Below are 144,179 nucleotides of genomic sequence, written 5' to 3'. Positions count from 1 at the left end.
AGTCAAAGCAGACCTACAAAAATTGTCCAAATTACCTCTGTCATTAGCCGGTAGAGTGCAAACTATAAAAATTAATGTTTTGCCAAGGTTTCTGTTTCTTTTCCAGTGCCTTCCTCTCTTTCTCACAAAAGCATTCTTCAAGCAGTTCAATACAACTGTTCTCTCGTTTGTATGGGCAGGCAAGGTGGCGAGAATAAGAAAAAGCGCTCTGCAGGTGGCAAGGGGGGATGGTGGCCCAAGACTGCCTAATTTTATGTTTTACTACTGGGCAGCAAATATTCAAAGAATACTTAGTTGGCTGTATGAGAATGAGGTGGACTGGTGTAAAATGGAATCCCTCTCCTGTCACACATCCTCACTTGCAGCTTTGATGTGTTCTCCTTTACCTATCTCAGCAATAAATTATTCGTCAAACACAGTTGTTTTGTCAACTTTGAAAATATGGACACAGTTCTGCAAACACTTCAATTTATTCAATCTCAGTCTCTTTGGCCTGCTATGCAAAAACCATCTATTCTTACCATCTAAACTAGATTCTGCCTACACACTTTGGAATAACAAAGGTATCATAGCATTCAGAGACCTGGATGGCACTTTTGCCAACTTTGAAAGAATGACCAATAAATATAACATGGCCCGAAATAATTTTTTCTGTTATGTCCAGGTTCGCAGATTTGTTAAGGACCATTGCAGTACATTCCCTCGCTTTCCCACGGAGGATTCGCTAAATGCTTTAGAGAAACCAGAAAACCTGACAGGAGTCAAATGTAAGCTATACAGCTACACTCTTAGATCTGACCCCCCTCCACTTGCCAAAATCAAGCATGAGTGGGAGGCTGAACTGGGAGTCCAGTTTCAGGACCCCTGGTGGGAAAAAGCCAAACTACAGGTTAGTTATTCCTCCTCTGAGCTCATCTCAATCTTATACAATTTAAAGTGCTCCATAGAATGTACTTAAGCAAAGCTAAACTAGCAAGATACTTCCTGGCACTAGTGAGACCTGTGCTAGATGTGCTTCTACCTCCTCTCATTTGGCCCAAAGCTTCAGGACATTATTTTTATTTCATTTTATTTTATTTCATTTTATCATACTTTAATCTTCCTTTGTTCATCTGTTGATATGTCTGTGTCTCTGTTTCAACAAGCTGGACATATTTGTATTCACAGATCTTGTTTAAATATGCTGTGGTGTTCCAATAAAACAAATTACTAAAAGAAAAAGAAAATACAGCGGTCCCTCGCTATAAAGCGGTTCACCTTTCGCGGCCTCGCAGTTTCGCAGATTTTTTTTAGTGCAATTTTGCATGCTTTTTTTTACAGCGCATTGTGTTCTGCGTCCTGATTGGCTGTAGACCATTGTCAATCAATCTCCTCCATGCCGTGTCTCCTGTACAGTACAGAATGTGTTCAGCTTGCCAAATTTACATAAATCTTCGATCACTAGCAGTGTGACTCTGAAGTGCTGTACTGTATGTTTGCAAGTTTTCTCCCCAACAAACCCCACAATGTCGATGAAACATTCTGCACCATCAAAGGCACCTGCGGTAGCACCCAAAAGGCAGAGGAAGATGCTAACCATCGCACAAAAAGTTGGACTTCTGGACATGCTAAAGGAAGTTTTACAGCCTTAAAACATCTATTATAATTGTAAAAAATAAAGCTGACTACTTCACGGATTTCGCCTATTGCGGGTTATTTTTAGAACGTAACTCCCGTGATTAACGAGGGACCACTGTAAAGCATTGCAGGCCTGTGTCAGTGCTTGTTAACAATGTGGTCCTAACAAACGGCAGTTTCACTCGTAAGGCAGTAGAAAACAACATGTGGTGCTGCCTCATACAGTCCAGCACTCTTTCTTGTCTTTACTCTGCCCTCTAGCAAGATATTGCCATCCGGTTATTTCCTCTACTCCCAAGGTTCCAGAGAAACTTGGGGTGCACCCAGTAGTTCAAAGCGCTATCTAGTAAGATCTTTCAATTCTAACCCGAAAATGAATAAGCTTCTTCCGGTACCCTCAACGTGTGCTACTAGACCGCAGTTGAAAGTCTGTTCACTCACTCAGAGGATGGAAACTATATTGCTGATTAAGTACCTTGGTACACTAATGAAAATGTCAACTCAGTATTACTGTTTTATCAAGTAGTTTACCACTATGTTAACCACTATGCCAGCCTATTCTGTCTTCCTTGCAATTACTCAATGCACATATGCAATAAACTTATGCGGATTTAGTCAGCCAGTTGTGATCCTGTCCATTCAGCCCAAACATAGCACAGAAGAGGACTGTAATGGATCCCTTCCTTATTGTATACTTCAGGGATTTTATTAATTAAGAAGTGGGAAGAATCTGAATAGGGTCGAATTTCCATGCCCATTTCCACCAATGATTCCTTTGTCTGTGTGTCCCTTACAGCTACTTACAGTGACAGCCTGAGGTTGACAACTGTCAGTGAATGTATGTTTAAAGCTTTTGAGAGCACTTGATAACTTGTTACACGTGTTGACTCAAAGATGAAAAACAGTTTGGAAGTCACAGACAGTATGAAAGTCATGTCTGGAAAGCACAGACACAGCTCATGTAAAATGTCAGGTGGGACCCTGGTGATGACATGAATGTGCTCCAGATAGTAAAATAGTGGACCATCTGCCTTCACACTACACTCTTTCCCCAAATGAGAGTCCCACCCTCATCTTATACATGTCTTTTGTGAGTCTCCTTAATCTGTGGTTTGGAGCCCTCTGGCTTCACTCTTTGGCATCATACAGAAAACTACAGAATTTCTCCATTGTGAGGATCTTACAAAGGGAGACTACAGTCACGTTATTAGCTTCCACATGTATCCCAAGAAATATCCCCCAGTATTTGACTGTAATTGCAAAATTTTATTCTCTGTTTGGATGTCATCTCTTAAGTATAACTTCTGTAGACACAGTATTTGATTTCATCGTCATGCATCTGAAACTCAGCTATACTGCTGTTTTAAGTCAAGCCAAAAGAACAAACATGCTACTCTGGATGACTATTTGTTTTAGGTTTGCTTGTTCCCTGAATGTACATTGCAGCCAATCTAAAAGCACTTAACACTGCATTATGACACCACAAACAAACCAGTTATCAGAATGAAATATTGTCAGTTATGATCATCTTTTTGTTTTTTAAATTGTTCATTCAAGTATTTTAATGAAAGAGGAGTGTACTTGAAATATTTTACATGTTAATATTAATTTTATACTTCTCTGAAAACATGGGTAAAACAAAGCCAAGATTATTGGGTTGATGAATGAATTTAGATAAAGAACAATCAAGACATAATTCATTAGATCATAAAACATTTTGGTGTCTACAATATCACCAATGAAAGTGCAAATATAATATGGTATTAAGCACATCAGAAAGACAAACACTATTATTCCGAGGACTTTTGCAGCTTTTCTCTCAGATGCCGCAGAATGTTTTACAGTCTTAACCTCTCCTTTTGTTCTTAGATTAACAAGTCCCCTAATGGCATTAATGTGTCTCCTAGCAATGAAAAAAACACCTATGTATAAAATTATTATCATAGCACATGGAAAGATGAACACAATCACCAGATCAACTAGGGACCATAATTCACTTTGAGCAAAAAGGCATTCTCCGGGACACATTGTCAAATCTGTGAAGTTTCCATTACAATAAAGAAGAGCAAAGTTATAAGAAGCTGAAAACATCCAGTTAAACAAAACTACAACGCACATAAGAGACAGTGAGACTTCCTGAGAATAGAAGAAGGGATTACTTAATGCAGAGTAACGATCTACAGCAATTAGAGCAACACAGTGATTAGACACACAAGGTAGATGGAAAGAGAAAAAATTATATACATGACAGAGTATCAGTCCAAAAATCCAGCATGATTCAGTCTTCCAAATGAAGTGTAATGGCATCAAAATTATTCCCACAAGAAGATCAGATACAGCCATAGAGAGTATGAGGATATTACTTGGTGTGTGTAGCTGCTTGAAGTGACACACAGAGATGATGACAAGTAGATTTCCACTTACTGTAAGCAGAACCACAGCTACTGCAGAAACATACAATAAAACATGCACTGTTATAGAAACTGTTTTCTCAGAGCATAATGTGAGGCAATTCTCAGTTTGGTTAACATTCTCAAGATTCATGAATGCAGCTGTGTTTTGCAAATATGTCCAGTCCCTCAGATTTTTCATAGCTTAATCTTGTAATATCCACAACTAGACACAACATACCAGTGCAAAGGGCCAAACACACTTTTGGTTATACATGCTGTCACATGGAAGTTTATAGGATTGATCTCATTTTGCCCCTCCCCAATTTCTTATTGACATGACAACAGACCTATGAATGTTCTGAAACACTATAAGCAATGTTGATAATATAGTGTGTTATGTCCCAGCTCTAGGGGTACTGGGGCGCAACACAAAAGTGACAGAGACCATATAATTACCAAAAGATATTTACAATTTTATTTGCACCAAAATAAAAAAAGAAAGGGGAGAATAGCGTCAGGGGTTGCCAAGGCCAAAATAATAACCAAAATGAAAACTAACTATTTTGAAAAGAATCTACCTATTCTACCAGAAAAGAAAAGACAAAATAAAGACAAGCACTACACTGGCTTCCTATCTAATCAAAAAACAGGAGAAAACGATAAAGCAAACAAAAATGGCAGCTCACCCCTACAGCTCCCAGGGCGGAAACAGAACAGATGTTAACCATGCACACAAAATTTCGAACACTCTTATACACAAATTTAAACAGCAGAAACTAACACAACACTCACAACAACTCACACAATCAACGACTGGTTTCTTTTGTAGACAAAGGAGGAACACCATATAACACCACTAATCACTCAAATACAACAAATCTCTCCCTGTTTGTTCCTCGCTCTCCGCTGGTCCGTCGGTCTTTTTAAAAGCTTCCCCCGCAGCCTACAGGAAAATCGACGGAATCCCATGTGGCTTCGTGGAGCCAATCCCGTCGCCGCACATCTGCAGAGAGACACACACCCACACAACGAACCAACAGAAACATACACAAGAACAAGAACTAATGACCGAGGGTCGTAACAAGTGCAAAAATCAGTCATAATGCAGAGGACTGTACACTTCATGTTAAATTGCACTAAGGACCAAACTAACAAGTGAGCTGAGAGCCAACTAAGGTAGCACCAACCAGTCACAGAGCAACAAACTTTATGCTGGAAAGGCATTTGTCGGGGGGAGGGGGGGTTTACCATTAAGAGCAGCTGAGAGGGTGTGTTAGCTCTGGGTTGCAGCTAAATTCCACGGGAGGGTAGATCTCCAGCATTGGACCTGTCCACCCCTGTCTCAAATAATCTAATGACCCCAGATATACATTACATTACATTTGGTGCCTGGAACATCAAATACATCAAATTGTTGTGTCAATGGTATAGGGAAATTCTAGTTAATGGTCCACTGTGAATATCAGAATTAATATTAATTTTATTCAGCTGTGACCATAGCCTCATTTCAGAACCTGAACTGAAATTATAGTTATTCTACTTATAGCTCAGCGCTCTGAACACTGAACCTAGAAAGTGTTAAAAATAACTCTTCATCAACCTTAACATTAAATAATAGCACTAAAGTAGCAAGTACAATAATAATTCAAATTCAATACTTCTAGCTAACTGAGTTCCTGGATCACCATATTCAGCAACTTTGGAATAATTTGAAATACTTGCTGGGCTTGATCTTCATCCTCGCCCATGTGATGTTTTGATGAACCTTTTCCAGAAGTCTCTACGTGCAGGGGACAGTTGTCACAACAGTTGAGTTCAAACGGCACAGAATTAATCTAATGTCACATGAATTGCGATTCCAAAGGAGACAAGGCACATCCGCTATACACACACACACATACAACAGCATCTAAGTGTAACTAAACGTTACACGGTGATATATAGCAAGAGACCAGACCAGACATTTTTAACAATCAATTCAAGCTGAGAGGCTCCCCAAAGCACAGATAAGATGTATAAGAATAAGACAGATACGTGTATTCCAGTCGACTGGGCGACTTTATTAAATAAATAACATGAATCCTAAGTCATTAGTAACATGCCTTCATTATAAAAAAATATACTACATGAATAAAAACACTTTAAGCAGGGACACCGCAAGACTGGGGTGCTGACTGCCGATGCCCTAGAATGTAAGTATGGGATGATGAGTGCGCTCACCTGGAGGGGTGGAGGCCAGCTCATCAAACTCACTCCAAGTGTCCCAATATCTAGAATTTCACATCACAAACACACACACAGGAAGCCATAGTACAAAGTGAGGGTGCTTGTTAATATTACGCCTACTTCACTTCATAAAGTGTGGGGAGAAGGGAACTACCATCCGGTAACCCAAACACCCGCGCCATTACACTGACTCCTGCTGGTGGAAACAGGAGAATTGGGAGGTATGATTAACATGTATGCAGCTCAATATTTAAGCGAGGTAAAGAGCCAGTACACAGAAGCTGAGTGACAGGAGGAAAATACAGTTAGCAGCAGCTAGAGCTTTGCCCAGTCGAAACCTCTAATAACAAATAACCTGGACATTAACAACAACAACAAAAAAAAAACAAACAAAAAAAACCCCACAACAACAAAAAAAAACAATAAACCAAAAAGATTCAAAGGAAATGTGGACAGGGAAAATGGAGAGTTTCAGAAATGATGACGTATGGTTGCCATGACAGTGGTGAAAGTTTGTGCTCGAGACACCAAAGCAAACATGGCGGGCGAAATGCAGTCACTGTTGCTCTGTCTATGAAATTTGCTAATCTGTCTTAATCTACAGATCATCATACTGCCCTAGTGGAAATTCCAGTTGAAAACCAGTAGAAAATCTCAGTAGAAATCCAGTGGAAAACCAGTAGAAATCCAGTTGAAAACCAGTAGAAAACCAATAGCAATTTCAACTGGTTTCTATTGGTTTTTATAGGGAAATTGAAACACATTCAACTGGTTTCATAACTGGTTTCTACTGGAATACCCAGTAGAAAAACCAATAGAAATTTCTACTGGAATGTATTGGTCTGATTCCAGTTGAAAAACAACTGATAGAAACTGCCCGTCTCAAGTGGTCTGTATTGGTTGAACTGGTCTCAGATGGTCTGTATTAGTTGAACTGGTCTCAAACAGTCTGTATTGGTTTTAGCTGGAGACAACTGGGTTATTGAGTTCATGTGAACTCACGTGGTGTGTGAAATGTTATAGTTGGTATTTAAATGGATTAAACTAATTTCAATTGGTGGAACCTGGAATTATAGTGAATACATCACTGCATGTAAATTATGTTTTAACAGTTTACTTCCACCATGTCCACACAGGCTGAGAACACACACACCTTTGTATACTGCAATCTATATATACCTAGATAATAACAATTTAACAGAGAATACTGAAATACAGGCAACAAGTAAATGTATAAGGAATGCCTTTATTGTCATCGTAAATGTACAACGAGATTCAGAGTGCAGTACCAAGCAACATCGAAGGAATTAAAATATAACTACAAAATGTAAACATAAAGAAAATATAGAAACATAAAAATATGAATATTAAGTGGCAGTGCAGTGTGTCATGTTTTTAGGATGTGTAGTTTTTGTTTTGGCCATGTGGTGTCCTCAGTCTTTGTTTGTGCCTGTTTAGTTCATCATTGATGTATTGAATTCACCTGTGTCTTGTTCTGCCTGTCTATTTAAGCCTCTTGTTTTCTTCAGTTCCTTGCTCAGTCTTGAGTTGTTACCCTGCGTTCAATTCCAGATCAAGCCTTCTTGTAAACTCTGAGTATTTTTGTGTTTTCTTGGATTGCCTCCCATTGCTGAACCTGTTTTTGCCTGTTCAGTTGGACAAAGATTCTGCCTGCCGCTTTTCCTGGTTTTGACATTGGTTTTCTCTGCTTACTGGTTTTGACTTCTGCCTGGATTTGTTTTCTGATTTTTGCCTGACCCCCTGGATACCTCTGCCCAGATTTGCTCATTAAAAGGAACCATCTTGCTGAATCACATTTGTCTTGCTCTCTGCATTTGGGTCTACCACTTGGTGGCACAAGGTTAAGGCCCTGGGCTTCCATGCCAGAGCCCCGGGTTCGATTCCCAGGTCAATCGTTACAGCAGTGCCTCAGGAAATATTTTGTTTGATTTAATACCCTAGTGGAAATTCCAGTTGAAAAACCAGTAGCCAGTCTATTGGGATGAACTGGTCTCTATTGGTCTGTACTGGTTTCAATTGGTTCCAACTGGGTTTTCAGATTCTAATGGTTTGCCCAGTTAAGAATACCAGTTGAAACCATTTAAAACCCGTTCAGACCAACAGAGCCATGGGCAGTGGCTGCTTCACCAGTTCCACCCAGTTGAAACCAAAAGGATATAACTGGTGTTGTCTGCTATTCATTTCAACTGGAAACAATTGGTCTCAACTGGTCTAACAGACCCAATACCTGCGCTTGGTGAGAAAGTGCTGTACATTGAGAATGCACTCAAAAACAGTGAAATATAATGAAATGAATTGTTTGATTCATCAATTAACAACATACAAAGTGCACTAAGAGAAAACACTGATTTTTTTTTTAAATGTCCAGTCATTTGTAAAACGTTTGAACCATTAGTGTTTCTTTTAAAAATAAGTGTTTTTAAATTGAACATGAATTCATATTCAATTTAAAAACACAAATTTTTAAAGTTGTATGTTGCTTAAAGAAAGTTCTCTGCCTTCCTGCTGGTAAATTTTTATTAATTATATTTTGCCGGCTATAACTGACCAAAGAAGTGCACACACAGGTTATTTAGACATGATCACTACTTACTGAAACAATTATATTACATCAGAGCAAGCATTTTGATCACGCGATCAGCTTGTCCTGCGTCTCGACTGAAGAGATACCTGGGAAGGGGGCGTGGCTCCTAGCCCTTCTTGAGTAATCTGATTGGTGTATTCAAAAATCCTTGCTGTAACGTCGCACGAAGGCAAGTAATCAAAACCCGCGAATTTCGCTTCGGGTAAAACGCAGCTTTACAGTTACAGCCTACAGTTAGCCTTAGTTCACAGTAAAAAAAAAAGAAGCTTGCTCTGGTACTTTGACGCTGATTCTGTCCTTATTTCGGGGAGCGGGCCCTCTTGTTCTCCGCTGTCATAGCGGGTTCTCGATCTTCAGCTGCATTATATAAAATCCGTAACTATGTACTCACTAAACACATTAACAGCAGCAGGCATACTCAATATAAAGCCGTATCTACAAACAGCTGTTATCTGGCCAGCCATTATGGTTAACTAAAAACGAACAGTCGCAAGCATGTGCTACATTGAAATATACAGTCTCAACGGGGACACACAGGTGTTGGAGAAATGTAAGAAGGCCTCTAAAATGGGAGAAGGCCTCTGTAAGTTGAAACCAACGGAAGAAGGCCTCGGCATACCAAAAAGGGAAAATGCAAGGACAGCAAAACATGACGGCAAAATAAAAAGGGTAAAATCTAGGATAAGTGATAAGGAAGTATAAGCAATGGTTGGGATGCAGCTGCATCAGCATCCTTTTTGCATGAACTAGCCCAACATTTGATAAGTTAACACCTGCATTAAGGGTAAAGGGACATGGTTGGGTATCCGAGGTAAAATGAGGACACGGTTGAATATTTTTTTTTATTTAACCAAACATGGACAATCCAGAAATAATGGTGTATGGAATAATGAATTCTGGGAAAATCTGGGGAAATTTCTGGAGGCGAATGGGTTGGACCATGCAAAACACCAATGATGTAAGGGGTGTTACCATACAACCGTGTTATGCGTTTATTGGTTACATAGGTTTAGCATGCAGGTAAAATTTTAGATATAAGTGCATGATTTTCTGTATCATATTCAGTCACTCCCTGGGACCTGACTCAGTTTGTTGTATTTTGTTCACTGCTGAATGCAATAAACTTACACTGCATCGGACTCCTGAAGACTTTGACTGCTTTTTGAAACTTAGTGTTCTACTTCTTCTTTTTTAGAAATAAAGTCTGAGTGTGGAGAAGGGACTCGGTCACATCTGGCCCTGACCGGGGAGTCTCTCCCACACAGGAACTGATTCGGTAATGTTATCACCTGTCTTTAACTATAGTTATAGCTACCAATATAACTCTACTAGCATACAAGCCCACGAAGTGAGTACTTGTTTTGTCATATGTAAAAGCTAAAGTAAGTTAAGTAAGATATGTTAAACACTTAATGCAATGAGTAGCTTACGGTAGCAAAATCTGGCCTTGGTAGTTTCGTCGAAATTTTTTATACAAGAAAAGGGAACAACAGCCCGATAATTATCTTTCAAGTACCTTACCAGAGCAAACTTTTTTTTTTTTTTTACTGTGAACTAAGGCTAACTGTAGGCTGTAACTGTAAAGCTGCGTTTTAACCGAAGTGAAATTCGCGGGTTTTGATTGCTTGCCTTCGTGCGACGTTACAGCAAGGATTTTTGAATACACCAATCAGATTACTCAAGAAGGGCTAGGAGCCACGCCCCCTTCCCAGGTATCTCTTCAGCCGAGACGCAGGACAAGCTGATCGTGTAATCAAAATGCTTGCTCTGATGTAATATAATTGTTTCAGTAAGTAACATACAACTTTAAAAATTTGTGTTTTTAAATTGAATATGAATTCATGTTCAATTTAAAAACACTTATTTTTAAAAGAAACACTAATGGTTCAAACTTTTTACAAATGACTGGACATTTAAAAAAAACCCAATGTATTCTCTTTAGTGCACTTTGTACGTTGTTAATTGATGAATCAAACAATTCATTTCATTATATTTCATTATTTTTGAGTGCATTCTCAATGTACAGCACTTTCTCACCAAGTGCAGGTACTGGGTTTGTTAGACCAGTTGAGACCAATTGTTTCCAGTTGAAATGAATAGCAGACAACACCAGTTACATCCTATTGGTTTCAACTGGGTGGAACTGGTGAAGCAGCCACTGCCCATGGCTCTGTTGGTCTGAATGGGTTTTAAATTTTCAACTGGTATTCTTAACTGGGCAAACCATTAGAATCTGAAAACCCAGTTGGAACCAATTGAAACCAGTACAGACCATTAGAGACCAGTTCATCCCAATAGACTGGCTACTGGTTTTTCAACTGGAATTTCCACTAGGGTGTACAATGCACATGCACTGCTCCAACTTAGAAATCAAGCTTTATATTTGCTGTGCTTAAGAGATGGAAAACAGCTGCAACGGTGGTTCAAACCCTACATGGAGCATCGATTTTGGACGCAACCTGGCCGAACAAGTGGTTGGTGGGACAACTACGTAACCCAAATAGTATTACCCGAGGAGTGGCTAGAAAATGTCTGGATGTCCAGAGACAGCCTGTACCAGATCAGTGATCTTTTATGTCCGTACATTGAAGGTCAGACAACTCTTTGCTTTTTGGTGTGGACGTAGAATATTTGGAAAATGGTATGAAAATGATAGTGTGTAAGGAGAAAAGTTTTTACATAAAGTCAGTGTTTTCCGATTTACCCAGTTTAGGGTGGACGTAGCCTAGTTACTGTATTCTTTCTGGCATTTTTCTGAGATTAGGGGTGTAACGGTATGTGTATTCGTCCCGAACAATCAAGGTATGGACGTTACAGTTTGGTGCATGCAGTCATACAGAGAATATGCGGTAGTATGTGCGAAGATTGATCAACGTAATGCAAAACCAAATTTCACAAGTGTGAGTCTCTCATTTCACTCTCTCATAGTTAGTTTGTTCTCCTCTCTCTAAGATTTGGGATCCGATTGTGGTGCAAATATATTATTACATAAATTTTCAAGTACCTTATGTCATGGTTTACCGGTACATCGTAGTAAGAAGCAAACCGCATTTCTTAATGAATAATAGATGGCAATGCTGGCTGTCAATAGCCGACGATTGGCAACACGTTGTTGTAGGCAGCCATCTGTAGTTGTGACGTTACAGACACAAGGAATTCAGAACGGACAGCAGAAAGGCTTGTTTTCTTCACGTAGATTGTACAGCCTTAGGAGGAGAATGCATATTTTCATACTTTGACAATGTTTCCATGGCACATTCATCTCAGCGAATTCAAAAGGGCAAGGAAAATCAATATTTCCATTCTATGGCACCTTTAATGCACTACAGGCTTTGCCAACTACCTCAGGGAGGACTATACAACACTATGTGGAACAAACTGTAACCTGCACTACTGTCTGTTCAGAATAAATGAAAGAATCCTAGCCTTATGCATTTGGGAGGGAGGGGAGGGGGGGGGGTTGCTTTTTTCCTTTTGTACCATACTTGCACTGAACTGGGATGTCCAAACCATGATATGAACCGAATCATGAGTTCTGTGTACCCTTACACCCCTACCTGAAATATTTCACTCAAATGTATCCTCAACAGTCATGCACACTTCACTATGTTTGTCATGCCAACATCCATGTAGCCCCTGCCAACCTACATGCATCCATATTCCCCTAGACACTCTTTTCTCTTTCTTCAATTGTTATGTTTGTTTTAATAAATATATTTACTGATTTGACCTAATGTTGTAGTCAGTAGGTGATCTGTTATTTTTTGACAGGGGTGATCGCCCAATGGCCAACAGGGAGATGACCCAATGCTCACTGACACTACTCTGTAGAGTATATAGGGGGATGGCAGGTTAACAAGGGGGGTGCATTTTGATCATTTTGCTAACAAGAGGGATGGCATCCCCCCGTTATCCCTATTGGTTGTAGTCCATCTCCCCTCTTTATGTTGCAGTCACACAAACAGGGCCGTAACAATATAAACTAATTAATACATGGTTTGGATGAAAATCATATATATATTTATTTATAAAAATGTATGATGAAATATATATTAGTCTATTCTTAGGTACACCTTCTGAGGACACAATATTTGATTTCATTGTAATGCAGCTGACCTTCAGCCATACCCCTTGTTTTAACCCCAGAAATAAGCACAAATCTGCTAATCTGCAGTACTATTTTTTTCAATAAAAACTGTTAAACCCCTGTTCCACCTTCACTCCACTTAAGCCAGGTATGCTTGTTGCTTCTTCTAAATTTACATTTGTCTAGATTTACATTGCAACCAATCTAAAAGCACTTAAAAATAGCATTATGACACCACAATCAAACTACTCATCAAAATGAAATATTGTCAGTTATGATCATCTTTTTGTTTATTTCTTTTTTAAATTGTACTTCCAATTACATTAATGAAAGAGGAGTGTGCTTGAAATATTTTACACGTTAATATTAATTTTATACTTCTTTGAAAACATGGGTAAAACAAAGCATAGATTATTGGGTTGATGAATGAATTTAGATAAAGGACAATTAAGGCATAATTCATTAGATCATAAAACAATTTTGTGTCTACAATATCACCAATGAAAGTACAAATATAATATGGTATTAAGCATATCAGAAAGACAAACACTAGTATGCCAAGGACTTTCGCAGCTTTTGTTTCAGATGCAGCAGAATGTTTTACAGTCTCATCATCTCCTGTTGTTCTTAGATTAACAAGTCCCCTAATGGCATTAATGTGTCTCCTAGCAATGAAAAAAACACCTGTGTATAAAATTATTATCACAGCACATGGAAAGATGAACACGATCACTAGATCCACTAGGGACCATATTTCACTTTGAGCAAAAAGGCATTCTCCAGGGCACATTGTCAAATCTGTGAAGTTTCCATTAAAATAAAGAAGAGCAAAGTTATAACAAACTGAAAACATCCAGTTAAACAAAACTACAACGCACATAAGAGACAGTGAGACTTCCTGAGAATAGAAAAAGGGATTATTCAGTGCAGAGTAACGATCTGCAGCAATTAGAGCAACACAGTGTATAGACACACAAGGTAAATGGAAAGAGAAAAAATTATATACATGACAGAGTATCAGTCCAAAAATCCAGCATGATTCAGTCTTCCAAATGAAGTGTAATGGCATCAGAATTATTCCCACAAGAAGATCTGACACAGCCAGAGAGAGGATGAGGATATTATTTGGTGTGTGTAGCTGCTTGAAGTGACACACAGAGATGATTACAAGTAGATTTCCACACACAGTAAGCAGAACCACAGCTACTGCAGAAACATACAATAAAACATGCACTGTTATAGAAACTGTTTTCTCAGAGCATAATGTGAGGCAATTCTCAGTTAGGTTAACATTCTCAAGATTCATGAATGCAGCTGTGTTTTGTAAATATGTCCAGTTCTTCAGGTTTTTCATAGCCTAATCTTGTAAAATCCACAACTAGACACAACATATCAGTACAAAGGGCCAAACACACTTTTGGTTATACATGCTGTCACATGGAAGTTTAAAGTTCAAGTTCAAGTTCAAGTTTATTTAGAGCCCAATATCACTGTTTACAGTCTCAAGGGGCTTTACAGGCCACAACAGTCAAATCAAAATATGACGGCACCCCCTGACTTAATCCTCATGGCGGGCAAGAAAAAACTCCCCAAAAACCCAAGAGGGAAATGGGAAAATGGGAGAAATCTTGAGGAGGACCACAGAGAGAGGAGACCCCTCCTTGGTCAGACAGGTGTGCAATAGGTGCCGACCACGTGGGCAGTTACAGCTGAAAATAAATTGGGGCATGAGCAAAGGGGATGGTGATGTAGACAGGAGGCTGACGGGGGATGGAAGATGATGACACCAGGATGGATCAGTCCACAGGGCGGGAGGAGTCAGGATCACTGGTGTCTCAGGAGTAGCATGTGTGGCTCGACAGAGAGAGAGAGAGAGAGAGAGAGAGAGAGAGAGAGAGAGGGAGAGAGAGGGAGAGAGAGAGAGAGAGAGAGAGAGAGAGGCACATTGTTAGATGTTCATTTCCACATAATGGTTGAGGTAAATATACATCGTGTGCCGAGTGCAGGCAGGGACTCCAGCAAGACTAACTAGTACAGCATAGCTAAAAGGGAGAGCTAGAAGGTAATATGGACATGATGGCACTCTGGGACACAAGGCGGCCACCCACTCCACAGTCAACAAACCTGAGTGAACATGTTTATAGGATTGATCTCATTTTGCCCCTCCCCAATGTCTTATTGACATGACAATAGACCTATGACTGTCCTGAAACACTATAAGCAATGTTGATAATAGTGACATATAGTGCAAAAATCAATCACAGTGCAGAGGACTGTACACTTCATGTTACATTGCACTAAGGACCAAAATAACACGTGAGCTGAGAGCCAATTAAGGTAGCACCAACCAGTCACAGAGCAACAGACTTTTGTGGGGCTCTTTTTGTGGGGCTCTTTTGAAGTTCACCCTTATGCTGGAAAGGCATTTGGCGGGGGGGTTTACCTTTAAGAGCAGCTCAGAGGGTGTGTGTCAGGAAGCATGAAGGCGGAGGACACAAGTGCGGGCAAAAACTGAGGTTTTAATGAAACAAATAAACAAAAGAAGCTTTTCACAGACAGGTGTAACAGGAGACCAGAGGGGAGTGCACACAGGTAACGAAGAAACACGGAACTATTCCAAAACACACAACAGAAGACACAGGAAGGTGTAGACTTCACACTGACTGATCCGACGGAGGGGTTTAAATAGGGAGATGTGTAATGGGAAACTAAAGTGAGGGCAGGTGTGTGGGATGAGAGTGATCAGGCCGGTGATTAGTAGACCGGCGACGCTGAGCGCGGAATTGCTGAGACTGGCGAGGGAGGAGGCGAGGTCGTTACAGTGCGTTATCTCTGGGTTGCAGCTAAATTCCACAGGAGGGAAGGTCTCCAGTATTGGACCTGTCCACCCCTGTCTCAAATAATCTAATGACCCCAGATATACATTACATTACATTTGGTGCCTGGAACATCAAATACTTTGTCGTGTCAATGGTATAGGGAAATTCTAGTTAATGGTCCACTGTGAATATAAGACTTAATATTAATATCATTCAGCTGTGACCATAGCCTCATTTCAGGACCTGAACTCAGTGAAATTATAGTTATTCTATTTATGACTCAGTGCTCTGAACACTGAACCTAGAAAGTGTTCAAAATAACTCTTCATCAACCTTAACATATATTAAATAATAGCACTAAAGTAGCAAGTACAATAATACTCTTCAAATTCAATACTTCTAGTTAACTATGTTTCATGATCACCATATTCAGGAACTTTGAAATAATTTACAATGTACTCAAGGAGTACGTTTTATTAGTAGAGCTAACAAGACTTGATGTTTCAATCCCTGTATTAAGTTGGCACTCTTTATATGGGCAGTGGGATTGGGGTGGTGAAATGGGAGGGTTGGTCCATCAATGGGGTCATCAGGTGGGTCTGCTCCTTCATTGACGTATTGTTGATAAGCCCACGACATCTCCAGAGGGCTCAACAGTGATACCTGGTGTCCCAGGTACACCCTCCTCAGTTCCATACCCTCCTGTATTCATCTCACAGCCCAGCTGTTATCTTTCCTTTCTATCCATAGCCAATTGCTGCTTTTTTTTTCTGCTGCATTTGACAAGGATTTAATTGCTTGTTGGAGGACGTGACCCCTCACCCCCATCTTCTCAATAGACTGGTCGTAGATGTAGCAACGAACCCTTGCATCCCACCTCTACAGGGAAAATCCTGGTCTTCCAGCCATTCTGGGCAGCTTCAGTTGCCCGTGCAGAGTATTTGGTCTTTTCCCTCTCAAAAGCCTCTTCAACACCATCTTCCCATGGCACTGTCAATTCCTCAACATATGCCAGCTTGGCTGTTGTGGACCACAGGACCATGTGTGGCCGGAGTGTTGTAGTCACAATGTCTAGGGGAAATACAAGCATTTTTCCCTAGTCCACGTCAATTTTCCAATCCCAAGCAGCCTGCAGAATGCTTGTCTGCTTTGATGTTATCTGGTGCATTGGAGGCTGACATTTTCTGCCGCTGTTTGTGTGAGAGTCTGTGTGTCTGCAACACTGGTGTTTGCCCACCGTCGAGAGCATTTGTGGTGGTTCGCCTCTGTTCCAGGATAGATGCCAGTTGTCTGAGAACTTGGTTATGTCGCCAAATGTAACAGCCTCGGGTGAGACTCGTGGTGCATCCCATTAAAATGTGCCTTAGTGATGCGGATGCTTGACAAAGGTGAGCAAGCAGGGTCTTCTCCCAACCACTGCTTCAGGTTCTGGGGTATGGGTAGGAGGTGATAAGTGGCTCTGATGACAAACCTCAGCCGTGATCCCTCCATCTCCCAGATGTCATGCCAGCTGAGTTTCCTTTTTTCAAGGCTCTTCCAGTTAGTCCATTGGCCCTGCTTGGCCATTGAAATTACCTTGGCATGTCGCTCTGCCTCGTCCTGTCTTCTCACCTCCTCCACAACGAGCCATCGCTGCTGCACTGATGTTGCCGTGTGCCACTGAGGAGATTTTGGAGACCGACTCTCCCATCCCTGAAGTGAAGAGCAGACTTAGTACTCTGGACAGCTTCAGATGTTGCCACACAGGGGGCCGTGGATTGAATAATAGCGTCTTCAGATTCAGTGAGGGTCATGACCAACCTTGCTTTGTTGCATTTGAATTCTTCCACAAGATTTGTGATTGGTAATTCCAATTTGCCGTTCCCGTACAGCCCGACAGGACTTAAGCATCGTGGAAGTCCAAGCCACTGTCTCACATGTGCGCTCACCACTCTTTCCAGCTTCTCTACTTTGTGGTTTTCTTGCTCTATAAGTATTACAATGTCTACTAAAAAGCCATTAATGTATCTAGCCATTCAGTAAAATCATATATCTATATATCTATATATATCTATATCTATATATATGTATATATATGTATATATCTATCTATATATATATATAGATAAACTTGATGGCCTTGCATGTGGTCTTAGTGCCCTTAAAAAATTGCCCCAACAAAGGCCAAGTGGCCTTGCCCTTAAAATGATGAAACTCCTGGCTTGGCTGTAGTTATGAATGGCTTAGTATGACTTTAACTAAAGCATAGCAAGGATTCCACAGTTTTGCTGTTGATGTTAGTGCTACATTTTATGCTCATTGCTGAAGAATGAAATTAAAGCAATGAATCAGTGTTGTCAATGAGTGGTTTCATGATGGTTGTAGGGAATATATGAAGTAATATTTTTTTTTTTTTGCAAATGCCCTTGTGGACTGGCTGTTTACTGAAAGGTGATCATTAAATACATTTGTTATTTGCTTTGCTCTGGCCTGTTAAACTTGTGCACTGCCATGCTGAAGGCATCCCAAATTCAAAACACCAATGCTGAATAAACTTTATCTGGATCACTGAAATGTGGTGAAGTAATTTGTTGGAATGTGTCAAAATGTTCATGAAGAATGAAAAGATAAGTGAGTCAATAGAGGCTATGTTGTTAGCATGCTACTTAACTTTAGCTGACATGAAGCAGTTTGTATTAGTTAATGTAGCTGTGATGAACTGAGAGGAGACTGGAATCAAGTGCAGACAGTTCTTTATTGCATTCCAATTCGTAATCCAAGTTGTGGTTAACAAACATGCAAGGTCTGACACACTATAAACTGGTTACTGGGTGCAGGGCAGATCAAAGTCATGAGTAAGCAAAGGTCTACACGCCACAAGGCAAAACAGAGAGATCAGGGTTAAGAAGGCTAACTGGGAACAAGGCTAAAAACAGGGACAGGGCTAACAGGGACGGCCTCAGCACCAGCAGGAGCCAGAACAGAAGGTCCAGAGTCATCCACATCCTTTGCAGCAGCAGGAGCTGGAACTTTTGCCTCGGCACCAGTGGTTTCAGAGGCTACAGGTGCTGGTGCACACAGAGAGGCTGGAGCTTCAGGAACCAATATTTAACCCTTAACAAGGACTGGAGCAGACACTGGTATTCAAACCTCAGTGGAGACAGGAGCAGGAGCATGGATTAGAACTACAGTTAGCACTGCAGGAACATGGACGGTGGCCACAGATGCAGTTGCGACTGGCACAGGGGCAGAAGCTGAGGCCTCAAAGGTGACAGGCAGTGGCACCTCAGAGGCAAACTCAGAGACCATACGGGTTTAGCTCGGGTTAAAATGTGTAAGTTTCTACATTGTTATACATATTGTTAAAATTATTACTATGCGTTATTTCAATGTATTGTTGTACATGTCCATGGTGGAATGTGTTCCTTGTATTTCTCAGTGTATGTGTTGATTTACCAGAAACTCCTTGCCATATTTGCAAAAGTGCACAGTTTTTGAAGTCTTGAAACTATTAAATGAAGATTTAATCAAGATCTAGTGTTCTCATTCTGAATGAGATCTGTGGGTCATTAAACACTATGTCACTCTATCCTGTCTCCTTTGCAATTACCTCCTTGTGCATAGGCAATGAACGGATGCAGATTGCTGGCTCATTGCTGGCTTCAGGGATTTTATTGGACAAGAGGGAATAATCTGAATAGGGTCAAATTTCTACACTAATTTCCACCAATGATTCCTTTGTTTGCGTGTTCCTTATGTTACAGGTCTCAGACGGGGTTGCTTGAGCTAGTAGGGTGACAAAAAACCGGACACAATGTAATGTGTGAATCGTTCTGCCGTTTTCTTTAATTGCCTTGCCTTTTTTACAGGTACAGGTATATATATTCATTTTCAATTAAACAAAATAATTTCTTTTACAGGTTTTCAATTAAATGCCTACTGCACAAAGAAAATAATAAACTACAGTTTCCATGACTAACAACAAGTATCCAATGTATTAATGGCGTTTTAAGTTCACTAAGTTTACTTCCAATCATCAAAAATAACATTAAATTTGATTATTCATCACCAGTAATGTAACATTACACACTACAATAACTGGCAACATAGTAGGGCTTAACAAATAGTAAATGCTAAACATTCAAGTAGAAATGTATAATTCATCTACCAAAGACTGTTTCAAAGCTACACAACTACAACAACAACCACCATTTCAAATGGTCTGTATTCAGCATATTGTATGTCATGGAGACGCCCATCCGAGAACAATAATGCACCAATAATGCATCGTGCATTGTATTGTATATTGGACGTCTTGTACCCACTGTTGTATTGCACACTGTATCATATTTATTGTGTATTAATTGTGTATCTATTGTATTTTTTTTCTTGTATTTATTGTGTATTTTGTGTACTGCACAAAGAACATCAAGAAAAATTCCTAGTACAAGTAATGTACCATGGCAAATGAAGGTGATTCTGAGGACACAATATTTGATTTCATTGTAATGCAGCTGACCTTCAGCCATATCCCTTGTTTCAACCCCAGAAATAAGCACAAATCTGCTATTCTGCAGTACTATTTTTTTTTCAATAAAAACTATTAAACCCCTGTTCCACCTTCACTCCACTTAAGCCAGGTATGCTTGTTGCTTCTTCTAAATTTACATTTGTCTAGATTTACATTGCAACCAATCTAAAAGCACTTAAAAATAGCATTATGACACCACAATTAAACCACTCATCAAAATGAAATATTGTCAGTTATGATCATCTTTTTGTTTATTTCTTTTTGAATTGTACATCCAATTACGTTTATGAAAGAGGAGTGTCCTTGAAATATTTTACATGTTAATATTAATTTTATACTTCTTTGAAAACACGGGTAAAACAAAGCATAGATTATTGGGTTGATGAATGAATTTAGATAAAGGACAATTGAGGCATAATTCATTAGATCATAAAACAATTTTGTGTCTACAGTATCACCAATGAAAGTACAAATATAATATGGTATTAAGCACATCAGAAAGACAAACACTAGTATGCCAAGGACTTTCGCAGCTTTTCTCTCAGATGCCGCAGAATGTTTTACAGTCTTAACCTCTCCTTTTGTTCTTAGATTAACAAGTCCCCTAATGGCATTAATGTGTCTCCTAGCAATGAAAAAAACACCTGTGTATAAAATTATTATCACAGCACATGGAAAGATGAACACGATCACTAGATCCACTAGGGACCATATTTCACTTTGAGCAAAAAGGCATTCTCCAGGGCACATTGTCAAATCTGTGAAGTTTCCATTAAAATAAAGAAGAGCAAAGTTATAAGAAGCTGAAAACATCCAGTTAAACAAAACTACAACACATATAACAGACAGTGAGACTTCCTGAGAATAGAAAAAGGGATTATTCAGTGCAGAGTAACGATCTGCAGCAATTAGAGCAACACAGTGTATAGACACACAAGGTAAATGGAAAGAGAAAAAATTATATACATGACAGAGTATCAGTCCAAAAATCCAGCACGATTCAATCATCACAATAAAATGTAATGGCATCAGAATTATTCCCACAAGAAGATCTGACACAGCCAGAGAGAGGATGAGGATATTATTTGGTGTGTGTAGCTGCTTGAAGTGACACACAGAGATGATGACAAATAGATTTCCACTTACTGTAAGCAGAACCACAGCTACTGCAGAAACATACAATAAAACATGCACTGTAGTAGAAACTGTTTTCTCAGAGCATAATGTGAGGCAATTCTCAGTTAGGTTAACATTCTCAGGGTTCTTGAATGCCATTGTATTTGGCACATATGTCCAGTTCTTCAGGTTCTTCATAGCCTAATCTTGTAATATTGCTAACTTGACACAACATATCAGTCCAAAGGGCTGAACACAATGTTGGCAGTACGTGCTGTCACATGGAAGTTTAAATGATTTGTCATGTTTTGCCCCTCCCTTATTTCTGAGTGACATGACAACAGACATGAATATCCTGAAACACTATAATCAATGTTGACATATAGAGCAGAAATCCATCACAATGCAGAGGACTTTATGCCTCATGTTAAATTCCCACAAAGACCAAACTAACAAATGAGCTGAGAGCTGACTAAGTAAGCACCAACCAGCACAACTAAATTGACAGAGGTGTTTTGAAGTTCACTTCTATGTCAGGAAATCATTGAGGGAAAAAAAGAACACCCATAGGACTGTCTGAGTGGGTGTGTTTGATCAGGGTTGCAGCTGAATTATACAAGAGGGTAGATCTTCAGGATTGGACTTGGGAGCCCCTGTCTCTAATAGTCTAAAGCCCCAGATATACATAAATAGTCTGAGTACATTTGCTGCGCTCCACTGGCTTCCGGTAGCAGCCCGCAACCAGTTCAAGACACTGGTGCTGGCCTACCAGGCCACAAGAGGCTCTGCCCCATCATACCTTCAGTCTCTTATAACTCCGTACACCCCAACTAGGACCCTCCGCTCTACGACCTCTGGACAACTGACGGTCCCCTCACTCCGGGAACCCGGCAGCCGCTCCTCCCAACCACGCCTCTTCTCCGCCATTGTCCCGAGGTGGTGGAACGACCTCCCCCATGCAGTCAAGACTGCGGAATATCTTACCATCTTCCGCAGGAAACTGAAAACCCACCTCTTTAGAACACACCTGTCCCCCAATGCCTAACCTCCCTTTCCTAGAAGAAGAAGAAGAAGAAGAAGAAAAAAAAAAACCCTTTGTCTTGTATCTGTGTTTGTCAAAGTATTCCAGGGGCGCAATGCGAAGGGGCAATTTGACGCTCAATCTTATTGTGATCTCTGCTCACAAGGTATTACAAATCCGACTGATGCACTGATTGTAAGTCGCTTTGGTAAAAAGCGTCTGCCAAATAACTAAATTGTAAATTGGTGTGTGGAACATCAAACACTACTACAGCCAAGTAAAATATTTTACTGCATAAACCATAACTACCCATCACACACGGCTACTTTTAGCCCTGGCACACCTCATTCACATCAGCTGTACAACGCTTACATATGTCTCTGCTTAAATATTGTATTTCAGAATGAAGGTACGTAGGAATTGCTCAGTACTACCTCAACTAAGTAAAGCACTAGCAAGGACTCCACAGTCCTGCTGTTGATGCTGGTTTTATATTTAATGTTCATTATTGAAGAAAGAAATGAAAGCAACAAATCAATGTTGTTGTTATTATTATTGGTTTCATGATGGTTGTAGGGAACATATGAAGTAATTTGACATGTGTTTTGCAAATGCTCCTGTGGACTGGCTGTTTACTGACAGGTGATCATTAAATGCCTTGTTGTTTGTTCTGCTCACACACCATGTTGTCAAAAAGCACCAACAATCAATACTCAAACAGGTGCTCTCCAAACTCATTTGCCTTACTTGTGCACTGCCATTCTGAAGATATCCAAAATTATTCAAGATACCAAAGCTGATTGTACTCTGTGTTGATTCTCTTCTTTACAAAATGTATCAAAGGTTACTATTGTGTATCTGGTCAAATGAGGAAACTACTTTGAAAAATGTATGTGTTTAAGTAACTGAAATGTGAACGTGAAGCAGTTGGTATTAGTAAATGTAACTGCCACAGATTGAGAGGAAACTGGATGCAAGTGCAGGCAGTTCTTTGTTGAAATCCAAATCATGGTCAACAAAAAGGCAAGGCCTGGTACATTATAAAATGGTTACTGGGGGCTAAGCAGATTAAAGTCAAGAGCAAGCTAAGGTGGGACCCCAGGTGATGGCATAAATGTGCTTCAGATAGTGAAATTGTGGGCCTCCTCTCCTCACACTGTACTCTTTCCTCAAATGAGAGTCTCAGCCTTATCTTGTCTTTTTTTGAGTCTCCTTGGTCTGAGGTTCAATGCCCCCTGACTTTATTCCTTGTCATTATGTAGAAATCTACAGATTTTCTCCATTGTGAAGATCTTAGAAAACTGCAGCCAAATTATTAGATTCCAGATGTATCCTCTGTAGACAAAATATTTGATTTCATTGTCATGCAGCTGATGCTCAGCCATATCCATGCTTAAGCCAAGTGAAAAGAACTAATGTGCTATTCGGCAGGACTATTCTTTCAATAAAAATTATGAAAAAAAGAAAAGAAAAAGATATGAAACTCCTGCTCCATCCTCACTCCACTGAACAGCACTTACAGTTGATTTTAAAATTCTTTCAGTTGCCCGTGATATAATACATGCCCTCAAATATATCTCTGACCAAAAACTGACATGTTTGCAGTAATTGCTTCAGATTGTGATAGCACCACCATCTCAGGCAGATACAGAACTATGTTGTCCTTAATACGGCCGCATGTTCATATGTGAAAATTTAATACTTAACTGGTATAATTAGACCCTGCGATGGACCTGTCCGTGGTGTTTCCCCGCTTTTCACCCAGTGAGCGCTGAGATAGGTTGCAGCACCCCCTTCGACCCTCATTAGGATAAGCGGTTTAGAAAATGAATGAATGAATGGTATAATTAGTAATTAGTAAACATCAAATGAAACATACAGTCGCATTTGGAAATATTCAACCCCCCGCCAAAAAAATTTTTTTTTAAGGATTTACCAATGAATGTTTTTTCAAAGAGCTTGATTTTGCTTTGGATGACTTCTTAATCAGTTGAGTGATACATAAAATTAACAAAGAAAATGTATGATGTAGTATTTGTGAGTAACAGGATATTTTGTTAATCCAGCCATGTCACAATTATTAAACCCCTGTATAATATTGTTGTTTCTAAATCCTTCTGCTAGTTTTTATGGCCTAAAGTGAAGTTAAAACATGATCAAGCCTTTGGGAACTCTATAATGATCCTTAATTTGCTTCAGCTGTGATGCATACATAAAGTCCACCCGTGAAGGTGTTCAAGGTGAGTTGCAACCATGAGTAAGACTAAGGAGCTTTCACAAAAGCTGAGAGAGGAAATTATTTCATTGCACCTGAAGGGCATTGGGTGTAAGAAGATTTCCCAAAAATGTAACATGGCAGCATTATAAGAAAGGTTAAAACTTTTGGCACAGCTGCAAACCTGCCTGGCCGAGGGAGAAAGCCCAAAATTTCATCAAGAGCTCTTTGCAATTTAATCAGGACAACAAATGAAAACCCCCGTGTTGGTGCAAAACACCTACAGGATGACCTCGGGACAAGTGCTTCAGTGGCAACTATAAGATGAGCACTGAATAAACAAGGATTTCATGGCCGGACTCCAAGACATACTCCACTCTAGACCAAAGGAAGGAACATCAAAGGTCGACTAGGATATGCAAGGAAGAATTTGGATAAGTCTGCAGAGTTTTGGGAGAGAGTTCTATGGACTGATGAAACTAAACTGGAACTGTTTGGACACATGGACCAGCACTGTGTCTGGCATGAGGAGGGCCAGGCTTATGACCAGAAGAATACCATTCCCTCTGTCAAGCATGGAGGTGGGTCACTGATGATGTTGGGATATGTTTCTTCTGCAGGAACTGGCAATCTTGAGCATGTAACTGGAATCAAGGATTCCCAGAAATACCAAGTCATTTTAAAGAGGAATGTGATGCCCTCTGTTGGGAGATTGAACCTTGGTGATCATTGGACTCTCCAAGACAATCAACCCAACTACACCTCCAAGTCAACCAAAGCTTGGTGAGAAATAGATTCTGGAATGTCCTGGAGTGGCCTTCTCAGTCCCCCAATTTAAATCCCATTGAAAATCTTTGGTGGGATTTAAAGAAGGCAGTTGCAGCACAGAAGCTGTCAAACATCAATGAGCTAGAGTCTTTTGAGCATGAAGAATACTCAAAGATTCCAACAGAGAGGCGTAAGAAGTAGAGGTTGACCAATACATCAGTTTTGCCGATATATCAGCCACTATTGGCCCTCTCATGCCAATGGTATGAGGACAGTCTGGTTAATGGTCCTTTCTGAATATTAGAATATTAATATTAATATCACTCACCATAACCTGAATCTAGTGAAATTACAGTTATCCTGAAAAACTCTATTTATAGCTCAGCGCTCTGAACACTGAACCTAGAAATTATTCAAAATAACTCTTCATTAGCCATACATATAATAAATAACAGCATTAAAGTAGCGAGTGCAATAATACTCTTTGAATTCAATACTTCTACAGCTCTGGGTCCCTGAGAAGTCACTTTGTCCACTGCACCAACATTTATTCCTAAAGCTTTAATGATTTGAAGCAAAATTACATTGTAAGCCTTTCCCTGACTGTGAAGGTGTAGACCTGGTTCACTGTACTGGGCGGCCGCTGTCTGTGGTTGAAAGAACAGCAGAAAAGGATTACGAAGAGTTAATATGCTTTAAAGTTATATTAATATTAAGAGTTTTATGAAGTGCTGTGGGTGAAATTCTCAGCCTGGGCCAAATGAGACTGAGTCTAATATTGAGTCAGATGCAGTGTAAGTTTATTGTATAGTTCAAAAGACATACAACAAACTGAGTCACAGGTCTCGGAGTGACTGATGCCTTCTCACAAAGCACCGGTTTTTATACACGTTTTCTCAAAAAAAAAGATACGCATTACCTTATCTCTTTGTATGTGGAGCGCCTCTGCCGGCCCATGTTCACAGACCCCTCGCTGGTTTACGTTACTTTATTATTGTTTATTTCCTTTACCTTTAGCATACGTCGTCACCAATATTTACTGCCCTGCTAAGTAGTGGAGTAAGATATATCATAAAACCTGGAATGTTTCACTCACTCCATATATTATTACTGACCACAACACTCTGGCAGAGGCGCCGTCGTTTCCCCATATATTATGACTGACCACAACACTCTGGCAGAGGCGCCATCCTTATCTCACATGCAGTCCCCTAAAGAGCCACACAGGTCTCTTCTTTTTGAACAAAGAGAACTTGACGTTTCTTACAATACAAAGGATTTTATAGTTATAACTGTTAATATAAATGATTTCATTGATTCACCCCTATAATAATGAATACATTATTGTTACATTGTTTATCATGGTTGCTACAATGTTTATCTTAAAGGAGAGTAATATTTCTCCAACAGTGCCCTTAAATGGAAAAAAAAAAAAACAACTTTAAGATTGGGTTATAAATTGTTTAAGCACCACAATGCTTTTAGCAAACTAACTGCTGATGTTTTTATATTATAAAATAGACTACCTCTCAACATCTAATACAGGTTGAGTATCCCTTATCCGAAATGCCTGGGACCAGAAGTGTTTCTGATTTTGGATTTTTTTCAAATTTTGGAATACAGTCATGCATCACTTAACGACATGCCGAAAAATGCGTTGTTTAGCGATTTTGTCATTGTGCAAACATCATAGAGTGCACTTACACAAACCTAGATGGTATAGCCTACTATACACCTAGGCTATATGGTATAGCCTATTTCTCCTAGACTACAAAACTGCACAGAGACACAGTAAACATGAGATGTATGAAGCTTCTGCCGGCGTAACACAGTGTACTGTTTTACGGTAAACTTTTTTTATAAGTAGAAAGAGTTCACTCTAAAATAATGATAAAAAAGTACAGTATAGTACATAAACTAGTAACATAGTTGTTTATTATCATTATTGACTTATGTACCGTACATAATTATATGTGATATACTTTTATACGACTGAGGAGTAATGCACTTAGGTCTGGCGTTGATGATGGTTGGTAACAAACTGGCGCCAACAGAGCGTCAGAGCCCCACATGAGCAAGTGAGGTCAGGTGTAGAATTTTCCACTTGGGGTGTCATGTCGGTGCTCAAAAAGTTTCAGATTTTGGAGCATTTCAGATTTATGATTTTTGGATTATGGATACTCAACGTGTATTATCTACAACAGACCTTTTTTTCCAGTGTGCTCCATTGCCTATTAAATTCATATGCTACTTTAACATTTAGAACAATAAATAACTAGCTTACAAGGGCAACTAAATATACTTTTTGGCATGCAGCTCATAAGACACTGCAAAATATACATTTAGGGGAAAAAGAAAAAAAAAAAAGCGCTGAGTGACCTCAATTTCAATATTTATTTCAAACCTGTATTACTTCAGTGTTTACATCCTTCATCCCCTCAATCTAACTTTTTTCACTTCATAGATTAAACCAGTTGTGCCTTTGACAGTTTAGTCAGCAAATAACTTACATGTGTAGGCGTAGAACACAAACAGAATCCAATGCTGTCAACACATCCCATTCAATGTCACACATAGATGGTGAAGAATATTTTCGCTGAGCGTATTAAACCAAAACCAATTCTTGCCAGTTATTGTAGTTTTTATAATTACTTATCCAAGCACATTAATGAGAGAGGAGTTCATGTTAAATATTTGACATGTCAAAATGAGTTTGATACTTTTCTGAAAACATGGGTAAAACAAAGCATAGATTATTGGGTTGATGCATGAATTGAGATAAAAGAAAATCAAGACATTATTTATAACATTATAAAAGAATTCACCTCCTATAGTATTGCTAACAAAAATGCAGACATAATATGGTATTAAGCATGCCAGAAAGACACACACTAATATTCCAAGTACTTTAGCAGCTTTTCTCTCAGATGTCACAGAATCTTTAGCATGCTTACCATCCACTCCATTTCTCTGAATGTCGAGTTTTCTAATGCTGTTAATGTGTTTTCTAGCAATGAAAAAAATGCCCACGTATAAGATAATTATCACTGCACATGGAAAAACAAACACAATCAGTACATCAACGAGGGACCATACCTCATCTTGGACAAGAAAGCATTCTCCAGGACACATTGTTAAATCTGTGAAGTTTCCATTGGAGTACAGTAAGGCAAAGTTGTAGAAGAGTGAAAACACCCAGTTAAACAAAACTACAATGTACATAACACTTTTTGAAACTTCTTTTGAATAACGTAAAGGGTGACTTAATGCAAAATAACGATCTATAGCGATTAGAGCAACATTATGCGCAGATACACTGGTTACATGGAAAGAGAAAAAATTGTATATATGACAGAATATGAATCCAAAAAACCAGCATGATTCAATCTTCCAAATAAAGTGTAATGGCATTGAAATTAGTCCCACAAGAAGATCAGACACAGCCAGAGAGAGGATGAGGATATTATTTGGTGTGTGAAGCCTCTTGAAGTGACACACAGAGATGATTACAAGTAGATTTCCAAGCACTGTAAGCAGAACCACAGCTACTGCAGAAATATACAATAAAACATGCACTGTAGTAGAAACTGTAGTTTTCTCAGAGCATATTGAAAAACAATTCTCTGTTTGGTTAACATTCTCAAGATTCATGAATGCAGTTATATTTTGCGCATATGTCCAGTTCTTCAGATTTTTCATAACCTAACCTTGTAATGTCTACAACTAGACATGACATAGCAATCCAAAGGGCCAAACACACTGCTGGTAAACATGCTGTCAGATTGAAGTTTATATGATTTGTCATGTTTTGCTCCTCCCCTATTCGGGTGACATGAAAACAGACGTAAGAATATCCTGAAACACTATAATCAGTGTTGACAGTACTGATGTACAGAGGAAAAGTCCAATGCATGAGGACTGTATGCCTCATGTTAAATTCCCCCAGGGACCAAGCTGACAAATGAGCTGAGAGCTCACTAAGCAAGTGTCAAAAACAAACAGTTCTTGGACTGAAGGGGGATGTATAAATTGAATGTTTTATTGCAATGTTTGAACGCTGTTGGGTCTTCTCTTTATGTCCCTTTGGTTGCTCTCTCTCTCTCGTTCTCTCTCTCTCGCTCTACTCCCATGCCAGCCCAGCTAAAGCAACTGGTAACTTTAGCGACGGGCAGGTGCAGGCTATAAAATGGGTGATGGTCCAAGATGGCGTCCTCTTCTCCCTCCGACTGCGCACCGAACAGAGACTAACAGCTTTGCCCGATGCTTGCGATTCCGTTTCCAAAGGAACGTATGAACTCCCTACACTGTTGGCGTGAGTGAGTTTAAACTGACATTACTCAGTACTTACACGCACTTTGCTTGTTCTTGTAGCCTTGCTGTCGAAGCTGAAGTAACCCGCAAATTGGGAAGAATGCGCTACTGAGACGGAACACAGCCAGTCGCTGGCCCGCTCACCCAAAAAAGAGCTCCGTTCACGGAGGGAGCCCACACCGACTGCCATTAAAGACTGTAAGTCTTTAATAAAAGACATTTGTATATTGCAGTAAGTGGTAATGAAAGTGTTTTTTTTTCTTTTTGCCTATTTTATGTCTCCCAGTTTTACTAGCTGTGATGTTTGTTTTATAGTTTTACTAGGCTGTCCTTTAAGATTCAGCGCTGCTCGTCCGGCAGGTAAAAAAAAACTCTAGTTTGCAGTGCGTATTGTGTGTCGTGCAGTCAGTTGTGTAAAAGTATTTATTAATGTGTTCACAGCGTTGTGGGTTGGGTTTTCTTTATTTATGATCTTTGCTCCTGATCATAAACGGGCTTTAATTTAGTTAGCTGTTGTCAACGTTTCTCTCTTTTCTTTTCTTTTTTTTTACTATTTGGTTTGATTGGCAAAGTGTTCAGTCTGAAGTTCGTTTTGTGTGGTTTGATGTCCATGAGGCAGTACCCTGAGACATCAGCCATTTTAACCCATTGTTTTACTTGTAGTATTTTGTCTTTTATAAATTTTATCTGCATATTTTATTTTTTTCTCTTGTAATAAAAGCACCCTTTTTATTCTCTGTATCCGGATCTTGCTCTGGCTGTTGTCTCAGAGATACATGGTAAGCTAAATGTGGGGGTAAGTGTGACTATACTGTATCTTAGTTGTACACCCCCTCTCAATTTGTGACACAAGCACCAACATAGCGTAGCTAACTTGACAGAGGTGTTTCAAAGTTCACTTCTATGCCAGGAAAGCATTGAATGGAAAAAGAACACTCAGAAGAGTATCTAAGTGGGTTTGTTAGATCCGGGTTGCAGCTGAATTATACAAAAGGGTAGATCTCTAGCATTGGACTTGTGCACCCCTGTCTCAAATAGTCTAAGGACTCCAGATATACAGAAATAGCCTGAGTACATTCAATGTGTCAGGGATAAAACTGTTAGGGCCGGTGAGGCCTGGTAGAGTGAGGACCCAAAAGCAGACCCAATGGACAGACTGTAACTTAATAGATGTTTAAGGAAATCCTTTTTTCCAAAAAAACAAAAGGCAAATTCACAATGGCAGTACCGGTGGACACAGGCAAAAGCAGAAGTCAAAATCAGGCAGAGAAAATCGGGCACAGAGCGTCAGAAAAACCAGACAGAGGTTCCAAAAAACACTGGGCAAAAACACAATCCAAAAAACAGACTGAGGTCAAAAAGCACAATACAGAGGCACCAGATCCAAGCAGAGGTAACAAAAACACAAGGCAAAAATCGCAAATCCAGGAACAGGCTAGGTCAGAAGCAAAATAAGTGAGGCAAACAACACAATAATCATGAATATGGCAAGATAATCTGGCAAGAGAGTGGACATACAGACGTGGCTTAAATGCAGTGGCTGAGGTGAGTAGCAGCAGGTGAGCGGGAACCAGGCAGGGAACAGGGTAAAACATGGACCGGCGCAACCTGGAACAGACAGGCAAGACATGCAAGATAGGACACAAGGAAAACATGGGCTAGGACCTGGAAGAGCAGGGCTGGACCGTGACACAAACACAGCTATAGTCAAGTCAATTATTTTCTTGCATAGACCAGTGTTGGAGAAATGTAAAAAGGCCTCTAAAATGGAAGAAGGCCTCTGTAAGTTGAAACCAACGGAAGAAGGCCTCAGCATACCAAAAAGGGAAAATGCAAGGACAGCAAAACATGAAGGCAACATAAAAAGGGTAAAATCTAGGATAGTGATAAGGAAGCATAAGCAATGGTCGGGATGCAGCTGCATCAGCATCTGTTTTGCATGGACTCGCCCAACATTTGATAGTTAACACCTGCATTAAGCCCAACGCTCGATAGTTAACACCTGCATTAAGGGTAAAGTGTCTGAGGTGAAATTGGGGACATGGTTGGGTGTCTGAGGTAAAATGAGGACACGGTTGAATATTATTTTTTTATTTAACCAAACAAGGACAATCCGGAAATAATGGTGTATGGAATAATGAATTCTGGGAAAATCTGGGGAAATTTCTGGAAGCGAATGGGTTGGACCATGCAAAACACCAATGATGTAAGGGGTGTTACCATACAACTGTGTTATGCGTTTATTGGTTACATAGGTTTAGCATGCAGGTAAAATTTTAGATATAAGTGCATGATTTTCTGTATCCAGTCACTCCCTGGGACCTGACTCAGTTTGTTGTATTTTGTTCACTGCTGAATGCAATAAACTTACACTGCATCGGACTCCTGAAGACTTTGACTGCTTTTTGAAACTTAGACTTTATTTTAAAAAAAAGAAGAAGTAGAACACTGAGTGTGGAGAAGGGACTCGGTCACATCTGGCCCTGACCGGGGAGTCTCTCCCACACCAGAGAGCACCCATCACACACCCTGGCACACCTAATTCTCATCACCTGTAAAACACCTCAGTGTAAGTCTGCTCAAATATTGAGTTTCAGAATAAGAGTAAATGTGAACTGCTCAGTACTACTTTAAATAAGCATTACAGTAACATTCACCCCACAGTTTTGCTGTTGCTGCCTAGGTTGTGTTACATTTTATGTATTTGTCATTTTTGAAGAAAGTAATGAAAGCAGTGAAATCAGTGATATTACCTAGTGGTATCATATTGGACATGGGGAACATCTGAAGTAATTTAATATGTGTTTTACATAAACCCTCATAGACTGGCTGTTTACCGATAGATCATCGTTAAATGCATTGTTGTTTGCTCTGCTCACACACTGTGTAGGATTCTAATGAATGAAGCCTTAGCTTGACGCCCCTTGTCCGAATTCATATCAAGAAAAATATCCACAGGATCACTCGGTAAAGTTGAACTGTTGACTTCGACAAAAAAAAAAATGGTATAGAACGATTGCTCCAAAGTTACAAAATTACTGAACAAAATTCAAGTGAGAATAGTTAATGAGAAAGAGAGAATGAGAGGTCAAAATACTGTGTGGCTCCACTTTCTCCTTGCTTGACTCCCCTCGACTCCTACCCCAACTCCTCTCTCACATGAGTATCAAAAGGCAATTAAAAGTGCATGCAGTTACTAGGAAGCAACAATCAGTCACCCATTTCCAAATATTTCAAATGTAATATAAATGAGATCTTATGCATTTTAAATTATTCACACACCTTTTAAAAGCAAGGAATCAAACAATTAACTTGTTGTGTTACTGTAAATATGAACTGTAAATAAATCAGTCCGTAAATACTGTAAATATTCCCTCTAAATCAATTAATCGTGTAAATTACTGTTGTTTTACGTGTGAATTATTACATGCTAATTAGTCAAATATATATAATATATATAATTTATATATATTTTATATTTTATCAATAAACTGCATCTAGGCTCCTACACACTATGTTGGCACCACTGGTCAATATTCAAACAGTTGTTCTCCAAACTCATTTCCCATTTCCAAACTTGTGCGTTGCCATATTACAAATATCAAAAAATGAGTCAAAGTGCCAAGGCAAAACACTTGCAATGACACCATGTCAAAGGCCTGGTAAATCCCTCCCTGCTTGTCATGTGGTCTAACATTCTCTGTGTCCTCTCCATCCTTAGCAGTATTCCAGAAATAAATGTGAAGATGTTTTGAAGTCCACCAATTTAGAAACACAAAGATACTTCCAAACTTACATCTGTGCACAATATGAGTGCACTAGCACTGTGAGAAGTCACTTTATTCACTGCACCACCATTTATCCCTAAACAACATTTGTTATGGTTTTTTACCCAAGAGCATGCGCACAATATAACATTGTCATCAGAAAATACAGCTTTAATGATTTGAAGCAAAATTACATTGCAACCCATTCCCTGATTGTGAAGGTGTAGACCTGGTTCATTGTACTGGGTGGCCACCGTCTGTGGTTGGAAGAACAGCAAAGAGTTAACATGCTTTGGTTGTTATATCAGTTAGAGTTTTATGAAGCATCCTTAAATGGAAAAAGAACTTGTATGTGTAGGCGTAGAACACAAACAGAACCCAATGCTGTCAACACATCCCATTCAATGTCACACATAGATGGTGAAGAATATTTTCGCTGAGCGTATTAAACCAAAACCAATTCTTGCCAGTTATTGTAGTTTTTATAATTACTTATCCAAGCACATTAATGAGAGAGGAGTTCATGTTAAATATTTGACATGTCAAAATGAGTTTGATACTTTTCTGAAAACATGGGTAAAACAAAGCATAGATTATTGGGTTGATGCATGAATTGAGATAAAAGAAAATCAAGACATTATTTATAACATTATAAAAGAATTCACCTCCTATAGTATTGCCAACAAAAATGCAGACATAATATGGTATTAAGCATGCCAGGAAGACACACACTAATATTCCAAGTACTTTAGCAGCTTTTCTCTCAGATGTCACAGAATCTTTAGCATGCTTACCATCCACTCCGTTTCTCTGAATGTCGAGTTTTCTAATGCTGTTAATGTGTTTTCTAGCAATGAAAAAAATGCCCACGTATAAGATAATTATCACTGCACATGGAAAAACAAACACAATCAGTACATCAACAAGGGACCATACCTCATCTTGGACAAGAAAGCATTCTCCAGGACACATTGTTAAATCTGTGAAGTTTCCATTGGAGTACAGTAAGGCAAAGTTGTAGAAGAGTGAAAACACCCAGTTAAACAAAACTACAATGTACATAACACTTTTTGAAACTTCTTTTGAATAACGTAAAGGGTGACTTAATGCAAAATAACGATCTATAGCGATTAGAGCAACATTATGCGCAGATACACTAGTTAGATGGAAAGAGAAAAAATTGTATATATGACAGAATATGAATCCAAAAAACCAGCATGATTCAATCTTCCAAATAAAATGTAATGGCATCAAAATTAGTCCCACAAGAAGATCAGACACAGCCAGAGAGAGGATGAGGATATTATTTGGTGTCTTAAGCTTCCTGAAGTGACACACAGAGATGACGACAAGTAGATTTCCAAACACTGTAAGCAGAACCACAGCTACTGCAGAAATATACAATAAAACATGCACTGCAGTAGAAACTGATTTGTCAGAGCATAATGTGAAACAACTCTCCGTTTGGTTAACATTCTGAAGATTCATGAACGCAGTTATATTTTGCGCATATGTCCAGTTCTTCAGATTTTTCATAGCTTAATCTTGTAATGTCTACAACTAGACACAACATAGCAATCCAAAGGGCCAAACACACTGCTGGTAAACATGCTGTCAGATTGAAGTTTATATGATTTGTCATGTTTTGCCCCTCCCCTATTTTTGGGTGACATGAAAACAGACGTAAGAATATCCTGAAACACTGTAAGCAATGCTGACACTACTGATGAACAGAGAAACTGCAAAAAAAGCACAGCTGTAGCAGTCCTGCAATATGCTTTTACATGTTTAGAACTCATACACATCCAGATAGTGCTTAACCTTGTTGACAAGGGAGCCAACAGAAATCACAGTCTATTGACAAGTTGTTGTACTGACAGCTGTTCTATCCTCATGCTACACTTTATTTATTTATTCTTTGATCCATCAACCAGGCTGCTGAGCTTTTACGTCTTCTTTTTTTTTGTGAGATGACAAACCTGTATCAAATGATGCTCATTAAATGGAGGTACATTGGTCCTTTCTTTGCACATGCAGTTTCCATGTGATATTGTTGCCTTGAGGACAAGATACTCTTGGTGGAAGAGCAAGTATTAAAGTATATTTGTGTTTTTTATCCATGCAAGTAAGCCAGTAAAGTGCATCCAGACTCAGTGTAACGTTTGTATTTTGAGGTTAGATAGCAGGATCATGTCTTTAGTCTGAAATAAAGTGTATATAACAGTAAGGGTACATACAACCAAGTGCACATATGTGATACTCTGCTGTGGTTGCCTCGATCCCTGCTTGAACAGTGTGAGCAATTTAATGTCTAATTTAATAATCTAATAATGTTGCAGAATTTAACCTTGGTAAGTAAGGTGCAGTTTAGAGACTGAGGGAATAACCTGTTCAGTATAACTAGGGTTAGGGTTAAGGTTTTGTTTAGGGACTGAGGGAATAACATGCTCAGTTTAGTTTAAAGACCAAGGGAATAACTTGCCCAGTATAACTATATTAATGGAGTGATTGGAGTACGAGCACTCAGTTTAGGTCAAGGACTAAGGGAATAACCTTAGTATAAATATACTAGTTTAGTTCAGGGACTGACGGACAACCGCTTGGTTTAGTCTAGGGACTGAGGGAATAACCAGTTCAGTAAAACTATATTACTTTTGTTCATGGACTGAGGGACGACCACTCAGTTCAGTGACTAAGGGAATAGCCTTTTCAGCATAACTAACCAGGTGATTAGTCTAGCACGGTCAGTAGCTTGTGTGTTTTAGACCATCACCCAACTGCCGTGATCTAGGATTAATCCTGTTTACCTGTTGCCTGATACTCAGACTCCTTGTAAAGAATGAAATTAGTAACTTCAAAAGAGGCAATACTACAGATTCACAATTAACAATTTATTATAATGCCAAGAATAAACAAATTGCTGTATAAATCCAATGAAATATTCAAACCACAAAACACTAGACCAAATTAGAAATAAAAGCATAAAGATTTAATGCAAGTAACAATAATACAAGGCAAAACCAAAAGTCAAAGATTTATCATACCTGGCAAGAGTGTCTACACACAAGGATATGTGTGGAAGTTCTGTATACAGAAAAAGCTCAATACACAACTTTGACTCCTTCCTTTAAATATCCATCCAGAACAAAGAAGTTACCGGCCAAATGGAAATTTGTATGTATAGTGAATTAACACATCTGAGGACCTTGGGAAGGAGATAGGATCCTGGAACCGCCTTTCTGCCCCCAGACTGAAGTAGAGATAATATTCTATCAGGTCTCCAAAAAAACTTAGAAAAACCTACCCTATTGTTATACAACTGAGACCCTTGTACTCCTCGCATTGAGACTGTTAAAATGATACTTAACCCCAATGTGCTGACATTTTCCATTCATTAAACAGTAGTTATTGACAAACGCCTTTCTTGCAGCCAAGACGCCTCCCAAAGAGGTAGCTGGGCATTTGCAGGGTCTTGTGGAGCATGGGTATATCCTTGCACAAAAATTGTTTTCTTCAGTCAGTAACATCATGACTCAGTCTGGGTAACATCGTGTGCACAGTGTACAGGAGAGTCTCCTCTTCTCTCCTCTCTGCTCCTGTTTAAGCTGTATTATCATTGAACTCCACTAAAGAAGACTACTACTAAAAACCACCTATGTGCCTATTTACTGTTTTTATCATCAAAACGTCCTTTATCAGATCTGACAAGGCGGTGTCAGGTGCTGCCTAGATGACCTTCTGTCAGATGCAACTTACACTGTCTCCAGAGCCAGTCCTATACCCCCCAACTTTAAGATGTCTCTTTCCTCTCAGATGGATGCAACCAAGCTCAGACTGCGAGCTGTCCTCTTGTAAGAGAGGGAAAAGAGCATGTTCATCAAGTGGAAGCGGTCCCTGGCAAAACACCAGTATGGCTTGTAGATTGATGCTAAGTGGTGGGGGTGACTGTGACGATGGGAATGGCTACACTTGGATTTTCTGTGTTAAACCATTAGTGAGCATTAGAACAAATGCCACCCTACTGCCAAAACCTGTCTAAAGAAGAGGTGGAAAAGAGAAAAAGGAACAAGATAAGAACAGAGAAGTGGTGATTAAAAATGGTCCTGCTGAGCTGGATAATCAAATTCTCACAAACTGTGTGAATGAGTCAGCGCTAAACAAGGTGTTGACAGGTGAGAGAGATGATTGTTGATCAGACTGATGATCAGTAGACCGGTGATGCTGAGTGCTGAATGGTTGAAGCCGGAGTGGGAGGAGGTAAGGTCATTGCATTAACTTAGATCAGATAAACAATGATGTAAAATTTATATTTTTTCCTTGTGACCTCCATCATCATCAATTCTCTGGAAGATGTGAAAATTATCAGTGTAGAGCAGAGATCATTTCTATGCCTTATTTGCAACTTGCTTTTACCCTTTCTCTGAGTGACCAACAAATTTGTCACAGTTTCTGACAGTTTTCTTTATTTCTTTTTCTTTTTAAAGACTCCTTTTTTGCATTACCAAAATGGATTTGATTTGATGACATTTTTGATGACATTTCTGGGCTTGAAGGATTGGTTGGAGCGCCATTACTAGCTGAGGAAGGTGCAACAGGCAAACAGAGCTTATGGCTAAGAACCTCCCAAAAGTGTTGTCTGAGGCAGACTGAAGCTCACATTGTAAAAAATTACAGCCCCATTTAGTTATACCCACTTATTTCTTCTCTTTAAGTCAAAGCGCTATGACAACATTTGGATATTGAACTCAGCTGTATGAGTTTTCAGAAATTAAATTCGCAGTAATTCATTGTGTTGACTCTGAGAATTTTGTCAGAGCTATATGTGTTCATTGAACTTGTGTTTTTAAGTAATCTGTTTAAAAAAAAAGCCAGTAAAACAGCGGAATGGGGGTTGGGTGCTTGAGAAAAAATGTGTGGTTTTTCAGAATGAGAAAAACTTATTTTTTTAAACCATACAAGGTTGAAGCATAGAAATAATCAAGTTATCTACTGACGATCAGCCGTATAGATAGCACTCCAGTGCCAACAAAAATAAACCTTGTGGTAAACAACAGTGGACTACATCGACAAGTGAATGAATTGTTATTAGGAGATGAAACCATTTTGTTGATAATATGATCATTTTGTTCTTAAGGAATCTACATGAAACACATATACATAAAGTATGTAATTTGTAGGGGGAAGAGGGGGGATGCCATCACCCTTGTTAGCAAAATGACCTAATGCATCCCCCCTTGTAAACCTGGCATCCGCCTATATACTCTATAGAGCAGTGTCAGTGACAATTGGGCTGTCCCCCCCGTTAAAAAATAACAAATCACCTACTGCATCTATACATACATACATACATACATACATATATACAGATAGAGTATGAGAGCGTTTGGTAAACACACAGAAATGTTTTAAGTTCACGTGCAATGCTCAAATAAATGTACTGTAGCGGTGAGTTCATGTTATGTTAAGCAGTTCCAGGTTTGGGGAATTATGGGTAATGACTGTTTTAGTGTTCTTTAGCATAGTTTTCTCCTAAAGTGTAAAAATGTTCCAGCCTAGGCTGTGAGTGTTTAGAGAGAGCTTTGAACTTATTAATGGTGTGTATGTCTGAATGTCAGAGTGTGTGCAGTAACCATTATGGGTAAGCCTAGCACTTCATGTTAAACACAGTAAATTGACATTGATGTCATACCAAGCTTGCACTGCCAATTTGACCACTGTATGGAGTTAAGGGTTCTGGAATAAATTGTGAGTCTACTTACATAGTACTTGTGAACAGACAATTTCTCAGAAACATAACTTCCTTATCAAACTCAAAGCCTTAAAAGTTAACTGCTATCAAAATATTTAAGTTATTTGATTTTGAAACTGTGAGTTAGAGTAGCGCAAAAATGGATGTTTCTTTGACAAGATGAAGACGGTTTTCTTTCACGGATAAGAAAAAATAAAAAAATATTTTAACTCACAGTATGAAGTGTTGAAACAACAAGTTACCAAAAGCTAAGTGAACTTTGAAAACTTTACAAACAACAGTAAGATAACAAATGCTCGGTAGTTAAATTAACATTTTCAGCTTTAGTTTTTGAATTGAAACAATGGTATTTTTCTTGTTGACTTTACTCATGTTTTCAAGGCAGCAGGTGAACGTAGGTTTCTAAGTGTAACCAACATGAAATTTTTACAGTGCAGTACCTGAGTTGCCAGGATGTCCAGGGACTGCTGAAGCCCAAGGCACCTCCGAAAGAGGAAGCTGGGCACTTCTCGGTCTTGCACGATATTACTGCCAATTTGTTGTTCACTTCTGTTCTGGAGTGGCTCCTTTATCAGATCTGACAAGGAGGGGTCAGGTGCTGCCTAGATGACCTTCTGTCAGATGCAACTGATACTGTCTGCAGAGCCAATCCTGGCCACCCCCCCCCCTCTTTAAGATGCCTTTCTCCTCTCAGACTGAATCACCAATACAGCTTGTAGAATGATGCAAAGGGATGGGGGGACTATGGGAACAGCCATGCTTGGATGGTCATATTAAACTACAAGTGAGCATTGGAGCAAATGCCACCCTACTACCATACTAAGGAACATACTAAAGAAGAGGTGAAAAAGAGAAGAAAGAACAAAATGAGAACAGAGAAGTGGTGATTAAAAATGGTCCTGCTGAGCTGGATAATCAAAGGAAAAGAAAAGAGGTACAATACAGGAAAACACTTTTCTGTTTTGTTGAATGAATAAATTGTGTAAAAAGAAGTAGCAGAGCTGCGCTGTACCAACCCTAAGCCGATGGGCCCAACTTAAGCATTATACTCAGCCAAGGCAACAACAAACACAGAAGCCTAGGGTCAAAGAAACCAACAGCACGTGTAGTAATAGCAAGACCCATAGTTCAGTTGAAGGAGAAAGCCTGGTGAGAGGTAAGGTGAGTCGAGCAAGGAATCTAATAAGTATTCTTGCTTTTCCACAGACTTGAGCTGAGCTGTGTTCCATGCTAGGATCTGCCAGGCAGGTAGTCCAGTGGATGGATTCTTCTCAGCCACTCAGGAGCTCAGGGTTTGACACCCAGTTGGACCCACTGAGACCTACAGTGCTGTCTGCCTTCAACCAGAACTGATGATCAACCACTAGAGCTGACCCATCACCAGAACAACAACACATGACTCCTCCAACCCAGCACCTTGAGCACCAGCCTCAAAATTATTGTTACTGTGCCATTTTTGTGTATTTCAAATCTTGTTGATTGAATTAATCACCTCCTATTTGCTACTTGATAATGGATAACTTGCAAGATGATGACATGATTTCCTTTTTGGTGTCTAAGGGCACAATTACTGTATCAGAAATACGAGTTTGATTTCAAACCAATCTCACTGTACACATTTATCATTTTGTCAAAAGTAACACATCAACAAATATTATCTCATTTAATTTATAAAGTTAGCAGCAGTGTACCTTGCTAGGCTGGAAGCAGCAGTGAAATGTAGATTTCAATCAGCAAAAGTGATATACACTGCAAGAGGCTTTCAGTGCTGAAAATGTACATATTAAGCCGTTTAAAGTCTTTTTTCCCTAATTCATTCAGGTTTATTTCTTCACATGTAGAATACTGAATTTGTTTCAAATAACTGTTGTATGTTAAATCAGCTACATGCGCCACTAATGCTCCATCAGCCAAGAATGCTATGCATGTTTAAACATGTGGACCATAAAATGTGTGTACCAATCCAAACAGCTATTTTCATAATTTTATCTCAGTTTATACTAAACACAACTGGAATAAAAACATTGTTTAGTGATGACATAAACATACTATGAGTCACCACACTCCCTAATTGCTTTCAAATGAAAACTAAAAATAATATTTCCCCTAAGATGTCACACACAGTTTTATCCGACCACATTAAAAAGCGAGGAGTTATAGTTAAGTGTTTTACATGTCAGAATTAGTTTTGTACTTTTCTGAAACCATGGATAAAATAAGGCATAGATTATTGGGTTGATGCAAGAATTTAGGTAGAAAAGAATGAAGATAATGTCTCTGATGTAAAAAAATAATGATGTTTTTATGACATCAGTCAATGAAGTGCAGATATAATATGGTACCAAACACATTAGAAAGACAGACACAATAATACTCAGGACTTTTGCAGCTTTTCTCTCAGATCGTGTGGAGTCTGTAAGGTTTTTACCATCCTCCGTATGTCTTTTATGATTGAGTCCTCTAATGGCTTTAATATGTCTCCTGGTGATTGAAAAAATGCCCATGTACAAAATAATTATGACAGCACATGGAAAAATAAACACTACAACTAAATCAACCAATGACCACATCTCATCTTGTGTATAAGGGCAGTCACCAGGACATCCTGAAAAATGTGTGAAGTTACCATTGAAATAAACAACAGCAAAGTTATAAATGAGTGAAAACAGCCAGGTAAATAGAACTACAACATATACAATGTTCTGTGAAATTTCCTTTGAATAGAAAAAAGGACTGCACAGTGCAATATACCGATCTACAGCAATTAGAGCAATATTATATACGGAGACACAAGTCAGATGGAAGGAGATATAATTAAATATTTGACAGAATATCAGTCCAAAAAACCAGCATGATTCGATCAGCCAGATGAAATATAATGGCATCAAAATTATACCTACAAGTAAATCAGATGTAGCCAGAGAGAGGATCAAGATATTACTTGGAGTGTGGAGCTGCTTGAAGTGACAAACAGAGATGATGACAAGCAGGTTTCCACACACTGTAAGGAGAACTGCAGCCATGGCAGCAACATACAATAAGACATAAACTGACATGGAAATAGAATTGTCTGAGCAGAATGTGGAACAGTTATGGGTTTGGTTAGCTTTCTCAAAATTCAGGGATCCAGTTGCTTCTTCCATGTCTGTCCAATTTCTCACATCACTCAACCTAATCGTCACTGACAAAATGTGCTGCCAGGATCACGTTTATATAATTTGGCTCAGCCCCCCCCCCAACTCACACAGACTCACACACACACACACACACACACACACACACACACACACACACACACAGGAATAGCATGAAAGCAATCATTCACTCTAATGTTCTTTTTGGATATAGATCAGATAGATATAGGATAGATAGAGGCTAATTAAATTACAATTTACAATTTTACAATTTAGCATTTGGCAGACGCTTTTAGCCAAAGCGACTTACAATCAGTGCATAGGTTGGATTCCTAATACCTCATAAGCAGACATCGCAATAAGACTGAGCGTCAATTTACTCCTTTGTATTGCGCCCCTGGAATTCTTTGACAAACATAGAGACAAGACAAGGTTTTTTTTTTTTTTTTTTTTAATGTTTAATGAGGTTTAGGCATTGGGGGATAGGTGGGTTCTGAAGAAGTGGGTTTTCAGTTTCTTGCCGAAGATGGTAAGAGATTCCGCAGTCCTAACTGTATGAGGGAGGTCGTTCCACCAACGCGGGGCAATGGCGGAGAAGAGGCGAGGTCGGGAGGCGTGGCTGCCAGGTTCCCGAAGTGAGGGGACCGTCAGCTGACCAGAGGTTGTAGAGCGGAGGGTTCTAGTAGGGTTATATGGAGTTATCAGAGATTGAAGGTATGACGGGGCGGAGCCTCTCGTGGCCTGGTAGGCCAGTACCAGTGTCTTGAATTGGATGCGGGTAGCTACCGGAAGCCAGTGGAGCGCAGTAAGCAGTGGAGTGACATGAGAGTGCTTAGGGAGGTTAAATACCAGTTCTGCACGAGCTGGAGCGGCCTGATGGCGCAGGTTGGTAAACCAGCCAGTAGAGCGTTGCAGTAGTCCAGGCGGGAGATGACAAGCGCTTGGACCAGGAGCTGGGTCGCCTGTTGTGTGAGAAATGGGCGGATTCTCCTGATATTGTATAGGGAGAATCTGCAGGATCGAGTGACTGCCGCGATGTGACCGGAGTGGGTCAGCTGGTTGTCGAGGGTTACGCCAAGGTTTTTGGCTGCTGTGGTGGGGAACACCACAGATCCCTTGATGGTGATAGCAGTGTCAATCGTAGGGGAGTTTTTTGCAGGAAAAAACAGCAGCTCCGTTTTCTCCAGGTTGAGTTTCAGGTGGTTAGCGGACATCCAGGAGGCGATGTCAGCTAAGCAGGCTGTGATTCGAGGCTGAACCTGAGAGTCAGAGGGGGGGAAGGAGAAGAACAGCTGTGTATCATCAGCATAGCAGTGGTAGGAGAGCCCATGGGCGGAGATAACTTGACCGAGTGATCTGGTGTAGTGAGAGAAGAGGAGTGGACCAAGTACCGAACCTTGTGGGACGCCCGTGTGGAAAGGGCGGGGGGAGGGGACCGATTCACTCCAAGAGACCTGGTAGGAACGGTCAGACAGATAGGACTTGAACCATGCAAGTGCAAAACCCGTGAGGCCCAGCCCAGCAAGGGATGAGAGGAGAATCTGATGGTTGACCGTGTCAAATGCTGTGGAGAGGTCTAGGAGTATGAGGACACAGCTGAGAGACTTTGCTCTGACCAAGTGGAGCTCCTCCGAGACAGCAAGGAGGGCCGTCTCGGTGGAGTGGCCGGCTTTGAATCCAGATTGGTTCTGATCCAGGAGATTGTTCTGGAGGAGATATGGAGAGAGTTGGTTATATACTGCACGTTCCAGGGTTTTGGAGAGAAACGGTAGGAGAGAGACTGGACGGTAGCTGCTGACATCAGTTGGGTCTAGAGTGGGCTTCTTAAGCACTGGCTTGACCCATGCCCTCTTCAGGGCAGAAGGAACTGTGCCAGTAGACAGGGAGCTGTTGATCAAGGATGAGATGAGGAGCAGAATGTCATCCAAGATGGCCTGAAAGAGAGGGGAGGGGATGGGGTCTAGAGGACAGGTAGTGGGACGATGGGATTTGATAAGTAGGAGAGCTTCAGGGTCAGATAGAGGGGAGAAGGAGGAAAAGACAGTGGGGGAGGCGGAGGGTGCAGGATCCGAGGTGGGATGGGATGGGGGGGAAGGAGTCACAGATGCCTTTGATCTTCTTCTTGAAGAAGGAGACAAAGTCATGAGCAGATAGGGATGAGGGAGGAGGAGGAGGAGCAGAGAAGAGGGAGGAGAAGGTGGAGAAGAGTTTGCGGGTGTTAGAAGAGGCAGAGTTAATCTTGGAGTGGAAGAAGGCAGATTTGGCAGAGGACAGGGTAGAGGAGAAAGAAGAGAGAAGAGAGTGGTAGTAGGATAGGTCGTTGAGGGATCTCGATTTCCACCATCTCCGTTCAGCTGCGCGAAGTTTGGCTCTGTCAGCAAGAATGCTATCAGTTAGCCAGGGGCTGGGAGCGGAGAGGCGGGCCGGCTTGGTGACAGGGGGGCAGAGGGTGTCCAGGGAGGAGGCCAGTGCGGAGAGGACTGTAGAGGATTTCTCTTCTACAGGAAGGAGTGAGAAGGCTCCCACAGATGGGAGAGAGGAGCAGACCAAAGAAGAGAAGGCACTAGAGGAGAGGGTGCGAAGGTTGCGCCTAGCTGAGACTGGCCGCGTGGGAGCAGAGGATTTCAGGGAGGGTGAGATCGAGAGAGAGAAAGACATGAAGAAGTGATCTGAGGCATGGAGCGGTGTGACTGTGAGATCAGGAACTTGGCAGCCTCTTGAGAAGACAAGGTCCAGTTGATTGCCACCCTTGTGCGTTGCAGGGGGCTCGGCGAGGGTAAAGTCAAAGGACTGAAGGAGGGAGAGTAGGCCATCAGACTGAGTAGAATTCAGCGGAAGGTTGAAGTCTCCAAGCAGCAGGATGGGGGTGCCGTCCTCAGGGAAGGAGCTGAGGAGGGTGTCCAGTTCATCCAGGAATGCCTGCAGAGGGCCTGGAGGGCGGTAGAGAACAGTCATGTGTAGTTTATAAGGGGAGGAAACAGAAACAGCATGAAATTCAAAGGATGTGGGAGAGATAGACGGGAGAGAGGTTTCTTGGAAGCTCCATGAGGGGGAGATCAGGAGGCCAGTTCCCCCGCCGCTCCCCGAGGATCTGGGGGTGTGGGAGAAGGAAAAAGCAGTGGAGAGAGCAGCGGGAGTGGCCGTGTTCTCCGGCCTGATCCACGTCTCAGTGAGGGCCAGAAAGTGCAGGGACAGCATTGAGGCTTGGGCAGAGATGAAGTCGGCCTTCTGTACCGCCGACTGGCAGTTCCATAGGCCACCTGAAATGACAACAGTAGTGTCAGCAGAGCGCGGTGGGTGGATGAGGTTAGACAGGTTGCGTCTGCGAGGATGCAGCAGCCGCCACCTGCAAAGAGTGCGAGAGGAAACTCGGACAGGAATGGTGAGATGACACATGATGAGGGGGGGGACAAAGGTATTTAGAGAGGTCGGGTAGAAGCACAATTACACAGATAAACAAATGGGAATTAAATCACTGAGGGTCTGGCACATAGGCAGTAGTTGTCTCAGCTTCCTCGTTGTCCTTCCTCAGTGGACTCCCACAGGTAGACTCCCTTGTCTTAGTCCGACCGAGTCTTCATCCAACGAGACAAGGGATACGAGACTGTTACAGCTGCCGCTTGGCGGAAGCACTATTACTTATGAGTGCTGTGACTACAGCGTTCGTGGCTTAAGGGCTGGCTACAGCCCTGCCCCCTCAGAATAAAGCGTGGCTGTGGCCGAGAGTAACAAACAAATGCAAATCAGCAACTCAACAGCTGACGCGACAGGAATTCAATACAAACTCCCTAGTAAAGTCAACTAGCGACACTACCAGACAGAGCACACAGTTCTAAACCGAGAACTGAAGGTAAAGCGAACCCTGAAAGAATCTAGCATGAAGTAAGTTATATACGGTGAAACAACAACAGAGTACACAGAGCAAACAGAAATCGCAGCTACTAAGGCAAATAACACGCGACAGAGACAAACCCCCCTTCCTTAAAAAAAACAAACAAAAAAAAACCTTGTCTTGTATCTATGTTTGTCTAAGAATTCCAGGGCGCAATACGAAGGAGTAAATTGACGCTCAGTCTTTTTAGCGATGCATGCTTACAAGGTATTAGGAATCTGACTGATGCACTGTAAGTCGCTTGTAAGTCGCTTTGGCTAAAAGCGTCTGGTAAATGCTAAATTGTAAATTGTAGAAAGAAACCAGAAATCGCAGCTACTGAAGCAAATTAAGCAATCTGACTGGAAACTATGCACTATTTAATTAATCTTTTAACCTTTAATCTTAATCTTGGAACCTCACTGTAGATGTATTAGATCGCCAAGAACACATCATGATGCAGTTGAAATTTTCAATATTATTTAGAGTCTCCCTTTTTTTCTATTTGGGAATGGCATTTCTCATGGATAAATCCTATTAATATGAGAGAAAACAGGCCACAAAACCCAAATTACAATTAAACTACTGAAAAAGTCTGAAGTTTCACCAAAATGACAATTTAATATCCAACTATTCATAAGTAAAGAGAGAAAATGAATATTCACCTCAGTCTATGTAATTTTTGTATTACTTTCACTGGGATAAAATGAAATCTGGCTTTTAATATGTTCTCCCAATCCATCTACACTCTGATATCACATTCTTAGTGGACGTGATCTTTCAAGTTGTTTATTTATTTATTTTTTGCAGATGAAGGTCAGTCTGATAGAAAGAAGGGAGTCTTGGTTTGCTTGGAAATGGTTAAATGCAATTTATATTAAAATCTTTATATTGGTGGAAATTCTTCAACTAAAACATAAAGGATACTCTCCATTCCCCACAAACAGCATACTTTTGTTTAGTCCAGTCATCATCCATTCTTTATTTAAGTTTTTGTTTATCATTGTAAGTTATCCTGATACTCTTGTGTCCTGCAGAAAAGGCAAGGTATACAGAAAAACAAATACTGTTGGGATGTTCTTACTGTCAGATACTAGTTGAATCAGAGAGAGTTACTTTTAATGACCACATGACTGATGACAGTGGAATTTGCTTGATGGGTAGCTCACTTCAGCAGTATAACGTACTGCTGGACTGATCCTGTCTGGGCCTACTGCTTTCTCTTGTTCATTTTCCTGAATGTGGCCTTCACCTCCTCCTGCTAAATGTAGAATGAAGGGGGAGGAGGAGGGAAGGGGGGAAAGTAAGATGGTGCTGGAGATTTTTCAAACCTCTCATAGAACTCGTTGAGGTTGTCTGGGAGGTCAATATCGGTATCCGGTGTTGGGGAGGGACTTTTTTTGTAATTGGTCAGCTTCTTTAGTTTTTCCAGGTAGTTCTTGTGTCATTTGATGAAATCTGTTGTACCAGTTTTATGGCGTAGTTTTACTTGGCTTTCCTGATTGCAGATCTTAGCTCATATTTGGCAATGGTGTATTGTTCCTCGTCTCCGCTGATGATAGCAGGGCTCCTTTTCTTACGTAGAAGTTGAATGTCTTTGGTGAACCATGGTTTATTATTGCTGTGGGGTTTTACGGGTTTGGAAGGGATGCACAGTTCCACGAAAAAAAAAAATGATATCTGTGAGTTCGTTGAGGCTGTCAGCAACTGCACTGAACATGTCCCAATCAGTGTGCTCTAAAGAGTCTCACAGAGTTTCAGTGGCATCAGAAGACCAGGACTCGACAGATTTAGGTGTTGAATTGGTGGACTTAAGTTTCTATCTGTATTTCGGAATGAGGAGCAGCATGGCATGGTCGGACTTTCCAAGTGGAGCCCTCAGGAGCAAACAGTAAGCTTCGCTAATTGTATTGTAGCGGTGGTCGAGTATGTTAGATCCTCTGCGGGGGCATGACACCTGTTGCTTATAGTTGGGGAGTTCAGTAGACAGGTTAGTATGGTTAAAGTTGCCAAGCACAATGATTGCAGCATCAGGGTGAGAGATGGGTTCAGGGTTTTCCACAGAGGAGATGTAGGTGGCTAATTCACTGACTGCTATGTTTGCATTAGCCGTCGGAGGAATGTAAATGTCGATCATAACAACTGAAGCAAAATCTCTGGAAAGGTAAGATGGTCTGCATTTAACACTAGTGTATTCCTGGTGAGGGGAGCAGCATGGGCGGAAATTTCATTTCACTATTGCGAGGGACAATACACAGAAAAAAAATCTCAAGAGCAATTCCTGAGAGGGACACAAAAGATGCCACCAAAAGTACTGTTGAACTGTTGATCGTGCTACGTCCCAGGTGTGATATGGTGTCTAAGGGGTATGTAAAGGGGATGTAGCATAAAGGAAACCCACCACCTGTGCTGGTTTGAGACAGTGTGATGGTAAGGGAAAACACAGACATGGGGAGTCAATGTGCAAAAAGTGCGTGATGTATTAGGGATATTTTCAAAGTGGTATTTACACAATATTTACAAGGATATTTACAAACACACACACAAAAACACATGAAGAGGGGAGAGGACAACAGACGGTGCCAAAGGAAAGAAACTAGCAAAAGAAAATCACCCTAAATACCCACACCAAAAATAACACACTGCACTACAAAACAAAAAGGTGGCAGAGCCAAGGGAAACCTAACTACACTTGCTATCTAATAACAAAACATACACTAGTGGCACCCGCCTCTAACCTATCCCTATACACAGTGTGTCACACTGGTGGTGTGGTGCAGGACCCAAGTGCAAGACACGATGGTTGAAGGTGAAAAAAAGGAGGACTTTACTGGAACTGAAGATCAAAATACATGTGCAAACTGATAACAAAAAGGTGCAGCGTAACAGTGTGCACTAAAACACAAACAACGATAGACAAAAGACAAGGCAAACACTAGGGCATAAATAGAGAGGGAAACTAAGCAGGGCAAAACAGGATTGGATAAAACTAACATGGTTAATAATGAGACAAAAACGGGAACAGGTGGGGGGGGCGGAGACAGAGAGAATAGGCGCACAAAGACATACCAAACTAGAAGTCCAAAATGGAGGTGCAGGTTGTGACACAGTGAACACTACCGTGGGGATCCCTTACCTTACCTGTCCTTCTCCCCGTGATAACCAAAACGCCAGAGCCAATGCGCAATCCACAAACAAAGTCAGTAACGAAAATTCAAAGTCACACACAGAATGGCAAATTTGTAAGAATAGCAAAAACATGAAAGCACAGAGAGTCACAGAACAAGATTGAAATCTGAAAACAGTTACAATCGGGCATGTTTAATTCTTGACGCTCCGCCACTGGTTGGCCAAGCCGAAAAGGGCACTCCGTTCCTGGTTGGCCAGGCTGGCATGGGGAGTTGGCACATAACACCAGGCCAGATGGAACTGACAGCATTTCGCGCCACAGCTGGGTACCTGGGGAGAGAGAGAGAGATGCAGATGAAACAAGACACATAAGTAAAACACACAGTGCACCGCATGTAACAATCGTATGTCCGTTTTCCTTTTCTCTGCCATTTTGGCTGGCTGACAAAATACACACACAGCATGCAGATTATTTACAGTAGTAGGAAAAAAGCAACACCCATTAATTGATCTAAAGCTAATAAAGCTAAAGTTTAATCAGATTTAGTTTAACTGAAGAAGCAGACCTCTAATATTTTGCTGTCAATGTGTAAACCGCAAAGTAACGTAGCAAACAAGATGCAGTGTTGTCACAAATGTAAATGTGTGTTATTCTGCTGAGTGGTACAGAAACATGTTTGACACATCCGCTTTTTTAAATGAACTTTAGCAAAGTAGCTACTTACTCGTCAGCCACAGCTGCCACAAACACTGGTACTGGGCTGCGAATTTTTTAAATGTAGTAATATTCATAAAAGAAGCGCTACCTGATACAACATTCCCGTTCTGACACATGTCGCTTGCCCACTGTAAAGACTCAAAGAATCAAACACTCACTCTCGCTCGTGACTGACTTCTTAAGACGTGATTTTTAATGAAGTGGCAACCCCAAACACTGAGTAGATATCACCGTTTGTTTTTGAATGTTTCGATGGTCCACTAATTAACATAATAATTAAATTTTTCATAAAACTGATTTGTATAATTGAAAGGAGACACTGCACCTTATCTTAGAGAGACTTACCTACACCTTATAGTCAAGAGATACAATCAAAGCAATTGCCATGCTTTTATTGGTTGGGAAAGATTATGCATCAGTGCATCAGTACTTACGGGAGAGCAGAACATTTCGAAGACCTGATGTACTAATTATAATACATTTGCTCGCAAATCAAAACAACCCACAAATTTACTGTCAAGTTTCTGGGAAATATGACACCCCTGAATTGTCATGCTCTCTCTAAAGAAAACAAAACAGAAAATGATCTCTTGATTTGAAACTTTATAACATTAACGCTAACTTTAACGTCGCTACCAGTTCACAAAAATAATGCATGGTTAATGTGTACATACTTCTTGAAGCACTTTAGGATGTCTGATGTCAAAACTCCTTAGAAGCGAATTCTGTGATGACAGCAGTTTAGGGTTGCCATGGTTTTGAAAGGCTTTATGCACGTAAGTGATGCGTCAGAGCAGGAACGTTGTATCGGTCAATCAGATAGCACTTCTTTTATGAATATTAATGTGTCTTCCCCTGCCACACTACATTTCAGAAATTTGATACCTGATTAATGTGTGTGGGATCGGTGATAGCAGGCAATGGACCAAACCACTATGAGGCAGAGGGGGGACAGAATCGTTTGAAACTCAAAAACGCATTGTTTTGCATTTATAATTTGCACAAGTGCTTTCAGTACATATTATTTTAGTATTTGAATTGACATAGTTAGGTTTACAATGATATATTGAGGGGGACAGCCCTTGGGAAGGTGGGGACATCTCCCCCTTGTCCCCCCCGGGATTTCCGCCTATGGGGAGCAAGAATTTTTTAGCACTGTAGTATTGGTACACCAGCGCTGGTTAACCATGAACAAATACCTCCATCTTTGGTTTTCTCGGATAGCTTGGCTGACCTGTCGGCATGGTGGAGTGAGAATCCAGGTGGGGTTACCACTTGATCTGGCACAGTGTGGTCTAACCAAGTCTCAGTCAGGCAGATGGCTGAACAGTCCTGGTAGTCCATGTTGGTTTGGATTAGAAGGAGGAGTTTGTGTATTTTATTTCTTAGGGATATGACATTAGACAGCAGCAGTGCCGGTAATGGTGGCTGGTACGGGCACCTCTTGAACCTGCAGAGAACACCGGCATGCCGCCTTCTCCTACCTCATTTATGCCTCCAAGAGGTTGGGTATCCAGGTGTGTTATTTGTGGCCAGTATTTCCTCAGGTAATGTTGAGAAAGTGTATGGATCCAGGACTGTGAACAAATTCTCTCTAAGGGATAGTAGCTTCCATTGGATATACACGAACAGACATGATGAATTTTTAACATATAACGAAGACTGAAGTGCGAGACACAGAAGCAGAACTTGTATTGGGATAAGCTGCGCGGTCTCCATATTGCTACCACCAGAAATAAATTGCACAAATAAAAACCAACACAGTGATCTGAGTTCAAATATTAGCGAATTGCCTAATTTATTTAATACTATTACATTTACAACCATTTGAGAGGTAAGATATTAAATTAGAAAGCTATTACATTACACTCTCCTTTACAGTGCAACTAAAATGGTTGCTTATACTGGCTTTTGGTTTAAGGAAGCATTGCCACAAAATTGTTGCATTGACATGGGTTGGTTGTAGTTGTGGCTGTTGTGGTAGCCAAGAATGATTCACACTTAATTACTACAATGTGAACTTTAAAGATATTCTTTCAGTTGCAGTTGAGATACCATCTGTGTGTAATAATCAAACTTGATTATTCACCAAGTATTCCACTCCACTTTTACAGAGACCCACGGAGCATCTACTCAGAACTACTTCTCTAGATCCAGATAAGGCAAGATACATAGTGGCAGATAATCCAGTAGCTGTACTTGGATGCATATGGGGCTGATAAGTTTGATCATACAAAATCAGTTAATCTTTTACTCTCCAAAAATGTAGTTATTAATTCACATGATTAAATGATTATGTGCACATGGAATAAGATCTGAACTTAAACACACATGAATTATTACAAAGGACACTCAAGTCTGATGATAAAGCGCCTTTTTGTGATCTGGACAAATACAGCGTTGTGCATTTTTTCAAAGAAAATCAGGGGGAGGAATTTCAATTTTTGTCCCGAAAAATTTCAGTTCTTTGAGAAAAAAAAAAAAAGACTACATTAGAAATTTTTCAGTAAGTGCTTATGTGCAACTTGCTTTTACACTTGCTTTTAGTGTGTGTGTGTGTGTATATTGTCAGGAAGCACTAAGGCGGAGGACACAAGTGCGGGCAAAAGTGAGGTTTTAATAAATCAAATAAACAAAAGAAGCTTTACACAGACAGGTATAACAGGAGACCAGAGGGGAGTGCATACAGGTAATGGAGAAGCTTGGAAACACGGAACTATTCCAAAACACACAACAGAAGAACGGCTCAGTAGACACAGGAAGGTGTAGACTTCGCACTGACTGATCCGACGGAGGGGTTTAAATAGGGAGATGTGTAATCGGGCTAAAGTGAGGGCAGGTGTGCGGGATGAGAGTGATCAGGCCAGTGATTAGTAGACCGGCGACGCTGAGCACGGAATGGCTGAGACTGGCGAGGGAGGAGGCGAGGTCGTTACATATACATATAACTGACAGCATTACCAAACTAGATTTGATTTTTTATGAAATTTCTAACCATTTCAACTGTTTAATTTTTTTTCTTTTAATGAAGGTTTAAAGAAAAGATTTGGTGAGTTAAACATGAGAGATATTGAATCCTTTAAAACTTTTACTGATGTAGAACCAGTCATTGATGTGTATAAACAGCACCATAAAGACATGGGGAAAAAACCTGAATGATGGAATGATCAGAAAACATTGTTCACTGCTAAATAAATCTTGTTGCCTAACTCTTCACTACAAATTAATCTCCCCATACATGTCATATTACAATTTTGTGGGATAGTGCCTCTCCCTCTTACCTTTAGACAACCACGTTAATAAATGACAATCTTCTGAGCTTAACTCTTTCAGAAATTGTAGATTTGCACATTTCAAATGATGACAGATTATCTTGCATGTATAAATGGAGCTCCATGGTGCAAGGAAAAAAAATCCACCTAGCTTTTTTCTTGTTTAATTAAGACAGTATAAAGACTTACATGTCACTTCAAAACACACCTAATCATCCCAGTGTCACCGCTTTGCAAGGTGACTATGAAAACTTGTAACTGCTCATATCCAGTCAAATTTTCCACTTATTGAATATTGTAAAGAACTAAAATACAGACCTAATACTTCATTATTTTAGTATTCCATTTTCAAAGCATTTAGGAGTTTGTTCCAAGCACATTCACAAGAGAGACGAATCAGCATGAAATATTCTAAATGTTAGAATAAGTTTCCTGCTTCTCTTAAACCATGGGTGGAATAAAGCATAGATTACTGGATTGAGAGATGAATTCAGATAGAAGATTACTGACTTATAATAGGGCACATTACTTGAAGATTCAGAATTTTTGGCATCAATAATTAAAATCGAAACATAATATGGTACTAAACAATAAGACTGAATCCCAAGGTGTTTTGTTGCTTTTCTCTCTGATCTCGTAGAGTTTATAATATTTATCTTTCTGAGTACTGAGTCCTCTAATGGCATTAATTTGTTTCCTGGCAATGATAAAAATGCCTGTGTATACAATTATTATAACAGAACATGGAAAAATGAACACAACCAACAGATCAACCAGAGATCTCCAGGACACAATGTTAAATGTGTGACGTTTCCGTTAAAATAAAGAAGAGCAAAATTGTAAAAGAGTGAAAATAACCAGTTAAATAAAACCACAGTGCACATAACACTTTGTGGGACTTTCTGTGAGTAAAAAAAATGGATTACTCAGTGCAAAATATGAATCTAAAGCAATTAGAGCAACATTGTGTTCAGACACACTGGTCAGGTGGTAAGAGAAAAAATAGAATATTTGACAGAATGAAGTTCCAAAAAATAGCATGATTCAATCAACCAAATGAAAAGTAACGGCATGAAAATTATTCCTACAAGAAAATCACATACAGCTAGAGAGAGGATGAGGATATTATTTGGTGTGTGAAGTTTCTTGAAGTGACACACAGAGATGATGACAAGCAGGTTTCCACACGCTGTAAGCAGAGCCACATCTACTACAAACACATAAAATAACATACAGGCAGTTAGGAACATAATTTTCCCATACAAAGGCTGGGGAAATTATCAGTTAGGTTTTCATCTGTAAGATTTGTGACTCTGGCAGCTTCCATCAATAGTCTTGGTCAGTGCTGTCTCTGGGCGTTTACACTGTAAACTGAAGTAGCACAAGTGAGCAGGGTGATATTTATTATATAACTGCTTTATGCATTCACTGTCACTTATGAAGTATGTCACATAAGGTAGCTTAGCCCTGCAGCAATGTTTATTGAGGCACACACTTCCTGATAACGACTATAAAGTGAAACACATGAAAATTTTAACAGGCTAGAGAGATATAAACACAAAATAGGATACAAAGAAAGAAAAGAAAAAGAGAAAAAATCTGACACAGGGGACTGATCAAGGAAGGCCATTATGACACAAACAATATGATCAAATTTGGTGAAATCTATGAAATTTCCACACATATGTCCTAAAAATAAAAATCATAAATCATTTCCAGGAAGCAGCTGCACTGCAGTGCTCTACTGTGACAATATTACACTGTAATTAAAATACCAAAGATGAATAAGTAATCAGTAAAAAATATTTACAAATGTTTTGTACTAATTAAAATGTTCCTGAAGACTTCATTTCATTTGGACATTTGTCAGTGAGGATTCTCTGTTGAATATATGAAGTACTGTTATGAGTTTAAAGGTCCCTCCGAACCATGGGTAAAACAGGGCATAAATGATGGGGTTGGCAGAAGAATTGAGATAAAAGATGGTCAACAAAAAACTAATTAAATTATGAAACAACTCAGCTGTCATAAACTCACCTATTAAGGTACAAGCATAATATGGCACTAAACAGGCCATGAAAACACACACAAGAATACCAAAAACTTTTGCAGTTTCATCTCAGAATTAATTTTCCTTTTAATATTCTTACCATCCTGTGTGTGTCTGTCATGATTAAGATCCCTTATGGCACCAGCATGTCTCCTCACAATGGCAAACACTTGAGAGTAGAAAATTAGAAGGGCAACACATGGGAAAATAAACACAACCAGGACATCAACAAAGCTACATATCACAGTGTCACAGCCTGCACCTTGTTTTGGACTTTTGTTTTGAGATGTCTTGTGTTCCTATTCCATGTCTGTCTCCGCCCCTCACCTGATTCTGAAGACACTGTTTGGCTGCACCGTTTATATCCAGTTTTGTTTCCTGTTTGCACCTGTTTATTTATCTACTTTTGTAAGTAAAGTCCTCCTTTTTTGTTACCACCATCACTGTGTCTTGCCTTTGGGTCCAGCTCCACTGCACGCCTGACACTCAAATAGAAAAAGTACTTTCGCCAGGACATATTGTTATAAGACTTAAGTTTCCACTGAAGAACAATAACATACAGCTGTAGAAAATGAACAGAACCAATTGAGCAATATAACAGTACAAATGGCTTTCAGGGGGAGTTTCCTGGAGTAGAGGAAAGGGTTACTGAGAGCAACAAAATGATCTACAGCAATAAGCACAACATTATTTACAGACACAAGTAAGATGACAAGAAATATAATTGTACAACATACAAACAAATGACCCTAACCACCAGCATGATTCAATCAGCCAAATGAAATGGACTGGCAACAGAAATAGTCCAACAAAAAATCAGATATAGCCGGAGAGAGTATGAGGATATTGGAGCTGCTTGAAATGACTAACAGAGATGATGACAAGCAGGTTTCCAAATATTGTAAACAGAACAATAGCTGTTGCAAAGAAATATAGTACAAAATCCAAAATTATGTAATTATATTATATTAAATAGATAAGTCTTTAGTCTGGTTTTAAAGGTATGGAGAGAGTTTGCCTCACCAACTTCTGTAGGTAGACCATGCCAGAGGAAGCGGGAGCGGTACATATTTCAGAAATAGATTGTGCAGTTTCTTACCAGCAAGCTTAAGGTTTTCATCATTTATCAAACCCCCTATGATTTTTTTTTCTGAAATATGTACTGATAAACTCCTCTTCTATGGGTCGTCTACCTTGCCTTGGTGAAGAGGCTTGCATGTCCCCATGATTCTGAGAGCAATGCTGTTGGAAGCATTAACTTCTGGCAGGGTTACCCATGGTGGCAAGGTTGAGGATGAGGGACCAGACTAAGAATGATAAAACCTACATTAGGGGAGGCAGACCTCTTTAGTCTTGGATGGCAGTCTAAGAGAGGGTAACTCTGACATAATTCCTACTACCTGAGGACTCCACTGTCACCATCCCAGCTCGCTGGGTCATGGCGGATGTACCTTGACTGTAAAGGGTGGGGCCATTTGCACTCGACCTTAAAGGCAATACTGCACTCGACCTTAAAGGCAATAACATCACCTGGCAGAACTCTGAGCGACCAAGCAGCCCTTTCTAGGGATGGCACTGTTTGCTCCACATGCAGAGGGGCCTAGAAAAGTTGGCCTAACCAAAGCTCGCCTCCTCACGTCCCAGTTGGCTTGACACAGTCAACGGGAATCTTCGTTGCGGTCAAACAACATCAGAGAAGAAAAGGTATCTCTCACGCACCTCAAACTGTGGGAAAAAAAAAAACTTAAACTCGCATGCTGGAACATCAGGACCATGCTGGATACAGTTGATTGTCCTGAGCGATGCTCTGTCCTCATTGCAAACAAACTACACAGGCTGAATATCAACATTGCTGCACTCAGTGAAGTTCACCTTTCAGAGGAAGGCAGCATTAAGGAACGCGATGCTGGATATACCCTCTGGTCAGGCAAACCAAAGGAAGAGTGGTGCCTTTTGGGTGTTGGTTTCATGATCAGAGATTCCATCACTTCCAGACTTGTAAACCTGCTGATCGGTCACTCTGACCATATCATCTCCATGCACCTCCCATTACAAAATAAGCAATATGCTACACTCTTCAGTGTATACGCCTCAACCCTTCAAGCAGAACCGGCAGACAAAGACAAGTTCTACTCCAATCTGTGCAGCCTCCTTCAGAGCACTCCAGTGGACGACAAGGGTTTCATCCTTGGCGATTCCAATGATTCCATTGTCTTGTCCGCTGCAAACTGAACCAAGGGATGGAGGTGCCCCCAGGAGAGAGATCAAGATTGGCAGCTTACAGTCAGCTGAAGTGAAAGCTAGCCTCTAAGCAAGTCTTCAATCTCACCTTGAAGAATCAAGCTGCCCCACAGACAGTTCGCCAGAAGTGTTTTGGGAACAGATGAAAACCTCCATATAGCAGTCAGCTGAAGAAGTCCGTAGTTACACATGCAAGAAAAAAAGAGAGTGATTCGACGAAAACAACCTTAAATTCCAAAACCTGCTGATGGAGAGATCAGCGTACCAGGCCCTCCTGGCCCAGCCACTTTGTCCAAATAATAAGTCAGCCTTCCATGTCGCATGCAGTAATCCTCCAGATTGAAGTGACTGAGTGATCCAAAATGAGTGGTGGACAGACCATGCAGAGAAGATTCAGCTTTGCGCTGACACCGGAGACTTAAGAGGCTTCTACGAAGCCCTGAGGTCAGTCTACGGCCCAACTTATGAAGCCCAGAGCCCATTGCGCAGCACAGATGGAGAGACGCTTCTCGCAGACAAGGCCTCCATCTTGAACTGCTTGTCAGAACATTTTCAGACCCTCTTCAGTGTCAACTGGAAAGGCAGCAGGAGTAGATGACATTCACACAGAGTTATGGAAAGATGGAAGCCTGGCACTGCACACTAAACTACGCAAACCCTCCACCTGCTGCTGGGAAAGGGTAAGCTTTCCTAAGATCTAAGAGATGCTGTGATCATCACCCTGTATAAAAACAAAGGGGAAAAGTCAGACTGCTCAAACTACAGGGGGATAACCCTGCTCTACACTGCAGGAAAAAATCTTGTATGGATCCTCCTGCATAGACTAGTATCCACCATCGTAGAGGAACACCTTCCAGAAAGCCAATGTGGTCTTACAGACATGGTGTTTGTTCTCTGCGAGCGCCAGGAGAAGTGTCAAGAGCAAAACAAAGGACTGTACGTGACTTTTGTGGACCTGACCAAATCGTTCAACACCATGAGCCCGAAAAGACTTTGGGAAATCATGGAACTATTAGACTGTCTCCCAAAGTTCCTTAACATAGTTATCCAGCTCCACAAAAACCAGCCTGGCCAGGTCAGACTCAGTAATAACCTCACGGTGCCCTTTTCCATCATCAGTGGAGTGAAGCAGAGCTGCGTTCTTGTGCCGACTCTCTTCTGTATCTCTTTAGTATGATGCTCAAACAGGTCACTGCTGACCTCAATGATGATGATGGAATCTATATCCAATACTGAACTGAGGCAGCCTGTTTAACTTGAGGCGCCTGAAGGCACGCACAAGCACAATGGAACAGGTGGTCTGAGAGATGCGGTTTGCTGACGATGCTGCTCTTGCTGTCCATATGGAGATATGCACCACATCCTGCTTTTAAGAGGCTACACAGCTCTTCAGACTAGACGTCATCCAGAAGAAGACTGAGGTGCTTCACCAGCCCACACCCCGTGAAAAGTACTTCCCTCCCTACATCCGAATTGGCGAGACAGAACTGTACAATCGAGTGTGAGCACTTGAAGAAAGACACTTGAAGAAAGGTGCCAAGATCATTGTGTACAAAGCTGTTGTGCTGACCACCCTCCTGTATGGCTTCGAGTCATGGGTCACTTACCAACACCACCTGCAACTCCTTGAACGCTTCTACTAGTGCTGCCTCCATTCCATCCTTAGCATTGACTTCGTCACCAATGTTGAGGTCCTTGTGCAAGCAGAGGTCACCAGCATCAAGGCCATGCTGCTGAAGACCCAACTACTTTGGGCAGGACACATGTCCAGAATGGAAGACCGCCATTTGCCTAAGATTGTTCTGTATGGCAAGCTGTCCTCTGGACACTGCCAAAGAGGGGCGCCCAAGAAAAGGTTCAAAGAGTGCCTCAAGTCTTCCCTCAACACCAGCAACGTCGATCTCCATCACTGGTCTACTCTGGCTGCTGACCGCGAAGACTGGAGATGCACTGTCCACCAGGCTGTCTCCTTCTTCGAAGACACTTATAGAGGAATACTGCAAGACAAAAGGAGCAAGTGGAAACAGCACAGCAGCATAGCCACCATAACCTCTGACCAGACCTTCATCTGTGGCCTCTGCGGCTGGACCTGCCAGCTGCGCATGGGACTTGTCAGCCATCAGCAGGCCTGCAGCAGATGTGGACAGTCGCCTTCCTAGATCTTTGTTCACGAAACTAGGCCAAGAAAAAAAACCCGATAGACTAAGACCATAACCAAGATTTAATATTTCACACGCTTTCTTCAGGCGTGTCTGAAATTACAACATGTGGTTTCACAAAACAGGATATGTGTATGCCTCACTTTGGCTAATTGTTAAGATAGTGTTAAGTAACTCCATAAAAAATTATGTGCCATAAGCAACACGTTTCAGGGACAAGTTTCAAATATAGCAGTCTGTGTTCATTTTTATTTTTAGTATTTATAAGCAAAAATATGAAAAATTCATTACCGTATGATAATTTTTCTTATCCTACTAAAGAATTGTCACAGTGTGAGGCTGGATGCAGGTGCAGGTCAGTTGGTATTTTATTTCCAAGAGCCATGATAAAAAGTAACGAAACTCTTCAAAAGCAGGGGGAAAAGAAAACCAACGTTACGTGAGGTTCAAACCCAAAACAATGCAAGACAAAGCAACAGGGAAAATCAAGGAGTATAGATACACAGATAAATGAGGAAAACTAACTGAAAGCAGGTGAAGAGAATGAACTTAACGGAGCTAAACCAACAGAACTCAAACAGGCATGAACCAAGGGAGAATCAGGGAGTAAACTGAGGGGGGGGGGCAGGAACAAAAAGGGGCAGGGCATGGTAAGAATACCTGTAAATATATGTATACGTGGCATAAGTCCTGTGCAGAGGAGTTATGGGCAATTGATACATTTGAAGGAGCACTGATGACTATTGATGGAAATGTGTGTTGGAAAAATCTTAAAGGTTAGATCACTCAGAGAATATATTCTATAGTGGATGGTCATGGCGCACCATAAGATTCAAAATTGTATTATTTTGTCATATCACAATAAACATGCATCTTATGTATTTTGTTTTCACTCAGTTCACCCATTGTGACTGATGTGTATGATGGCTGCAAAAATAGACCACTGCAGCAGTTTGCTAATTATTCATTAATGTGTTTTGGTTTGTTTTTTGATAGTAAAGTAAATCTCAAGTGGTGTATGACTCATTTTGTCTGTTTTTTGGTACTGGCCACCAAACTATATGTATATGTGTAGGAGCTCGCTGTCTTTTGGCAGTGTGTCTCTATTTTTCTGTTTGAATGTCCAGGTGCAAGTGTATCAGAGCAATGGTATGTTAATGGTATGTGTCTTGTACTCAGGAGTGGCTTCTGTCGGAACACTCTACTCAGAGTCTGAACTGATAGTGCTGCAGAGGTGGTTGTCCTTCCAGGAGGTTTTCCCATCTATACACAGGAAGTCTGAAGTGCCCTTATGGCGGACATTTGAAGGATCTGGATGGCTAGCTCTAGGAGGAGTATTTGTTAGAAACGCAGAGACTATCCTTTTAGGGGAGTACCTAAGTGCCCATGCGGAATTATGGGGCAAGCACTATTATTTGTAGGGGTGGACTGAAATTTAGATTCCTGGATAAGTAGTTTAAGAGTTCAATTCACCTGTTTCCTTGTCGAGTATTAAGTTCTACTCCCATTCCTGTCCCCTATCCTGTGTACGTTGAATGCCAAGAAGTAAGTTCTCTGCTCCCCTTTTCTTTACTAACATGTATGTATTTCCAGGGGTGATTTGTTATTTATTAACAGGGGGGATGGCCCAATGGCCAACAGGGGAGATGGCCCAATGGTCACTTACAATATTCTATTGAGTATGTAGGGAGATGGCAGGTTAACAAAAGGGATGCATTTTGGTCATTTTGCTAACAATGGAGATACTATCATCCCCCTACAAATCACCTACTGTGTATTTCCATAATTAATGACGGTAAGAAGCGCAGCACATTTTCCTTTAAATATTGTTGAACCTAAGTTTACTAGATATCGTTGTCCCTTTACCTGATGTTTAAGAATGAGTAATTATACATGTGTAAGCCTGTGATGTGTCTGCGCATAATTAATTAGTAGTATAATTACCTGTTTGGTAATCCAAGAATGACTCAGCATTTTACTGAATAAATTTTGTGCACTTAAGGCTGATTTATACTTTTGTGTTGAATCTATGTCATGGGTAGAACGTGGGTTCTGCGAAGCCGCATACGCTGTGCTGTAGCCTATGCTGTAGCCTGATGCACACCTCCCCAGAAATGTAACTACACAACACGGCGATGCGTGGCGACACAGACTGTAACAAATGTGAACGGACCAAATGGAGGAGAGGTTAACTGAGGAAGTCCATAAATATGTACATTTGTACAACTCTTCTTTGCCATATTACAAAGACTGCCGGATTTCAGCAAATTCTTGGAGAGACATTTCTACAAACATCAGTTTAGACATCATGGAATGCACAATAAGATGGAAGAACCTGAGGGACAAGCACGTTCACCTCCGAAAAAGAGTTGCTGCGTTGCAGTAATTTCAGTAAAAGTAACTGTTGTTCAACATTTCTTAGCTCCAACTCCAACATGATCCACTCAGTTTCAGTCTCTATTGTTTGAAATACACAAAGAAACTCAACACAGTGGCATAGCACTTTAGCGGGGTGATTGCAGAGCAATGCAGACACAGCAGCGTACAAGTATAAATGCTCACAACGGTGTAGGCCACTTACGTAGGTTACGGCGTACAGCTTATGCAGAAATAGAAATCAGCCTTTCGTCCCTTTTATTCCTTTAACACATCTGCCATTTAGTGGATGATTTTACAGACTGTGTCCTATGCTTTCAGCTTACTTGTATTACCTGCTGATGTCAACCACCACTGCAAAGAATTGACTGTTCCCTTTTGAACTGTATTTACCACAGAGTAATTCCTGTACCCATATGTATTTCAGACCACACACACACACACACACACACACACATCCACACCCCCATATACACTAAATCTTCAATTAAACCAGATTGGACCCTGCCTCATGTCTTGACACTCCAGTGCAAGCACCAAAATTCCTGAACCACCAACCTACACTCCTTCCTCATCCCCAACAGTATTGGTGGTTCCAAACTTTTTCCATTTGACAATGATGGAGATCACTGTGCTCCTAGGAACTTTCAGTGCCTCTACAGTTTTTATACCCTTTTTCAGTTGTGGCGATTTTTGCTTTGCCATGCTATAATGTAGCATGTTCCAGCTGGTGGAAGCAGAAGGCCCACACAGTGTGTACTTCAAGCACTGTGAGTATAAGTGGTTAACTGTGGTTAAAACACTGGTTAATTCTGCTCGTCATCTGATTATCAAACCCACCTGTTCCTCACTTTTTTATCTCATTTCTCCCTGTGCTTATTTATTCCTCCCTCTGTTTATTTATTCCTTATTTATTCAGCTCTCTGGGAAGTCTCTCAGTGACTACAGTGCACCAAGTTTTATCTGAATCTCTTTCTTTCCTGTGCTTATCTGGTTTTTTTCCAGTGCTTTGTGTGTACCATACTTAGTTTACTGTTTGAGATTCCTATATTTCTCACATATACTTGTCTCTATATTTTAAACACTGGGGCGATTATCCACTTAGATTTGGATAGTGATTAATGAAGTCTGTTGCTCAACTACATGTAAATGTAAAAAAAAAAAAAAAAAAAGTAAAAATAGCATTCCTCTGCGCCTGGGGAGTGTTAGGGTTAAGTGCCTTGCTCAAGGGCACACAGCCATGGACATTGGGCCTGGGAATTGAACCTGCAACCCTCCAGTTACAAGCGTGGTTCTCTAACCTTTAGACCACAGCTGCCCTGAAGTGTAACATGCATCCAGCCTCCCTTAATCTAAATGACAATATCACTAAGAACTGTATCAGCTGTATATTCAAGAATGTATGGTTATGGATTATTTCAAGACAACAAAAGTTGTTCAATTGGTTATCTGGATTTAATTTAGATTATTTGTAGTAATTTGACTTGGTGTCCTCAGTTCAGTTTTTCTTCCTTTCAGCTTTTTATTTGAAGATTAGTAACATCTTCACTATTTGTTTCACGCCCTCTTCCTTCTCTGTTGCTCTCTGGTCCCTCTCTCTGGTCCTTCTGTCCTTCTCTGTCCCTCTCTCTGGTCCTTCTGTCCCTCTTTGGTCCTTTGTTTCTCTTTGCTCCCCTCTCTAGTTCCTCTAGTTTTTCCCCCCTCTGGAGGTCAGCTGTGCTTTATTTGTATGTTTACAGGTTCAGTCCTGTTTTGAGTTCTGTCGATTTAGCCCTGTGAAGTTCAGTCATGCCACCTGTCTTCAGTTTTACCTCATTTAGCTGTGTATAAATACTCCTTAGTTTTCATTGTCTCTTTGTCTGGCTTTGTTTGGTGTCTACCTCACATCAGGTTGGTTCTCCCTCCTGCCTGAATTTCTGAAGTCTGCTAAGTTTCGAAACCCTTTTTGTTATGCTTGCTAGAAATAAAGAGACAACTAACATGCATTTGCATCCAGCCTCTTTTACACAATGTGACAACCTGAAATTAGATTTGTGCCATGAGACTGCAATGCTGTTAACAGCCATGTTACCTATTAGTTCTTCCATAGGCTCTTCCCTTTTAAAAAGAAAAGTAGCAATATGTAGTTAGACCCTTACTGATATTTTCAGGTGAAAGATGAATGCTAAATTAAAAGTTAAAAAAAAAACCCACGAATTATAAATACATTATAAATGATTTATTAACATACATCATGTGTTACATAATAAGCTTGAATGTGAAAATGGGTGATCTTTGCCTTCAAGAGTTTGTTGTCAAGACATTTGTCAGTGTTGATTCTGTGTTGAATACATGAAGTGTTAATATCAATTTAATGCTCCTCTTAAACCATGGGTAAAACAGGGCATAGATGATGGGGTTAATGGAAGAATTAGCATAAAACAGTGTCAACATAAAATTCAATAAATAGTATTGTTCTGCACTAATGTAATCAGCTACTAAAGTACAAAAGTAGTATGGCACTAAACAGGCCAGGAAAACAGACACTAGAATTCCAAAGACTTTTGCAGCTTTACTCTCAGATCTAACGTGGTCACAAACACTCTTACCATCTGCTGGCTTTCTATGATTGGTAAGATCCCTAATGGCACCAGCATGTCTCTTAACAATGACAAAAATTTTGGCATACAAAAGTATTATAGCAGCGGTTGGAAAAAGAAACACAACTACAAGATCGGTTATATTCAAAATCTTACCAATAGAGACATCACATTCTCCAGGACATTGCTTTGAGTTTGTAAGGATTCCTTTGAAATCTACTAGAAAATAATTGTAAATAAATGATAGCAGCCAATTAAGTAACGTAACTGTACACATGACACTCAGGGAGATTTTCCTAGAGTAGAGAAAAGGGTTACTGAGAGCAAAGTAACGATCTACAGCGATGAGAACAACATTATATACAGACACACTTGTCAGATGACAAGCGACATAATTATACATCCCACAAAAAAGCACTCCAAACAACCAGCATGACTCAATCCAAAATGTTAAATGGAGCGGCATCACAAACAGACCAACAAGAAAATCTGATAAAGCCAGTGATGTGACAAGAATATTAGATGGAGTGTGCAGCTGCTTGAAGTGACACACAGAGATGATGACAAGCAGGTTTCCAAATACTGTAAACAGAACAAAAGCTCCTGCAATGACATACAATAATGTATGCACGGCGTTAAAAAAAGGTTTTTCTATGCAGGACTGCAGACAGTAATCTGTCTTGTTCACTTCTTGAGGTCTCATAGACTCAGATGCTCGCTTGCAAGAAATGAAGAGTAATTGAGACAAAACCACAAGTAAGACAGGTTTCTAAGGAAGTGTAATTAGAGGAACAGCATGAACACTGTTATGGGTTAGCTCTCCTTGTCTGTCTTTATATGCTTAGTTCACTGACATCCTTCCACCCCTTCTGAATAATGAGTGACAGAATGCATGATGTAATCAAAGGTGTGGTACATGTTGAAACCAGTTGATGATTACTTAGAATGAAGTATATCCTTTTGTATTTGAAAGGATATGGCTTTAATTAAACCAATTAACAATGACTTCAGACTCTGATCAATATCTGCATGAACAAAAATCACAAACAAGCAAACTAAATAAATAAATATGAGGGTGAATGAGAGCCACTGAGAGTTTTATTTCACATTTTCTGGTCAGTTGCATGAATTTTAAATTGCAAAAGGCAAGTTTAAAAGGTACATATTTTAATCGAAATAACAAAAATATTTACGTGAAACTTTTTTTTTCTAAGTGTTATTGCCCAACTTTGCACCTTTTAATTTAAGTACCCTTCCACATTGCGCTAAAACCCTAGTTTGACACAAACAAGATCACAGGCTCATTATAATCTGAGTGGCACTGAAAAGCACATTTTGTAAGTTCATTGACTCTACAACTGAAGAAATGACACACTGAGTTGGACTACTAGTCAGCTGAATGAATGTGTTGGGAGCATGCTTTAGAATTCAGTTCTAGCAAGTGTTTTAGTTTCAGTCTTAGAACTGTGTTCATGCTATTTGTTAGTGACTACGTCAGCAGTACAGCTACCACATGTGAACTTGTAAATGTATTGTTGATGTAAGGATAAATGTATGATGATGAGTTTGTGCTTGTGCCCTGTCTTGTTTAATTTAGCAAAACGATAGATAAAGTAAAATAAAATAAAAATACTAGAATAGCACAGGTGGCATAAGTACTCCTGCTATTTTTGTTGCTGTTGTTTGTTTCCTGTCTGATTGCTGTTTTATGTCTTTTTCCCGCAGTGATGTTAATAATGCTTACACAAAAGCCATATAGATTTAAATGGTAAAAAAAAGTTTATTTAAAAGATAAGAAGAGAGAAAGAATGACTGTATCAGAGTATTTTCTTTTTATAACCTGAATCATTTTATTATGTAAAAAAGACAGCTTAGCATAGATTTGAAGAACAAATATTCTACAGGTTTCAAAATAAACAATATTTTTAATTCCTGGCTCTAACACCTGTATTTGTACAATATAACAAAATTATTACTGTTGAGTAGTTTGCTTTTATAATAAAACCCTGTGAAAGGTCTTTTTAAATTCAATTTCAATAGTTTATCAAACTTTGCATATGGTATAGACATTACTAAGTCTAATCAAACTGGAAGAGCAACCAGCATCTCTCCATCTAAATATGCCATATAATACATATACGTAATAAAACCCATGACATTTGTGCTGACACATGTTTAACTAATTTGCTTCCTTGCACTCATATGCTCAAGAATAAGTATGAATTGATCACGACAGAATTTTAGCATGTTGTCAGTTTAGGTGCACATGATGTATTTATTTTTAGCCCTTGGTTTTGGCACTGTAAATGTTGCAAAGAAAAACAATGAGAATGTGTTTCAAGATACAGACTGGAAAACAAAGAAGGTGCATAAATGACTTAATCTGAGAGAGCCAGTATATAAAAGACTAGAATTGGATCAAACGGATATACAACCAGATTTGCATACAATTACAACTACCTTTGTACAAGAGAACAAATCAGTGCCAATTATCTCTATTTACAGACATAAGATAAATGATACACAGATAACTGGTATGCCTGCCCTTATTCTGTTAAAAGAGAGTGCTTGTTTTGAGAGAAAATATTTGTGCATACCGCCAGACAGCTCATTCTTACATAGCTGTGAGAGACAATCCAACCATGTTACACAGATAAGCTAAAACATAGTCATTTCATTTCTTAGTGAAGCCTGATGCAGAGAGAGCAAGGATTGCTAATTGCTTTTGGAAAGTAGAGCAATATGTGAAAATGCAGCGGGTTCTTTGGAAGACCACAGGGACACTGCCCATTCAATTGGTTCTGCAGTTTTGCAGGACAGTCAAATGCTAAAACACTGGTAGTACTATACTAATTTATGATGATTCTGAAAGAGTATGTCATGTATAAATCATCTGAAAATGGACATTAAATTATTAAAAATATTAAGTTACACATTTAAAGTTAGTATTACTGCAAGATAAGGTTAGTGCATTATTACACATGCTCCTTAAATGCTAATTTAATGTATTTATTAAAGAGGAAAATATTATAACAACTACTAGACTCTTGACTGTGTTACTGATGTGTTGAACAGACTAACTTTAAACAGAGAGTGGTTGTTTAATTGGATGCATCACCCAACATGACTGTTGGCTCAGCAAGCTACCACTTAAGATTTTGATTACTCATTAAACCTGACAGACTTAATTTTAATCACAAGACTTAAATGACTTTTGCAATTTTTTGATTACGGTCATTGATAATATCATCAGTTACAGCTTATTTACAAGATTTAGGGAATTAGAAAGGGTGGACTAATTGTGTGAGAATATATTTATAAAGGCTTAGAGGTCACATTAATGAAAACTATTGCACATCCACTCTACATTCAAATATAGTCTGTTCTGGGTTACACACACCCCACTGTTAGGCCTTGGGTAATCTGAAATTTCACATACAAGGCAGTGACCTCATGAGCGAAGAGATCCCCAGATAATTAAACCAATAACAACAGCCAAAACTACCAGTACGACGATCAGGATGCAGATCTTCTTGCGAGACTTCCGCTGGAGGATTAAAGGGGTGGGGAACATTTGAAGAATAACAATGACAGATCAGTAAGTCAGTAACAATCATTAAATCAGTAAGCTCTCTCAGGGCCATATTAAATTACAACAGTGATTACAAAAAAATTAATTTGCTTTTGTGCAAAAAGGCACACTATATGATGAGTAAAAACAAAAATTGTCGTTTTTAGTTTTTACAGCGATCACTCTTTTGAAAACATCAGGGATCCTGACTGATAATGAGACACCATGGTGTCCTATTTAAATCTGGGCCATAGATTTTTGTGGTGAAGTTGATGTCAAAAGCAAAATAATGTCATTCCGATCTTTTGCTGAAATGATGCTGTGATTTCATGTGAACTGACTGTGTTTACCTGATAGTCTGCAGCTCTTGATAACTGCTGTGTGGCTTGTTGAACATTAATTTCTGCAGTCTCCACATTGGCCTCTATACTGTCTGTGAAGGGTACACAAACAACGCTCAGTAAAGGAAAATTAAAGATGGTAAAATGCTGAAATCCTTGAAACAGATTTCCTGCCTCCAATAATCAATATTGAGGGAAAACTGCTTTTTTCCATAACACCACAAACACAATTCTATGGCCTATTAATTGTCTCTATCCCCTTACCCCTACTGGTTAGAACAAGGATGAATGTAACTAGTATACACATATCTATTCAGTATACATCAATGATTTCACTAATCCATTACAGTTAAATGGCTTGGTGTGCGAATGCCTAAATGCATTCAAGCTCACAAGTACAGACTGGGTTGGTTCTTTTTTTTTTTTTTTTGTTACACTAAAGAAAATGTGTAAGGGGACTATCAGATGGAGCTATTCGATCACTGACCTCAGCAAGTGACCTCTGCGCTCTCTGATGTTTAGAAACAAAAGCATATAAACATTCATGTACTGTAATGCTGTTGGCTGTTGGTGCTGATATTTTGCAATTACATGAATGGATGGTAAACAAAGAGATGGCTCTAAGGACTCCAAGTGGTTGTGTGTGAGTGTGTTTGCACTGTGAACTTCTTGTTCTTCTGTTTGCTCATTACATCAGTTTGCAAGACAAGAGCAAGGTATATTTCATCCCAATGAATTTGAACTCTATGAGTTTAATGAGCCTATGTTGACAGTCATTCTAGCATGCTTTATTTTCAGTGTGTGTGAAAAAATGTGTGTCTGTGTGTGTGTGTGTGTGTGTGTGTGTGTGTACGTTTTTGCTAACAGATACCTTTTAAGATACAAAGTGAATTACTGCTTTTCAGGACACAAAAAGGTATAAGTAATGCTTACCAACCATATCCCCTTGTTCATGCACCATCATTCCCAGGTCTTTAAAGATTTCATTAATATCTGTAATGTCAGACTGAAAAAATAAATAAATAAATAAATAAAAATTAAAAAAAAAAAAAAAAAAAAAAAAAAAAAAAAAAAACAACAACACAGAGTCAGTTGCTTCGTTCACTCAAGTGAGTTCTCTTCGTTTACAGAGGTCATATTTTCAGGCTGCTCTCACCTCTAGCTGTCTGATGGCCATTTCTCTCTCCTGGATGAGCTGCAGGTCCTCCTCTGTGATAGCATCTTCATTTGTTTGCGTCTGCATGTAGCTCTCACTGACACAGATACAACACCATCAAACTAAAACCGTCAATGAATAGCTATTGTGATGATGAACAGTGGAACTTTCCCTTCACCCAAAAACTTGAGCAAGTGGTATTTTTTCAGTAATATTTTTCCTGCATGAGTCATTTCCAAATCTAGCCATAGGTTCACTCTAACCATTGAAAAGGTGGTATCGGGGCCAACTGTTTTAATCTTAATCATAGAAAAAAAGAAAATATTCAGCTGTTTTTGCAGCTGTCTTTGAGAATACACAGCTTGGGTATATATTTAAAAAATCAATTGATTGTTCTAAATTAAGGCAGTGACGTATTTCTTGCTATAAAAGGCCTTTTTTTGCCACTCAGAATAATAATTTGTCTTTGTACTTGCTGTTGTCTCATCTAATGTTTTGTTAGTGTTTGTTCAGGAATAACCAATATCGCGGACAGACATAAGACTAGATTGTGTGTGTGTGTCTATTGAATTCAGACCCATCAATTCTTGACCTCTAACCTTTCAAACGGTGAAGCGCTCCCTCCGAGTCCATCATCTCCAAAACCACCCTGCTGAAAATACAGAAGCTTGTATTGCTCTTTGTCTTAGAGATCCAACCGTATTCAACTACTGAACTTTTCAGAAAACGTGTATATTTTGACATGCTATAAAGAGAAACCATGTTATATATTGCCACCATGCAGAAATCACCCCTGTTGTGCTTACTGAAACTCTTGAGCTGGCCCGAACTCTGGCAACAAACTCCTTCTCTTTCTCAGCCGCTTGCCGCTGAGTTCTTTGAAAGTTGGTCAGGACACCAGTGAAATCATTGATGAGGCGATCTTTCTGGATCTTTCTTTGGCGCTTTAGGTAAAAAAAAAAGGATGTGATTAATTACTCTCAACATTCCTGTTTTACAATGCAGAAAATAACTCTGATTTAACAACACTGGCGTCATAAATCCAAAACCAAGCTAACAGGATATCATGTACCTGTTCTGTGATCACAGGCAAGGATCCAAATTCTTTCAGAAGTTTGTCTGTGTCTTTGGCAAGTAGGTTTGCATTTTGTTGCTTTTCCTTTCTACATTTAAAAAGAAACAGAATAACATTAATGAGAGCAATACAGCCCAGAAAAACAAAGGATACATTTGAACATGTACATTTACTTCCACACTAAAGGATAAATTGCACTACTCATTGCATTCTATTCACACAAATTGTAATAAAAGAATTAAATGCTATAAAGACAACCACTGCCTATCCACTCTACCTTACACCTATTTATTAACATAAATTCACAGGTGCTTGGCCCTGTAGTCTGAAACGGCATTTTGTTTTAATGCATATTTATGTATTCATATAGATGACAGAGCAGGCAGAGATGTGCGGTTAATCATATATTAACTATTATTGAGAGTTTAGTTTCCACAGTTATGTAACAATGAAAAGCTCTGTTCATTATTGCACTCGCACTATGAAAACACATTGCTTTGTGCATTAAATAGAATATATCTGAAATCAGTAATCTAAGTAGATACAGCAATTACAACAATATTAACCACATTTATTTATGTGTATGTGGATTTATGTGTTTATAACAATGTAAAATAATACAATGACAGGCTTTGGGAGGCAACCTGTTGTTCAATGAGTTGTGTATGTTTGGTAAAGATACCCAAACCATACCATCATCATCATCTCATTTGAAAATCTGTCATAAAATAGTTCAAAGAGTGCCCTCTTAAAGGTTTCATTAGATTTTTTCATGCTGATTTTATTTATTTATTTTTTTATGTAATCAGAATGCCCTAAAAGGAGGTGATCAGATCACACTGAGTAAATAACTCAAAGGGAATCCATAGACGCTATAGTCTAGAAAATGATTCAGTACTACATGGCCTGACATATAAAGTGCTAATTAAAAAAAACAAAGGTGCCACAAGAGACATCTGTCAATAAAGATCTCCTGTGGACAAATATTTGACCCATGGCCCGTGGTTACTGTTTACTACACCAATTCTCAAACAATCACTCCTGAAGAGTTCAATGATTAGTTGACCAACAGAGTGTACTAGTGCACTTGAGCTGGAACAGAGACAAAATTGTAAAATGTCTGAGAATGCACGAAGAAACACCAACCTTTTTCAGATCAATTAAATTAAGTAAGCATTAGTATCTTAATAAACTGGAGAGATTTGCTGGAAGCCTCAAAGCGTTTTATTTGTTTGTTTTTGTGGAGTGTGATACACTTACAGACGCTGCCTTAGGTCAGGTGTGTCTTGTGATGTTCCGAGTTGGTTAATGATTCTCTGTATTTCAGATGCTGGTGGAGATAAAGGCAAAGACAAAATATTATGACAAGCAACAGCAAAAGATGGAAATAATGGGAGGATTTTTTTTTTAATGCTTTCAGAAGCAGTGAGGTATATAGGCACAGTAACAGTAAGAGAGCGAGCTAAAGATTCCCTTACTTTGCTGTGTTATCTTCTGGATATTTGAGGTTATTGTCTGCGCTAGCAGATCTGGATCCTTTGGCACTCCAGACATGGCAAAGCACAAGAAACCTTCACAAATCTAAAGTCCCTGAAACATATGGTGTTACAAATTTCAGACCAGCAAGATTAACGTGATTTCAAAGACACAGACAAATTACTGTAAAATCAGGGCCTGTAAACAGGGCTCATACAGACCTATTTTGGCCTATTTTATTTGATATGAGTGTTTCAGTGAATGACAGACACTAAGTGTTCACTATACAGTGGTTTTTCAGTTAGTGCATGACTGTTTGAGCCCCTTAAAAACTGCAGATGGTTACACCAAGTATTATGAAGGATAGATGGATAGATAGATAGACAGACAGACAGACAGATAGATGGATAGATAGATAGATAGATAGATAGATAGACAGATAGATAGATAGATAGATAGATAGATAGATAGATAGATAGATAGATAGATAGATAGATACACTGTGTGAAAAGTGGTGTATTCGGAAATATCCGGACAAAGTAAACTTCCGCCAAACCTGCTGTTTGCCGGAGGTATTCAGATGCCCACAGAACTCTGTTATGCGGATCTGAAAACTCCAGCAAATGTCCGAATACAGCTGTTAGAGGGAGGTTTTCAGGCACGGCCTTTCAAATGCTAATAACAGTCAGTGGTCTAGGTGGCACTGGGTACAGAAGCCTGCCCCCTTCCTTGCTGTAACTTTCTATCAGTTAGCCTATATGTAATATTTAGGCTATATTTTGATAACCACACAAACTTGTTAGGTGTTGCATGGTGTATAATACAGCAGTGGTAGGCCCATATAGCCTTTAATGTCATTGCTCTGTCGTTCAGCTAAATTAATGGAGCATGCAAAAACACACTGAAAACATAATTTTAAAAAAAGTCTAAAGGTTCATTAATTACATATTTGATGGTTATGCAACTGTCCTTTACTTGGGGTCAAAGGTATAGGGTGACCAGATGCAAACAGACCAAATGGGGGACAAGTAGACTGCCGCACATTCTAATACGTTTGCATTTCTTTATCTGCTTTATCCCTTAATGTGTTTGAATTTAACTCTTGTACTAATTTTGCTTGTACAGGAAGCTGTGCGGAGAATGCATAATGCTGAAAACAACACACACAGATCCACAGATAAGGTAAGACAACGTGTGTTGTTGGTAGACTATATCATCGTGACCGTTTCATTGCAGTGCCTGAAATTCTAAACAAACTTTTAATCAATCTTCCTTTCTTCTCCCCTTTTTTTTCTCTCTAGCATCCTGCAAGAGCTATTGAGACTATTCAAAAGAGTTACAGGATGAACCAAGAAGGGAATCTAGAGAACAAAGAGGGGGGCAGGATCGCCACTCGAATGAGGCAAAGGAGGAGAAGAGTAAGTCAAAACATCATTTCCCCAGTAGTTCTTAGACTTTTTCTCCATTTGCTGTTTTCAGTGATCTAATATCTGTTTTCACTGTGTTTTGCAGCTGCACAAGGCCAGAGCTAGTGTTCTTTAAACTGAGGAAGAGGCTGCCATATGGAGGACTGCATCAGTAGATGTAATTTCTGAAGAGGAGGATGCCATCTTGGATACTCAACATTTAAAGTTTCATTTATGCTCCCAAAAAGCATTCATATTAAATACTATGATATTACAGTATATCATGTTCTAATGTATTCAAATCAGTTATATGTTGTACATTGATTTGTTTATATAATTTGTATGCCTTATAATTTATATACTACTGTATTTTCTTTATTTATAATAAAATTTGTGTAATTCATTTTTGTTTGCCAGACTATCTATACAATCTACCTATGAACATAAAACAACACCACCAATAATAATAACAATAATAATATTAATAATATAAACCATATGAAATCATGTCTGGGGACACACAATGGACCAATGGGGAAGGGTTTTAGAGGAGGGGCAAGACATTGCTCCACCAATTCAAAGAAAGACTTTTGACCAATTGCAGGATACCTGGTGGCCCAAGGTGTGAAGTGCAAATGTTCCTTTGCAAGCACCCCCAAGGGATTATTCACCGTGGCAATTAAGGGCTCTAGGCAGACCCCCAAACCTGGTACATATTCAGGAGTGTTCCGTGCCGCGTAACAGAGCTGCAAAGTGCCGGATACAGCCGATTATCTGTGGAGTATCCGGGAATATACAAGATACACCTCTTTTCACGCAGTGATAGATAGATAGATAGATAGATAGATAGATAGATAGATATTAGGGGTGCGTTCTAACGTAAAAACGTTGAAGCAAGCAGGAAAATGCGTTCAGCTCCTCTTGCAAATCATTATGTGTGGTTTTTACGACTCGAGACCAGTGAAACACTGACTAAGCGAATTCACCTGTTACACCAATTCGTACGCCCAAAAAAAAAAAAAAAAAAAAAATTAAAATGCGGAAGCCAACACGCCTTCTTGTAAGTCTCAGTCTGCGGGCTGCTTTGCGCAGTTCATTTCTTACACGATTTAGTACATAGCTAAAGAAAAACACTGAACACAATGATATATTCCACAACTGCTTATGAGTGCTGTTGGCAAAACGAATGACATTTCGTTTCACAGAAAATGATAAATTTACGTCTCTGACGGATACGAATCGCCTGTGAACACTGATATCACAAGACGTAGAGTATCCTCTCAAAGAAACAGCTTTTGATTATTCATTTCAACCGAATATAAGTAGAGGTTGAAACCGATAAACGTTCGTTCCGGTGAATTAAGTCTGTAAAGTTAAGTAATAGACATTGTTTTACCTTACTTTCTCCAGCTGCAAGTCCAGCTCACTGTAAATTTCCTGATTTCTTGTGTCTTGCCCATGTCACATGACCTATGCACGCAAACAGGATTGGTGTTTACTGACCTTCTGCAAAGGCATTTCAGCCAAACCGATTTTTTTTTTCACATCGAACCCAATGGATTTGTGATAGAAGTGGGAGTACACGTTTTAAGCAGCTTCACTTTTTCACACGTTAGTGAACCATAATTGTATGAGTGGTTTGTTACTCGTCGCTTATATAAAAAGTGTGTGTGTGTGTGTGTGCGTGTGTGTATGTTTGCATAAATTATATATGGTGAGTTGTTTGAGTACGCACAAAATCAGGTATTCTCCCTTGCAAATCTCCTAAACTTTAGGTACAGAAAAGCTCTAAATTATGGAGCAGGGTGTTTTGTAATTATATAAAAGCATATTGTCTTTGTACCCATGGCATGCATGCCCCATGCTAGTTCACTTTCTTTCTAATGTTTCTGTTAAACAAACAGACAAACAATAAATACAGAAGTCCTGTGTTTTAACAGTTTTATTGTTACCATGGGGTATGGAAATGCTCCATTTTTCCAGAGCAGTCAGAATGAACAAAAATGTTTTCATTTCCTTTGGGTCCTTTTTGTGGTATGACTTTATCCTTCGCACAGACATAAATTGTTGGGATATGGATAATAAAGCATATCTATGTTTCAAAGCAACTTTCAGAGACGTGCAAATGCAATGCTAATTTGAATATTAATTGAGCAAAAAGCTGCTGGTTTAGCTTTTCGTTTTTGCAGTAAAATAACAGTAGACCAAAGGAGGCTGATATGCCCCATCCAAAATTTACACACTTACAAGGGCTTCCCTACCTGATGAATCACTGCACAGCAAAATAATGTTCTATCACTGTTTGCACAGTGTTTTTTAAGAGACACTGTACTGAGACGAAGTGAAAAACAAGAGAGTGAGCTTTCTCAAGAAGCCCATTCATTTAAATGCCTGAAATGAGTGTAATAATCAGTGTAATAATCATTCAAAACTGAAACACAGATCAGACTGCCACCAAGTATATTGGTTTGTAGAGCTGCCTGAAGACTGCAACTGCATTCCATATTTTGGCGAAGACTTCTCTAACGTTTTCTCAGAGAGGCTGGATGTATGCACTGGGCAAACTTTGTGATATGTTAGGGAAAACAGAAGAGCAACTCTTCCTTAGGTGGCTGAGAATGTCAATGCAGGACATGACCAGACTGTGTCTGCAAGAAGAGTCCGTCAAACAGTTACAAAGAGAGGGATTTTATAGTTGGGCGGCAGTGCAATAACCTCTCATTACAAAGATGAATGCACATTTGAGAGTTCAATGGTGTGAAATCCATAGGCGCTGGTCTACAGAGATGTGGAAAAAAGTGATATGGCCAGATGAGTCATCCTTCACCATATTCTTGATAAGTGGGCAAATGTATGTGTGGTGTACACCAAGAGAACGGTGCAGGCCTGAATGCAATGCAAATTGATACAAAGTTGTTCTGAGTAATCATCTTTGACGAAACATTTCTGTCCTGATAAAAGTGGTCTCTTCCAGGATGGCAATGCCTTCATCCATAGGGCACGAGGGGTCGCTGAATGGCTTGATGACTGTGAAAATGATGTGAATCATATGTTATGGTCCTCGAAGTCACCAGATCTCCACTCAGTTGAACACCTGTGGGAGATTTTGGACCGACGTGTTAAACAGCGCTCTCCAACGCCATCATCAAAACATCAAATGAGGGAATACCTTTTGGAAGAATGGTGTTCCATCCCTCCAGTAGAGTTCCAGAGACTTGTAGAATCCAAGGCTGTTCTGACGGCTCGTGGTGGCCCAACACTTTACTAAGACACTTTATGTTGGTTTTTCCTTTAATCTGTCACCGGTCTGTAAATGTCAGGGACTGCTATTGGCTCAAACCCTAATGTTTATGCGTAACTTCTATATCTTAATTGTCCCATATCTATAGCACTATTGAAACTTTAAGATAAATAAGCTGAGCAAAACACTCTGTACTGAGTATATTTTAATCATTAAGTGTGTTTCAGCAACATTTCATACATTAGGCTTATAATATTAGTATCTGGACTCTTTTATCAAGAGGGGATCTTTTCAAGTTGATTAATATTGAAAAATTACTGGGAAATTAATAGCTAAAGAAAACGGCTACAGTTGTGGAAAGTCTGAAATGTTGCAACTCTCTCTCCCTGAATTATATTTTACTGTAGAATAATAACAGGACCATCAGCTGTGTTATGAAGCATTTTGCCTCAGCAGCCAATCAAAAGCAAAAATCTAACCCTTATTTACTGTCATACTATGAATTCTGATTAAGACCTCCAAACTGATTTTTCATGCTAAAACTTTAGGCTTTTTAGTAATATGTTTTGATTCATTAGATAATTATTGGAGGTACATAATTATAGTGTTAATATTACAACTTGTTTCTATACGTATAAAGTATTACAAGCTATTCTACTAGTAATAGTAAAGCAGCAGTTCCACATTCTCCATCCACAAAAGTATGAGCATTTTAGAGAGAGCAACAGAGTAAGGCAAGGGGAAGTGAAACTATCATTGTATTTCTAACACCTACCGTAATACATGAACAACATACAAAATACAATAGTGTATCAATGGTTGTGCAAATGTTTTATATTCAAAAGATTACAGTTGTTTGGCGAATAAAAAGTCAAATACATAAACCACAAAACTAATTTTGGTTGTTTTATATGAGAGCTCCTAGGATGTCATTATGCTGTAGAATATACAGAACATTTTTGACTGAACCACAGATGGCTAAACAGAGACAGAAACTAGAAACGTTAATTTCCTGATTCTTCATGCTGGGTGTTATTTCCCCCTTCACAGTTCTGCATTAATTCTTAACAGTCTCTTTCTTTTTCTTTCTTTTTTTCTTCACACTATATCTCTCAATTTTTCCTCTTCGCGATTTGTAAATGTATGTGTTTTTAAATACTGAAAAAAAAATGCTCTTTCATACTATGTGGAAAAAGCGCCATATTATGAAAAATGTTATTCTGCATAGTCTTACTTTCACATGCATGGCAGATTTGTTTGAACTGTATGAAGGCCATTTGTGACATACAGAGGGAGGGAAGTAAAAACTGGTGAAAAGTTAAGGGGTAAAGACATTTATATCACAGGAATGTGTCTGAAATATCTTTAATGAAACAATTAGATAAATTGATTTTCTGAACCATGGATAAAAAAGTGCATATATGATAGGGTTTATTGTAGAATTAAAGTAGCCCAGCCACACAAACACTTCAAAGAAAATGTTTTGGGTTGCAACATTTGTATAAGAATTAACCAGAGAGTTAATAAAGAAAGGCATCCAGCAGAAGATAAATGCACCCACAACAATGCCTAATGTTCTTGCAGCCTTGCACTCAGAACTCTGAGAAATTTGATTTCTGTTTTCCTTGTTGCAATTTCTGTGGTTGAGGCCTGCTTCACCAATCTTCTTAGCGTGTTTTTTTGCGACTAAAAATATTTTTGTATATAATCCAGCCATGACGGAGCATGGTAGGAGAAAAGCTAGTGCTCCCCACAATGCATTAAACAACAAATTACAGCTCCCTAGGCAATATATTGATTCAACAAACTCGTCTAGTCCAGCTGTATTTGCTTTAGAATACAAAAGTCCATAAGAATAGATTGCAGCAACACCCCAACTCAAAGCAATCATGAGCCATGCCACGGGTATAGTTATCCTGGTTGGGTAATGTAGCGGATAACACACAGCTTGGTATCGATCTATAGCTATACAAATCAGGTGGAATATGGACACAGATGTAAGGAGCATGTCAAAACTGGAGTGCAACAAACAGAAAGCATCACCATAGTACCAGCATCCTTCAACAGACCTTACAATGCTCAACGGCATGACAAACACTCCCAGCAGCATATCCGCAAGTGCCAGAGACATCACAAGCATGTTGGTTGGTGTGTGCAACTGTCTGAAATGTGCTATGGACACAATGACTGCCAAGTTACCAAGTATGGTGACCACTATGCTTACAACCAATAAAATATACAAGATGATCTGAGCTCCTTTACTGTAGGTCCCCCTCACACAAGAGTCATTCACTGCTGGATAGCAAAACTGGCTTGAATCAGCTCCTTTGAAGGCTGACAAATTCATTGCATCCATAGCGCCTTTGTGTTTTATCCCTGGTTCCAAATGAAAATGGAAATCAACAGAGACTTTTTAATGGGTCATTGCCCTTGGAATGTTCTTACTGTAGTGGGCTCAAATCGAATGAAGGGCGATACTTATATTCCTTATTCAGCTCAGCTGTAATCCCCACTGAGATAGTTCTCCAATGGCAGATAATCAAACAGCATAGGAAAAACACACTAATTTGAAAGGAAAAAAGAAGGTGACAATGAAAGAAAGATGACAACACAACAGCAGATAATGGCAAACCATGTATTTACATTCAGTCGAACAATAGATAAGACAAGGAAATTTGGTTCCACTCCATACTACATTTAAATGCAAAGCTTAACTGAAAGAGGTTGCAGTTGGAAACATATCAAATACAATTATACGATGCACATAAGTCTGCGAATGCTAACAAGCATGAGGACAATTGTTGCTTTAATTAGGGATTAAACAGGAAGCACTGAGTTGTATAGTGACTACTATCAAATGATGTAATGATCATCTCAGTTGTAAACAGCAGGTAGTCACACAATGAAACCATCTGAAGATCCAATACAGTGCAAGAACTAGCTTTCTGCTGATTTTTAGCGGGCTAAATAAGATTTATTTAAGTTTCTCTTAGACCATCATGCTCATTATTCACAATCGTTATTATTTACATTATAAGCAAATGAACTGGCTGGGCAGAATCAGTATTTTAACATGTCTGTTCTAGTGTTGTTTGTGATTCTGTTTTTGAATAGTGAATAGGGTTGCCACCCATCCTGTATTGGAAAATAAAATGGAATGAAATCAAACCAGTTATACAAGCGGAGTGGGAAAGTTTAATTTCAGTGGTGAGCTATAGACCAACAAGCTCTGCGTGCTGTTCGATTGCACGTCACTGTTATCGTCTCCATTAGGTGTAACTCAGTGGTTGCTTTGTAGCTCCCAGTTAAAAACAGCAACCTCAGTCGCTGTATTTTTCTATTCCTTATTATTTCAATGATGTTTCAGGTCCCGCGCTGAAAAGAGTGGAATTGCTCGATTCCTTATACCCCAGACTTCCCCCGAGGCAGACATGGTGTATTGTCTAATTGTAGACTACCAACTGTAGCCTATAATATGGCTTATGTTAGTCTATATTACACAGTAATCAATACAAATAGCTAGGCAATAATCAGTGCAAATATCATCCTGATATTCCGATTTTTGGCTGAAGGTTATGATAGTTATTTATTTTATAATTCATAAACACGATACATTACATAAATATGACAATGTGCAATTTAAAACATCTAACTAAATAAGCCTATCAGTCTATCCTGTATAAGCCACAAACTTGATACACTTTTAAAAATAGTTTTTTTATCTCTAATTTAGTGGAAAAAACGATCCTTTTGTATTTATTTTTCCTTTTGTATTTAACAGCCTAATACATACATATTTTCAATTCAATCCTCCTCTACAGTTAACAGCTGCAAAGGTTGGGGGGGAGGGGCGGGGGGGTTCTTGGCGGGGCGTCCCTTATTTCTCCATATAAAAGGTGGCAGCCCTAGTAGTTAGCATTATACAGCTGATAACAGACAATTTAAGACGCTTATCCTAGTTAGGGTCAAAGTACAGTGGCAGAGGGTGCTGGAGCCTATCCCAACGCTCATAGGGCGATAGGCGGGGAAACACCCTGGACAGGTCGTCAGTCCATCGCAGGGCAGATATACAGACAAACACACTCACACACATTCATACCTAGGGGCAAATTTAGTGTTTCCAATTCGCCTAACCTGCATGTCTTTGGACTGTGGTAGTGAACCGGAGCACCTGGAGGAAACCCATGCAGACACGTGGAGAACATGCAAACTCCACACATAAAGGGCCGCCCAGCCGGGGAATCGGACCCGGAACCCTCTTGCTGTGAACCACCATGCCTCCCTTAAATGGGTTCTGCATTGTACAAATTCATTGCTCTGATAGGCCATATATAACACCTATCTATGACTTTCTGCTTTAAGCCTGAAGAGCAATCTGGACTGTCATACACTGATATTTTGAAAAAAATTATAATGATATTAAGTTGAAAGAGAGCAGGATTCCTGGCCAACCTCTTCAAGTTGACCAAGCAGCTCCTTGGTCAGAAGAGGACCAGCCGTTTGACCTGCTCCAGAGGCGCCATCAGCGACTACCATAAGCGCACCTACAGCAACACCAGAAGAGACTACTGGGTGCATGTAATGCGCTGATAACACCACCAGAGCCAACAGCAGACTTCAATACTTCAATCTGAAGGAGCTCCGTCTGAGTGAAGTGGAGAAAGTGGTGAAGAGGGTGAGATCTAGCTTGGCACAATGCCCAAGCAGAGACAACAGCAGACTTCAGTCTGAGGGAGCCCCGCCTGAGTGAAGTGGAGGAAGTGGTGAAGGTCTTCAACTGCAGCCTGAAAGACACAGACTCCATTATGGCAACTAGTGCTGAGCTGAAGGGCTAGTTGAGAGCTGTGGACAAGTCTGGGCTTCCCTGAAGATTCAAGGCCTGTGTCTACCAGCACGGATCCTCCCACGAATCCTCTGGCCCCTGCTCATCTATGAAGTCCCCATGACTGAAGTGGAAGACTTTGAGCAGAAGGTGAGCAGCTATCTCCGCAGATGGCTTGGCTTGCCACGCAGCCTGAGCAGCATTGGGCTGTATGGGAACAGCAATAAGCTCAAGCTCCCGTTCAACTCTGTCAGGGAGGAATTCATCGTGGCACAGACACAGGAATACCTGCAGTACACCAGATCGAGGGGCACCAAAGCGTCCGGTGCAGGGATCATTGTGAGGATGAGAGGAAGTGGAGAGCAGCCAGGGCAATCCAGCAGGCAGGAAGCTGGCCGAAGCACAAAACTCTGCTTGCGAGTGTGGAAGAGGGCAGGGCCGGATTTGGGAGCTCAACATTGACCCGATATGATATTGCCAGTGGGAAGGAGAGGCGAAAGCTGGTGCAGGAGGAGGTGCGTGCTTCAGTAGAGCCAAAGCGAGTGAACAGATCAGTGGCAATGCGACAACAGGGTTCCTGGATAAAGTGGCAGCAGGCGATGGGGAGGAATGTCACCTGGCAGGACATCTGGAAGTGGAACCACCAGAGGGTTCAGTTGTTGATTCAGGGGGTCTACAATGTCCTCCCCAGCCCATCCAACCTGTTCACATGGGGCACGGTAGATACACCCGCTTGCCACCAGTGTTCCAAGACAGGAACCCTCAAACACATCCTGAGCAGCTGCTCCAAGGCACTGGGTAAGGGGCACTATCGCTGGAGACACGACTAGGTCCTCAAGACCATCACTGAGGCAATCAGCAAGGGGATCGGTGACAGCAGATGCGCCCATGCTACAGCCAAGATGATAACGTTTGTCAGGGAGAGACAGCAGCCGAACAAATGACCCAAGGAACTCACTATTGGCTAACTCTCCATGGCATGAGACTGGGTGATGGCAGTCAACCGGGAGAGGCAGCTGAAAATTCTACCACATATCACCTAAGTCCTCGTTGAGACCAGACATGATCCTGATCTCTGAGGCCACAAGACAGCTCATCTTACTTGAGCTGACTGTGCCCTGGGAGGAGAGGATGGAAGATGTGCATGAGAGGAAGAGGGTGAAGTATCAGGAGCTGATGGAGGACTCCCACAGGAACGGGTGGAGGATCAGGTGCATGCCATTGGAGGTGGGTAGGTGAGGTGAGTAGAATGCCACTTGGACACAGGCTGAGGCTTGATCAAACTCAGTCAGGTTGCCTGGATAAGGGTGTCTGTTGTGAGACCAGAAGCACCCGATGACTCCAGGATACCACTGTGGGTGAAATTCTCAGCCTGGGCCAAATGAGACTGAGTCCCAACGCCACACGATACCTGCTCTGAGACAAAACAATAGGAGTCTAACAATGAGTCAGATGCAGTGTAAGTTTATTGTATAGTTCAAAATGCATATAACAAACTGAGTCAGGTCCCGGGGAGTGACTGACGCCTTCTCACAAAGCACCGGTTTTTATACACGTTTTCTCAAAAAAAAGATACACATTACTTTGTCTCTTTGTCTGTGGGGCACCTCTGCCAGCCCACCTTCACAGATTCCTCTCATCGCTGGTTTATGTCACTTTATTATTGTTTAGTTCCTTTAGGTTTACCATACGTCGTCACCAATATTTACTGCCCTGCTAAGTGGTGGAGTAAGATATATCACAAAACTGGAATATTTCACCTTCTCCATATATTATGACTGACCACAACACTCTGGCAGAGGCGTCGTTCTCCCATATATTATGACTGACTTCAACACTCTGGCAGAGGCGCCCGCCTTATCTCACATGCTGTCCTCTATAGGGCCACACAGGCCTTTTCTTTCTGAACAAAGAGAACTTGATGTTTCTTGCAATACAAAGGATTGTATAGATATAGCTGTTAATATAAATGATTACATTGATTCACTCCTATAATAATGAATACATGATTGTTACATTGTTTATCATGGTTACTACAGTGGTTATCTTAAAGGAGAGTAATTTTTCTCCAACACCACACTGATGATGTGTCCAAGTTTGAGCATCAGAAGATGTATGAAAAACAAAAACACAACATTAGGAATAATCAGTTAACTTGCACGTATTCCATGAATTTCCCTTACCTACCTGGAAGGCTAGAGGGCACGCTGCATTTAGCATGGCTAAAGATAGTTACCTCCCTGCAAAGCACGTGAAGTGGTGCATATTTGAATGAGACTCATTGTTGTCTCTTTTTTCATTTCTGCTGATAAATCACATTGGTTTTGTTGTTTGAATTGTTTTAAAGTACAACAGGAAAGGTTTGTTGAAGAATTTAGCATACAGCTGAATATTTTGAACTTCCAGTAATTTCAGCCATAAAAATATTAACTAAGTTTATTTATTTATTCCCAATGAATTTGAACTGTATGAGTTTAATGAACCTATGTTGACAGTCATTCTAGCATGCTTTATTTTCAGTGTGTATGAAAAAATGTGTGCCTGTGTGTGTGTGTGTGTGTGTGTGTGTGTGTATGTTTTTGCTAACAGATACCTTTTAAGATACAAAGTGAATTACTGCTTTTCAGGACACAAAAAGGTATAAGTAATGCTTACCAACCATATCCCCTTGTTCACACAGCATCAGTCCCAGGTCTTTAAAGATTTCATTAATATCTGTAATGTCAGACTGGAAAAATAAATAAATAAATAAATAAAAAAAAAACAAACAAAAAAAAAAAAAAACACCAACAACACAGAGTCAGTTGCTTCGTTCACTCAAGTGAGTTCTCTTCATTTACAGAGGTCATATTTTCAGGCTGCTCTCACCTCTAGCTGTCTGATGGCCATTTCTCTCTCCTGGATGAGCTGCAGGTCCTCCTCTGTGATAGCATCTTCATTTGTTTGCGTCTGCATGTAGCTCTCACTGACACAGACACAACACCATCAAACTAAAGCTGTCAATGAATAGCTATTGTGATGATGAACAGTGGAACTTTCCCTTCACCCAAAAACTTGAGCAAGTGGTATTTTTTCAGCAATATTTTTCCTGCATGAGTCATTTCCAAATCTAGCCATAGGTTCACTCTAACCATTGAAAAGGTGGTATCGGGGCCAACTGTTTTAATCTTAATCACAGAAAAAAAGAAAACACTAAAAATATTCAGCTGTTTTTGCAGCTGTCTTTGAGAATACACAGCTTGGGTATATATTTAAAAAATCAATTGATTGTTCTAAATTAAGGCAGTGACGTATTTCTTGCTATAAAAGGCCTTCTTTTGCCACTCAAAATAATAATTTGTCTTTGTACTTGCTGAAAATACAGAAGCTTGTATTGCTCTTTGTCTTAGAGATCCAACCGTATTCAACTACTGAACTTTTCAGAAAACATGTATATTTTGACATGCTATAAAGAGAAACCATGTTATATATTGCCACCATGCAGAAATCACCCCTGTTGTGCTTACTGAAACTCTTGAGCTGGCCCAAACTCTGGCAACAAACTCCTTCTCTTTCTCAGCCGCTTGCCGCTTGAGTTCTTTGAAAGTTGGTCAGGACACCAGTGAAATCATTGATGAGGCGATCTTTCTGGATCTTTCTTTGGCGCTTTAGGTAAAAAAAAAAAAAAAAAGGATGTGATTAATTACTCTCAACATTCCTGTTTTACAATGCAGAAAAGAACTCTGATTTAACAACGTCATAAATCCAAAACCAAGCTAACAGGATATTAGGGCACTACCTATCCACTCTACCTTACACCTATTTAGTAACATAAATTCACAGGTGCATGGCCCTGTAGTCTGAAACGGCATTTTGTTTTAATGCATATTTATGTATTCATATAGATGACAGAGCAGGCAGAGATGTGCAGTTAATCATATATTAACTATTATTGAGAGTTTAGTTTCCACAGTTATGTAACAATGAAAAGCTCTGTTCATTATTGCACTCGCACTATGAAAACACATTGCTTTGTGCATTAAATAGAATATATCTGAAATCAGTAATCTAAGTAGATACAGCAATTACAACAATATTAACCACATTTATTTATGTGTGTGTGGATTTATGTGTTTATAACAATGTAAAATAATACAATGACAGGCTTTGGGAGGCAACCTGTTGTTCAATGAGTTGTGTATGTTTGGTAAAGATACCCAAACCATACCATCATCATCATCTCATTTGAAAATCTGTCATAAAATAGTTCAAAGAGTGCCCTCTTAAAGGTTTCATTAGATTTTTTCATGCTGATTTTATTTATTTATTTTTTTATGTAATCAGAATGCCCTAAAAGGAGGTGATCAGATCACACTGAGTAAATAACTCAAAGGGAATCCATAGACGCTATAGTCTAGAAAATGATTCAGTACTACATGGCCTGACATATAAAGTGTTAATTAAAAAAAACAAAGGTGCCACAAGAGACATCTGTCAATAAAGATCTCCTGTGGACAAATATTTGACCCATGGCCCGTGGTTACTGTTTACTACACCAATTCTCAAACAATCACTCCTGAGGAGTTCAATGATTAGTTGACCAACAGAGTGTACTAGTGCACTTGAGCTGGAACAGAGACAAAATTGTAAAATGTCTGAGAATGCACGAAGAAACACCAACCTTTTTCAGATCAATTAAATTAAGTAAGCATTAGTATCTTAATAAACTGAAGAGATTTGCTGGAAGCCTCTAAGCGTTTTATTTGTTTGTTTTTGTGGAGTGTGATACACTTACAGACGCTGCCTTAGGTCAGGAGTGTCTTGTGATGTTCCGAGTTGGTTAATGATTCTCTGTATTTCAGATGCTGGTGGAGATAAAGGCAAAGGCAAAATATTATGACAAGGAACAGCAAAAGACGGAAATAATGGGAGGATTTTTTTTTTTTTTTTAATGCTTTCAGAAGCAGTGAGGTATATAGGCACAGTAACAGTAAGAGAGAGAGCTAAAGATTCCCTTACTTTGCTGTGTTATCTTCTGGATATTTGAGGTTATTGTCTGCGCTAGCAGATCTGGATCCTTTGGCATTCCAGACATGGCAAAGCACAAGAAACTTTCACAAATCTAAAGTCCCTGAAACATATGGTGTTACAAATTTCAGACCAGCAAGATTAACGTGATTTCAAAGACACAGACAAATTACTGTAAAATCAGGGCCTGTAAACAGGGCTCATAAAGACCTATTTTGGCCTATTTTATTTGATATGAGTGTTTCAGTAAATGACAGACACTAAGTGTTCACTATACAGTGGTTTTTCAGTTAGTGCATCACTGTTTGAGCCCCTTAAAAACTGCAGATGGTTACACCAAGTATTATGAAGGATAGATAGATAGATAGATAGATAGATAGATAGATAGATAGATAGATAGATAGATAGATAGATAGATAGATAGATAGATACACTGCGTGAAAAGTGGTGTATTCGGAAATATCCGGACAAAGTAAACTTCCGCCAAACCTGCTGTTTGCCGGAGGCATTCAGATGCCCACAGAACTCTGTTATGCGGATCTGAAAACTCCAGCAAATGTCCGAATACAGCTGTTAGAGGGAGGTTTTCAGGCATGGCCTTTCAAATGCTAATAACAGTCAGTGGTCTAGGTGGCACTGGGTACAGAAGCCTGCCCCCTTCCTTGCTGTAACTTTCTATCAGTTAGCCTATATGTAATATTTAGGCTATATTTTGATAACCACACAAACTTGTTAGGTGTTGCATGGTGTATAATACAGCAGTGGTAGGCCCATATAGCCTTTAATGTCATTGCTCTGTCGTTCAGCTAAATTAATGGAGCATGCAAAAACACACTGAAAACATAATTTTAAAAAAGGTCTAAAGGTTCATTAATTACATATTTGATGGTTATGCAACTGTCCTTTACTTGGGGTCAAAGGTATAGGGTGACCAGATGCAAACAGACCAAATGGGGGACAAGTAGACTGCCGCACATTCTGATACGTTTGCATTTCTTTATCTGCTTTATCCCTTAATGTGTTTGAATTTAACTCTTGTACTAAGTTTGCTTGTACAGGAAGCTGTGTGGGGAATGCATAATGCTGAAAACAACATGCACAGATATGATCCACAGACAAGGTAAGACAACGTGTGTTGTTGGTAGACTATATCATCGCGATTTTTTCATAGCAGTGCCTGGAAATTCTAAACAAACTTTTAATCAATCTTCCTTTCTTCTCCCCTTTTTTTCTCTCTAGCATCCTGCAAGAGCTATTGAGACTATTCAAAAGAGTTACAGGATGAACCAAGAAGGGAATCTAGAGAACAAAGAGGGGGGCAGGATCGCCACTCGAATGAGGCAAAGGAGGAGAAGAGTAAGTCAAAACATCATTTCCCCAGTAGTTCTTAGACTTTTTCTCCATTTGCTGTTTTCAGTGATCTAATATCTGTTTTCACTGTGTTTTGCAGCTGCACAAGGACAGAGCTAGTGTTCTTTAAACTGAGGAAGAGGCTGCCATATGGAGGACTGCATCAGTAGATGTAATTTCTGAAGAGGAGGACGCCATCTTGGATACTCAACATTTAAAGTTTCATTTATGCTCCCAAAAAGCATTCATATTAAATACTATGATATTACAGTATATTCTGTTCTAATGTATTAAATCAGTTATATGTTGTACACTGATACGTTTATATAATTATCAATTTGTATGCCTTATAATTTATATACTACGGTATTTTCTTTATTTATAATAAAATTTGTGTAATTCATTTTTGTTTGCCAGACTATCTATACAATCTACCTATGAACATAAAACAACACCACCAATAATAATAACAATAATAATATTAATAACATATGAAATCATGTCTGGGGACACACAATGGACCAATGGGGAAGGGTTTTAGAGGGGGGCAAGACATTGCTCCACCAATCCAAAGAAAGACTTTTGACCAATTGCAGGATACCTGGTGGCCCAAGGTGTGAAGTGCAAATGTTCCTTTGCAAGCACCCCCAAGGGATTATTCACCGTGGCAATTAAGGGCTCTAGGCAGACCCCCAAACCTGGTACATATTCAGGAGTGTTCCGTGTGGCGTAACAGAGCTGCAAAGTGCCGGATACAGCCGATTACCTGCGGAGTATCCGGGAATATACAAGAGTATTCCAGTCCGGATACACCTCTTTTCACGCAGTGATAGATAGATAGATAGATAGATAGATAGATAGATAGATAGATAGATAGATTAGATATTAGGGGTGCGTTCTAACGTAAAAACGTTGAAGCAAGCAGGAAAATGCGTTCAGCTCCTATTGCAAATCATTATGTGTGGTTTTTACGACTCGAGACCAGTGAAACACTGACTAAGCGAATTCACCTGTTACACCAATTCGTACGCCCAAAAAAAAAAAAAAAAAAAAATTAAAATGCGGAAGCCAACACGCCTTCTTGTAAGTCTCAGTCTGCGGGCTGCTTTGCGCAGTTCATTTCTTACACGATTTAGTACATCGCTAAAGAAAAACACTGAACACAATGATATATTCCACAACTGCTTATGAGTGCTGTTGGCAAAACGAATGACATTTCGTTTCACAGAAAATGATAAATTTACGTCTCTGACGGATACGAATCGCCTGTGAACACTGATGTCACAAGACGTAGAGTATCCTCTCAAAGAAACCGTTTTTGATTATTCATTTCAACCGAATATGAGTAGAGGTTGAAACCGATAAACGTTCGTTCCGGTGAATTAAGTCTGTAAAGTTAAGTAATAGACATTGTTTTACCTTACAGGATTGGTGTTTACTGACCTTCTGCAAAGGCATTTCAACCAAACCGATTTTTTTTTTCACATCGAACCCAATGGATTTGTGATAGAAGTGGGAGTACACGTTTTAAGCAGCTTCACTTTTTCACACGTTAGTAAACCATAATTGTATGAGTGGTTTGTTACTCGTCGCTTATATAAAAAGTGTGTGTGTGTGTGTGTGTGTGCGTGTGTGTCTGTGTCTGTGTGGGCATACGTGCATGTATGTTTGCATAAATTATATATGGTGAGTTGTTTGAGTACGCACAAAGTCAGGTATTCTCCCTTGCAAACCTCCTAAACTTTAGGTACAGAAAAGCTCTAAATTATGGAGCAGGGTGTTTTGTAATTATATAAAAGCATATTGTCTTTGTACCCATGGCATGCCCCATGCTAGTTCACTTTCTTTCTAATGTTTCTGTTAAACAAACAGACAAACAATAAATACAGAAGTCCTGTGTTTTAACAATTTTATTGTTACCATGGGGTATGGAAATGCTCCATTTTTCCAGAGCAGTCAGAATGAACAAAAATGTTTTCATTTCCTTTGGGTCCTTTTTGTGGTATGACTTTATCCTTCGCACAGACATAAATTGTTGGGATATGGATAATGAAGCATATCTATGTTTCAAAGCAACTTTCAGAGACGTGCAAATGCAATGCTAATTTGAATATTAATTGAGCAAAAAGCTGCTGGTTTAGCTTTTCGTTTTTGCAGTAAAATAACAGTAGACCAAAGGAGGCTGATATGACCCATCCAAAATTTACACACTTACAAGGGCTTCCCTACCTGATGAATCACTGCACAGCAAAATAATGTTCTATCACTGTTTGCACAGTGTTTTTTAAGAGACACTGTACTGAGACGAAGTGAAAAACAAGAGAGTGAGCTTTCTCAAGAAGCCCATTCATTTAAATGCCTGAAATGAGTGTAATAATCAGTGTAATAATCATTCAAAACTGAAACACAGATCAGACTGCCACCAAGTATATTGGTTTGTAGAGCTGCCTGAAGACTGCAACTACCTCATCTACAACCGCCTGCTGCATTCCATATTTTGGCGAAGACTTCTCTAATGTTTTCTCAGAGAGGCTGGATGTATGCACTGGGCAAACTTTGTGATATGTTAGGGAAAACAGAAGAGCAACTCTTCCTTAGGTGGCTGAGAATGTCAATGCAGGACATGACCAGACTGTGTCTGCAAGAAGAGTCCGTCAAACAGTTACAAAGAGAGGGATTTTATAGTTGGGCGGCAGTGCAATAACCTCTCATTACAAAGATGAATGCACATTTGAGAGTTCAATGGTGTGAAATCCATAGGCGCTGGTCTACAGAGATGTGGAAAAAAGTGATATGGCCAGATGAGTCATCCTTCACCATATTCTTGACAAGTGGGCAAGTGCATGTGTGGTGTACACCAAGAGAACGGTGCAGGCCTGAATGCAATGCAAATTGATACAAAGTTGTTCTGAGTAATCATCTTTGACGAAACATTTCTGTCCTGATAAAAGTGGTCTCTTCCAGGATGACAATGCCTTCATCCATAGGGCACGAGGGGTCGTTGAATGGCTTGATGACTGTGAAAATGATGTGAATCATATGTTATGGCCCTCGAAGTCACCAGATCTCCACTCAGTTGAACACCTGTGGGAGATTTTGGACCGACGTGTTAGACAGCGCTCTCCAACGCCATCATCAAAGCACCAAATGAGGGAATACCTTTTGGAAGAAGGGTGTTCCATCCCTCCAGTAGACTTCCAGAGACTTGTAGAATCTATGCAAAGGCTGTTCTGACGGCTCGTGGTGGCCCAACACTTTACTAAGACACTTTATGTTGGTTTTTCCTTTAATCTGTCACCGGTCTGTAAATGTCAGGGACTGCTATTGGCTCAAACCCTAATGTTTATGCGTAACTTCTATATCTTAATTGTCCCATATCTATAGCACTATTGAAACTTTAAGATAAATAAGCTAAGCAAAACACTCTGTACTGTGTATATTTTAATCATTAAGTGTGTTTCAGCAACATTTCATACATTAGGCTTATAATATTAGTATCTGGACTCTTTTATCAAGAGGGGATCTTTTCAAGTTGATTAATATTGAAAAATTACTGGGAAATTAATAGCTAAAGAAAACGGCTACAGTTGTGGAAAGTCTGAAATGTTGCAACTCTCTCTCCCTGAATTATATTTTACTGTAGAATAATAACAGGACCATCAGCTGTGTTATGAAGCATTTTGCCTCAGCAGCCAATCAAAAGCAAAAATCTAACCCTTATTTACTGTCATACTATGAATTCTGATTAAGACCTCCAAACTGATTTTTCATGCTAAAACTTTAGGCTTTTTAGTAATATGTTTTGATTCATTAGATAATTATTGGAGGTACATAATTATAGTGTTAATATTACAACTTGTTTCTATACGTATAAAGTATTACAAGCTATTCTACTAGTAATAGTAAAGCAGCAGTTCCACATTCTCCATCCATAAAAGTATGAGCATTTTAGAGAGAGCAACAGAGTAAGGCAAGGGGAAGTGAAACTATCATTGTATTTCTAACACCTACCGTAATACATGAACAACATACAAAATACAATAGTGTACCAATGGTTGTGCAAATGTTTTATATTCAAAAGATTACAGTTGTTTGGCAAATAAAAGTCAAATACATAAACCACAAAACTAATTTTGGTTGTTTTATATGAGAGCTCCTAGGATGTCATTATGCTGTAGAATATACAGAACATTTTTGACTGAACCACAGATGGTTAAACAGAGACAGAAAATAGAAACGTTAATTTCCTGATTCTTCATGCTGGGTGCTATTTCCCCCTTCACAGTTCTGCATTAATTTTTAACAGTCTCTTTCTTTTTCTTTCTTTTTTTCTTCACATTATATCTCTCAATTTTGTTGTTTGCGATTTGTAAATGTATGTGTTTTTAAATACTGAAAAACAAAAATGTTTTTTCATACTATGTGGAAAAAGTGCCATATTATGAAAAATGTTATTCTGCATAGTCTTACTTTCACATGCATGACAGATTTGTTTGAACTGTATGAAGGCCATTTGTGACATACAGAGGGAGGGAAGTAAAAACTGGTGAAAAGTTAAGGGGTAAAGACATTTATATCACAGGAATGTGTCTGAAATATCTTTAATGAAACAATTAGATAAATCGATTTTCTGAACCATGGATAAAAAAGTCCATATATGATAGGGTTTATTGTAGAATTGAAGTAGCCCAGCCACAAAAACATTTCAAAGAAAATGTTTTGGGTTGCAACATTTGTATAAGAATTAACCAGAGAGTTAATAAAGAAAGGCATCCAGCAGAAGATAAATGCACCCACAACAATGCCTAATGTTTTCGCAGCCTTGCGCTCAGAACTCTGAGAAATTTGATTTCTGTTTTCCTTGTTGCAATTTCTGTGGTTGAGGCCTGCTTCACCAATCTTCTTAGCGTGTTTTTTTGCGACTAAAAATATTTTTGCATATAATCCAGCCATGACAGAGCATGGTAGGAGAAAACCTAGTGCTCCCCACAAAGCATTAAATAACAAAATACAGCTCCCTAGGCAATATATTGATTCAATAAACTCGTCTAGTCCAGCTGTATTTGCTTTAGAATACGAAAGTCCATAAGAATAGATTGCAGCAGCACCCCAACTCAAAGCAATCATGAGCCATGCCACGGGTATAGTTATCCTGGTTGGGTAATGTAGCGGATAACACACAGCTTGGTATCGATCTATAGCTATACAGATCAGGTGGAATATGGACACAGATGTAAGGAGCATGTCAAAACTGGAGTGCAACAAACAGAAAGCATCACCATAGTACCAGCATCCTTCAACAGACCTTACAATGCTCAACGGCATGACAAACACTCCCAGCAGCATATCCGCAAGTGCCAGAGACATCACAAGCATGTTGGTTGGTGTGTGCAACTGTCTGAAATGTGCTATGGACACAATGACTGCCAAGTTACCAAGTACGGTGACCACTATGCTTACAACCAATAAAATATACAAGATGATCTGAGCTCCTTTACTGTAGGTCCCCCTCACACAAGAGTCATTCGCTGCTGGATAGCAAAACTGGCTTGAATCAGCTCCTTTGAAGGCTGACAAATTCATTGCATCCATAGCGCTTTTGTGTTTTATCCCTGGTTCCCAATGAAAATGGAAATCAACAGAGACTTTTTAATGGGTCATTGCCCTTGGAATGTTCTTACTGTAGTGGGCTCAAATCGAATGAAGGGCGATACTTATATTCCTTATTCAGCTCAGCTGTAATCCCCACTGAGATAGTTCTCCAATGGCAGATAATCAAACAGCATAGGAAAAACACACTAATTTGAAAGGAAAAAAGAAGGCGACAATGAAAGAAAGATGACAACACAGCAGCAGATAATGCCAAACCATGTATTTACATTCAGTCGAACAACAGATGAGACAAGGAAATTTGGTTCCACTCCATACTATATTTAAATGCAAAGCTTAACTGAAAGAGGTTGCAGTTGGAAACATATCAAATGCAATTATACGATGCACATAAGTCTGCGAATGCTAACAAGCATGAGGACAATTGTTGCTTTAATTAGGGATTAAACAGGAAGCACTGGGTTGTATAGTGACTACCATCAAATGATGTAATGATCATCTTAGTCTTAAACAGCAGGTAGTCACACAATGAAACAATCTGAAGATCCAATACAGTGCAAGAAATAGCTTTCTGCTGATTTTTAGCAGGCTAAATAAGATTTATTTAAGTTTCTCTTAGACCATCATGCTCATTATTCACAATCGTTATTATTTACATTATAAGCAAATGAACTGGCTGGGCAGAATCAGTATTTTAACATGTCTGTTCTAGTGTTGTTTGTGATTCTGTTTTTGAATAGTGAGTAGGGTTGCCACCCGTCCTGTACTGGAAAATAAAATGAAATCAAATCAAACCAGTTCTACAAGCGGAGTGGGGAAGTTTAATTTCAGTGGTGAGCTATAGACCAACAAGCTCTGCGTGCTGTTCGATTGCACGTCACCGTTATCGTCTCCATTAGTTGTAACTCAGTGGTTGCTTTGTAGCTCCCAGTTAAAAACAGTAACCTCAGTCGCTGTATTTTTCTATTCCTTATTATTTCAATGATGTCTCAGGTCCCCCGCTGAAAAGAGTGGAATTGCTTGATTCCTTATACCTCAGAATTCCCCCGAGGCAGACATGGTGTATTGTCTAATTGTAGACTACCAACTGTAGCCTATAATATAGCTTATGTTAGTCTATATTACACAGTAATCAATACAAATAGCTAGGCAATAATCAGTGCAAATATCATCCTGATATTCCATCCATTCTCTTAGATTTTTGGCTGAAGGTTATGATAGTTATTTATTTTATAATTCATAAACACGATACATTACATAAATATGACAATGTGCAATTTAAAACATCTAACTAAATAAGCCTATCAGTCTATCCTGTATAAGCCACAAACTTGATACACTTTTAAAAATAGTTTTTTTTATCTCTAATTTAGTGGAAAAAACGATCCTTTTGTATTTATTTTTCCTTTTATATTTAACAGCCTAATACATACATATTTTCAATCCAATTCAATCCTCCTCTACAGTTAACAGCTGCAAAGGTTGGGGGGGAGGGGCGGGGGGGTTCTTGGCAGGGCGTCCCTTATTTCTCCATATAAAAGGTGGCAGCCCTAGTAGTGAGCATTATACAGCTGATAACAGACAATTTAAGACGCTTATCCTAGTTAGGGTAGCGGTAGAGTGGCAGAGGGTGCTAGAGCCTATCCCAATGCTCAAAGGGCGATAGGCAGGGAAACACCCTGGACAGGTCGTCAGTCCATCATAGGGCAGACATACAGACAAACACACTCACACACATTCATACCTAGGGGCAATTTAGTGTTTCCAATTCGCCTAACCTGCATGTCTTTGGACTGTGGTAGTAAACCGGAGCACCTGGAGGAAACCCATGCAGACACGTGGAGAACATGCAAACTCCACACAGAAAGGGCCGCCCAGCCGGGGAATTGGACCCGGAACCCTCTTGCTGTGAACCACCATGCCTCCCTTAAATGGGTTCTGCATTGTACAAATTCATTGCTCTGATAGGCCATATATAACACCTATCTATGACTTTCTGCTTTAAGCCTGAAGAGCAATCTGGACTGTTATACACTGATATTTAAAAAAAAAAATATATATATATATATATAATGATATAAAGTTGAAAGAGCAGGATTCCTGGCCAACCCCTTCAAGTTGACCAAGCAGCTCCTTGGTCAGAAGAGGACCAGCCGTTTGACCTGCTCCAGAGGCGCCATCAGCGACTACCATAAGCGCACCTACAGCAACACCAGAAGAGACTACTGGTTGCATGTAATGCTCTGATAACACCACCAGAGCCAACAGCAGACTTCTAAACTTCAATCTGAAGGAGCTCCATCTGAGTGAAGTGGAGAAAGTGGTGAAGAGGGTGAGATCTAGCTTGGCACAATGCCCAAGCAGAGACAACAGCAGACTTCAGTCTGAGGGAGCCCTGCCTGAGTGAAGTGGAGGAAGTGGTGAAGGTCTTCAACTGCAGCCTGAAAGACACAGACTCCATTATGGCAACTAGTGCTGAGCTGAAGGGCTAGTTGAGAGCTGTGGACAAGTCTGGGCTTCCCTGAAGATTCAAGGCCTGTGTCTACCAGCACGGATCCTCCCACGAATCCTCTGGCCCCTGCTCATCTATGAAGTCCCCATGACTGAAGTGGAAGACTTTGAGCAGAAGGTGAGCAGCTATCTCCGCAGATGGCTTGGCTTGCCACGCAGCCTGAGCAGCATTGGGCTGTATGGGAACAGCAATAAGCTCAAGCTCCCGTTCAACTCTGTCAGGGAGGAATTCATCGTGGCACAGACACAGGAATACCTGCAGTACACCAGATCGAGGGGCACCAAAGCGTCCGGTGCAGGGATCATTGTGAGGACGAGAGGAAGTGGAGAGCAGCCAGGGCAATCCAGCAGGCAGGAAGCTGGCCGAAGCACAAAACTCGGCTTGCGAGTGTGGCAGAGGGCAGGGCCAGATTTGGGAGCTCAACATTGACCCGATATGATATTGCCAGTGGGAAGGAGAGCTGAAAGCTGGTGCAGGAGGAGGTGCGTGCTTCAGTAGAGCAAAAGCGAGTGAACAGATCAGTGGCAATGCGACAACAGGGTTCCTGGATAAAGTGGCAGCAGGCGATGGGGAGGAATGTCACCTAGCAGGACATCTGGAAGTGGAACCACCAGAGGGTTCAGTTGTTGATTCAGGGGGTCTACAATGTCCTCCCCAGCCCATCCAACCTGTTCACATTGGGCACGGTAGATAGAAACACCCGCTTGCCACCAGTGTTCCAAGACAGGAACCCTCAAACACATCCTGAGCAGCTGCTCCAAGGCACTGGGTAAGGGGCACTATCGCTGGAGACACGACTAGGTCCTCAAGACCATCACTGAGGCAATCAGCAAGGGGATCGGTGACAGCAGATACGCCCATGCTACAGCCAAGATGATAACGTTTGTCAGGGAGAGACAGCAGCCGAACAAATGACCCAAGGAACTCACTATTGGCTAACTCTCCATGGCATGAGACTGGGTGATGGCAGTCAACCGGGAGAGGCAGCTGAAAATTCTACCACATATCACCTAAGTCCTCGTTGAGACCAGACATGATCCTGATCTCTGAGGCCACAAGACAGCTCATCTTACTTGAGCTGACTGTGCCCTGAGAGGAGAGGATGGAAGATGTGCATGAGAGGAAGAGGGTGAAGTATCAGGAGCTGATGGAGGAATCCCACGGGAACGGGTGGAGGATCAGGTGCATGCCATTGGAGGTGGGTAGGTGAGGTGAGTAGAATGCCACTTGGACACAGGCTGAGGCTTGATCAAACTCAGTCAGGTTGCCTGGATGAGGGTGTCTGTTGTGAGACCAGAAGCACCCGATGACTCCAGGACACAACACTGATGATGTGTCCAAGTTTGAGCATCAGAAGATGTATGAAAAACAAAAACACAACATTAGGAATAATCAGTTAACTTGCACGTATTCCATGAATTTACCTTACCTACCTGGAAGGCTAGAGGGCACGCTGCAGTTAGCATGGCTAAAGATAGTTACCTCCCTGCAAAGCACGTGAAGTGGTGCATAAGTGGTGCTGGCCTACCAGGCCACAAGAGGCTCTGCCCCATCATTCCTTCAGTCTCTTATAACGCCTTACACCCCAACTAGGACCCTCCGCTCCACGTCCTCCGGACAATTGACGATCCCCTCACTCCGGGAACCCGGCAGCCGCTCCTCCCGACCACGCCTCTTCTCCGCCATTGCCCCGAGGTGGTGGAACGACCTCCCCCATGCAGTCAAGACTGCGGAGTCTCTTACCATCTTCCGCAGGAAACTGAAAACCCACCTCTTTAGAACACACCTGTCCCCAAATCCCTAACCTCCCTTCCCTGGGAGAAAAAAAAAAAAAAAAAAACCTTTGTCTTGTATTTCTGTTTTTAAAAGTATTCCAGGGGCGCAATGCGAAAGGGCAATTTGATGCTCAGTCTTATTATGATCTCTGTTCAAGGTATTAGAAATCCGACTGATGCACCAATTGTAAGTCGCTTTGGTAAAAAGCGTCTGCCAAATAACTAAATTGTAAATTGTAAATTGTAATATTTGAATGAGACTCATTGTTGTTTCTTTTTTCATTTCTGCTGATAAATTACATTGGTTTTGTTGTTTGAATTGTTTTAAAGTACAACAGGAAAGGTTTGTTGAAGAATTTAGCATACAGCTGAATATTTTGAACTTCCAGTAATTTCAGCCATAAAAATATTAACTAGGTCCCCAAGATTATTTATTTATTCCCAATGAATTTGAACTGTATGAGTTTAATGAACCTATGTTGACAGTCATTCTAGCATGCTTTATTTTCAGTGTGTATGAAAAAATGTGTGCCTGTGTGTGTGTGTATGTGTATGTTTTTGCTAACAGATACCTTTTAAGATACAAAGTGAATTACTGCTTTTCAGGACACAAAAAGGTATAAGTAATGCTTACCAACCATATCCCCTTGTTCACGCACCATCAGTCCCAGGTCTTTAAAGATTTCATGAATATCTGTAATGTCAGACTAGAAAAAAATAAATAAATAAATAAATAAAAATAAAAAAAAAACAAAAAAAAACACCAACAACACAGAGTCAGTTGCTTTGTTCACTCAAGTGAGTTCTCTTCGTTTACAGAGGTCATATTTTCAGGCTGCTCTCACCTCTAGCTGTCTGATGGCCATTTCTCTCTCCTGGATGAGCTGCAGGTCCTCCTCTGTGATAGCATCTTCATTTGTTTGCGTCTGCATGTAGCTCTCACTGACACAGACACAACACCATCAAACTAAAGCTGTCAATGAATAGCTATTGTGATGATGAACAGTGGAACTTTCCCTTCACCCAAAAACTTGAGCAAGTGGTATTTTTTCAGCAATATTTTTCCTGCATGAGTCATTTCCAAATCTAGCCATAAGTTCACTCTAACCATTGAAAAGGTGGTATCGGGGCCAACTGTTTTAATCTTAATCACAGAAAAAAAGAAAACACTAAAAATATTCAGCTGTTTTTGCAGCTGTCTTTGAGAATACACAGCTTGGGTATATATTTAAAAAATCAACTGATTGTTCTAAATTAAGGCAGTGACGTATTTCTTGCTATAAAAGGCCTTTTTTTGCCACTCAAAATAATAATTTGTCTTTGTACTTGCTGTTGTCTCATCTAACGTTTTGCTAGTGTTTGTTCATGAATAACCAATATCACGGACAGACATAAGACTAGATTGTGTGTGTGTGTTTGTGTGTGTGTGTGTCTATTGAATTCAGTACAATCAATTCTTGACCTCTAACCTTTCAAACGGTGAAGCGCTCCCTCCGAGTCCATCATCTCCAAAACCACCCTGCTGAAAATACAGAAGCTTGTATTACTCTTTGTCTTAGAGATCCAACCGTATTCAACTACTGAACTTTTCAGAAAACATGTATATTTTGACATGCTATAAAGAGAAACCATGTTATATATTGCCACCATGCAGAAATCACCCCTGTTGTGCTTACTGAAACTCTTGAGCTGGCCCGAACTCTGGCAACAAACTCCTTCTCTTTCTCAGCCGCTTGCCGCTTGAGTTCTTTGAAAGATGGTCAGGACACCAGTGAAATCATTGATGAAGCGATCTTTCTGGATCTTTCTTTGGCGCTTTAGGTAAAAAAAAAGAAAAAAGGATGTGATTAATTACTCTCAACATTCCTGTTTTACGATGCAGAAAAGAACTCTGATTTAACAACACCGGCGTCATAAATCCAAAACCAGGCTAACAGGATATCATGTACCTGTTCTGTGATCACAGGCAAGGATCCAAATTCTTTCAGAAGTTTGTCTGTGTCTTTGGCAAGTAGGTTTGCATTTTGTTGCTTTTCCTTTCTACATTTAAAAAGAAACAGAATAACATTAATGAGAGCAATACAGCCCAGAAAAACAAAGGATACATTTGAACATGTACATTTACTGCCACACTGAAGGATAAATTGTACTACTCATTGCATTCTATTCACACAAATTGTAATAAAAGAATTAAATGCTATAAAGACAACCACTGCCTATCCACTCTACCTTACACCTGTTTAGTAACATAAATTCACAGGTGCATGGCCCTGTATTCTGACGGCATTTTGTTTTAATGCATATTTATGTATTCATATAGATGACAGAGTAGGCAGAGATGTGCAGTTAATCATATATTAACTATTATTGAGAGTTTAGTTTCCACAGTTATGTAACAATGAAAAGCTCTGTTCATTATTGCACTCGCACTATGAAAACACATTGCTTTGTGCATTAAATAGAATATATCTGAAATCAGTAATCTAAGTAGATACAGCAATTACAACAATATTAACCACATTTATTTATGTGTGTGTGGATTTATGTGTTTATAACAATGTAAAATAATACAATGACAGGCTTTGGGAGGCAACCTGTTGTTCAATGAGTTGTGTATGTTTGGTAAAGATACCCAAACCATACCATCATCATCATCTCATTTGAAAATCTGTCATAAAATAGTTCAAAGAGTGCCCTCTTAAAGGTTTCATTAGATTTTTTCATGCTGATTTTATTTATTTATTGTTTTATGTAATCAGAATGCCCTAAAAGGAGGTGATCAGATCACACTGAGTAAATAACTCAAAGGGAATCCATAGACGCTATAGTCTAGAAAATGATTCAGTACTACATGGCCTGACATATAAAGTGTTAATTAAAAAAAACAAAGGTGCCACAAGAGACATCTGTCAATAAAGATCTCCTGTGGACAAATATTTGACCCATGGCCCGTGGTTACTGTTTACTACACCAATTCTCAAACAATCACTCCTGAGGAGTTCAATGATTAGTTGACCAACAGAGTGTACTAGTGCACTTGAGCCTCTAAACGTTTTATTTGTTTGTTTTTGTGGAGTGTGATACACTTACAGACGCTGCCTTAGGTCAGGAGTGTCTTGTGATGTTCCGAGTTGGTTAATGATTCTCTGTATTTCAGATGCTGGTGGAGATAAAGGCAAAGACAAAATATTATGACAAGCAACAGCAAAAGATGGAAATAATGGGAGGATTTTTTTTTTTTTTAATGCTTTCAGAAGCAGTGAGGTATATAGGCACAGTAACAGTAAGAGAGAGAGCTAAAGATTCCCTTACTTTGCTGTGTTATCTTCTGGATATTTGAGGTTATTGTCTGCGCTAGCAGATCTGGATCCTTTGGCACTCCAGACATGGCAAAGCACAAGAAACCTTCACAAATCTAAAGTCCCTGAAACATATGGTGTTACAAATTTCAGACCAGCAAGATTAACGTGATTTCAAAGACACAGACAAATTACTGTAAAATCAGGGCCTGTAAACAGGGCTCATACAGACCTATTTTGGCCTATTTTATTTGATATGAGTGTTTCAGTAAATGACAGACACTAAGTGTTCACTATACAGTGGTTTTTCAGTTAGTGCATCACTGTTTGAGCCCCTTAAAAACTGCAGATGGTTACACCAAGTATTATGAAGGATAGATGGATAGATAGACAGAAAGACAGATAGATGGATAGACAGATAGATAGATAGATAGATAGATAGATAGATAGATAGATAGATAGATAGATAGATAGATACACTGCGTGAAAAGTGGTGTATTCGGAAATATCCGGACAAAGTAAACTTCCGCCAAACCTGCTGTTTGCCGGAGGCATTCAGATGCCCACAGAACTCTGTTATGCGGATCTGAAAACTCCAGCAAATGTCCGAATACAGCTGTTAGAGGGAGTTTATCAGGCATGGCCTTTCAAATGCTAATAACAGTCAGTGGTCTAGGTGGCACTGGGTACAGAAGCCTGCCCCCTTCCTTGCTGTAACTTTCTATCAGTTAGCCTATATGTAATATTTAGGCTATATTTTGATAACCACACAAACTTGTTAGGTGTTGCATGGTGTATAATACAGCAGTGGTAGGCCCATATAGCCTTTAATGTCATTGCTCTGTCGTTCAGCTAAATTAATGGAGCATGCAAAAACACACTGAAAACATAATTTTAAAAAAAGTCTAAAGGTTCATTAATTACATATTTGATGGTTATGCAACTGTCCTTTACTTGGGGTCAAAGGTATAGGGTGACCAGATGCAAACAGACCAAATGGGGGACAAGTAGTAAGTTTGTGTGGGACAATTTGGGACATGTTACTAATGCTGAGACATAACGTAAATCTTAGATATAATGTCAGTCTAACTGAATAAGAAACACTTGTATTGATAGACATCCAACATGCTGTCATGGTTAAGGCTATTTTGTCAGTCTGTTCCTTATGTTTCTAGTGTTTCCTTTTCCTTGTGCTCCCCCTGTTGGTTTGTCTTCTCTGTTGTGCGTGTGTGTATTGTGGGCGTGGTCTCTCTTCACTTCCAGATTGCCTACACACCTGTAATCAGTCACCTCATCACATCATGGTATTTAAACCCTGGTGTTTCATCCACTCGTCGCCAGATCGTTGTTTCAGCCTGTGTGGTAGAACTCGCTTCTTGGTCTCTCTTTGTATTCCATTGGTTTGATAGTTTGCATATCAGTATTTATCTGCCCATTTCTCTCTCGAAAGGACCACCTCCGAGCCACTCCGCACGTCCAGTGTACCCTTCGCCGGCCTGTCAACCTCCAGCTCCGTCTCCTTAGTCCCTCTACTCCGCCTCGCTCACTTCGCCACTCTACAACCTTGCTCATCGTCCGCATCCTTGCTAGCCACCTGCATTTCCTCTGCCTGTTTCCATTTCCATTCTACAACCTGTCAATAAACCCTCCTTCATTCCAACCAGAGTTGTGTTCTGCGTTTGGGTTTCCTTAGTTGATTGTCACACATGCATTGGCCATTACAGGCCCATCAAAGGCAACTGTACTTAAGCAAAGCAGCAGGCATCATACAGCTCAAGTCTTTCAAGTTAAACCCTTGACCAAATCCAACTATAAGAATAAATAAGGCTCAAAATAAAATATTACATAAAATAAAACATTTCAATGCAAATCTTTATATCAAGCCAAAATCTCTATTGGATGAGTAGCATGGTCAGAAAGGATAAAAGAACTTTTTTCCTTTCTTTTTGACCATGATGTCGGCTGACAGCGTTTACCTTCATATCTGTAAAGTTTTACTAAGTTTGGTTTTTGTGAGGTAGAAAATGAATTCGTCGGCCCCACAGCTGCACAGTTTGACTGATGGCCGCCATAGCCCTCAATGCTCTCCTCTCAGCCACTGGGTGAAAGCAAGGCTTTACAAAAAAACTCAGCTATGTTGCATTTTTACTGCTTTTGACATAGCGCTATTAAATAGATTAGAAACTATGCCGCAATAATCGGCTCATGTGCCGGGCGGGTAGAAGAATGGATCCATATATTTTTTATTTCTGACAGTTAAAAACCAAACGACCAACAAAAATGCGGGATGTTATCTCAGTATGAGGGATGCGGGACAACTTTTTTAAAAAGTTTACAGGGCACAGGAGTTTTTGTTGTTGTTGTTGTTGTTCCTCGCTTGTTTGTTTGGAATGTTTCTCCTCAGTACGAGGACGCGCCCCGTTTTCAAACCACCCACTTAGAATCTAAGGTTGAGTCCTGTCCAATCAGTTTTCTGTGCGTGCATGGTGTAGAGTGACAGTAACCAATAGCATTGTGTGCAACTGCAGCATGAAATTTGCTTTGGGGAAGGGGTTACCTGTATGTAGGAGAAGCAAGTCACTGAAGGATTACAGTCAGGGACGGCTGGTATAAATGGGCTAGCAGGGCTAAGCCCTCCCTATCTTTAACAATAAAGATGAGAAAATTATTGTTAAAAAACCTTATAACAGATTGTTTTACATTTTGGAGGAACCTAGAGCAGCAACAGCACCAAACAGTCGCAAGAAAAACACAGGATATATCCAAATGGGCTTATTTTTTACAGCCCAAACACAGTAGCATCAGCTACCATTCATCTTCGTAGGGTCAAGTGAGTGACAGGTGTCATGCCACGCCCCCTTGATTTGCTGATCATTTGGGCTAAATTAATTCAGCCCACAGACCATTTACTTTTGACCAATGACAGCGAATGTACAGACGATACATACAGTGAGGTGCTACTGTAGCACCTGCATGTATGAGAGTGGGGAGAAAGAAGTGAGCGGCTGTGGCAATGGTGGGCGTTAGCATGAACGAGGCGGATTATTTACTTTCATATCCATTTTCTTCGATGTCGTTGGTGGAAAAATTGGAAGTGAAGAGACTGGGGACACATCGTCTAGACAACGTTCAAAAAACACAAAAGGACAACTGACAAAATCGTAAGTTTTGTAACTTGGCTTTAACGAAAGGACTGGCTAGCGATAAGTGTAGCTAAGAATTCGCTTTTCTGTTTCCCATGCTTGCTTTTTGGAAGAGACACGGCTTGGACCGTGAATTCCTGTAAGTTTCAGATTTGCAACCGTACTCCCTCCCAGAACCCAAAGACTCATTGGTTTCCCTCACACTGCCTGGCGGGTTGTAGGGGACGCTGCGGGATCGCGGGTCGGCATTGTTTACGGTCGGGACTGGGACAGTTTCTGATCGTCTTCGATCCTCCAACTTTCGTTCTTGAGTTATGAAAACATTCTTGCCAGATGCTTTCACCTTTGTTTGCCTTGCACCGGTCCATGAATTTCACCTATGTGCAGTACGGATGCCCCCAGCGGTCCCTCTAAATCGTGGCCCTGTGTTGCAAAACGGTTGTGATAAAAAAACAGTTGCAGTATCTATGGGCAGTCGTTACAGTTGGAACACGTTTTGTAGTGCATCCCTACCCTAGTGGAAATTCCAGTTGAAAAACCAGTAGCCAGTCTATTTTGATGAACTGGTAGACCCTTTTCTGACATTGTAGGCTACGTGATGGAGCATTCTGTTCTATCATGCAGCCTGTCATTACATCGTTCTTGCATATTTTGTTTTTGTTAAAATGGCATGTGTTAATGTGTACAGCGGAAAATAGTTAAATGCTATGTAGCCTGTGTGTGTGTGTGTGTGTGTGTGAGTGTGAGAGAGAGAGAGAGGGGGGGGGGGGGGGGGGCAGTTACAGAGTTCGTTGGCATCAGGCCATTCTTGTGGGTACCTCTCTATGGTGTTGTTGTACAGCACTTGCTATAACAAGGTATATATTGTCCTTGCTCTGACTTGGTATCTCGGTTGTGATGCTGCTGTTGCTGCAGTGTAAACTACTGATGGGTATAATCCACTTGTTAGCCCACCCAGCCAATATCACCACCAGTCGTCACTGATTACAGTAGTTGTACTTTGTATTCTGTCGATAGTGTGCATTTTGAAGATGACTTGCAAAAGAACACTTGAGTTTTCGAACGGACTGCGGGGTGGAGAGGCTACTCGTGTGCCGGGTATATCCAATTTTTCCAACGCCGAGTCCGAACGAAAACAAACAATTGGGGGGTATTTCAGAAAGCGGGTTTAACAAACTCTGAGTTTAATCCTTAACTCTGAGTTGATGAACCCTGAGATGGGAAACTCTGAGTTTTCGGTTCCAGAAAAGCTGATCTGAGTTGGTTCGATCAACTCTGAGTATGTTAACTCTGAGTTAAGCGCATGCGTGACAATTATTAAAAGTCATCATCAATGGAGCTCCGATACTACGATTCACCATGGCAACGGGCGAAAACAAAAGTCGTTTTACTTCACCCCGCTGCAGTTAGAAATTCTGATACGTGTTTATGGCGAGTATGAGCACATTTTCCAAAAAGAAAAAGGGGCAACACAACTGCATCGGCAAAAGCAAGACAATTGGCGTGGGAGAGAATTACTGCCCAAGTCAGTGCGTAAGTTTGAATGCAGAAGTCTATTCATTTAACATGTAAGCACACTTTCTTTTAATATTACAGGTGGAAGTGGTGGAATGTAATTGAATAAAATTCTATTTTCATTTAGGAGCAATCCAATGGGCACAAAACGCACTTGGCAGCTGCTGAAAATGAAATATAAAAACAAACAGGTTCAAACAGGTAAGGCACATTTTGCTTAGGCCTATAGGCTCATGATTGTACCTCATTTTGGTTTTAATCATATTTGACATATTAACCAAAGTAAATGTCATTCAGTTGCTATTTCAAGTTGGATTAGCTTTAACCGCCAACAGAATGCTGTTTTAAGACACACAAATGTCCTCTCGCCTAATATCCTGCTTAGCAGATTAACATTTGGGCTGTAAATACTCCCAGCGATTTTGCCAATTATAGTAGTTTAAAGTATACTGAAACAGAAAGCTCTTCTTCATCACAGGATGATGATGAAGACACGTTGTCTGCTGCCACAGAGAGGGATTCAGAAAGGCCTACTGTGGTTTACATTAATATTATGTATGGTAGCTACTGATATTTCCCTCCCCATTCAAATGTTTTGACATTCTTGTGTGGAATTTTGAGTTTAAAATGCACATTGAAGGGATGACACATTCTTATCCTTTTTAACAGAGCATGACTGAGAATTACCAGGAGAAGAGTCCATCAACCTCCACAGCACAGACTGACACAGTGAGATGTTCAATAAATGCCAGGTTAATTCTGTAGATCTGTAGAATTTAATGTCATCCATATGTTTTCTCAGTTATGAATTAAGGAGTTGTATAAAATACATCTCCTGAGGAAAATGGCTAAAACTGACTGAGAAAATGATGCACTTGCAGTGGCAGATTAAATGGCCTACCTTGAAATTCAATTACTGAAACACCAGTTAGAGGTGGGTGCATGGTCACAGGTGAATTTTTAATTGTTGGAACAATCTAAATACAGTAATTGTTGCATTTGTAGGAAATAAAGAAGACCAAATAAAATGTGACTGATTTTTCTTTATTTGACTGCTGGGGGTGATGGTACCTTAATCTGTGAAATGTTTTTGGCAAATTCTCACAGACGGCTCCTCCATCCAGGACATCTGCAGGGTGGACGGGACTGTCTTCCTCAGGATTGTTCATTTTTGCGGCAGGGTGCTGCTCTCCTCTAATTGTGGCAATATTATGGAGAACAAAACACGGCAAAATAATGTCACACGCCGTCTCTGGGGTTACCCTGAGTTTACGCAGACACTGGAGCCGGGGTTTGAGTATGCCTACTGTCATCTCAACCCAGGCTCTAGTCCTGCAGTGGGCCACACCGGAATGTTGATGGGGGCTGTTGGATTTTCTTGTGATTTTACAAGTAAACGAACCGGAGCAAAAGCGCGCTTGGAGAAAAGCTTTATTTGGTGGTGGTGGGACCCGGCAGCAAGTCCGCTTGCGCCGCAGCTTAACTCAGAGAACTGTTACCGTGATCGGCCTTTTATACCACGAAGCAAACAGACAATAGGTGTATAACGATGCTTGATGCAAATCAGAATCTAGGTGTTAATGCTAAAGTCCCTTTTGTCTGTGATGGCTGCCATTTGCCCATTACCGGTTGTATTTTGCTTTAATCAACTGCTCTTGGCTCCAACAGTAATGCGGCGCCAAAGGTGTGAAGCTTTCTTTGTATCTATGGTAATAAGACCATCAGGTTAAACAGTTCTCCTATCATGAACCATGTCTGTTCAGATGTCACTATAATCTTACAGGGCCCAGCTCATGGTCAGGGTAAGGGCTCAACAGAGAGGGCTGGCATGGGTATTCTCAGTCACCAAGCAGGTGGCCATCAAACTCTCCTGTATTTACACAGTGGATACATTTTAAGGGTGTTAAAAGAGGGACACAAGGAATGATATTTGTGCAAATCTTTACTTACCATGTGCAAATCTGTTGCTCAGGGTACACTAATGATACATTCGTATATCAAGCACAGAGCTAGGCCACTGGCTTCAATATTTGTGATAAAGTTCACTGCATCACATATGATCTTGACAGTGCAGAGAGTGAGATATATTAGTTGCAGTATATTGTGATGTATAGTCTTTGTTATTGTAAGACAATAGTCAGTGTACACTGCACATTAATGCTGTGGAAAGACTTCCTATTCACATATTCTGCTTCATTAACTGAAGGAGCAGTGATAGGGATCTGTGTGCCATCAATGCAGCCCATGACACTGGGAAACCCTGCAACATAAAAACTAATGACTGATGCCAGTCTGAGGTCGCAGCAGAATGTCATGAACACGATATAATTTAAAATATCATCATTAACTTCAACTGAATGATTCTACATCAGTCACCTGCAATCCTGCGTAATTCCTCTTTGATGGTCCTTAGAGGTCTGACACTAGAAAAATGTGCAGTAGCCGTTTAAGTACAAGGGACACTTTTTTACGGCTCTACAAGCAGTTGCTTTCCCGATATACTCGGCGTCGCCAGTGTTATAAAGGAAACTCCTGTCGGCAAAAAAAATGAAGAGCAAAGAATTTGCTCCGATCTGAGAGCAAGAAGTCCACTGTGTCTAATATTAGAGATGTAGGCCGGAGCTCTTCGGATAAATGATAGATTGTGACGAAAAACGGTAACGCTCGATTACGTAGTCATCAGGGAATGATAATACATCTAATCGGGGTCTCATAAACCTCTCCCGACATAAGGCTATGTGAATTAATTTGGCTTCAACACCGATCGGGTTAGCGACGAAAGGAGACGCCATGTTTGACAGCTGCTTCAGGTTCAGCCGGAGGGTGGAGCTAGGGAGAAACTCAGGGTTTGTTGAAGAAAACCTGCCAGCGAGCAGGTTAGGTTCACAGAGTCAGTTACCACGTAACTGAGCCAGAGTTTGAGTTACCTCGCTTTCTGGAACGGAAAACCCAGAGTTTCCTTCATCTCAGGGTTAACAGACTAAGAGTTTTCACTAAACCCGCTTTCTGAAATACCCCCCTGGTGTCCCCGTTAAATACATTTTTAAGAAGATGTCTGAACAGCAGTAAACGTTCATGGAGAATGTTATTCGGCGGTTGGACAGGATGGAGTCCCATCAAAGAGGCGCAAGTGGAGTCTGCCCAAAAAAAGAAGACGAGCGGGAAATAACTCTGTTTCGGTAAGTTTATTTCTGTAGCCTTCTGGCTTTTGTCTTAGACTGCTGCACATTCTGATACGTTTGCATTTCTTTATCTGCTTTGTCCCTTAATGTGGTTGAATTTAACTCTTGTACTAAGTTTGCTTCTACAGAAAGATGTGCGGAGAATGCATAATGCTGAAAACAACACGCACAGATATGATCCACAGACAAGGTAAGACAACGTGTGTTGTTGGTAGACTATATCATCGTGACTGTTTCATTGCAGTGCCTGAAATTCTAAACAAACTTTTAATCAATCTTCCTTTCTTCTCCCCTTTTTTCTCTCTAGCATCCTGCAAGAGCTATTGAGACTATTCAAAAGAGTTACAGGATGAACCAAGAAGGGAATCTAGAGAACATAGAGGAGGGCAGGATCACCACTCGAATGAGGCAAAGGAGGAGAAGAGTAAGTCAAAACATCATTTCCCCAGTAGTTCTTAGACTTTTTCTCCATTTGCTGTTTTCAGTGATCTAATATCTGTTTTCACTGTGTTTTGCAGCTGCACAAGGCCAGAGCTAGTGTTCTTTAAACTGAGGAAGAGGCTGCCATATGGAGGACTGCATCAGTAGATGTAATTTCTGAAGAGGAGGACGCCATTTTGGATACTCAACATTTAAAGTTTCATTTATGCTCCCAAAAAGCATTCATATTAAATACTATGATATTACAGTATATTCTGTTCTAATGTATTAAATCAGTTATATGTTGTACATTGATATGTTTATATAATTATCAATTTGTATGCCTTATAATTTATATACTACTGTATTTTCTTTATTTATAATAAAATTTGTGTAATTCATTTTTGTTTGCCAGACTATCTATACAATCTACCTATGAACATAAAACAACACCACCAATAATAATAACAATAATAATATTAATAATATAAACCATATGAAATCATGTCTGGGGACACACAATGGACCAATGGGGAAGGGTTTTAGAGGAGGGGCAAGACATTGCTCCACCAATCCAAAGAAAGACTTTTGACCAATTGCAGGATACCTGGTGGTCCAAGGTGTGAAGTGCAAATGTTCCCTTGCAAGCACCCCCGAGGGATTATTCACCATGGCAACTAAGGGCTCTAGGCAGACCCCAAACACGGTACATATTCAGGAATATTCCATGCCGCGTAACAGAGCTGCAAAGTGCCGGATACAGCCGATCATCTGTGGAGTATCCGGGAATATACAGGAGTATTCCAGTCCGGATACACCTCTTTTCACGCAGTGATAGATAGATAGATAGATAGATAGATATCAGGGGTGCGTTCTAACGTAAAAACGTTGAAGCAAGCAGGAAAATAATGATTTGCAGCTCCTCCTGCAAATCATTATGTGTGGTCTAACCGCAGGTTCCGGTTTGTCCCTTGTGCGATTCTGCAGCTGCCCTACGCGTGAACTGCCTAATTTAAATACCAACGCCTAATTTAATACCAATTAAATCTGGGATTAAGGTACGTGAAACTTTCACTATGGCAAATACTCAGCCTGTTCAGTGTGTTGAGTGCAGGATGTTTAGCCATTCTTCCTCCGTCATTAATAATAGCTCTGTTTGTGCTAAATGTGCATTAGTTAGCTCCCTGACGGAGAAGATTGTAGCATTAGAGATGCGCATCCAGATGCTAGAGAGGCTTAGTGAGAGTGAGAATAGCCTATTTCCTGTAAAAGAAAATCTGGATGGCTCAGGAAGAGTTAGCAGCTCTCCAACTCCGGCACCAGAGCCCTCACAGCGGGGCAAATGGGTGACGACTTGGCGGCATAAGTGCAAAGCCAAAGCTAACGCTAAGGCTAGCCCACGAGAGACACACCACTCCCCGCTTCACGTGTCAAACAGGTTTGCCCTCCTCAGTGAAACACCCGCTGAGAAACCTGAAAGAGCTCTGGTTATAGGAGATTCCATTCTACGGCACGTGAAATTAGCTAGACCTTTAGGGGCACCTGCAGCCTTAGTTAGCTGTATACCGGGAGCCAGGGCGCCGGACATAGCAAGTAATCTTAAAGTGTTAAGTAAGCACAGGTTTTCTAAGATAGTTTTTCATGTAGGAGCTAACGATATACGCCTTCGTCAATGAGAGGTTACTAAAAGTAATATCGTAGAGGTGTGTAAATTAGCGAAGGCGATGTCCGATGCAGTAATATGCTCTGGCCCCATCCCAATCCGGCGAGGCGATGTAGCTTACAGCAGGTTATGGTCGCTGAACTGCTGGATGTCCAGGTGGTGCTCTGACAACAATGTGGGCTTTATAGACAATTGGAATAGTTTTGAGGGCAAGGATGGCCTCTTAGGGCGAGACGGTGTCCATCCCACTCGGGAAGGTGCTGCTCTCATTTCTTGTAACATAGCGCATAGTCTCAGAACAGTTAATCCGTGACAATCCAGAGCCAAGGCCAGGGAGCAGACAAGCAGGCTAAACCGACCGTCTGCTAGCTGCACAGAGTCGTCACCTAGGTTAAACTATATTGAGACTGTGTCTGTTCCCCGACCTATACGAAAATGTAGAAATACTCAGAGAATTTGTTCTAGTAATTTAATTAACATAGATTTAAATCATACTGAATGTACTGCCAGCACCTTCGATCTAAAGCTAGGACTGTTAAATATTAGATCTCTTACGCCTAAAGCGCTCATTGTCAATGAAATTATTACTGATCAGGAGTTTAATGTACTGTGTTTAACAGAAACGTGGATCAAACCAAATGAGTACGTCGCATTAAATGAAGCTAGTCCTCCTGGATACAGTTATATACACCAGCCTCGTGTAACTAGCAGAGGAGGAGGCGTTGCAGTTATTTATAATGATAACCTAGGCATCATACAAAAACCTCTACATAAATTCAATGCGTTTGAAGTTCTTTATACAAACATAACATATGTAGCCACAAAAAATACCCAGTCTATCACACTAATTATTATCTATAGACCGCCTGGGCCGTACTCTGAATTCCTCTGTGAATTTGCAGATTTTATCTCAAACCTTGTTATTTCTTTAGACAAAGCTCTAATTGTCGGAGACTTTAACATTCATTTTGATAACCCACAGGACCCTCTGAGAACAGCGTTCGTGTCCATTCTAGATTCAGTAGGGATTAATCAGACGGTCATAGGGCCCACTCATAATGGTGGCCACACCCTCGATCTTATACTAACACTCGGATTAAATGTAGGAAGTATAGTCACATTTCCACGATCTGAAGCTATCTCAGATCATTATCTTATCTCATTCAAAATGTTTCTTAGTAATAATATATGCAGCTCGCCACGCTATCATAATAAACGTACGTTTACGCCAGCTACTACGCAGAACTTTATCAATAATCACAGAACTTGATCAGGCAACTGAATCTTTAGAGTTAACATTCCGCAACACCTTAGATAATGTGGCCCCACTTAAAAGGAAAATAATCAGAGAGAAAAAACTAGCTTTCTGGTATAATGAGCACACACGCACCTTAAAACCTACCACTCGAAAATTAGAACGTAAATGGCGCCAAACTAAATTGGTAGTATTCCAGTTAGCATGGAAGGAGAGCCTCCTGAGCTATAGAAAAGCTCTTAGTGCCGCTAGATCAATGTATCTCTCCACCCTAATAGAAGACAACAAAAATAATCCTAGATTTTTATTTAATATCGTATCAAAACTAACTGGGAATAAGAGCACCTCGGAAACAGGCACACCATCAATGTTCAGTGGCGACGCATTTATGAACTTTTTCAACAGCAAAATTGAAAATATCAGGCAAACAATCCAGGCTATAAATTTTAAACCAGATAATTTGATCACTAACACTGTAGATAACAATGTAACTATATCAGATCAGCGATTAGAATGTTTTACTCCCCCTCAGGCGACCGAATTGACCTCACTAATTTCTTCATCAAAATCACCAACTTGTGTACTAGATCCCTTATCTACACGTTTCCTTAAGCAGATACTGCCAGTAGTCATGGAACCGCTTCTAAAAAATAATCAATTCCTCCCTTAGTACTGGCTATGTACCTAAATGTTTTAAACTAGCAGTTATCAAACCCCTAATTAAAAAACCTGACCTTGACCCCTGTTCATTGTCCAACTACAGGCCAATATCTAACCTCCCCTTTATCTCCGAGATCCTAGAAAGGGCTGTAGCACAGCAGTTATGCTCATACTTACATAAGAATAACATCCATGAACTGTATCAGTCAGGATTTAGGCCTCATCACAGCACAGAGACAGCACTGGTTAAAGTTGCAAATGACCTCTTACTGGCCTCTGATCAGGGTTGTGTCTCCTTGCTTGTGCTGCTTGACCTCAGTGCAGCCTTTGACACCATTGATCATACCATTCTCCTTGATAGACTAGAAAATGTTGTTGGAGTTAAGGGAACAGCCCTCTTATGGCTTAGGTCCTACCTGACTGATCGTTATCAGTTTGTTGATGTAAATGGTGAGTCCTCTGCACATACTGAGGTAAAGTTTGGAGTCCCACAAGGTTCTGTTTTAGGCCCACTGCTTTTCTCTTTATATATGCTACCTCTAGGTAATGTTATTCGTAAACACGGTATTAGCTTCCACTGCTATGCTGATGACACACAGCTGTATGTCTCAGCGAAGCCAGACGAGAGACACCAACTTAACAAAATTGAGGAATGTCTAAAGGATATTAGGCACTGGATGCTTACGAACTTTCTTTCACTCAACTCTGAAAAAACAGAAGTACTTGTACTAGGATCACATGCAGCTAGGAGTAAGCTTTCCGATCACATAGTTACTCTGAATGGCCTTTCTCTTTCATCAGGTGCGGCAGTAAAAGATCTTGGTGTAATTATTGACCCCAGTCTTTCATTTGAATCTCATGTAGATAATATTACCAGGATAGCCTTCTTTCATCTTAGAAATATTAACAAGATAAGAAATGCATTGTCATTTCAAGATGCTGAAAAATTGGTTCATGCTTTCATTACCTCTAGGTTAGACTACTGTAATGCCTTACTGTCTGGATGTTCTAATAGATGTATAAATAAGCTACAGTTAGTTCAGAATGCAGCAGCCAGAGTTCTTACTAGAACCAAAAAATATGATCACCCCTATCTTATCCACACTGCACTGGCTCCCCGTCAAATCTCGTATTGATTATAAAATCTTACTATTAACATATAGAGCATTAACTACACTACCTGCGCGAACTCCTGGTCTCTTATGATCCACCACGCCAACTTAGATCAAAAGGTGCAGGCTATTTGTTGGTACCTCGAGTTATGATGGTTACAGCAGGGGGCAGAGCCTTCTCTTACAGAGCCCCACAGTTATGGAATAGCCTCCCAATTAATGTTCGAGACTCAGACACAGTCTCTATGTTTAAGTCAAGGCTGAAAACTTTTCTGTTTAGCCAAGCCTTTTGCTAATAGCTCTTCACTACGCAAAGGAGCAGATCTGGAGGGTTCTCGGGCATAGATTGTTTGGTGAACTGGGATGTTTGGATGCTGTCGCCCCCCCACTCTAACATGTTCACTCAGGTTTGTTGACTGTGGAGTGGGTGGCCGCCTTGTGTCCCAGAGTGCCATCATGTCCATATTACCTTCTAGCTCTCCCTTTTAACTATGCTGTACTAGTTAGTCTTGCTGGAGTCCCTGCCTGCACTCGGCACACGATGTATATTTACCTTTACCATTATGTGGAAATGAACATCTGACAATGTGTGTCTCTCTCTCTCTCTCTCTCTCTCTCCCTCTCCCTCTCCCTCTCTCTCTCTCTCTCTCTCTCTGTCTCTCTTTCTCTCTCTGTCGAGCCACACATGCTACTCCTGAGACACCAGTGATCCTGACTCCTCCCGCCCTGTGGACTGATCCATCCTGGTGTTATCATCTTCCATCCCCCGTCAGCCTCCTGTCTACATCGCCATCCCCTTTGTTCATGCCCCAATTTACTTTCAATTGTAACTGCCCACGTGGTCGGCACCTATTGCACGCCTGTCTGGCCAAGGAGGGGTCTCCTCTCTCTGTGGTCCTCCTCAAGATTTCTCCCATTTTCCCATTTCCCTCTTGGGTTTTTGGGGAGTTTTTTCTTGCCCGCCATGAGGATTAAGTCAGGGGGTGCCGTCATATTTTGATTTGACTGTTGTGGCCTGTAAAGCCCTTTGAGACTGTAAACAGTGATATTGGGCTCTAAATAAACTTGAACTTGAACTTGAACTTGGTTTTTACGACTCGAGACCAGTGAAACACTGACTAAGCGAATTCACCTGTTACACCAATTCGTACGCCCAAAAAAAAAAAAAATTAAAATGCGGAAGCCAACATGCCTTCTTGTAGTCTGTGGGCTGCTTTGCGCAGTTCATTTCTTACACGATTTAGTACATATCTAAAGAACAACACTGAACACAATGATATATTCCACAACTGCTTATGAGTGCTTTTGGCAAAACGAATGACATTTCGTTTCACAGAAAATGATAAATTTACGTCTCTGACGGATATGAATCGCCTGTGAACACTGATATCAGTAGAGTATCCTCTCAAAGAAACCGTTTTTGATTATTCATTTCAACCGAATATAAGTAGAGGTTGAAACCGATAAACGTTCGTTCCGGTGAATTAAGTCTGTACAGTTAAGTAATAGACGTTGTTTTACCTTACTTTCTCCAGCTGCAAATCCAGCTCACTGTAAATTTCCTGATTTCTTGTGTCTTGCCCATGTCACATGACCTATGCATGCAAACAGGATTGGTGTTTACTGACCTTCTGCAAAGGCATTTCAGCCAAACCAATTTTTTTATCGCATCGAACCCAATGGATTTGTGATAGAAGTGGGAGTACACGTTTTAAGCAGCTTCACTTTTTCACACGTTAGTGAACCATAATTGTATGAGTGGTTTGTTACTCGTCGCTTATATAAAAAGTGTGTGTGTGTGTGTGTGTCTGTGTGGGCATACGTGCATGTATGTTTGCATAAATTATATATGGTGAGTTGTTTGAGTACGCACAAAGTCAGGTATTCTCCCTTGCAAATCTCCTAAACTTTAGGTACAGAAAAGCTCTAAATTATGGAGCAGGGTGTTTTGTAATTATATAAAAGCATATTGTCTTTGTACCCATGGAATACATGCCCCATGCTAGTTCACTTTCTTTCTAATGTTTCTGTTAAACAAACAGACAAACAATAAATACAGAAGTCCTGTGTTTTAACAATTTTATTGTTACCATGGGGTATGAAAATGCTCCATTTTTCCAGAGCAGTCAGAATGAACAAAAATGTTTTCATTTCCTTTGGGTCCTTTTTGTGGTATGACTTTATCCTTCGCACAGACATAAATTGTTGGGATATGGATAATAAAGCATATCTATGTTTCAAAGCAACTTTCAGAGACGTGCAAATGCAATGCTAATTTGAATATTAATTGAGCAAAAAGCTGCCGGTTTAGCTTTTCGTTTTTGCAGTAAAATAACAGTAGACCAAAGGAGGCTGATACGACCCATCCAAAATTTACACACTTACAAGGGCTTCCCTACCTGATGAATCACTGCACAGCAAAATAATGTTCTATCACTGTTTGCACAGTGTTTTTTAAGAGACACTGTACTGAGACGAAGTGAAAAACAAGAGAGTGAGCTTTCTCAAGAAGCCCATTCATTTAAATGCCTGAAATGAGTGTAATAATCAGTGTAATAATCATTCAAAACTGAAACACAGATCAGACTGCCACCAAGTATATTGGTTTGTAGAGCTGCCTGAAGACTGCAACTACCTCATCTACAACCGCCCGCTGCATTCCATATTTTGGCGAAGACTTCTCTAACGTTTTCTCAGAGAGGCTGGATGTATGCACTGGGCAAACTTTGTGATATGTTAGGGAAAACAGAAGAGCAACTCTTCCTTAGGTGGCTGAGAATGTCAATGCAGGACATGACCAGACTGTGTCTGCAAGAAGAGTCCGTCAAACAGTTACAAAGAGAGGGATTTTATAGTTGGGCGGCAGTGCAATAACCTCTCATTACAAAGATGAATGCACATTTGAGAGTTCAATGGTGTGAAATCCATAGGCACTGGTCTACAGAGATGTGGAAAAAAGTGATATGGCCAGATGAGTCATCCTTCACCATATTCTTGACAAGTGGGCAAGTGCATGTGTGGTGTACACCAAGAGAACGGTGCAGGCCTGAATGCAATGCAAATTGATACAAAGTTGTTCTGAGTAATCATCTTTGACGAAACATTTCTGTCCTGATAAAAGTGGTCTCTTCCAGGATGGCAATGCCTTCATCCATAGGGCACGAGGGGTCGCTGAATGGCTTGATGACTGTGAAAATGATGTGAATCATATGTTATGGCCCTCGAAGTCACCAGATCTCCACTCAGTTGAACACCTGTGGGAGATTTTGGACAGGCGTGTTAGACAGAACTCTCCAACGCCATCATCAAAGCACCAAATGAGGGAATACCTTTTGGAAGAATGGTGTTCCATCCCTCCAGTAGAGTTCCAGAGACTTGTAGAATCCAAGGCTGTTCTGACGGCTCGTGGCGGCCCAACACTTTACTAAGACACTTTATGTTGGTTTTTCCTTTAATCTGTCACCGGTCTGTAAATGTCAGGGACTGCTATTGGCTCAAACCCTAATGTTTATGCGTAACTTCTATATCTTAATTATCTCATATCTATAGCACTATTGAAACTTTAAGATAAATAAGCTAAGCAAAACACTTTGTACTGTGTATATTTTAATCATTAAGTGTGTTTCAGCAACATTTCATTAGGCTTATAATATTAGTATCTGGACTCATTTATCAAGAGGGGGTCTTTTTAAATTGATTAATATTGAAAAATTACTGGGAAATTAATAGCTAAAGAAAACGGCTACAGTTGTGGAAAGTCTGAAATGTTGCAACTCTCTCTCCCTGAATTATATTTTACTGTAGAATAATAACAGGACCATCAGCTATGTTGTGAAGCATTTTGCCTCAGCAGCCAATCAAAAGCAAAAATCTAACCCTTATTTAACCATAACCCAGGCAGTTAATACTGTCATACTATGAATTCTGATTAAGATCTCCAAACTGATTTTTCATGCTAAAACTTTAGGCTTTTTAGTAATATGTTGATTCATTAAATAATTATTGGAGGTACATAATTATAGTGTTAATATTACAACTTGTTTCTATACGTATAAAATATTACAAGCTATTCTACTAGTAATAGTAAAGCAGCAGTTCCAGTATGAGCATTTTAGAGAGAGCAACAGAGTAAGGCAAGGGGAAGTGAAACTATCATTGTATTTCTAACACCTACCATAATACAACACTCAAAATACAATAGTGTATCAATGGTTGTGCAAATGTTTTATATTCAAAAGATTACAGTTGTTTGGCGAATAAAAAGTCAAATACATAAACCACAAAACTAATTTTGGTTGTTTTATATGAGAGCTCCTAGAATGTCATTATGCTGTAGAATATACAGAACATTTTTGACTGAACCACAGATGGTTAAACAGAGACAGAAAATAGAAACGTTAATTTCCTGATTCTTCATGCTGGGTGCTATTTCCCCCTTCACAGTTCTGCATTAATTTTTAACAGTCTCTTTCTTTTTCTTTCTTTTTTTCTTCACATGATATCTCTCAATTTTTCCTCTTCGCGATTTGTAAATGTATGTGTTTTTAAATACTGAAAAACAAAAATGTTTTTTCATACTATGTGGAAAAAGTGCCATATTATGAAAAATGTTATTCTGCATAGTCTTACTTTCACATGCATGACAGATTTGTTTGAACTGTATGAAGGCCATTTGTGACATACAGAGGGAGGGAAGTAAAAACTGGTGAAAAGTTAAGGGGTAAAGATATTTATATCACAGGAATGTGTCTGAAATATCTTTAAAGAAACAATTAGATAAATCGATTTTCTGAACCATGGATAAAAAAGTGCATATATGATAGGGTTTATTGTAGAATTAAAGTAGCCCAGCCACACAAACACTTCAAAGAAAATGGTTTGGGTTGCAACATTTGTGTAAGAATTAACCAGAGAGTTAATAAAGAAAGGCATCCAACAGAAGATAAATGCACCCACAACAATGCCTAATGTTTTTGCAGCCTTGCGCTCAGAACTCTGAGAAATTTGATTTCTGTTTTCCCTGTTGCAATTTCTGTGGTTGAGGCCTGCTTCACCAATCTTCTTAGCGTGTTTTTTTGCGACTAAAAATATTTTTGCATATAATCCAGCCATGACAGAGAATGGTAGGAGAAAACCTAGTGTTTCCCACAATGCATTAAATAACAAATTACAGCTCCCTAAGCAATATATTGATTCAATAAACTCGTCTAGTCCAGCTATATTGGCTTTAGAATACAAAAGTCCATAAGAATAGATTGCAGCAGCACCCCAACTCAAAGCAATCATGAGCCATGCCACGGGTATAGTCATCCTGGTTGGGTAATGTAGCGGATAACACACAGCTTGGTATCGATCTATAGCTATAGAAATCAGGTGTAATATGGACACAGATGTAAGGAACATGTCAAAACTGGAGTGCAACAAACAGAAAGCATCACCATAGTACCAGCATCCTTCAACAGACCTTACAATGCTCAACGGCATGACAAACACTCCCAGCAGCATATCCGCAAGTGCCAGAGACATCACAAGCATGTTGGTTGGTGTGTGCAACTGTCTGAAATGTGCTATGGACACAATGACTGCCAAGTTACCAAGTATGGTGACCACTATGCTTACAACCAATAAAATATACAAGATGATCTGAGCTCCGTTACTGTAGGACCTCTTCACACAAGAGTCATTCGCTGCTGGATAGCAAAACTGGCTTGAATCAGCTCCTTTGAAGGCTGACAAATTCATTGCATCCATAGCGCCTTTGTGTTTTATCCCTGGTTCCAAATGAAAATGGAAATCAACAAAGAGACCTTTTAATGGGTCATTGCCATTGGAATGTTCTTACTGTAGTGGCCTCAAATCGAATGAAGGGTGATACTTATATTCCTTATTCAGCTCAGCTGTAATCCCCACTGGGATAGTTCTCCAATGGCAGATAATCAAACAGCATAGGAAAAACACACTAATTTGAAAGGAAAAAAGAAGGTGACAATGAAAGAAAGATGACAACACAACAGCAGATAATGGCAAACCATGTATTTACATTCAGTCGAACAATAGATAAGACAAGGAAATTTGGTTCCACTCCATACTACATTTAAATGCAAAGCTTAACTGAAAGAGGTTGCAGTTGGAAACATATCAAATACAATTATACGATGCACATAAGTCTGCGAATGCCAACAAGCATGAGGACAATTGTTGCTTTAATTAGGGATTAAACAGGAAGCACTGGGTTGTATAGTGACTACTATCAAATGATGTAATGATCATCTTAGTCTTAAACAGCAGGTAGTCACACAATGAAACAATCTGAAGATCCAATACAGTGCAAGAACTAGCTTTCTGCTGATTTTTAGCAGGCTAAATAAGATTTATTTAAGTTTCTCTTAGACCATCATGCTCATTATTCACAATCGTTATTATTTACATTATAAGCAAATGAACTGGCTGGGCAGAATCAGTATTTTAACATGTCTGTTCTAGTGTTGTTTGTGATTCTGTTTTTGAATAGTGAGTAGGGTTGCCACCCGTCCTGTATTGGAAAATAAAATGAAATGAAATCAAACCAGTTCTACAAGCGGAGTGGGGAAGTTTAATTTCAGTGGTGAGCTATAGACCAACAAGCTCTGCGTGCTGTTCGATTGCACGTCACCGTTATCATCTCCATTAGTTGTAACTCAGTGGTTGCTTTGTAGCTCCCAGTTAAAAACAGTAACCTCAGTCGCTGTATTTTTCTATTCCTTATTATTTCAATGATGTTTCAGGTCCCGCGCTGAAAAGAGTGGAATTGCTCGATTCCTTATACCCCAGACTTCCCCCGAGGCAGACATGGTGTATTGTCTAATTGTAGACTACCAACTGTAGCCTATAATATGGCTTATGTTAGTCTATATTACACAGTAATCAATACAAATAGCTAGGCAATAATCAGTGCAAATATCATCCTGATATTCCGATTTTTGGCTGAAGGTTATGATAGTTATTTATTTTATAATTCATAAACACGATACATTACATAAATATGACAATGTGCAATTTAAAACATCTAACTAAATAAGCCTATCAGTCTATCCTGTATAAGCCACAAACTTGATACACTTTTAAAAATAGTTTTTTTATCTCTAATTTAGTGGAAAAAACGATCCTTTTGTATTTATTTTTCCTTTTGTATTTAACAGCCTAATACATACATATTTTCAATTCAATCCTCCTCTACAGTTAACAGCTGCAAAGGTTGGGGGGGAGGGGCGGGGGGGTTCTTGGCGGGGCGTCCCTTATTTCTCCATATAAAAGGTGGCAGCCCTAGTAGTTAGCATTATACAGCTGATAACAGACAATTTAAGACGCTTATCCTAGTTAGGGTCAAAGTACAGTGGCAGAGGGTGCTGGAGCCTATCCCAACGCTCATAGGGCGATAGGCGGGGAAACACCCTGGACAGGTCGTCAGTCCATCGCAGGGCAGATATACAGACAAACACACTCACACACATTCATACCTAGGGGCAATTTAGTGTTTCCAATTCGCCTAACCTGCATGTCTTTGGACTGTGGTAGTGAACCGGAGCACCTGGAGGAAACCCATGCAGACACGTGGAGAACATGCAAACTCCACACAGAAAGGGCCGCCCAGCCGGGGAATTGGACCCGGAACCCTCTTGCTGTGAACCACCATGCCTCCCTTAAATGGGTTCTGCATTGTACAAATTCATTGCTCTGATAGGCCATATATAACACCTATCTATGACTTTCTGCTTTAAGCCTGAAGAGCAATCTGGACTGTTATACACTGATATTTAAAAAAAAAAAATATATATATATATATAATGATATAAAGTTGAAAGAGCAGGATTCCTGGCCAACCCCTTCAAGTTGACCAAGCAGCTCCTTGGTCAGAAGAGGACCAGCCGTTTGACCTGCTCCAGAGGCGCCATCAGCGACTACCATAAGCGCACCTACAGCAACACCAGAAGAGACTACTGGTTGCATGTAATGCTCTGATAACACCACCAGAGCCAACAGCAGACTTCTAAACTTCAATCTGAAGGAGCTCCATCTGAGTGAAGTGGAGAAAGTGGTGAAGAGGGTGAGATCTAGCTTGGCACAATGCCCAAGCAGAGACAACAGCAGACTTCAGTCTGAGGGAGCCCTGCCTGAGTGAAGTGGAGGAAGTGGTGAAGGTCTTCAACTGCAGCCTGAAAGACACAGACTCCATTATGGCAACTAGTGCTGAGCTGAAGGGCTAGTTGAGAGCTGTGGACAAGTCTGGGCTTCCCTGAAGATTCAAGGCCTGTGTCTACCAGCACGGATCCTCCCACGAATCCTCTGGCCCCTGCTCATCTATGAAGTCCCCATGACTGAAGTGGAAGACTTTGAGCAGAAGGTGAGCAGCTATCTCCGCAGATGGCTTGGCTTGCCACGCAGCCTGAGCAGCATTGGGCTGTATGGGAACAGCAATAAGCTCAAGCTCCCGTTCAACTCTGTCAGGGAGGAATTCATCGTGGCACAGACACAGGAATACCTGCAGTACACCAGATCGAGGGGCACCAAAGCGTCCGGTGCAGGGATCATTGTGAGGACGAGAGGAAGTGGAGAGCAGCCAGGGCAATCCAGCAGGCAGGAAGCTGGCCGAAGCACAAAACTCGGCTTGCGAGTGTGGCAGAGGGCAGGGCCAGATTTGGGAGCTCAACATTGACCCGATATGATATTGCCAGTGGGAAGGAGAGCTGAAAGCTGGTGCAGGAGGAGGTGCGTGCTTCAGTAGAGCAAAAGCGAGTGAACAGATCAGTGGCAATGCGACAACAGGGTTCCTGGATAAAGTGGCAGCAGGCGATGGGGAGGAATGTCACCTAGCAGGACATCTGGAAGTGGAACCACCAGAGGGTTCAGTTGTTGATTCAGGGGGTCTACAATGTCCTCCCCAGCCCATCCAACCTGTTCACATTGGGCACGGTAGATAGAAACACCCGCTTGCCACCAGTGTTCCAAGACAGGAACCCTCAAACACATCCTGAGCAGCTGCTCCAAGGCACTGGGTAAGGGGCACTATCGCTGGAGACACGACTAGGTCCTCAAGACCATCACTGAGGCAATCAGCAAGGGGATCGGTGACAGCAGATACGCCCATGCTACAGCCAAGATGATAACGTTTGTCAGGGAGAGACAGCAGCCGAACAAATGACCCAAGGAACTCACTATTGGCTAACTCTCCATGGCATGAGACTGGGTGATGGCAGTCAACCGGGAGAGGCAGCTGAAAATTCTACCACATATCACCTAAGTCCTCGTTGAGACCAGACATGATCCTGATCTCTGAGGCCACAAGACAGCTCATCTTACTTGAGCTGACTGTGCCCTGGGAGGAGAGGATGGAAGATGTGCATGAGAGGAAGAGGGTGAAGTATCAGGAGCTGATGGAGGACTCCCACGGGAACGGGTGGAGGATCAGGTGCATGCCATTGGAGGTGGGTAGGTGAGGTGAGTAGAATGCCACTTGGACACAGGCTGAGGCTTGATCAAACTCAGTCAGGTTGCCTGGATGAGGGTGTCTGTTGTGAGACCAGAAGCACCCGATGACTCCAGGATACAACACTGATGATGTGTCCAAGTTTGAGCATCAGAAGATGTATGAAAAACAAAAACACAACATTAGGAATAATCAGTTAACTTGCACGTATTCCATGAATTTCCCTTACCTACCTGGAAGGCTAGAGGGCACGCTGCAGTTAGCATGGCTAAAGATAGTTACCTCCCTGCAAAGCACGTGAAGTGGTGCATATTTGAATGAGACTCATTGTTGTTTCTTTTTTCATTTCTGCTGATAAATTACATTGGTTTTGTTGTTTGAATTGTTTTAAAGTACAACAGGAAAGGTTTGTTGAAGAATTTAGCATACAGCTGAATATTTTGAACTTCCAGTAATTTCAGCCATAAAAATATTAACTAGGTCCCCAAGTTTATTTATTTATCCCCAATGAATTTGAACTGTATGAGTTTAATGAACCTATGTTGACAGTCATTCTAGCATGCTTTATTTTCAGTGTGTATGAAAAAATGTGTGCCTGTGTGTGTGTGTATGTGTGTGTGTATGTTTTTGCTAACAGATACCTTTTAAGATACAAAGTGAATTACTGCTTTTCAGGACACAAAAAGGTATAAGTAATGCTTACCAACCATATCCCCTTGTTCACGCACCATCAGTCCCAGGTCTTTAAAGATTTCATGAATATCTGTAATGTCAGACTAGAAAAAAAAAAATAAATAAATAAATGAATAAAAATAAAAAAAAAAAAAAAAAAAAAACACCAACAACACAGAGTCAGTTGCTTTGTTCACTCAAGTGAGTTCTCTTCGTTTACAGAGGTCATATTTTCAGGCTGCTCTCACCTCTAGCTGTCTGATGGCCATTTCTCTCTCCTGGATGAGCTGCAGGTCCTCCTCTGTGATAGCATCTTCATTTGTTTGCGTCTGCATGTAGCTCTCACTGACACAGACACAACACCATCAAACTAAAGCTGTCAATGAATAGCTATTGTGATGATGAACAGTGGAACTTTCCCTTCACCCAAAAACTTGAGCAAGTGGTATTTTTTTCAGCAATATTTTTCCTGCATGAGTCATTTCCAAATCTAGCCATAAGTTCACTCTAACCATTGAAAAGGTGGTATCGGGGCCAACTGTTTTAATCTTAATCACAGAAAAAAAGAAAACACTAAAAATATTCAGCTGTTTTTGCAGCTGTCTTTGAGAATACACAGCTTGGGTATATATTTAAAAAATCAATTGATTGTTCTAAATTAAGGCAGTGACGTATTTCTTGCTATAAAAGGCCTTTTTTTGCCACTCAAAATAATAATTTGTCTTTGTACTTGCTGTTGTCTCATCTAACGTTTTGCTAGTGTTTGTTCATGAATAACCAATATCACGGACAGACATAAGACTAGATTGTGTGTGTGTGTTTGTGTGTGTGTGTGTCTATTGAATTCAGTACAATCAATTCTTGACCTCTAACCTTTCAAACGGTGAAGCGCTCCCTCCGAGTCCATCATCTCCAAAACCACCCTGCTGAAAATACAGAAGCTTGTATTGCTCTTTGTCTTAGAGATCCAACCGTATTCAACTACTGAACTTTTCAGAAAACATGTATATTTTGACATGCTATAAAGAGAAACCATGTTATATATTGCCACCATGCAGAAATCACCCCTGTTGTGCTTACTGAAACTCTTGAGCTGGCCCGAACTCTGGCAACAAACTCCTCTTTCTCAGCCGCTTGCCGCTTGAGTTCTTTGAAAGATGGTCAGGACACCAGTGAAATCATTGATGAGGCGATCTTTCTGGATCTTTCTTTGGCGCTTTAGGTAAAAAAAAAAAGAAAAAAGGATGTGATTAATTACTCTCAACATTCCTGTTTTACAATGCAGAAAAGAACTCTGATTTAACAACACCGGCATCATAAATCCAAAACCAGGCTAACAGGATATCATGTACCTGTTCTGTGATCACAGGCAAGGATCCAAATTCTTTCAGAAGTTTGTCTGTGTCTTTAGCAAGTAGGTTTGCATTTTGTTGCTTTTCCTTTCTACATTTAAAAAGAAACAGAATAACATTAATGAGAGCAATACAGCCCAGAAAAACAAAGGATACATTTGAACATGTACATTTACTGCCACACTGAAGGATAAATTGTACTACTCATTGCATTCTATTCACACAAATTGTAATAAAAGAATTAAATGCTATAAAGACAGCCACTGCCTATCCACTCTACCTTACACCTATTTAGTAACATAAATTCACAGCTGCATGGCCCCGTAGTCTGAAACGGCATTTTGTTTTAATGCATATTTATGTATTCATATAGATGACAGAGTAGGCAGAGATGTGCGGTTAATCATATATTAACTATTATTGAGAGTTTAGTTTCCACAGTTATGTAACAATGAAAAGCTCTGTTCATTATTGCACTCGCACTATGAAAACACATTGCTTTGTGCATTAAATAGAATATATCTGAAATCAGTAATCTAAGTAGATACAGCAATTACAACAATATTAACCACATTTATTTATGTGTGTGTGGATTTATGTGTTTATAACAATGTAAAATAATACAATGACAGGCTTTGGGAGGCAACCTGTTGTTCAATGAGTTGTGTATGTTTGGTAAAGATACCCAAACCATACCATCATCATCATCTCATTTGAAAATCTGTCATAATATATTTCAAAGAGTGCCCTCTTAAAGGTTTCATTAGATTTTTTCATGCTGATTTTATTTATTTATTTTTTTATGTAATCAGAATGCCCTAAAAGGAGGTGATCAGATCACACTGAGTAAATAACTCAAAGGGAATCCATAGACGCTATAGTCTAGAAAATGATTCAGTACTACATGGCCTGACATATAAAGTGTTAACTAAAAAAAAACAAAGGTGCCACAAGAGACATCTGTCAATAAAGATCTCCTGTGGACAAATATTTGACCCATGGCCCGTGGTTACTGTTTACTACACCAATTCTCAAACAATCACTCCTGAAGAGTTCAATGATTAGTTGACCAACAGAGTGTACTAGTGCACTTGAGCCTCTAAGCGTTTTATTTGTTTGTTTTTGTGGAGTGTGATACACTTACAGACGCTGCCTTAGGTCAGGAGTGTCTTGTGATGTTCCGAGTTGGTTAATGATTCTCTGTATTTCAGATGCTGGTGGAGATAAAGGCAAAGACAAAATATTATGACAAGCAACAGCAAAAGATGGAAATAATGGGAGGATTTTTTTTTTTAATGCTTTCAGAAGCAGTGAGGTATATAGGCACAGTAACAGTAAGAGAGAGCTAAAGATTCCCTTACTTTGCTGTGTTATCTTCTGGATATTTGAGGTTATTGTCTGCGCTAGCAGATCTGGATCCTTTGGCACTCCAGACATGGCAAAGCACAAGAAACCTTCACAAATCTAAAGTCCCTGAAACATTTGGTGTTACAAATTTCAGACCAGCAAGATTAACGTGATTTCAAAGACACAGACAAATTACTGTAAAATCAGGGCCTGTAAACAGGGCTCATACAGACCTATTTTGGCCTATTTTATTTGATATGAGTGTTTCAGTAAATGACAGACACTAAGTGTTCACTATACAGTGGTTTTTCAGTTAGTGCATCACTGTTTGAGCCCCTTAAAAACTGCAGATGGTTACACCAAGTATTATGAAGGATAGATGCATAGATAGATAGACAGACAGACAGATAGATGGATAGACAGATAGATAGATAGATAGATAGATAGATAGATAGATAGATAGATAGATAGATAGATAGATACACTGCGTGAAAAGTGGTGTATTCGGAAATATCCGGACAAAGTAAACTTCCGCCAAACCTGCTGTTTGCCGGAGGTATTCAGATGCCCACAGAACTCTGTTATGCGGATCTGAAAACTCCAGCAAATGTCCGAATACAGCTGTTAGAGGGAGGTTTTCAGGCATGGCCTTTCAAATGCTAATAACAGTCAGTGGTCTAGGTGGCACTGGGTACAGAAGCCTGCCCCCTTCCTTGCTGTAACTTTCTATCAGTTAGCCTATATGTAATATTTAGGCTATATTTTGATAACCACACAAACTTGTTAGGTGTTGCATGGTGTATAATACAGCAGTGGTAGGCCCATATAGCCTTTAATGTCATTGCTCTGTCGTTCAGCTAAATTAATGGAGCATACAAAAACACACTGAAAACATAATTTTAAAAAAGTCTAAAGGTTCATTAATTGCATATTTGATGGTTATGCAACTGTCCTTTACTTGGGGTCAAAGGTACAGGGTGACCAGATGCAAACAGACCGAATGGGGGACAAGTAGTAAGTTTGTGTGGGACAATGTGGGACATGTTACTAATGCTGAGACATAACGTAAATCTTAGATATAACGTCAGTCTAACTGAATAAGAAACACTTGTACTGATAGACATCCAACATGCATTGGCCATTACAGGCCCATCAAAGGCAACTGTACTTAAGCAAAGCAGCAGGCATCATACAGCTCAAGTCTTTCAAGTTAAACCCTTGACCAAATCCAACTATAAGAATAAATAAGGCTCAAAATAAAATATTACATAAAATAAAACATTTCAATGCAAATCTTTATATCAAGCCAAAATCTCTATTGGATGAGTAGCATGGTCAGAAAGGATAAAAGAACTTTTTTCCTTTCTTTTTGACCATGATGTCGGCTGACAGCGTTTACCTTCATATCTGTAAAGTTTTACTAAGTTTGGTTTCTGTGAGGTAGAAAATAAATTCGTCGGCCCCACAGCTGCACAGTTTGACTGATGGCCGCCATAGCCGCCAATGCTCTCCTCTCAGCCACTGGGTGAAAGCAAGGCTTTTAAAAAAACTCAGCTATGTTGCATTTTTACTGCTTTTGACATAGCGCTATTAAATAGATTAGAAACTATGCCGCAATAATCGGCTCATGTGCCGGGCGGGTAGAAGAATGGATCCATATATTTTTTTATTTCTGACAGTTAAAAACCAAACGACCAACAAAAATGCAGGACATTATCTCAGTATGAGGGATGCGGGACAACTTTTTTAAAAAGTTTACAGGTCACAGGACTTTTTGTTGTTGTTGTTGTTCCTCGCTTGTTTGTTTGGAATGTTTCTCCTCAGTACGAGGACGCGCCCCGTTTTCAAACCACCCACTTAGAATCTAAGGTTGAGTCCTGTCCAATCAGTTTTCTGTGCGTGCATGGTGTAAAGTGACAGTAACCAATAGCATTGTGTGCAACTGCAGCATGAAATTTGCTTTGGGGAAGGGGTTACCTGTATGTAGGAGAAGCAAGTCACTGAAGGATTACAGTAGTTGTACTTTGTATTCTGTCGATAGTGTGCACTTTGAAGATGACTTGCAAAAGAACACTTGAGTTTTCGAACGGACTGCGGGGTGGAGAGGCTACTCGTGTGCCGGGTATATCCAATTTTTCCAACGCCGAGTCCGAACGAAAACAAACAACTGGGGGGTATTTCAGAAAGCGGGTTTAACAAACTCTGAGTTTAATCCTTAACTGATGAACCCTGAGATGGGAAACTCTGAGTTTTCGGTTCCAGAAAAGCTGATCTGAGTTGGTTCGATCAACTCTGAGTATGTTAACTCTGAGTTAAGCGCATGCGTGACAATTATTAAAAGTCATCATCAATGGAGCTCCGATACTACGATTCACCATGGCAACGGGCGAAAACAAAAGTCGTTTTACTTCACCCCGCTGCAGTTAGAAATTCTGATACGTGTTTATGGCGAGTATGAGCACATTTTCCAAAAAGAAAAAGGGGCAACACAACTGCATCGGCAAAAGCAAGACAATTGGCGTGGGAGAGAATTACTGCCCGAGTCAGTGCGTAAGTTTGAATGCAGAAGTCTATTCATTTAACATGTAAGCACACTTTCTTTTAATATTACAGGTGGAAGTGGTGGAATGTAATTGAATAAAATTCTATTTTCATTTAGGAGCAATCCAATGGGCACAAAGCGCACTTGGCAGCTGCTGAAAATGAAATATAAAAACAAACAGGTTCAAACAGGTAAGGCACATTTTGCTTAGGCCTACAGGCTCATGATTGTACCTCATTTTGGTTTTAATCATATTTGACATATTAAACAAAGTAAATGTCATTCAGTTGCTATTTCAAGTTGGATTAGCTTTAACCCCCAACAGAATGCTGTTTTAAGACACACAAATGTCCTCTCGCCTAATATCCTGCTTAGCAGATTAACATTTGGGCTGTAAATACTCCCAGCGATTTTGCCAATTATAGTAGTTTAAAGTATACTGAAACAGAAAGCTCTTCTTCATCACAGGATGATGATGAAGACACGTTGTCTGCTGCCACAGAGAGGGATTCAGAAAGGCCTACTGTGGTTTACATTAATATTATGTATGGTAGCTACTGATATTTCTCTCCCCATTCAAATGTTTTGACATTCTTGTGTGGAATTTTGAGTTTAAAATGCACATTGAAGGGATGACACATTCTTATCCTTTTTAACAGAGCATGACTGAGAATTACCAGGAGAAGAGTCCATCAACCTCCACAGCACAGACTGACACAGTGAGATGTTCAATAAATGCCAGGTTAATTCTGTAGATCTGTAGAATTTAATGTCATCCATATGTTTTCTCAGTTATGAATTAAGGAGTTGTATAAAATACATCTCCTGAGGAAAATGGCTAAAACTGACTGAGAAAATGATGCACTTGCAGTGGCAGATTAAATGGCCTACCTTGAAATTCAATTACTGGAACACCAGTTAGAGGTGGGTACATGGTCACAGGTGAATTGTTAATTGTTGGAACAATCTAAATACAGTAATTGTTGCATTTGTAGGAAATAAAGAAGACCAAATAAAATGTGACTGATTTTTCTTTATTTGACTGCTGGGGGTGATGGTATCTTAATCTGTGAAATGTTTTTGGCAAATTCTCACAGATGGCTTCTCCATCCAGGACATCTGCAGGGTGGACGGGACTGTCTTCCTCAGGATTGTTCATTTTTGCGGCAGGGTGCTGCTCTCCTCTAATTGTGGCAATATTATGGAGAACAAAACATGGCAAAATAATGTCACGCGCCGTCTCTGGGGTTACCCTGAGTTTACGCAGACACTGGAGCCGGGCTTTGAGTATGCCTACTGTCATCTCAACCCAGGCTCTAGTCCTGCTGTGGGCCACACCGGAATGTTGATGGGGGCCCAGCTCATGGTCAGGGTAAGGGCTCAACAGGGAGGGCTGGCATGGGTATTCTCAGTCACCAAGCAGGTGGCCATCAAACTCTCCTGTATTTATACAGTGGATGCATTTTAAGGGTGTTAAAAGAGGGACACAAGGAATGATATTTGTGCAAATCTTTACTTACCATGTGCAAATCTGTTGCTCAGGGTACACTAATGATACATTCGTATATCATGCACAGAGCTAGGCCACTGGCTTCAATATTTGTGATAAAGTTCACTGCATCACATATGATCTTGACAGTGCAGAGAGTGAGATATATTAGTTGCAGTATATTGTGATGTATAGTCTTTGTTATTGTAAGACAATAGTCAGTGTACACTGCACATTAATGCTGTGGAAAGACTTCCTATTCACATATTCTGCTTCATTAACTGAAGGAGCAGTGATAGGGATCTGTGTGCCATCAATGCAGCCCATGACACTGGGAAACCCTGCAACATAAAAACTAACGACTGATGCCAGTCTGAGGTCGCAGCAGAATGTCATGAACACGATATAATTTAAAATATCATCATTTACTTCAACTGAATGATTCTACATCAGTCACCTGCAATCCTGCGTAATTCCTCTTTGATGGTCCTTAGAGGTCTGACACTAGAAAAATGTGCAGTAGCCGTTTAAGTACAAGGGACACTTTTTTACGGCTCTACAAGCAGTTGCTTTCCCGATATACTCGGCGTCGCCAGTGTTATAAAGGAAACTCCCGTCGGCAAAAAAAATGAAGAGCAAAGAATTTGCTCCGATCTGAGAGCAAGAAGTCCACTGTGTCTAATATTAGAGATGTAGGCCGGAGTTGTTCGGATAAATGATAGATTGTGACGAAAAACGGGAACGCTCGATTACGTAGTCATCAGGGAATGATAATACATCTAATCGGGGTCTCATAAACCTCTCCCGACATAAGGCTATGTGAATTAATTTGGCTTCAACACCGATCGGGTTAGCGACGAAAGGAGACGCCATGTTTGACAGCTGCTTCAGGTTCAGCCGGAGGGTGGAGCTAGGGAGAAACTCAGGGTTGTTGAAGAAAACCTGCCAGCGAGCAGGTTAGGTTCACAGAGTCAGTTACCACGTAACTGAGCCAGAGTTTGAGTTACCTCGCTTTCTGGAACGGAAAACCCAGAGTTTCCTTCATCTCAGGGTTAACAGACTAAGAGTTTTCACTAAACCCGCTTTCTGAAATACCCCCCTGGTGTCCCCGTTAAATACATTTTTAAGAAGATGTCTGAACAGCAGTAAACGTTCATGGAGAATGTTATTCGGCGGTTGGACAGGATGGAGTCCCATCAAAGAGGCGCAAGTGGAGTCTGCTCAAAAAAAGAAGACGAGCGGGAAATAACTCTGTTTCGGTAAGTTTATTTCTGTAGCCTTCTGGCTTTTGTCTTAGACTGCCGCACATTCTGATACGTTTGCATTTCTTTATCCCTTAATGTGGTTGAATTTAACTCTTGTACTAATTTTGCTTCTACAGAAAGATGTGCGGAGAATGCATAATGCTGAAAACAACACGCACAGATATGATCCACAGATAAGGTAAGACAACGTGTGTTGTTGGTAGACTATATCATCGTGACTGTTTCATTGCAGTGCCTGAAATTCTAAACAAACTTCTAATCAATCTTCCTTTCTTCTCCCCTTTTTTTTCTCTCTAGCATCCTGCAAGAGCTATTGAGACTATTCGAAAGAGTTACAGGATGAACCAAGAAGGGAATCTAGAGAACAAAGAGGAGGGCAGGATCGCCACTCGAATGAGGCAAAGGAGGAGAAGAGTTAGTCAAAACATCATTTCCCCAGTAGTTCTTAGACTTTTTCTCCATTTGCTGTTTTCAGTGATCTAATATCTGTTTTCACTGTGTTTTGCAGCTGCACAAGGCCAGAGCTAGTGTTCTTTAAACTGAGGAAGAGGCTGCCATATAGAGGACTGCATCAGTAGATGTAATTTCTGAAGAGGAGGACGCCATCTTGGATACTCAACATTTAAAGTTTCATTTATGCTCCCAAAAAGCATTCATATTAAATACTATGATATTACAGTATATTCTGTTCTAATGTATTCTATTCTGTTATATGTTGTACATTGATATGTATATATAATTGTCAATTTGTATGCCTTATAATTTATATTATACTGTATTTTCTTTATTTATAATAAAATTTGTGTAATTTATTTTTGTTTGCCAGACTATCTGTAAAATCTACCTATGAACATAAAACAACACCACCAATAATAATAACAATAATAATATTAATAATATAAACCATTTTAAATCATGTCTAGGGACACACAATGGACCAATGGGGAAGGGTTATAGAGGACGGGGCAAGACATTGCTCCACCAATCCAAAGAAAGACTTTTGACCAATTGCAGGATACCTGGTGGTCTAAGGTGTGAAGTGTAAATGTTCCTTTGCAAGCACCCCCAAGGGATTATTCACCATGGCAACTAAGGGCTCTAGGCAGACCCCCAAACACGGTACATATTCAGGAATATTCCATGCCGCGTAACAGAGCTGCAAAGTGCCGGATACAGCCGATTATATGTGGAGTATCCTGGAATATACAGGAGTATTCCAATCCGGATACACCTCTTTTCACTCAGTGATAGATAGATAGATAGATAGATAGATAGATAGATAGATAGATAGATAGATAGATAGATAGATAGATATCAGGGGTGCGTTCTAACGTAAAAACGTTGAAGCAAGCAGGAAAATAATGATTTGCAGCTGCTCCTGCAAATCATTATGTGTGGTTTTTACGACTCGAGACCAGTGAAACACTGACTAAGCGAATTCACCTGTTACACCAATTCGTACGCCCAAAAAAAAAACAAAAAAAATTAAAATGCGGAAGCCAACACGCCTTCTTGTAAGTCTCAGTCTGCGGGCTGCTTTGCGCAGCTCATTTCTTACACGATTTAGTACATAGCTAAAGAAAAACACTGAACACAATGATATATTCCACAACTGCTTATGAGTGCTGTTGGCAAAACGAATGACATTTCGTTTCACAGAAAATGATAAATTTACGTCTCTGACGGATACGAATCGCCTGTGAACACTGATATCACAAGACGTAGAGTATCCTCTCAAAGAAACAGTTTTTGATTATTCATTTCAACCGAATATAAGTAGAGGTTGAAACCGATAAACGTTCGTTTCGGTGAATTAAGTCTGTAAAGTTAAGTAATAGACATTGTTTTACCTTACTTTCTCCAGCTGCAAATCCAGCTCACTGTAAATTTCCTGATTTCTTGTGTCTTGCCCATGTCACATGACCTATGCACGCAAACAGGATTGGTGTTTACTGACCTTCTGCAAAGGCATTTCAGCCAAACCGTTTTTTTTTTCACATCGAACCCAATGGATTTGTGATAGAAGTGGGAGTACACGTTTTAAGCAGCTTCACTTTTTCACACGTTAGTGAACCATAATTGTATGAGTGGTTTGTTACTCGTCGCTTATATAAAAAGTGTGTGTGTGTGTGTGTGTGTGCGTGTGTGTCTGTGTGGGCATACGTGCATGTATGTTTGCATAAATTATATATGGTGAGTTGTTTGAGTACGCACAAAATCAGGTATTCTCCCTTGCAAACCTCCTAAACTTTAGGTACAGAAAAGCTCTAAATTATGGAGCAGGGTGTTTTGTAATTATATAAAAGCATATTGTCTTTGTACCCATGGCATACATGCCCCATGCTAGTTCACTTTCTTTCTAATGTTTCTGTTAAACAAACAGACAAACAATAAATACAGAGGTCCTGTGTTTTAACAGTTTTATTGTTACCATGGGGTATGGAAATGCTCCATTTTTCCAGAGCAGTCAGAGTGAACAAAAATGTTTTCATTTCCTTTGGGTCCTTTTTGTGGTATGACTTTATCCTTCGCACAGACATAAATTGTTGGGATATGGATAATAAAGCATACCTATGTTTCAAAGCAACTTTCAGAGATGTGCAAATGCAATGCTAATTTGAATATTAATTGAGCAAAAAGCTGCTGGTTTAGCTTTTCGTTTTTGCAGTAAAATAACCGTAGACCAAAGGAGGCTGATACGACCCATCCAAAATTTACACACTTACAAGGGCTTCCCTACCTGATGAATCACTGCACAGCAAAATAATGTTCTATCACTGTTTGCACAGTGTTTTTTAAGAGACACTGTACTGAGACGAAGTGAAAAACAAGAGAGTGAGCTTTCTCAAGAAGCCCATTCATTTAAATGCCTGAAATGAGTGTAATAATCAGTGTAATAATCATTCAAAACTGAAACACAGATCAGACTGCCACCAAGTATATTGGTTTGTAGAGCTGCCTGAAGACTGCAACTACCTCATCTACAACTGCCTGCTGCATTCCATATTTTGGTGAAGACTTCTCTAACGTTTTCTGAGAGAGGCTGGATGTATGCACTGGGCAAACTTTGTGATATGTTAGGGAAAACAGAAGAGCAACTCTTCCTTAGGTGGCTGAGAATGTCAATGCAGGACATGACCAGACTGTGTCTGCAAGAAGAGTCCGTCAAACAGTTACAAAGAGAGGGATTTTATAGTTGGGCGGCAGTGCAATAACCTCTCATTACAAAGATGAATGCACATTTGAGAGTTCAATGGTGTGAAATCCATAGGCACTGGTCTACAGAGATGTGGAAAAAAGTGATATGGCCAGATGAGTCATCCTTCACCATATTCTTGACAAGTGGGCAAGTGCATGTGTGGTGTACACCAAGAGAACGGTGCAGGCCTGAATGCAATGCAAATTGATACAAAGTTGTTCTGTGTAATCATCTTTATCCTATGACGAAACATTTCTGTCCTGATAAAAGTGGTCTCTTCCAGGATGGCAATGCCTTCATCCATAGGGCACGAGGGGTCGCTGAATGGCTTGATGACTGTGAATCATATGTTATGGCCCTCGAAGTCACCAGATCTCCACTCAGTTGAACACCTATGGGAGATTTTGGACCGACGTGTTAGACAGCGCTCTCCAACGCCATCATCAAAGCACCAAATGAGGGAATACCTTTTGGAAGAATGGTTTCTATATCTTAATTATCTCATATCTATAGCACTATTGAAACTTTAAGATAAATAAGCTAAGCAAAACACTTTGTACTGTGTATATTTTAATCATTAAGTGTGTTTCAGCAACATTTCATACATTAGGCTTATAATATTAGTATCTGGACTCTTTTATCAAGAGGGGATCTTTTTAAGTTGATTAATATTGAAAAATTACTGGGAAATTAATAGCTAAAGAAAACGGCTTCAGTTGTGGAAAGTCTGAAATGTTGCAACTCTCTCTCCCTGAATTATATTTTACTGTAGAATAATAACAGGACCATCAGCTATGTTGTGAAGCATTTTACCTCAGCAGCCAATCAAAAGCAAAAATCTAACCCTTATTTAACCATAACCCAGGCAGTTAATACTGTCATACTATGAATTCTGATTAAGATCTCCAAACTGATTTTTCATGCTAAAACTTTAGGCTTTTTAGTAATATGTTGATTCATTAGATAATTATTGGAGGTACATAATTATAGTGTTAATATTACAACTTGTTTCTATACGTATAAAGTATTACAAGCTATTCTACTAGTAATAGTAAAGCAGCAGTTCCACATTCTCCATCCATAAAAGTATGAGCATTTTAGAGAGAGCAACAGAGTAAGGCAAGGGGAAGTGAAACTATCATTGTATTTCTAACACCTACCGTAATACATGAACAACATACAAAATACAATAGTGTATCAATGCTTGTGCAAATGTTTTATATTCAAAAGATTACAGTTGTTTGGCGAATAAAAGTCAAATACATAAACCACAAAACTAATTTTGGTTGTTTTATATGAGAGCTCCTAGAATGTCATTATGCTGTAGAATATACAGAACATTTTTGACTGAACCACAGATGGTTAAACAGAGACAGAAAATAGAAACGTTAATTTCCTGATTCTTCATGCTGGGTCCTATTTCTCCCTTCACAGTTCTGCATTAATTTTTAACAGTCTCTTTCTTTTTCTTTCTTTTTTTCTTCACACTATATCTCTCAATTTTTCCTCTTCGCGATTTGTAAATGTATGTGTTTTTAAATACTGAAAAAAAATGCTCTTTCATACTATGTGGAAAAAGTGCCATATTATGAAAAATGTTATTCTGCATAGTCTTACTTTCACATGCATGACAGATTTGTTTGAACTGTATGAAGGCCATTTGTGACATACAGAGGGAGGGAAGTAAAAACTGGTGAAAAGTTAAGGGGTAAAGACATTTATATCACAGGAATGTGTCTGAAATATCTTTAATGAAACAATTAGATAAATCGATTTTCTGAACCATGGATAAAAAAGTGCATATATGATAGGGTTTATTGTAGAATTAAAGTAGCCCAGCCACAAATACACTTCAAAGAAAATGGTTTGGGTTGCAACATTTGTGTAAGGATTAACCAGAGAGTTAATAAAGAAAGGCATCCAGCAGAAGATAAATGCACCCACAACAATGCCTAATGTTTTTGCAGCCTTGCGCTCAGAACTCTGAGAAATTTGATTTCTGTTTTCCTTGTTGCAATTTCTGTGGCTGAGGCCCGCTTCAACAATCTTCTTAGCGTGTTTTTTCGCAATTAAAAATATTTTTGCATATAATCCAGCCATGACAGAGCATGGTAGGAGAAAAGCTAGTGCTCCCCACAATGCATTAAACAACAAATTACAGCTCCCTAAGCAATATATTGTTTCAATAAACTCGTCTAGTTCCGCAGTATTTTCTTTAAAATACAAAAGTCCAAAGGAATAGATTGCAGCAACACCCCAACTCAAAGCAATCATGAGCCATGCCACGGGTATAGTTATCCTGGTTGGGTAATGTAACGGATTACACACAGCTTGGTATCGATCTATAGCTATACAAATCAGGTGGAATATGGACACAGATGAAAATAATACGTCAAAACCGGAGTACAACAAACAGAAAGCATCACCATAGTACCAGCATCCTTCAACAGACCTTACAATGCTCAACGGCATGACAAACACTCCCAGCAGCATATCCGCAAGTGCCAGAGACATCACAAGCATGTTGGTTGGTGTGTGCAACTGTCTGAAATGTGCTATGGACACAATGACTGCCAAGTTACCAAGTATGGTGACCACTATGCTTACAACCAATAGAATATACAAGATGATCTGAGCTCCTTTACTGTAGGTCCCCTTCACACAAGAGTCATTCGCTGCTGGATAGCAAAACTGGCTTGAATCAGCTCCTTTGAAGGCTGACAAATTCATTGCATCCATAGCGCCTTTGTGTTTTATCCCTGGTTCCAAATGAAAATGGAAATCAACAGAGACTTTTTAATGGGTCATGATGTTCTTACTGTAATGGGCTCAAATCGAATGAAGGGTGATACTTATATTCCTTATTCAGCTCAGCTGTAATCCCCACTGAGATAGTTCTCCAATGGCAGATAATCAAACAGCATAGGAAAAACACACTAATTTGAAAGGAAAAAAAGAAGGTGATAATGAAAGAATGATGACAACACAACAGCAGATAATGGCAAACCATGTATTTACATTCAGTCGAACAATAGATAAGACAAGGAAATTTGGTTCCACTCCATACTACATTTAAATGCAAAGCTTAACTGAAAGAGGTTGCAGTTGGAAACATATCAAATACAATTAAACGATGCACATAAGTCTGTGAATGCTAACAAGCATGAGGAGAATTGTTGCTTTAATTAGGGATTAAACAGGAAGCATTGGGTCGTATAGTGACAACTGTCAAATAATGTAATGATCATCTTAGTCTTAAACAGCAGGTGGTCTGAAGATCCAATACCATACAAGAAATAAGTTTCTGCTGTTTTTTAGCGGGCTAAATAAGATTTATTGAAGTTCCTCTTAGATCATCATGCTCATTATTCACAATCATTATTATTTACATTGTAAGAAAATGAACTAGCTGGGCAGAATCAGTGTTCTAACATGTCTGTTCTAGTGTTGTTTGTGATTCTCGTTTTGAATAGCGAGTAGGGTTGCCACCCATCCTGTATTGGAAAATAAAATGCTGCGTCCCGTATTGAATCAATAAGGGACGCGATTTGTCCCCTATTTTTGTACATGTCGTTTCATACACTTGGTCCTCAAAGTGCTCAGAATAACATAACATCAGGTGAAATCAAACCAGTTCTACAAGCGTAGTGGGGAAGTTTAATTTCAGTGGTGAGCTATAGACCAACAAGCTCTGCGTACTGTTCGATTGCACATCACGGTCATCGTCTCCATTAGGTGTAACTCAGTGGTTTCTTTGTAGCTCCCAGTTAAAAACAGCAACCTAAGTCGCTGTATTTTTCTATTCCTTATTCTATTATTAAAAGGTGGCAGCCCTAATAGTGAGCATTATACAGCTGATAACAGACAATTTAAGACTGTAAGATTATAGTGACATCTGAACAGACATGGTTCATGATAGGAGAACTGTTTAACCTGATGGTCTTATTACCATAGATGCAAAGAAAGCTTCACACCTTTGGCGCTGCGTTACTATTGGAGCCAAGAGCAATTGATTAAGGCAAAATACAACCGGTAATGGGCGAATGGCAGCCATCACAGACAAAAGGGGAATTTAGCATTAACGCCTCGATTCTGATTTGCATCAAGCAACGTTGTACACCTATTGTCTGTTTGCTTCATGGTATAAAAGGCCTATAAGGGTAACAGTTCTCTGAGTTAAGTTGCGGCGCAAGCAGACTTGCTGCCGGGTTCCACCACCACCACCAAATAAAGCTTTTCTCCAAGCGCGCTTTTGCTCCGGTTCGTTTACTTGTAAAATCACTAGAAAATCCAACAAGATGCTTATCCTAGTTAGGATCGCGGTAGAGTGGCAGAGGGTGCTGGAGCCTATCCCAACGCTCATAGGGTGAAAGGCGGGGAAACACCCTGGACAGGTCGCCAGTACATCGCAGGGCAGACACACAGACAAACACACTCACACACATTCATACCTAGGGGCAATTTAGTGTCTCCAATTCACCTAACCTGCATGTCTTTGGACTGTGGTAGTGAACCGGAGCACCTGGAGGAAACCCATGCAGACACGTGGAGAACATGCAAACCACACAGAAAGGACCCTGCCTGCCCAGCCGGGGAATTGGACCCGGAACCTTCTTGCTGTGAACCACCATGCCTCCCTTTAATGGGTTCTGCATTGTACAAATTCATTGCTCTGATAGGCCATATATAACACCTATCTATGACTTTCTGCTTTAAGCCTGAAGAGCAATCTGGACTGTTATACACTGATATTTAAAAAAATATATATAATGATATTAAGTTGAAAGAGAGCAGGATTCCTGGCCAACCCCTTCAAGTTGACCAAACAGCTCCCTGGTCAGAAGAGGACCAGCCATTTGACCTGCTCCAGAGGCGCCATCAACGACTACCATAAGCGCACCTACAGCAACACCAGAAGAGACTACTGAGTGCATGTAATGCGCTGATAACACCACCAGAGCCAACAGCAGACTTCAATACTTCAATCTGAAGGAGCCCCGTTTGAGTGAAGTGGAGAAAGGGGTGGGGAGGGTGAGATCTAGCTTGGCACAATGCCCAAGCAGAGACAACAGCAGACTCCCTGGGAGGAGAGGATGGAAAATGTGCATGAGAGGAAGAGGGTGAAGTATCAGGAGCTGATGGAGGACTGCCACGGAAACGGGTGGAGGATCAGGTGCATGCCAGTGGAGGTGGGCAGTTGGGGGTTTGTAAGTCATTCCCTCAGCAAGGCCTATAGAACCCAGGGCATCACAGGAGTGAGCAGGAGAAGAGCCATCAACAACAACGTGGAGGTGGTGGAGAAAGCATCCAGATGCCTCTGGCTGAAAAGGGGGGACTAGTGGGGTGAGTAGAATGCCACTTGGACACAGGCTGAGGCTTGATCAAACTCAGTCAGGTTGCCTGGATGAGGGTGTCTGTTGTGAGACCAGAAGCACCCGATGACTCCAGGATACAGCACTGATGATGTGTCCAAGTTTGAGCATAAGAAGATGTATGAAAAACAAAAACACAACATTAGGAATAATCAGTTAACTTGCACATATTCCATGAATTCTCCTTACCTAGCTGGAAGGCTAGAGGACACGCTGCATTTAGCATGGCTAAAGATAGTTACCCCCCCTGCAAAGCACATGAAATGGTGCATATTTGAATAAGACTCATTGTTGTTTCTTTTTACATTTCTGCTGATAAATTACATTGGTTTTGTTGTTTGAATTGTTTTAAAGTACAACAGGAAAGGTTTGTTGAAGAATTTAGCGTACAGCTGAATATTTTGAACTTCCAGTAATTTCAGCCATAAAAATATTAACTAGGTGCCCAAGTTTATTTATTTATTTATTTATTTGCTTACTTACTGATTCATACTAATCTTGCTCACCATTCAACATGTCCAGTAACCTGACTCTTGTAGGTGCACCCACTATTGCATGACTCCGCACTTGTCTGAGAAGATGAGGAATTGCACATCCATCCTACAATACATTGTAATGGTCACCCATTAAAAAAATATATGTTTTAGTGTGGTTTTTTTTTATTTTTTGCTTTTCTTCCTTGTGTACTTACTGAAATGTTTGTTGATATAATTGTTTTATTAATAAATAGACAGTTGGAAGATGTGTCTATCGGATACCAAGCCATAGAGAAAACACAGGTAAAGGACTGAGGTCCCATCTATTGGTCTGCCAATCAGTTGGAGGTGTTGGTTGGACAGGACAAAGTTTTTTATGTACTGCCAGCTGGTTAGGTTGGAAGGGGGCAGAAGTGGCGCAGCACGAGATGCGGCATCACCTTCTGTTTGTGGTTGGACAACAGTTGTGTGGATTCATGCCGCACTTTACAAGGATTACTTTATTGGGGGGTGTGGACGCATGCAGTTGATATTTTATCACTTTTTGATCATTTTTTTCCCCTTTTACCTTTATTGTGGGGCAAATTCCTAGAAGCGGTTCGCCAACTTCTATAGACTGGTGAGACACAGGTTTTTCTTGTTACTTTCTCCAGCTGCAAGTCCAGCTCACTGTAAATTTCCTGATTTCTTGTGTCTTGCCCATGTCACATGACCTATGCACGCAAACAGGATTGGTGTTTACTGACCTTCTGCAAAGGCATTTCAGCCAAACTGATTTTTTTTTTCACATTGAACCCAATGGTGATAGAAGTGGGAGTACACGTTTTAAGCAGCTTCACTTTTTCACAAGTTAGTGAACCATAATTGTATGAGTGGTTTATTAGTCGTTGCTTATATAAAAAGTATGTGTGTGTGTGTGTGTGTGTGTGTGTGTCTGTGTGGGCATACGTGCATGTATGTTTGCATAAATTATATATGGTGCGTTGTTTGAGTTCGCACAAAATCGGGTATTCTCCCTTGCAAACCTCCTAAACTTTAGGCACAGAAAAGCTCTAAATTATGGAGCAGGGTGTTTTGTAATTATATAAAAGCATATTGTCTTTGTACCCATGGAATACATGCCCCATGCCAGTTCACTTTCCTTCTAATGTTTCTGTTAAACAAACAGACAAACAATAAATACGGAAGTCCTGTCTTTTAACAATTTTATTGTTACCATGGGATATGAAAATGCTTCATTTTTCCAGAGCACTCAGAATGAAAAAGAAAATGTTCTCATTTCCTTTGGGTCCTTTTTGTGGTATGACTTTATCCTTAGCACAGACATAAATTGTTATGGATAATAAAGCATATCTATGTTTCAAAGCAACTTTCAGAGACGTGCAAATGCAATGCTAGTTCAAATATTAATAGAACAAAAAGCTGCTGGTTTAGCTTTTCGTTTTTGAAGTAAAATAACAGTAGACCAAAGAAGGCTGATACGACCCATCCAAAATTTACACACTTACAAGGGCTTCCCTACCTGATGAATCACTGCACAGCAAAATAATGTTCTATCACTGTTTGCACAGTGTTTTTTAAGAGACACTGTACTGAGACGAAGTGAAAAACAAGAGAGTGAGCTTTCTCAAGAAGCCCATTCATTTAAATGCCTGAAATGAGTGTAACAATCAGTGTAATAATCATTCAAAACTGAAACACAGATCAGACTGCCAAAAACTATATTGGTTTGTAGACTGCAACTACCTCATCTACAACCGCCCGCTGGATTCCATATTTTGGCGAAGACTTCTCTAACATTTTCTCAGAGAGGCTGGATGTATGCACTGGGCAAACTTTGTGATATGTTAGGGAAAACAGAAGAGCAACTCTTCCTTAGGTGGCTGAGAATGTCAATGCAGGACATGACCAGACTGTGTCTGCAAGAAGAGTCCGTCAAACAGTTACATAGAGAGGGATTTTATAGTTGGTGTAAAGGGCAGGCCAAGAGAAGGGCACAGAGACAGGAGTGGCAGTGCAGAATCTTTGCAGTTTATTGAACAACGCATCCGTTCATTGTGGAAAAAAAAAGAAATTAAACTTTGCAAATCGAAAGTGAAACAAAATAAAGTCAAAACAAAATGATTCTCATACAACTAAACAAAGTCTGCTCTGGCCTCCAGTAATGGAGGTCTACAAACAGCAGAGATCAGTTTAGCCTTTAACGGGGGGGGATGGATAACTCATGCTCTGGTACACCGGGACAAAGGATAGGGCCAAGAGACAGGATTAAAGGACAGGCCAAACACAGGGAGCTCCTACACATATATATAGTTTGGTGACCCGCACCAAACAACAGACAGAGGGGGTAACAAACAACAGAGCATGGCTAATATATAAATATGTAAGGTTATAATTAAACTAATGCATTCAAATGAAATTTACATAACCATACATCGGTTATTTAACCAATAATCTTATTAAAGAAAACAAAACAAACACATTAAGAACATTCAGGAAACACTGGTTGATGTCTGGTCTCCTCAGATAATTAATGATGGTATGACCCTCCGCCTTGCCTCTGGGAAACCAATAAATAGCTCGTGTTTCCACACATACCCCTTTCCATGACGGACCAATCTGGAGAGATGACTAGGCAGGTAACAATGAATAATGGTGAATAACAGAATCTTTCAGCA

General features: G+C 40.1%; 12 protein-coding genes and 6 pseudogenes across 13 annotated transcripts; 3 read left to right on the top strand and 15 right to left on the bottom strand.

Annotated features, from left to right (window-relative positions):
- Positions 1 to 3,165: 3,165 nt before the first annotated feature.
- Positions 3,166 to 4,161, bottom strand: LOC115819372 (trace amine-associated receptor 13c-like). The gene has a single exon (XM_030782929.1). It carries the CDS (start codon positions 4,159 to 4,161, stop codon positions 3,166 to 3,168), a length of 996 nt encoding a protein of 331 aa, XP_030638789.1.
- Positions 4,162 to 13,229: 9,068 nt separating this feature from the next.
- On the bottom strand, positions 13,230 to 14,234 carry LOC115819371 (trace amine-associated receptor 13c-like). Its single transcript, XM_030782928.1, has one exon. It carries the CDS (start codon positions 14,232 to 14,234, stop codon positions 13,230 to 13,232), a length of 1,005 nt encoding a protein of 334 aa, XP_030638788.1.
- Positions 14,235 to 17,049: 2,815 nt separating this feature from the next.
- LOC115819370 (trace amine-associated receptor 13c-like) lies at positions 17,050 to 21,532 on the bottom strand. Its single transcript, XM_030782927.1, has 3 exons — positions 20,530 to 21,532; positions 18,676 to 18,785; positions 17,050 to 17,439 (listed from the first exon to the last, which is right to left on the bottom strand). Exons 1-3 carry the CDS (start codon positions 21,530 to 21,532, stop codon positions 17,050 to 17,052), a joined length of 1,503 nt encoding a protein of 500 aa, XP_030638787.1.
- A 6,497-nt stretch (positions 21,533 to 28,029) lies between these two features.
- On the bottom strand, positions 28,030 to 29,028 carry LOC115819369 (trace amine-associated receptor 13c-like). Its single transcript, XM_030782926.1, has one exon. The coding sequence runs from the start codon at positions 29,026 to 29,028 to the stop codon at positions 28,030 to 28,032; it is 999 nt and encodes a 332-aa protein (XP_030638786.1).
- Positions 29,029 to 33,947: 4,919 nt separating this feature from the next.
- On the bottom strand, positions 33,948 to 34,943 carry LOC115819368 (trace amine-associated receptor 13c-like). Its single transcript, XM_030782925.1, has one exon. The coding sequence runs from the start codon at positions 34,941 to 34,943 to the stop codon at positions 33,948 to 33,950; it is 996 nt and encodes a 331-aa protein (XP_030638785.1).
- A 6,387-nt stretch (positions 34,944 to 41,330) lies between these two features.
- Positions 41,331 to 42,347, bottom strand: LOC115819367 (trace amine-associated receptor 13c-like). Its single transcript, XM_030782924.1, has one exon. The coding sequence runs from the start codon at positions 42,345 to 42,347 to the stop codon at positions 41,331 to 41,333; it is 1,017 nt and encodes a 338-aa protein (XP_030638784.1).
- Positions 42,348 to 64,434: 22,087 nt separating this feature from the next.
- Positions 64,435 to 65,436, bottom strand: LOC115818707 (trace amine-associated receptor 13c-like). Its single transcript, XM_030782160.1, has one exon. It carries the CDS (start codon positions 65,434 to 65,436, stop codon positions 64,435 to 64,437), a length of 1,002 nt encoding a protein of 333 aa, XP_030638020.1.
- Positions 65,437 to 68,155: 2,719 nt separating this feature from the next.
- Positions 68,156 to 75,207, bottom strand: stx7l (syntaxin 7-like). Of its 2 annotated transcripts, none has more exons than XM_030782189.1 (10): positions 75,155 to 75,207; positions 72,355 to 72,466; positions 72,137 to 72,206; positions 70,874 to 70,964; positions 70,608 to 70,745; positions 70,401 to 70,453; positions 69,802 to 69,898; positions 69,579 to 69,651; positions 68,655 to 68,737; positions 68,156 to 68,280 (listed from the first exon to the last, which is right to left on the bottom strand). In XM_030782189.1, the coding sequence occupies exons 2-10, from the start codon at positions 72,428 to 72,430 to the stop codon at positions 68,185 to 68,187; spliced, it is 777 nt and encodes a 258-aa protein (XP_030638049.1). In that variant the 5' UTR covers positions 72,431 to 72,466; positions 75,155 to 75,207; the 3' UTR covers positions 68,156 to 68,184. The 2 variants fall into 2 exon arrangements, with proteins under 2 accessions (XP_030638049.1, XP_030638050.1); XM_030782190.1 differs by having other exon boundaries at positions 70,401 to 70,450.
- A 3,110-nt stretch (positions 75,208 to 78,317) lies between these two features.
- Positions 78,318 to 79,346, bottom strand: LOC115819366 (trace amine-associated receptor 13c-like). Its single transcript, XM_030782922.1, has one exon. The coding sequence runs from the start codon at positions 79,344 to 79,346 to the stop codon at positions 78,318 to 78,320; it is 1,029 nt and encodes a 342-aa protein (XP_030638782.1).
- Positions 79,347 to 81,202: 1,856 nt separating this feature from the next.
- LOC115819365 (uncharacterized) lies at positions 81,203 to 83,060 on the top strand (annotated as a pseudogene).
- A 1,384-nt stretch (positions 83,061 to 84,444) lies between these two features.
- LOC115819364 (syntaxin-7-like) lies at positions 84,445 to 86,895 on the bottom strand (annotated as a pseudogene).
- Positions 86,896 to 92,732: 5,837 nt separating this feature from the next.
- Positions 92,733 to 93,761, bottom strand: LOC115819362 (trace amine-associated receptor 13c-like). Its single transcript, XM_030782921.1, has one exon. It carries the CDS (start codon positions 93,759 to 93,761, stop codon positions 92,733 to 92,735), a length of 1,029 nt encoding a protein of 342 aa, XP_030638781.1.
- A 1,874-nt stretch (positions 93,762 to 95,635) lies between these two features.
- LOC115819361 (uncharacterized) lies at positions 95,636 to 97,510 on the top strand (annotated as a pseudogene).
- A 1,167-nt stretch (positions 97,511 to 98,677) lies between these two features.
- On the bottom strand, positions 98,678 to 115,898 carry LOC115819360 (syntaxin-7-like; annotated as a pseudogene).
- A 3,139-nt stretch (positions 115,899 to 119,037) lies between these two features.
- LOC115819359 (trace amine-associated receptor 13c-like) lies at positions 119,038 to 120,066 on the bottom strand. The gene has a single exon (XM_030782920.1). The coding sequence runs from the start codon at positions 120,064 to 120,066 to the stop codon at positions 119,038 to 119,040; it is 1,029 nt and encodes a 342-aa protein (XP_030638780.1).
- Positions 120,067 to 121,923: 1,857 nt separating this feature from the next.
- On the top strand, positions 121,924 to 123,797 carry LOC115819358 (uncharacterized; annotated as a pseudogene).
- A 661-nt stretch (positions 123,798 to 124,458) lies between these two features.
- LOC115819357 (syntaxin-7-like) lies at positions 124,459 to 134,357 on the bottom strand (annotated as a pseudogene).
- Positions 134,358 to 137,354: 2,997 nt separating this feature from the next.
- On the bottom strand, positions 137,355 to 138,383 carry LOC115819356 (trace amine-associated receptor 13c-like). Its single transcript, XM_030782919.1, has one exon. It carries the CDS (start codon positions 138,381 to 138,383, stop codon positions 137,355 to 137,357), a length of 1,029 nt encoding a protein of 342 aa, XP_030638779.1.
- Between the last annotated feature and the right edge of the window lie 5,796 nt (positions 138,384 to 144,179).

This window comes from Chanos chanos, chromosome 8 (assembly GCF_902362185.1).
Source record: "Chanos chanos chromosome 8, fChaCha1.1, whole genome shotgun sequence".
In the NCBI taxonomy this organism is placed as follows: domain Eukaryota; kingdom Metazoa; phylum Chordata; class Actinopteri; order Gonorynchiformes; family Chanidae; genus Chanos; species Chanos chanos.
The sequence above is the reverse complement of the archived record's forward strand: the minus strand, read 5'-3'. Positions and strand labels throughout refer to the sequence as shown.

What these genes read in the sequence shown, in the direction of transcription:
- LOC115819359 (XM_030782920.1), bottom strand. Translation starts at nt 120,066, where the DNA reads ATGAATTTGTCAGCCTTCAAAGGAGCTGATTCAAGCCAGTTTTGCTAT.
- LOC115819367 (XM_030782924.1), bottom strand. Translation starts at nt 42,347, where the DNA reads ATGGAAGAAGCAACTGGATCCCTGAATTTTGAGAAAGCTAACCAAACC.
- LOC115819370 (XM_030782927.1), bottom strand. Translation starts at nt 21,532, where the DNA reads ATGGCATTCAAGAACCCTGAGAATGTTAACCTAACTGAGAATTGCCTC. An exon ending in TTTCATAAACGTAATTGGAT is followed by an intron (nt 18,786 to 20,529) that starts GTACAATTCAAA and finishes CAGCACCTGTAG; the next exon opens with CCTCTGAAACCACTGGTGCC. An exon ending in CTGGTGCTGAGGCCGTCCCT is followed by an intron (nt 17,440 to 18,675) that starts GTTAGCCCTGTC and finishes TCTTCACTTCAG; the next exon opens with GGATGGGAGAGTCGGTCTCC.
- LOC115819369 (XM_030782926.1), bottom strand. Translation starts at nt 29,028, where the DNA reads ATGAATCTTGAGAATGTTAACCAAACAGAGAATTGTTTTTCAATATGC.
- LOC115819368 (XM_030782925.1), bottom strand. Translation starts at nt 34,943, where the DNA reads ATGAATCTTCAGAATGTTAACCAAACGGAGAGTTGTTTCACATTATGC.
- LOC115819371 (XM_030782928.1), bottom strand. Translation starts at nt 14,234, where the DNA reads ATGAATCTTGAGAATGTTAACCTAACTGAGAATTGCCTCACATTATGC.
- LOC115819366 (XM_030782922.1), bottom strand. Translation starts at nt 79,346, where the DNA reads ATGAATTTGTCAGCCTTCAAAGGAGCTGATTCAAGCCAGTTTTGCTAT.
- stx7l (XM_030782189.1), bottom strand. Translation starts at nt 72,430, where the DNA reads ATGTCTGGAGTGCCAAAGGATCCAGATCTGCTAGCGCAGACAATAACC. An exon ending in CCAGAAGATAACACAGCAAA is followed by an intron (nt 72,207 to 72,354) that starts GTAAGGGAATCT and finishes TATCTCCACCAG; the next exon opens with CATCTGAAATACAGAGAATC. An exon ending in TGCCTGTGATCACAGAACAG is followed by an intron (nt 70,746 to 70,873) that starts GTACATGATATC and finishes TTTTACCTAAAG; the next exon opens with CGCCAAAGAAAGATCCAGAA.
- LOC115819372 (XM_030782929.1), bottom strand. Translation starts at nt 4,161, where the DNA reads ATGAATCTTGAGAATGTTAACCAAACTGAGAATTGCCTCACATTATGC.
- LOC115819356 (XM_030782919.1), bottom strand. Translation starts at nt 138,383, where the DNA reads ATGAATTTGTCAGCCTTCAAAGGAGCTGATTCAAGCCAGTTTTGCTAT.
- LOC115818707 (XM_030782160.1), bottom strand. Translation starts at nt 65,436, where the DNA reads ATGAGACCTCAAGAAGTGAACAAGACAGATTACTGTCTGCAGTCCTGC.
- LOC115819362 (XM_030782921.1), bottom strand. Translation starts at nt 93,761, where the DNA reads ATGAATTTGTCAGCCTTCAAAGGAGCTGATTCAAGCCAGTTTTGCTAT.